At 36.5% G+C, this 118,030-nt stretch overlaps 3 protein-coding genes across 4 annotated transcripts in view; 1 reads left to right on the top strand and 2 right to left on the bottom strand.

Annotated features, from left to right (window-relative positions):
* Window positions 1–9,628: 9,628 nt before the first annotated feature.
* LOC140763918 (thylakoid lumenal 15.0 kDa protein 2, chloroplastic) lies at window positions 9,629–21,252 on the top strand. Its single transcript, XM_073102298.1, has 7 exons — window positions 9,629–9,789; window positions 10,357–10,581; window positions 13,228–13,331; window positions 17,594–17,684; window positions 17,928–17,996; window positions 18,496–18,605; window positions 20,843–21,252. Exons 2-7 carry the CDS (start codon window positions 10,371–10,373, stop codon window positions 20,933–20,935), a joined length of 678 nt encoding a protein of 225 aa, XP_072958399.1. The 5' UTR covers window positions 9,629–9,789; window positions 10,357–10,370; the 3' UTR covers window positions 20,936–21,252.
* A 3,183-nt stretch (window positions 21,253–24,435) lies between these two features.
* LOC140762720 (vacuolar protein-sorting-associated protein 33 homolog) lies at window positions 24,436–70,310 on the bottom strand. Of its 2 annotated transcripts, XM_073100633.1 has the most exons (22): window positions 69,637–70,310; window positions 69,508–69,547; window positions 69,345–69,425; window positions 67,251–67,445; window positions 60,667–60,777; window positions 60,519–60,584; window positions 59,960–60,067; window positions 59,829–59,873; window positions 59,025–59,081; window positions 54,364–54,458; window positions 49,409–49,460; window positions 49,221–49,277; window positions 45,142–45,204; window positions 44,968–45,074; window positions 44,605–44,727; window positions 42,255–42,336; window positions 42,071–42,141; window positions 38,975–39,055; window positions 36,825–36,882; window positions 36,661–36,719; window positions 35,561–35,654; window positions 24,436–24,917 (listed from the first exon to the last, which is right to left on the bottom strand). In XM_073100633.1, exons 1-22 carry the CDS (start codon window positions 69,687–69,689, stop codon window positions 24,828–24,830), a joined length of 1,788 nt encoding a protein of 595 aa, XP_072956734.1. In that variant the 5' UTR covers window positions 69,690–70,310; the 3' UTR covers window positions 24,436–24,827. The 2 variants fall into 2 exon arrangements, with proteins under 2 accessions (XP_072956734.1, XP_072956735.1); XM_073100634.1 differs by lacking the exons at window positions 69,345–69,425; window positions 69,508–69,547; window positions 69,637–70,310 and adding an exon at window positions 65,921–65,973 and having other exon boundaries at window positions 67,251–67,369.
* A 47,229-nt stretch (window positions 70,311–117,539) lies between these two features.
* The window catches only part of LOC140763946 (uncharacterized), a 2,212-nt gene continuing 1,721 nt past the window's right edge, over window positions 117,540–118,030 (bottom strand). The window contains exon 5 of the mRNA XM_073102336.1: window positions 117,540–118,030. This exon is cut by the window's right edge and continues 375 nt beyond it. Coding sequence (XP_072958437.1) covers window positions 117,744–118,030 — 287 coding nt within the window. The 3' untranslated portion in view covers window positions 117,540–117,743.

Below are 118,030 nucleotides of genomic sequence, written 5' to 3'. Positions count from 1 at the left end.
GTTCTAGCAAGAGAAGGACTTTTATCAATAGCTATCGGTGCGGTAGAAGTGGTTGTAAGTGAATCCTGTTGATACAATCCGACCACAAGACTCGAGTTAGTTAGGTTAAGTCGAGTCAAGTTTTATATATTACTTTTGCTAGTTGCTTTTAGATTTGAATTAAAGTGGATAATCCATGTATGTAAGCCCAGTATGTGTTATGATCTAGCCACATGAGCCGAGTTAATTGAGTCAAGTTGAGTCAAACCGAGTCAAGTCTAATATACATATGTTATGATCCAACCAAGCGGATAATCTTCATATGGATTTGATTTGCTAGGACCTTCTATAAATAGGAGTGGTCATGTGTTGTATATTATCGTGGAATTGATCATTGAGTTTAGTTATTTAATTATTTTGTTCTTATCTTTTATCGTGGCTGTTAGATCGTCTTTATCTATATAAGAGTAGACTGTAACCGTAGAATCTTTTCTAAGCATCCAAAACTTAGCTACCCTTTTCAACCATGAGTCACCCTACTATATAATCATCCACCACCACCCTTGGCCATCTGCCATGCTCCAACCGAACGTCGCAATGTTGGATATTTTCACTTTTGTCTTATTTTGACATTCTTCTACTATTTTATTTTAAATTTTTCATTTTGACATCCGATTCATTTAAAACCAAAGAACTATAACTTAAGAGGCTACCACTACAAAATTTTTATAATTTTCTTCTAGATTAGTTTAGATCTAGTTTGTAAAATTAGTATCAAAGTCGACATTCCTCAGACCATGGTTAACACATGATCAAGATGAACGAGGACGGAGCAACCATGGAGGACTAGGAACTCATCTCTGTTCCTATAGGAGTTTCTTCAGTGCCACCTCCACCACTAGTAGCCACGTGGACAATGAACCACTTGCACGAGTGAGGTCATTGGTCGAGTCCATGGAATCATTGAAGGAGATCTCCGAGAGGATTAAGAAGGCAATCCAAGCCTTGACGACCGTTCTCCTAGCCTAGCACGGCCACCCCATGCCACCAGCACTATCGGCCACAACAAAAATTGACCAGCAACGACTAGAGGACTCCACCCATGAGGAAGGTGGAGGAGAGTCTCAAACCACGACCAGAACTCCTCCTCTAGCTATGGTGGAGACCCTTCACAACCATAGACCCAGATCGTCGTTGTAGCAACTCAAAAGCAGCTAGCTGAGGTGAGTTTTGAGTCATCTTCCCACATGTAATGGAAGCTAGCACCCAAAGCCCTAGCTTTCCACCGGTGGTGATCCAAACCCAAATTACCACGTCCATTCACGTCCTTAGACCATATGCACTTGAGATACAACTACAATTCATGCTAGAACCGAGCGAAAGACTACTGACAACGATAGTCATGGCTATAGCAAACCTACGGCTGGTGGCCGTGGGTCCAGCGCTTCCACAACCACTGTGGGCAATGACTGGCTTCCTTGGGGTGACTACTAGCCAGCGATGGCCACCTCAACAGTCGAGACCGTCGGGTGGCCAAACTCGACAGCCCCCACCTCGAGGAGTTACCCCTATGTCTGGATGGCTTTGTCGGGGCTTCTCGCTGCCTTCTCACTATAGTGGGGCCATGGGCCCTAGCCGTAGCTATTAGGGGCTCGTGGACCCACTAGCTTGAGCCTAAACTCGATTTTGGCTTGTCACTATCGCTTCGTTGTCATGGGGACCCACCGGATGGCAATTATCGATGGCCAACCACTCTGTCCAGTCGTCACTAAGGCTACAACGACTTGTGGCGGCTCCCCTAGGCCAAAATCTAAATTTAGCTCTAGGATTAGGGTTAGGGCAAATGCATGGAGAAGATGAAATGCACGAATTTCAAGGTAGGCCAAATTTTTGCAAACTAGTTTGACCACCTTATGTGAACCAATTTGGGACCATTGTGCATGGCCTCAAGCTCAAGTACAATTCTAAAGATGAATGATGGAATGACCTGATGGGCTTGCGCCATCCGACTGAGCCAAACTTGCATGCAGCCCAAGCATGACATGAGTCGGACCTATGGGCCTATGACCCACATGAGCAGTCTTGACTATGAGGCCACTTGGCCTGCGATGACAAACCATATTTTGGAAGACCCATTGGACTAGATTGGACCTATTTGTGGAGTAGTTTTTTAGGTACCATGGCACACCCGACCACTAGAAGGCCCAGCTTGCATTATTCCACTTGAAAGATGTGGCAATTAGGTGGTACCAGTTAGTAGAGCATACTTGACCATTAAAGACTTCACTGATGCAATTTTGTTTGGTTAATTTGACCCAATACGAGGACTTTTAGGCTATGTTGTCTAAGCTAACTCAATCAATTATAGTTCAAGCTTACTTTGAAGAGTTCGAATGAATCTACAACCAGGTCACCAATTGGTCTAACTCAGCCTTAAAGAGTACCTTTATCAGTGGGCTCAAGCCTAATATTCAGACCTTGAGGCCTACTACTTTTGCAGAGGTCTTCTTATTGGCCGTTTGATGTAGTCAAAGTTGGATCAACAGAACTAGATCCACAAAGAGGAGCGGAGGAAGACGATTTAGGCCCATGACCCACTAGAGACTACACCTAACTCGACCTAGCTCGTGCAGACGGCTCAGCCCAACCGCCAATAGATCTTGCACTATGTTGTACCCAATGACTTGGAGGAGCCTAGAAAGAAAGACATGTTTTTACTATGATGACTATTTTACCCCATAGTCATAAATACAAGCGCCAGCCAACCCACGTCATGTTCCTAGGTGGTCTTGAAGAGGATAAACTCAAGTCCTCCTATTAGCATGATAAGCTGTATGAGTACAAAGAGGTGAGGGACTAGTATCTTGAGGATAAGGTGTCGGAAGTATGGTGGATTACTATGATCCGACCACAAGGGTCGAGTTAGTCGAGTTGAGTCTAGTTAGTTTAATTTATTTATTGTTTTTAATTTTTAAATAAAATAAATAATCTGTATGTGAATCCGATCTATTAGGACTTTACTCATAACCATCATTTTCAACTTGTGAAGGAGATGGAGATGAGCCCCAAACCACAGCCAAAACCCTCCTTTGGTTAGGGTGGAGCCCCTACCACCTTTGTAAACTTTTCCTGTCGTAGCAGCGATGCTAGAGCAGCCCCTGGCGATGGCCCTGACATCGTTTTCCTCAACCATAGTGGAAAGTAATGCCTGAAACCCTAGTTTTCCACGGACGATGATCAAAGCCCTCTCAGTCCAAGCCACCTCTACTAGTCCCTTCCTTGGTCTGTCCACACTTGGGCCATGACCACCGTTGGCAATGGCACCAACTAGAAGATCATCGTCAATGGCCTTCCACACTATAGTAAACTCATTGCCGGTGGCCTTGGATTCGGCCCTTTCATGGCCACCTGATGGCCACGGCTAGCCCCCTTAGCTCGATTGCCATCTAATGGTGGCCATGGCCACCCTTGCAGCAAATCAAGCCCAAGCTCAATTTTCTTCCTCCATCGTCGCTCGTTACCGTTCCACCACCACGAGGACCGGTTAGACACTGATTGCCACCAACCAAGGATGATGCCTAGCCGCCTCGAAAGGCTACAAAGACCTGTGGCGGCTCCCTTAGGTCCAAACAGAAGTTTGACCTTAGAGTTATGGTTAGGGCAAGTGGGTGGAGGAGATAAATTACACATATGTGAGCTAAATTTTTGCAAATCAGCTCGATCACCTAATATGACTTAGTTTATCTCATGAGCATGACTTTGGGCCCAAGTATGAGCCTAAAGATGATTGGTGGAATGATCCGATGGGCTTGCATCAACTCATTAAGCCGGACCTCCATGCAACCCAAGTATGATGTGTGCTAGACACATGGAATCATGAGCACAATGTGAGGAAGAAGGTCTAGCTCACATGCTAGTCACCTTGAGGATAAGGTGTCGAAAGCATGATAGATTGATATGATCCGACCACGAGTGTTGAGTCACTTAGGTTGAGTCGAGTCAAATTTAATTAACTGCTTTTACTTATTGCTTTTAAATTTGAATTAAAGTGGATAATTCACGTATGTAAGCTCTGTAAGGCAAGTTGGATTTGACCCACTATGTTTTCACTCTTATAAATATGAGTGGCAATTATTTATTTGTATTAGGAGATCATTAGATAAACCTTGGTTTAAGTTAATTTCTTATCTTATTTTTATCATTTATTCATAGCCATTATTTTTTTAAGAGTATATCTAACCTAAAAACTCTAATTGTACCTCTAAACCCTAGCCACTATCACCCGATCGACTTGTACCATTCCATGGCCATCTGTCACCCTCTAATGACTGCCGCAACATTGGTATTTCTATTTCTGTCCAATTTGACCATCTCCACTATTTCAATTATATTTTTTTCACCCCGACCTTGGGACCTTGGAATCACTTCATTCTAGATTGATGAGACTACCACCCATAAAGATTTTAGAATTTTCCTATGACTGAATCACTGCATATCTAATTTGCATCACTTGTATTAACGATTTGAATAAAATATAAATTCGATTTCGGTCGAGGAGATTTTTCACATCAGTTATGTCGTTGTTTTTGTCGTGCTTTTCCTTTTTTATCATACTCGATTTTCATTCTTCTATTGCATGTGCCTTTTGGAGCAAGGCATGTGCACTGCTTTCTTCTTCTTCTCCCCCTCTATTTTTCTTCCTCTTTTTTCCCTCCTTCCTCACCCTGCAGCTCTCTTTGTTTCCCTTTTTTCTCATTGCATTAGAGAATTGTTGGAGGAGGCCGACCTCGTGGATCAACTTGCTAGATCATCCTCTTTAACTAGGAATGTTTAATTTCACTTTAATTAGGTATTTAGTGTTTTTCCGCTCATGTCTTCCAACTCTCAATCTCGCCATATATTTGACTAGCCGACGGCCTCGTGTCTCCCTTTGTGGGTCCTAAAATTTTTCCCTCATTGTCATCTTGTAGATGGTAGCCTTTGTGGGCCATTCCGTTCCTTGGTGAAGGTGACACATGGTAGCCTCCCCTTGCCAACTTTTGAGTTGTTCTCCAACCAATTCTAGTTGGCGCATCCCCTCCCCTTTGTAGTACCCCTTGTGGGAAACCATATGCTCCTCGCGTGGATGTCCTTGGTGGTATCCAGTAGCGCCCTCATGGCTAGAGTCACTAGGTGGTCTCTTACTGTGACACCCGCCACCAAACACATGGCCCTCATGTGGGTAGAATCCACATGATTACCACGTGACCTGCTGATTAATATGTCAACACAATATACAAGCAAAAAGCCCATAGTTCCACAAATAATACAAACAAGAAGCTCATAACACTAAGGTCATAGCAAACCTAAGATACATCTCCATAACCAAAAATGATAAAACCCACGCAGGAGCTACAAACGATTTAACTTAATTTACATGAATAAACTAAGAATAAGAGTAAGAATTAGAAAGAGAAGACTCAAGCTAGTCTTTGCTAGGTTCTCCACAAACTCCGGCTCATCCACTAATCTAAAAATATTTCCACCAAAAGGTGGTGAGCATAAAGCCCTGCAAGTTTTTTCTTCTATAATCTAAAAGTAGTGCAATAAATTATACAACAATAAGTAAATATGAATATGTGCATCATGATCAAATCAATGCATCAACAATCAATAATCTACTATGCAATCAATTCAAATTATCAAGCCCTCAAACTCGAGCTCACACTGAGCTTTTCATATAGGTCATGTCAACACCACGCCACATAATATGCATCATCTCAAACTATCAAATCTGCCACATAAGCTCATGCAGAGCTACGCTCGAAGGCCATATCAGTCCTTATACCTGACCACACACATACCCCAAGGGAGGTTAGACCATAGCGGTAGAATCACCAGCCCATCACCCAGCGAACAATATAACTAATTGTCCACCACTGTAAACTAAGGACCTCAGTCGTAAGCCTATCACAAAGGTCAGTATCGCACATTGCTACTATCATCCAAGCCCTTGGCTCCATATTATTGCTCCACCGACGGAGATCATAAGCTGTCTCTCACGGACGCTCTCACCCTGTGTCATCGGGTACCGCTAGGTCTACGTCATCCTACTCTTCTCTCTCTCTTATCTTAAATATTCTAAAGGGTATGACTCTCTTCGATCGACAGCAAATCGCCCATTGTTAAGTGAAAACGGCTACCTGATTATTTAGGATCAATAGACTAAGACTTTAGACGTGGGCCCTAATATATAAGTATAAGAATATCCCCCTCCCCTAACCCTGGTTGGGGAGGTGTCGGGTACTGTCGAGACGCAGCAGTCACCCCTTGTATGGTTGTGCACGTGTGTAAGTGGCATAATACTATCTAACATAGCAAGCATAATGTAACACCCATCATTATCATGTTTTGCATGCTAAACACATGATCATGCCTAATAAGTATGCGAAGACATCATAATATGTGAAATCTTATCGAACCACAAAATATAATTACCATGCATGATGTGCAATAATAACGGTAAGAAAAATATATGCACATGCATGATATGGATGTGATGATTTCATAAAGTACGATATTTCATTCTTTACACTACTCTGGATTATAGAAGTTTCATTTGCCTGAACCGCTTTCCTGACTATAGCTGCAACTACGCCACAAGATCATCCTCATAGGGTACGGAGTCTATCTCGATAAGAAAAGTAAATAAAAAGCATGAGCACAATAATCCTACCACTAATTAGTTAAATAATCTTATGGATGTTCACTACCGACTTGGGTAGGTCCATCTCATAATTCCTACCTTTATTAATCAGGTAGAGCCGGCACCACTATACCAAAGCCTAACACGTTATTAAATGTAATAAAAAATATTCTCCTTAAATTATCGCCCCAATTACTATTATTAAATTTATGGAAGATCGCATGCATAATATTTAATTAATAAGCTTCGTCAAATAATGCAACTTGCTTGAAATCATTTTCCTACATTTATTTGTATTAATTCTCCGATAGGAGCAATTAATATAGATACGCCCGGACCATTGACTCCTTTGATAAGATTGAATTAGCCTAAAATTATAATCAGCATAAGTTAATATCCACTTGGAGTTAGTTCCTGATATATGTTATTAGTAAGACACTCTCATGCCATGGTCTAGCTCATTAAGATTATTTTATAGAACAATTAATGTAGCGAATACTACTATCAGCTAAAAACATTGACTAATTAAGGCTCATGGTCTAATTCAATAATATTGATTTACATCCATGATATGTCTAGCAGTCAACCTTTTAAAATAATTAAATACATTTTCTATTGACATCAATAATTAGACCAAGGATTTGAGATTATATTAAAATAGATGAAAAGTAATTGACCTATTTAGATCAGGCCCAAAGAAAAGGGACTAGGCTGCAACCAACCCGAAGAACACCAACTTGATCCACTAAGATATGGACCCAAAGCCCACACTATCCACCAAGCCACATGGGCCAAGCTACACCCACAATTTAGGGCTAGGCAGCCTACAGCCCCAAATCCACCACACACATAGGGTGGGCCATGCCCAGCCTGTCACTCAAGTTGGGTCACGCCCAAATGTAGCCCGACACTAGGACTGGGCAGTGCCCAAACTAGCACACGGGCTAGGCCGCGCCCAGCTCGGCACATGGGCCTCAGGTTGGGCCGCACCTTGGCCCGGCCTGAAACTCGGCCACCTAGGCTAGGCTGTACCCAGCCAGGCCTGACATGCGAGCCCAAGGCTGGGTCGCACCCGGCCCAGCCCGACGCGATGCTTGGGCTAGGTCGCACCTAGCTCGACTTGGTGCTCGGGCTCGTTGCACCCAACCTGATAGCCCCCTCCTTCCTCAGCTCGACCGAAAGGAGGGAGGAAGGCAGGTTGCTGACTAACCCGGTTGTCGGCAACCTGGCAGGACGCATCGACATGCTCCCCTCAGCTAGTAGAAGCCAGCTGAGGGGAAGCCAGCTGAGGGGAAGCCAAGCCACTATAGGTGGCCGCCGATAACCTGGCGGGACGCACCAACAATCTCTATTCATTGGGTATCACTAGATTTACGTCATCCTACCATTCGCTCTTGAACTTAAATACCCTAAAAAGGTTATTGCCTATTGCTCAACAAACAACATATTTGATTGTTTAGGATCCACAGACTAATACGTCAAGTATAGGTCCTACTATATAATAATATTAATAATTCCCTCGACCCTTATCTTGGCTAAGGAGGTGTCGAATATTGTTGAGACATAAATGTCAACACCTTTATGGTAGTGCGTGTGTGCTAGTGGCATGATACCATAAATCAGTTAAAATAAGATGACATCATTTTCGTAGAATATTTTATGTTATCATACCTAAGCATGCTGATGAATATGTGTAGCAATCATAATAAACAATCATGCCAATCAGTAAGTTAGATTAACATATATCACTATCATCTTTAGATATTCATGTCAAAGATAATTCATTTAAACTACTACTTACACATCACATCAAGCAGTAAAATTAAGAGGTTGATAGTCTTCTTGGCTAAATACACTAAGTTCCCCTGAGGCTAAACTATGTCACTCTTATCCTGATCTATTCTAGGGAGGCACTGATTCTAGAGAGATCTGTAGTAAAAAGCTAAGTCAAACCCACATTTGAACTCTCTAACATGAATGAAAATAGAAAAAAGCTCATGAAGAGCTTGGGTTTGGGCCCAGCTAGCTAGCTAGCCCAACCACCTAGCTTCGGTTGGGCCAAGCTAGGTCAGCCCAAAGATGGGGGGAGTTGAGCTAGGCCAGCACAGCGCAACCAGCAACGAGCTCAGGCTCGGTAGCCTAGCCCAACCCACAATTGTCTCGGGCTCAATAGCCTAGCCTATGATAGGCTTGGGCTAGGGTTTGGCAACCTAACCCACCACCCATCCAACCTGATTGAATTGGACTAGACCAACTTGATTGGGTTGGAACCCATCCAACCTAGCCAGCGTACCTTAGAATAGACTTCCTGTGCGACAGATGGCCAACATGGCCGGCCAATCATCACTGAATCACAAGGGAGGAGAAGGGTTGAGGGAACCACCACCATGAAGGAGCTCTCGACCATGATGACCTCTGACGGTGCTGACATATGAATTGCGGAGTGAAAATAAGGGGGCGAAGTTGGGGAGTCTTCGCTGCTAAGGATAAATTTAATGACACTAGATAAGCTTATACAAGAATTTGTGTTTGGTTACTAACTATAAAAGGAATATGTTAATTATACTAAAAGTTTTGCTTAGAAAACGTGCATGACTTTATAACATTTTTTTACCTTTAATAAAATTTTGTGTATAATTTATCACGTGCTTATCTTATATAAGGTTTGACTAAAATATGCATAAGTGTTTAGTTGCAAAATATATCTAAGGGAGTTCTGATTCATAAATAAGTATTTTTTATGTGCAAATCAGACTTAACTATTTAAGTACTAAGCCGGAAAAGCTCACATATATTGGCAATTATTTTGGGCAAGAAACTCAAATTGACCAAACACTCTTCTTGATAAAATGCTTTTATTTTGATTTAGAACTCCTAAAATGTATGTGATATAATAAAAACGAAAAAAAAGATGACAAAAAAAAGAGAACCAGAGAATGATGCAAGTTGGCCGCCTCCCAGGCCGTTCGCATATACTTAGCAGGGTAGCTCCATACAAGAGAGAGAAAATCAAATACACAAATAAGCACTGCGTGAACGACTGAGCGGACACTGCCTGGCCTTCTCTCTCGAGTCTCGAATACTAAAACCCACGTCCGAGCGACTGAGCGGCGTTCCACAGCGAGGTCCATCTTTATCTCTCTCTCTATGGTTTTCTGGGATGTATTTGTTGAGTTTTTTTTTTTTTAATTGGTAATATGTTGGATTTTGGATTTTGCTGTATGGCTGCCCCGTTTTTTCTAAATGCAAGATGTGTTGTCTTCTATCTTCTTCATTTTTTTCTTTTGTTTTCTTTTTTTGTTGCTGGAATTGGTGTATAGCTGCCCCTCCTATTGCAGGAAGCGATGAACCTATTTACTGCATATTTTCTGCAGAAATTTCTTACATAAGTCGCGAAATTTAGTGCAGTAATTTATTGTTCTGGTGTAATTTTCTCTGCTTTGTGCTTGTCATCCTTAATCTGCAAAGAAATAAAGATGTTAGTATAAAATATAGAATAGAGATTGTTGCTTGTCCCTCATTATCTCATGATCTCTAAGTTCTCATGAATAGACTAACTCATGCTCGATGCCTGTGTGTTTACATTATAAGTTAGCAAACTTTTGCTTTAGATATATCAATTAATTACAAATCTTTTATTTATTTAGCATGTGTCCTAAATGTGTTGTTGTGTCCTATTTTTTTTTTTAAAGATTTCCCTTCATAGATGGCATCTCTTCTTCGGCCCTTCTCTGTCCTCCCATCCCAAGCAGCACTAGCCAGAGGACCAAAAGCTGCCACAAAACAAGCCTTTTCATCTCTGGGATCCACCAAGAGCTCAAACCCACCTGATTTTAAGAAATTGGTTGGTGAATTGACTTCCAAATCATTGAAGCTGGCATTCTCTGGCGCTCTCGCTCTAGGGATTTCTCTATCTGGTATGCCTGTCTTCCTGCAAGCTACTCTTGTTTTCTCCTTCAAACTATGGAAGTGTATTTTGAGCCCATGGGTTTTGATTTGGTCAAGTAAGATCGAATTTTGATCAATTTGATTTCAATTTTTTTGCTTGAGGCTATGAGATGCTCTTTGGATTGATATACATGAGTTCATTGTTGAACGGATTTAGACTAAGGTTTCAAAACTCGGTATTGTAATCAGGATTGACCGCTAGAGAAAATAGTACGTAATGGCCGTATCGGCTATATCGGTTGTATCAGCCCTGTATCGGATCAGACTATTTTTTAATTATGTAAAATTTTAAATACTATTTTAAATTGTAGGAAATTTACTAAAAATTTGGAAAAAAGTAAGAAAATAAAAATTAGTTTTATATAAAGCCTAAAAACTAAAGAAAAGAATTACTCAAAACTATGATAAAATTTGATTTGAATTTGATAAATTTTTATACTTATCAATTACTATTGCTTTGGAGTAGTGAGATAATGGGAGTTAAAAGTGGGTGAGAAAGAGGAGAAATAAGAAGAAAAGAAAAACTCACTTAAGTTTACCAAAGTGTAGAGTACTTATAGGAGCTCACCGGATTGGCTGTTGGATGAGCTCAATAAAATGTAAGGGGTGGGAGGAGAATGTATGCGAGAGATAGAGAGTAAAAACTGAAAATTTAAAATAACGGCAGTTGAAGACATCAATTTGTAATGTCTCCTAGGCTAAGAAACATAAACACTTCAAATAGTATGTCTTGTGCATGTTCAACACTTGTCGGAACACTGACACTTGTCGGGCACTTGTTAGATACATGTTAGACACTTTTACAACGTACTTGATATTCGAGAAATTATAGAATAAATTCGGACACTTCTTTGACACTTTTTGACACTCTTAAGACAATTTTGGACACTCTTAAGACACTTTTTAGGCATAAGATTTATCATATGCTATAAAAATTTATAATCGAATTTATCTATTGCAGGAATTTTCTGCATATGCTATAGAAATATAATGCAACAATTACAAATTAGTGCATCTAAGAAAATTAATGTTAATGCAAATTATTGTGAAATCATAGATTTGCCTATCCTATCCATTGTTGTTAAGTAATGATAGTTTGTTATTTGTTCTCATAATATTGAATTGTATTATTACATATTAGCATTATATTTTTTATATTGTGTACATTTTGTTTTCCTCTCATGAGTAATTTATGCATGCCTTTGTATTTAATTTACAAGTTTAGAAAAATATTTCTTTAAACATATCAATAATATATATAATTGTTTTATTTATTTATTTTGCCATGTCCTAAATGTGTTGTGTCATATTCTTTCAAGATTTGTTGTATTTTCGTGTCTATATAGTGTCATATCTGTGTCTGTGCTTTTTAGCTCCTAGGTTAGATATATTTTAGGTTCGACCTATCTTAGAAAATCTAGTTTCGGCCGATATGGCCGAAACTAAATGATTCTAGATCAAAACCAATCCGACTTAGGTGTGGGTCGTGTGACTAGCTTTATAATCTAGAATTGATAGTAAGTGTGGGTCGTGTGACTAGCTTAGCTTTTTTGCTTTCCTTAGCTGGTATAGTTTAAGTTTGTGTGTTCTATTACCGTTCTTATCCTTCGTTTTTTCTAATGTAATTGATTTTATTATATTCGCTCCATGAATTGGTTGTATCATACTATCTTAGCTATATAGTCTTACAAGAGATTTCTTAAATTTTTTTTTTTTGGTGCTTTCACTGGCTTCAAGTAGATATTTTAAATTCTAATTAACCTCTCAAAATTGTGCATCCACCTCCTGTAAGATACAATGCTATTTTGATAGAGGTTATGCGTTAATTCTGTTGTAGTTGGATACCAAGATGAAATTGTTATCATTCTACAACCGACACTTTAGAATGAAATTGAAGTTTAAGATCGCCTAATATATGTTATGTGCAACAGTGCATGTCTAGGAACCAGAGGTTGATGGGGTCATATGAAAGTGTGAAACAATTATGTAAGCCAACTTCAAATAAATGATCCTCATTTGCATTCTCTTCTTGGCAAATTAGATCCAAGTACAGATCACAACTATTGTTCAAGCTCACAAAAAGGATCTAGTGAATCCTTATTTGTAATTTAATATCATATTTCAGTTCAATGCCTTGATGAAATATATACTTTAATCAAGCTTCTGGAAACCTATAATGGAATGTTATGATATTACTGTCTATTAACCATTCTGTTATCTTGTTTGACTCTTTGTTCTTATAACTTCTAAGCTTGGACAATTTCCTTTTGCTTGTATCATTTTTCAGTTCGCTACCTTGAGAATATACTTAGTCAAATATACTGAGCTTTGTTATGGTGTATGTTACTGTAGAATACTTGATCAATATTATTGGAACTCTATAATGATGTATATTAGGATATTGTTGTCTGTCATCCACTGTATCATCTTTCTGATTTTTCTCTCTTATATTTTATTGACTTATTTTTTCTTGCTTTTAGCTTTTTGTGCTTTTTCTAAATTTATCAATTTTGATTTGGTTGGTACTCTTTTGCACATCATGTTCCTGATTACTTTGAATTGTGTATTTTAATCACTTCCAACTTTTCCATCTGATGTAAAGATGACTTATGCAGGCCTTGATGCAGCTGAAGCAAAGGTTGGGGTCTACAAACCAGAATTGCTTCCTAAGGAATTTAGTCCTGTCATCGATGTTGCAGGGTTTCTCTCTGCTGGCCAGGTGCAAATCTCATGGCTTTACTGGTTTGGACTATATGATCCAATAGAATAATATACTTTCAGAAGAATGTGATCTAGAAACTTGGTAAGCATAATCGTCATGTGGTTTTGTTGTGAGGACGTGCTCTTCTAGATTTGATTAGACTTATTACCATACCTTGCGGTCAGTTTACACATTGTTGAACTGACTGCGGTAGGGTTGTCAACTAAGATAGTGAAGATGAGAATTACTAATACATTGCTTATATTGCCCAAATTTAAGTAATTTCTAATAACCATAATAGTTTTGCAGAGAATTCTGCATTCACATAGAAATATATTTTGAGAATCTCAAATCGGATGGTCAATTTGATTTCTAATGTACGTTTTCTATAGACCAACAATGTCACCTATATAGTCTTTATTCTCAATAGTATTAGGATTGCAAAATTATAGGATATCCATAAATAGACTCTATTCAGGACAAATGAAAGATATGCATATTTTCATGACTCAAATTTGAAATTATAATCGGCCATGCATCTCAATACTTTTGATATAAACGAAGCCTCAACAATTGAATTCTCTAAAGCCACAATAATAATAAATTTAATATGAATTACTAACTCCAAATAAATATACTAAAAACTAATAATAATGGCTAAATGTCACTACTGATGTGCCATCAAGTAAACTAAAAATAACAAATAGTTTAGAAACATAATGACTAATACAATTGAATGAGATAAGGATAGATTCTAAATAGAGGCAGAATCCCACTACATCTTGCTCAGTCGCTATGTTGATTAAAATCTAAAATATTGGGCATGAGCTAACAATTATAACTTAGTTAGTGAAATTCACTCAAAAACCAAATAAATCCAAAATTATAAATATGATTCTTAAAATAAATAAAATAAATAGTTATACTAAGCATGCTCGTAACAACAATAATAATAATACACTAGGAATAATAATATAAATCACATCTGATAACATGCTTATTATTTCAATATGCTGGATTTTTCATAATAATTGTCATATGTTTTAATTGAGTCTATATCCTATGGATCCATATCAACTAGAAATCACCTCGAGATGACGCTCAGGTTTTTTCCTCGTAGCTGATCTAGTTAGGGTTACTAAGATGTGTCATTATGTAATGAGCATCCTGTCTTTTCTCTTAAGGGTCACCAGGAGATATCATTATGTAATAAACTTCCTATGTCTTTTCTATTAACCGTTAAGAGAGATTAAAGTCACCGTAGAAATTTTTTCGATCTAATATGAGACTGGTCTCTAATCTTGCTAGAGTCATGAAGTGATCTATGTTGAGATTGTGTTTTAAGTCACACTACACTCATGGTTAATAAAATTGTTATTTGTATGAAGTATAAGAATGCACTAAGTCATATTTTACACACAAAATCATGATATTTAACTTGCTCATAAAAATATAATATTTAATTTGTACACAGTAAGATACATGATAATATAAAAGCACAAAGTACGAGATAGATAAAAAAGTGAGCAAATTCACTCATCTGAGTCTAGGTGGAGCGACTATAATTTTTAGTCCACATGTTAGATCCATCCCAAGGACTAGAGCTAGGCTATAGACTCGTAGCCCAGTCAATTATTAGACTTAGGTTGGCCAAGGCCCCAAACCCAAATGGTTTGATACTAGTTATCGGTTCAGGTTGGATCTTCACTGACCCGACCCAATATGACCCAAACCCAAATCAAAGAGGGAGTGAGCTCGGGTGAGCTCAAGTACATCTTTCTCGATGAGGATCTAGATGAAAAGAGGGAAGAATAGATAAAGGAGATTGTCGATGATCATTGCTGTTGTGATGCACCGAGCGCACCCGAAGGTTCCACTCCACTATAGCTACTAGGTCAAAGTGGGAGGTGGTTGGTCAAGTTGACCAACAACGGTCGAGGTCAACTCTATGGCCGACAACCATGGATCTCACCTCAACGACTATCTAAGCCATGAGGGCTCTAAAGGAAAATACCTACAATGTGAGGGAGACAAGGTGGAGCTTCCCGCGCTGGAGTTGTGGTGACTCGAAGCCTTTGGTTGGCGTATTCCACCTACGAAGCTGCGAAAACAAAAATGAAGGTACACACTAATTTACTTTATTTAATTTAAATCAATTACGTGGGGTGAGAGAGGACTCACCGACGTATTGTGTTGCCCTCTCCGATCCTACAGCGCAACTTTGATGAGAAAGGAAAAAAGAAGAATATGAGGAGGAAGAAGTAATTTATGAAGTGGGGAGGAGAGGTTAGGATAAGGATTTTATTTTTATAGGAAGAGTTCGAATTGAAGATGTTTAGGCCGGAGCAAGACGGGTGAGGAGAGGAAGATGGGTCATGTGCACTGTACGTGATTATCAATTAATTTTTTTTCCAGTTATTACACATATCCAATAACAACTTTTAGTACCAGGTGCACTACCATAATATGTCTGATCGATTTCTTGGTAGAAATTAGAATTAGGTTATGGGAGAGGTGCATGGAACACCGGCTCAAGATTTGGAATCTTTCAAAGTGCAAGCTAAAAAGACAGTGGGCATTGTTCTAAATCACACAATGCCCACTGCCCTTCGGGACTATGATAGGGTACACTAGAATGAAAATAAGTACTTGTGTCAAAGTAAGTGCTGTTAAATCTTGTGGCAAAGTTCTTGTTAGAAGTCACTTTAATGTAATTAACATATATCACTGAACTCTTTTCATTGCCAAAGATAATCTGTGAAACTGGCCTACATTATATGGGTGGTCAAGCCACATATATTACATATGTGGTATGTGGGCACATATGCAGCTGCAGAAGCATCCTAGTAGTGAAAATTTTCTAATAATGTTTATAATTTTTTTAAATTTTATTTATTTAAAGAAGTTCAAAATCGACACAGACAAACTAGATCCAAAACAATCAAAACTGACCAAAACATTTCATTATCAGGCAATTTTTGACTCGACACGATAATCCAGCATGAACATAGAGGCTTTAAATGGTTTTGGGTTTAATATAATCGATTTTGAGTTATAAATGAATTGTTTGTGTTTATTACTTAAACCCATTTAAGTTCAACCCATTAGCGGTCCAATAATTCATTTCTTACTCAATAATTCAATTATATCCTGAATAATCCGCTTATCACCCAAATAACTCGACTACCTATGAAACAGAAATAACCCATGTACCCGTTTAGATCTAACCTATTTAACCCATATAAAAATGAGTCATGTTTGTGTTCTTAATGTTCTACCCCGTGACATAAGCAGGACGTATCTGTGTTGGCTTGAACTTTACTTGACCCAACCTGACCCGATTGCGACCCCTATATGCAGTCTATGGACTTGCCTTTTAAAACAATGAATCACTCTTTTGGTGCATTAACTTATCGGGTTGCTGACCCTAGCCAATCGATATTCTTTCAGAGAAAACCTTGGTGAGGCCACTTGTGTTCCTTCTTATAAAGAGAGGAGGAAGCTCATTTTGTCAATTCACAACCTTGATTCTGTGGGACTAGAATAAGAGAAAATAACAATGTTCTAGAAAGGTGGCTATGATATGTCGTGCACCCACCCACTACATAGTGCTTAGGCGATTGCAGATGCCTTAGCAGTTTACCAATTAAAAATGTTAAAATATTATTAGTTTTGAAATGTTTTCATTATTACTATGTTGGTCCATAGCCTAATTTTCATATAAAACCTATCCATACATGGATAAAAACTTATAAAATTAGGCACCAAGCACCAAGCAAGCTACAGCACCAAAGAATTTGTCAGTGGAGCAAGCTAGTCGAGGGAGGGAGGATAACACTGGGTAGAGGGCGCACTGGTGGAGATGAAGGGATGGAGAACTACGATTGAGATGTCACTGACAGAGAAAGTAAAACAAGGGTGAGACCCAGTGTGAAGATGGTAGTCTTTTGCAATCAGATCATTTGCCTCCAAGTTCAGATAGGTGGTTCAAGCCAATATTTCCCCAGTCAGGTTTCAAAGTTCTTGTGCAAGGCTTAAGATTTTCAATAAATTTGGTACTATGAAACTTGATTACAAGTTTATCAGACACTATAATCTCAAATTAAAAATAATATGCTACTCATATCTGTACAGGTGCCTTTGTTTTGGTTCATTGATACCTTTTAAAGGGTCAATTCTTATTAGTCATTACAGACAATTCTTTTTGTAAAGCACTTCTAGAATGACTGGCTACTAGTAGATGATAATTGCAAAATTCTGATTTACTGGACTATTTCTAGGAGAAGCGTCTCTCTCAAAAGATAGCAGACCTAGAGAAGGATACTGGATATAAACTAAGGATTCTTGCACAAAATTATCCTCTCACACCAGGTAAGCACAATATTTTGATTTTTTGGACTTGCAATTTTTCAAAGTGACCATTTACTTGAAGTACTTCAATATCACGAAGTTGTATTTGATCATCCAACACTTTTCCAACTCTTATGGATCTCATGCAGTGATGGACTTTCATGAACCTTTGTGGTAGAGGGATATTGCAGATTCTTGTTTTTGGACAATTGCATCTTAGCTCCTTTAAATTGACACTTCTTATTTATTTCTCGAGTTCCTCAGGATTAGCTGTCAAAGACTTCTGGCAAGTTGATGATAGAACTATAATCTTTGTCGCTGATCCAACTTTTGGTAAGAGGAAATTTCATGTAACTCTGAATCTCTATGGCGCTTACCATCCCTTTTGATGTTTCAAATTAGTCTAGGCAGATAGTTTTGACTTCTGAAATTCTGAAAAATGAAGACTAGCCTTACTATCGTAAGTTTTGAGAGGTAAACAGATAAAGTTCTCTTCGGCAACCACGAGCGTGATATATAAAACTTATTACATATCATATCTCTAGTTATTGGAGCATGATTATTTAGATAATCTCAACGTCTTGGTAAAGATAGGCTAGAAACTAGCAACATGTATAATCATGTTTTACCCCAAAAGACTGTAAAGTTGATCAAATTACATTAAATTTTTCTATCTTTTTGACTGAGAGCTTGGTACGAAAGGCTGTAACCATCAATTAGAAATAGATAAATTAAATATTGTTAATCTTAATAGATCTTTCTATAAGTTTAGGAAACTTCATTCTTTAAATATTCCTATCTATACATTTGCTTATGGTAGTTCTTTTGGTAGGCAATGTCATACATTTCAATGTTGGTGCATCAGTTGATCTAGATGTACCACGAAATTTTTGGAGTCGGGTGGCAGGGAAATATGGGAACATGTTTTACTGGAAAGAAAAGGTGACATTCTCCAATATTACTCCTGTAATATTTTCAATTTCTTCTTTTATTAGTGTTGATGAAAGTTCTTTTTTTATTCCTTCATTGACATTTTTCATGTATGAGGAACTTGGAAAATTTCTCCTGGATTGCAACTTGCAAGTGTAATTGGAATCAGTAAATTGGGTGACTCAGCCTTACTGTTTATTTTCAAGCCCCTCTTTTTCATGGTCTTGCTTTGCCAGAACTGATTTCTAGTTGATGTTATGTATTAGCTTAACCATTATAAAAAATTATTAATTCTTTGTAACATTTTCAACTTGAATTTCTTTCTAGTTGACGTTAATCTATTAGTTTAACAACCATTAATAAGTTTTTATTTTTATTTTTTGTAACATCTCAATTTGAATGTCTTTCTAGTTGACTCCATAATGTTGGGAAATAAATTTGACGATAATGATGACAAATGGACAATTTAGTTTTCTTCACTAGATTTTATATTGCAAAATTTGTTAATCTTTTGTAACATCTCAACTTGAATGTCTTTCTAGTTGACTCCATAATGTTGGGAAATAATTTTGATGATAATGATGACAAATAGACAATTTAGTTTTCTTCACTAGATTTTATATTGCAAGTTCTTGCAAATTGCTCACTATTCTATAATATTGGAGCCATAAAATATATAAACCACCGCTCTATAACAGGTTAAGCTTTTAGAGTATAGTTGGTGAATTAGCATGTAATTGAAGCAGAGGTTCTAAGTTCAAGCCCTACAAGACCAATCTATTATTTAAATTATAAAAAAACCTTCATAGCTCACCTATTTTAAGCATAGATCCTAGTTTTGACCGATCCCAAGTGGGATCGGCCAAAATGGATTGGGATCGGCTATAGCCGATCCTAATCCGGGCTGAAACTAGCCAGTTGGCAAGTTTCAGCACTATAGCAGGGCTGCAGCAGGCTTGTAACAACAGCTTGCTGCAGAGAGAGAGAGAGAGAGAGAGAGAGAGAGAGAATAGATTTTTAGGCTTTATATATCAGTAATTATTATTTCTTATAATTTTTTCTAAATTTTTAGAAATATTTCAATATTTTTAAATAATATTTAGAATTTTATTTAATTAAAATAGTTTGATCTGATACAGACGGTCGATACAACCGATATGGCCAATACGGCCGATATGTATCATTTTTCTGGACGGTCGATCCCAATCCCGATACGGATTTTTGAAACTTTGATTTTAAGTCAACTTCTTAAGCTATCAAAATGTCTCAAGTCTAAAAATCAAAGTGTTAGAACATAAAATATAAAATTTATTATTCTTTAACAGCTTAAGCTTTTAGAGTATTATAGTTGGTGAACTAACATGCAATGCTGGCTGTAAATGGTGGGGCATACATATTTGCATTTGTATCATATTGTCATATTGGTGCTCTAGCATCAGTTGCTTGTTAGTTGAGTTATACAAGTCCATATTATCCATATAAAGGATCTTGATTTTGACGCTTAATTATCTGATGTTTATCTTTCACATATTTGTATAGTTATCATATGCTTTCTGAATATAGCGTTAAAGTTATACGTAATCCTGGTTCAATTAATCAATAAAGTTTCTTACAATGTCGGAAGCAATGTTATCTTCTGAGTCTCAAGATGTGGTCTGGTAATCAAAATAGACCCGTTCTGGTATGTGTTCTCTGACTCAGGTGCTGAGATTTGTCTCATTGTACCGATTCCTTTCTTTGCCAAGTTATTTTTGGAGTATTGGAGAATATGAAATATGAAAGACAGTTGGAAGACTGGATTTGATATTGATTCAAAATGTCTCATTTGTCCATTTCTTTTGTGGCAAATATCAAAAGCTGTCTCAAGAATCCATGATGATTGTTTTCCAGATTTGTTGTCTGTGCCTGAGGTTTTGAGAACCTAATTTTGGTTAAAATCAGTATGAAATCTGATACAAAACAATGGTATTTCCCAACTATCTTAGAACCCAGCCATCTACATCCAATGATTTCTTTGGTTATAGCAAAGGAAATTCAGGACAAGCTAATTGAGTTAGTTATGTTGTAGTATATGCTCGCTCATTCAGTAATAATTTAGGTTTATACTTAGGCATTCTTTGCTGTTGAGAATTTTCTTTACTCATTTTCTGTACAACTCGATCAGACTGAAAATTTTCTTTAGTCATTTTCTAGCATGCGTGATGTGTTTTCTGACCTTGTGTGAAATTGTTTCATTCTGGTGGGAACAGGGAGAGGATGCATCAATTGAAGCTGCCGTAGTGGCAATATCGAGTTGTTTGAGAGACCCTGCGGGACCAAATAACTGCTCTGAGTTCCTGTAAAGCTTTATGGAGGGAAGTTCTATCATGTAAACGAAATCAATGGAGGTCCCAAATGGAATTTCAACATTTCCATGTCAAGCTTAAATGGAAAAAAAATCAACCAATATTGCAGGATGACTTGTCGTTCCTTACGCCATCCATCTCTGAGGTTGCTAATGGAAATACAGTGCTGTCATACAAAATATGCATAGATTGCCATAGTTGGCCAGCTTTGGCTATGATTAATTTGTTGTACTTGTAGTTGCTGATCCCAAAGTAGTGTGAATTTCCAGTTTTAAACTATCTTTGTTTCCAAATAAAATGCTTTAATGTTTTCACTTGCTTTTCTAGTATATACGCTCTCAAGACTACGGCATATTGATTGTTAGGACCAGAAAAAAAAAAAAAAATTTGGGTTGAGAGAGGAGGGTGCACGTGCTCTGCACGTGCAGCCCCTCCCCTCTCCCTCTCCGGTACGCAGCGGGAAAGAAGGGATTTCATCTAATCCGAATCAGATTAGATTTAATCCTCTTCTAATCTATAAATTAAAAACCCTAATCTCTGCTTAACCATCTTAGCCCTCTTCTCTCTCACTTCTTTCTCCCTTCTTTCGCTTCTTCCTCACCGTCGGAGTTACGCTATGGAATCGGCCTGTCGGAGCGTCGTCGGAGTAAATTGGGACCACCACACTCCTCCCCGGTGAGCCCTTTCTCATCCCTCTAGTTTAATTTAAATTCAAAGAGATAGATTAGAAATACCTAATTTTGGGGGTTTTCGGCCTCATCGGCAAATCTGGCCGGCCGGCGGCTTCGAGTCGCAGCCGCTACATTTGGATCCCATCAGAAGCTGAGGGTGCGCCTGCGAACCTTCGCCGCGGCGGTCGCCGGCGTCGTCTTCTTCTTCTTCTTTCTCTTTCTCTCTCTTTCTCTCTCTCTCTTTTCGGTTTGGAGAAGACAGACTTGGGCAACCTGAGTCTGGCTTTCTCCCATTAAGTTTTTGGATTCGGGTCGGGTTGGATCCGAATCCAAGGGACCCGATCTGAACCATTAATTTGGTGGGCTGCGGGTTAGCCCGAGCCCAATTCAATTAATTCGGCTGGGCCTCGGCCCAATCCGATTTAGTTGATTTCTTTTGGATTGGGCCGGGCCAGCAGCCCAGCCCAATCCAATGGGCAATTTTAAACCCATTTTAGTTCTTTTTGGTTTTTTAAATTTTAAAAATATTGTTATTATTCAAATTAAAAATTTAAATATTATTTATTATTTAAGGTGGTGAATTCTAGTACGTGAGCTAGAGAATTGAGGTTTCGGTTGTCTTGCCTAGACTCAGGTGAGTGGGTTCACTCACATGTTTATTTTATTGTATTTCGTATTTTTGTCAGAACATGTAAATTTTCTGTGTGCAAATCTATTTATTTCATCAGTACGTGCGAAAATTTAATTGTTTTATTTTCTGTGTGCATTTAATTATTATATTCAGTATATCACCATACTTCGTGCAAATATTGAAATTTGTGAAAACAAAAATGAGACTAGTATTGATACGACCTAGAGAACAGTCTCGGTATAAATCGTTTGCGATTTTCCGTGGTGACTCAAGTCTATTTGGAAGTCCAGGGGAAAGTCCTAAATTAGATCACTGCGGTGACTTTCTTAGGTGACTCTGACGGGGTTAGGGAACAGTCCTAGGAAGTATGAGAAAATTTCCTAGGTGACTCTAACTTCTCTCAACGGTTAGAGGAAAAGACAGAGTGTGTTGATCACAGGGTGATACTCTCTGATGACCCTAACCGGATCAGCTATGAAGAAAAGTTCCGAGCGTCATCTCGAGGTGACTTCTAGTTGATGTGGATCCACAGGGTTTAGACCCATTGAGACATATGACAGTATAAATATCAAAAAGATGTTAATATGTTGAAAACGTGCAAGATTACAAGTCGTGACATTTCTCTATTGTTATCATTGTTATTATGTAGAGAGCATGCCTATTGCATATTATGATGGATATTGTTGCTTTTAGTTTAATTTATTCAGCATTAATATGTTTTAAAATTTATTTGGTTCAAGTGGATTCCACTCACTGAGCTATAGTTGTTGGCTCACGAGTTCTATTGTTTTTGTATTTGTTTATTTATTTCAGGTAATAGTCAGCGGGGCGATTGAGCGTGATGTACCCGGATTCCACCTCTACTTAGGATTCACCTATTTACCTTTCCGCTCTTTTAGATTTTGTGCTTTAGATTATAAAATTTTATTTTATTTTATTTTAGTTTAGAGACTCAAAAACATTAACATTGTTTTTTTTTTAATTGTATTTAATAATAAAATTTTAATAAAGCATATTCTCATTTTATTTATTTATCTTGTCATCGTATACGTAGAGAGTATTATTAAGGCTTCGTGCATCTTAAGCATATTGAGATGCATGACCGGTCATGATTCCTATTTTGGGTCGTGACATTGATAGTAAGATCATATAAATGATCAGTTAAGAGATTCGCTTATACAAGTTACAATGAGTTATCAGTTGTCCGGGTTCCGGAAAGCAGGATCTCAGGATTTATCATGCATCTTCTTCCCTTCTAGAAGTATTAACAACTCCACAGACCGAGAGATTTAATGTAATGGGACTTCCTCGGTTACTTTGTATTACAACTTTCTCAATTTTTAGGGACAAAGATCTATCACTACAAGCAGAATCTGGAAAATATCTCCTTTATAATGTGAGGATCTGTTTCTGGTTGGCCAGTTTAGATAAGCCACCCAACAAAGAGAAGGGTTCAATGACCCATTAGAGAATGCCCTCTGCGGGTAAAGTCATGAAATAGTCAAGCTCAATTGACAACTGACCTGCTTAAGACGAACAAATTAGAGATTTTGTGGAGTCTCGTCTACCTAAAGAAAAGCCTAGAAGATGCTCTTAGCTATGATTTGGTGGTAAATAATAACATAATTTTCCAGTTCCAGGCCTCATCTCTTTCCATTCCTTTTTTGATCTGTACTCTATAAATTTCTTTTTCTGCCATGTACATTCTTCTGTAATATAATTGGGTTAATATTCTTTTTTTCAGAAATAAAAAGTTATCACTTGATAATTATATCTCATGGTTAATATTTTCAATTATTCTGTTCACCCAGTGGATCTACATTCGTTCGTTTTTAGTTTGTTCCCACTTTATTAATGTACTCTACAAAAGAAATGCTGGAGGCCGCGAAAGTAATTGCTTCACAGAAATTGATCTCCTCTGACAACCATTCTAGTCAAAATAACAATGAAAAAGAATGATCCAAGTCAAAAGAAAAGGGGGAAAAAAGCAAGCAGGAAATCGTGAGAGAATTGCCGGAAAATTATGATCCTCTAATCAACAATTTTTCTTTTTGTAACAATTTTTGAGAGGTGGCCATGAAAGTACCAACAAAGTCGTGTTGGGGGAATTTCCCTAAAACCAAGAGTAGGATTGCATTCAGAAACAGCAAAAGATCCAAGTTCAGCATTGTAATAAAGATTCCCTATGATCTCTGTAATTTTTATGTGACACACAGAATGGTACTTGATTAAAAATTGGTTAAGAACAACTATCTACAAGATTGTCATATCAGATACAAGCTAGAAACAAGGTTGCTTCTTATTTGACAGTATCAAATTGGATATAGTAACAAGTTTCGTATTAATTAAATATGAACCAAGTCCCATTTCTCACTGCTCAAACCAAGCTAACAAAAAGAATCACGCGGAACCATACCAAGCAACTTCACCGCATCAGGTCGTGCTTCTCTCAGCAATTTTGAGTTCTCCATATCCGACCACGATGAATTTGCTATCCAAACTACAAACCAAGGCCCACCAGCCCACTAAGTGGACTCGCTTGAAGTGTGATTAAAGCTCAATATTGTCAGTTACTGCTTCGTGCCTCCTAATTATTGTTGGCAATGAGAGTCTCAAGTATTGTGTTACCATTTACAACTTTAGTGGTGCCAATAATGAAGTCATAACCCATTCCATCCTGCAAAATAGGGAAAAGAAAGCAGAGATGATAAATTCATTAATTAGCCCTTAAGCAGTACACCATCACCTATCTAGTTCATTTACTCTCAATAGTAAGCTGAGAAAAATGAATTATGTAGCACCTATCTACAAAAGCAAAACATGTAAAATGCAGTCAGCTCTTTCCAATTATGTCATGAATTCCCATCTTAGTAGTCTCACAGTTGCAGCTGGACAGTCACTATAAATAGATTCTTTTTTCCTGAATAAACGGTGGTTTTCATGCTCATACAAGGCCTTGTAGGTAACTGCTTCCAAGGGGGAAATCAAATTCGACGCTCTTTTGTTTTATTTCTTAACAGTCACAAAAACCCTTTGATTATGGATCTACCACAAGAAATTCAGTGCATAAATAGTTCTGAACTATTCACCCCCTTCAATGAAGGTGTTTTTAAGTGCAGTTCATGTAAATTTTGAGATGCACAATATTAGTTCACTGGAGCGCACCAAGGATTAAAATCATACGAGGGTTCATCATATATTTCAATCTTGCTATAACATCAAATATTCTATTTAAATACATGAATAAACACTCTCCATATCCTTAGGCTTTGTTTGATTTGAGGCTAAGCTCCAAACTCAATTAGTTAATCTTAATTTTTTGAAGGAGAAACTTGATTAGATATATAAAAGATAAAAATATAACTGGATATTAAACTAGTTTAGGGGTTCCTGAATTAGTTCAAGAAGAGTTTCTTAACTCAAACCAAACAAGGCCTTAGTTATTAAGAACTTAAAATCTGATCTGAAAAAAAGTGTAAGTTGCTGCTAAGAACAGAATGAATGGTTTGGTTATCTAAATTAAAAATGGTACAAAATGAGTATATTTCTAATGTAAACCTATTAAATCAATTATACTGGCTGGAGTACTGGATTAGATAAAAGTACCCAATGTATGGAGAGCCAAGAATATACAGATTGCAAGAAAATGAATTATGCCCTATTTCGAAGTGCATGATTCGATCTTCAATAGTTAATACTATCTAGTTTTAGTAATTAATTTAACATGCAGTTCTATTTGTGAAGAACATGGAAAAGAATATTAGCCAATCTTAAATTAGGATCAAGTGAACTCAAGAGAATTATATTACAAACTAAATGCAAACAATTTTCTTGCAAATGATACCACAAGAGCACTATGCAGATCTTTGGAAACACATTCAAAGTGAAATATTTACAGAATTCTGGTACAATATTCAGTCATAGTTCAGACAATAGTTCCAAATTTCGGTCGATCCCGAGTGGGATAAGCCAAAACGTAACAGGAATGGCTGAAACCAGTCTAGGTATCGGCCGGATTGGCCGATATCCGATCCAATATGGGCTCTCCCTCTCTCTTCTCTCTTTATTTCTTTTTTCATTTCTTCTCTCACCGGTGCCTCATCTCTTTCATTTCTCTCTACTCTCTCCCTCTAGCGTCTCCCTCTCTTCTTCTTCCTTTCTTTCTTTTCTCCACTCTCTCTCATCTCTCTCTCTCCTTCAATCTCTGTCACTGTAGCTGCAGTAACGGAGAGTGAGATAGAGAGACGAGGGAGTGGAGAGTGAGAGAGGGAGTAACAGAGAGGGAAAAAGAGATTGAGAGGGAGTAATAGAGAGAGAGGGAGGAAGAGATTGAGGGGGAAAGAGAAGGGGAGAAAAGAAATGAAAAAAATAAATTAGAAAAAAAATTACCTTGCGACAGTAAGAGAGAGAGATATTGAGAGAGAAAAAGAGAGAAAGAGGGAGAGAAGAAATAAAAAAATAAATTTGCTTTGTGGCAATAAGAGAGAGAAGGTAGAGAGAAAAAAAATAAAAGAAAATTAAAAAAAAATAAATTTGCCTTGGTAGTAATAGAGAAAGGGAGGGAAAGAGAGAGAAGGAGAAAGAGAAGAGAGATCCAATTCGATATTCATCAAAGTTTTAAATAAGTTGATATAATTTTTAGTTTTTAAACTTTATATGTGAATAATTATTATTTTTCTAAATTTTTAGAAATTTTTTCGTATTTTTAAATAAGATTTAGAATTTATATGATTAAAAAATAGTCCGATCCGATACAGGCGGCCGATATAGCCGATATGACCGATATGGCTAATACATATCGTTTTTCTGGATGGTCAATATTAATCCCGATACCGAGTTTTCGTATCTTGGTTCAAACATAAGAATGAAAAACCATATTAAATTCATCTTTCATGATTTAGCAAGTTACACTGAAACATTGTAGTTGTCAGATTAGCCTACAAAGTTGAATATTGAATTAGCAATATGCGATAACTATGTGCATATATATAGTTCCCATGCCAGCATTGTTGAGATGCATCACCCCTGTGATACAAACAAGGTGTGCACTTGATCATGCTTTAGTGTCTTATTTCGGTGAAAAGTCTTAAGCAGTGATATTTACTAACTAGGACAGAAAAAATGACTAGCAAGTTGTGTAATATTGTAATTGTTATGTATAACCCCTTAGGTTTAAAGGAGAGTAGTCATGATTTATGAATAAGATAACAACTAAGAAAAAACAGTTGCAGAAAATGAGTATAGCATAGATGAAGATACTAAGATAGATAAGAGGGGTTACCTTACAAGATAGAATAAGAAGAATGTTTATTAGACACAAGTTAGAGATAAAATCTCTAAAGGATATGTTAAGCGAGAACCAATTGAGGTGGTTTGAACATTTTCAAAGGAGATTGCATGATGCGCCAGTACCTTAGTAGTTTTTAATTTTTTATAGCAGTAGGAACCATAAGAAGGAAGCAGGACAAAAGTTGGCGTGAAAGAAAATAGTAATGGAGAGCATGACAGCACTTAAAAATAACAAGAAACTTCTCATTTGATAAAGCCTAATGGAAGAAACAGATCTGCATGGCAGACCCCAAATAGTTGCGACAAAGATGACCAGTTTATTGTTGTAGGATTAATACTCCGTGGGATCTCCTCCTTGGAACCTCGGGAAGTCAAGTGTGCGGTTTGGCCTCGAACCTCATGGTCTGCCTTTTTTGGTGACTCTCGGTTCAAGTCTTAACCTTTGTGGCTGAGGTTCAACCCTTTGGTACCCTTGATCCATTCAAAGGGATCAAAGTTGTTGACGCTTCGCCAATCTTCTTTACCAATGTATTGAATTGGGCTGGGGCGCCGATTCAGTTCCATCACCATTGGTCTTGGAGTCATCACCGGTGCTGGTCTAAATTCATCAAAAAGGATCAGCAATGGGTCCTTAGGTCGCTGGTTTTGCACTTGGGTAGGTGGTACCTCTATTGGTGGTGGAAACATTGGACGATTCAGATGGATTTCGTCGTTCTTTCTCGACGAAAATGGAAAAGGCTGTATTACATCAAGATGTCGAATCGTTTTCTACCCCAAATGAGATGGGGAATTTATCACCTCTGTACCTTCATCTTTCTTCAATCACTGATGGACAATCTTGCAGATCCCATCTCCGACGTGGTGTAGATGCGGTCAACTGGTTCAATGTCATCTCCTTAAACTTAGTCTACTCGTTTTGCATGTTGTCTATCCGTTGCATCATCATCTCGAGCATGACATTGTTGCGAGCTAAGGCCACCGCAAGATCACCTCTGTTTGGTGCAGGCCGGCTAGGGCTTGCGGCCGTCACACCAGTTGGCTTGACACGGTGGTTTGAGGTCACGGTAGTCGAGCCATCTCTTTGTAGTGGTGTATCTTCAAGTTGTCTCCTTGCTCCATTAACCTTGTATCCATCATTAATGGAGGTTCGAGGTTTGCCTAACTCTGATACTAATGTGACGAACTGTTTTCGATTTGTGATCCTTTGCTTTCGATTTGTGATCCTTTGGTGTCTTCCTACTCTCACAAGCAATATGAGTCCAAATATGTTCTCCTTTCACAATTCGACCTCTAATTTCGAAAGCTAGGTCTACCGCGAATCTTCAAGATTAAAAAGGTCTTTGAGATTCAACAGATGGATCAAAATAACATTTTGCGGTTTGATAGATCCGGAATGGAGGATTAAATCTACTGAAATAGTATTTGCAATGGGTTCTCGGACTTTGCAAACACTATGCAGGTGTTGGAACGCCGCAATCGAACAACTTTCCTTGCGTTCAAACGCCCCAGCCCCAGCTAGAAATTCTTATTTTTCAGCAAACAAACAAATAACTACTACAAAACCAAAGTAAAAAAATTATGAGTGGCTAGGGAACTATTTCATATCAAGGGTTTTAAAAAGCCCATCCTTGGTACAGCATAATAATGACCAAGGGTTATATTTCAAGCTTGAAGAGAATTTAGGACTAAAGGAACCAATAAAATTAAAAGCTTCATAGAACATTGACAACGTGAAAAGAATGGAGGTCTAGTCGCCCCATTCCAGTTCACCTATCTGAGGTGACACCAAATAGCTAATGGAGGCAATATGGACGACAACATAGAGTTTAGCCCGTGTGTTCGAATGCACTAGAGTTTGTTCGAACGTAGGACAAATTCGTTCGTGCATTCGAACAAACTTTCTCCCATTTGAACAGTCACGACATCCGATGCCCTATTCAAACAGACTATCATGCATTTGAACAACCGTCAAACTCTAGAGGCAACCAAGGAGGTTGGATCACACGGTAGAGATTAAGTCACTAAGTCTTTAGTTGGTTTAATTTATTTTGAGTCGTTGGACTGATTAGGGTTTATTATAAAAGGAGTTGTAATAAGTTATATTGGGCGAGGAATAAAAGTATTCTCTTCTCTCTTCTCTCTCAAGTCAGCCTAACTAGCTAAGGGACTAGGGTTTGTTGATTTCTTTTCTGTTTTGTTTAAACTATTGATAGATCTCTCAGATTAAAACCTATAGATCAGTATCAAAACATCTGTGGCCAGTTGACTAAAAAGTAAAATCTATAGTTCAACTCACCACAAGGTCATAGAGGATAGCAAAGACATGGGCAATGTCGGTCAAAGACTGTCATGATGCGCTGGAAGTAACTCTTTATCAACTAACAAGGACACAGTTGGAACATAGGGAAACTATACAGGAAACGAATAATTGCATTGATGAGGTGAAGGAGCAGATGTTGCGGAACACGAAGACACTGGCCCGACTAATGGGTAGGCTAGCAGCCATTCCAGCTAGGGCTTTGGAAGGCGTCCAAATAGAGTTCAGCCCCAAATCACCCGTCTGGACGTTCTCAACTTCTTGGGCAAAGATCCTTTAGGTTGAATATTCAAGGGAGAGCAAATTTTCACCTATCAAGGAACTAAGCTTGTGAAACAGGTAAAGCTAGCCACGTTCTATCTCTAGGATGAAGCTCTGCAATAGTTCCAATGGTTTAAAGAAATGAACCCATTAGTAGATTGGCCAGATTTTACCTCGATTAATGTCAAGGTTCAAACCATTTCAATATGATAATTTTGATGAAGCTTCGAAGAAGCTGCAGTAGATGAAAACTGTCAGCAAATATCAAAACATCTTTGAAAAACTAGCATTGAGAATCTACGGATGGTCGGGGTAGGCGCAACTAGCTACATCAGAGGGCTTGGGAGGAGATACAACTAGAAGTGAAATTCTTCAAGCCTCAGACAATAGCTATGGACTTAGCACGCATGCACAAGGACCGGCTATCAAAGATTAGGCGGACACAAAGACATGTGGGGCTTTTACCCATGCCAATCGCAATGATGAACATAGGCTAGATGTGGCCAGCAAAAACCTAGGGTCAATGTTAACGAGCAGCCAAAGCAACCCTAGAAGACTTGGTAAAACCATTAGAGATTACATTGCATGCCTTATCCGGGAGTATGACGTTGCAAACTTTGTGAATTACAGGATCTTTAAAAGGAAAGCCGGTGTTAGTGCTGGTTGACAGTTGGAGCACTCACAACTTTATTAGCAAATCAATCATCTAAAAGCTTTGAGGTAAGATAGAGCCTACTACCTCATTTTTTGTAATGGTGGGCTAGTAGAAATAGGCTAGAGTGTAGGAAGATTTGTCGTGATGCAGAGATCTGATCGCAGGACTATTGCTTCCTTGTTGATATATATCCCTTGGAATTACGAGGCTCTGTTCCTACCTTAAGAGCATTGATCCATTGGGAAGGATTCCCATTAGAGGACACTACATTGGAGGATTTTAAGGAGAAACTGCGGTTTTCACATCTAAACCTTGAGGATAAGATTCATCTTCAAAAGGAGGGGAGTGAGTGGAATGTGGTCTAATTGCTCCATTCTAGTTGCCCTATTAGAGGCGACACTAGGTAGCAAATAGAGGGAAGACAAATGGCAACACAGTTTAGTCTATGCATTTGAATGTACGACAGTCTGTTCAGATACATGACATGTTCGCTGCCACGTTTGAATGGACTTCTCCCATTCGAACAGTCAAGACATTCGCCATCCTGTTCAAATAGACTCTCATGCGTTCAAACGGCTGTCGAACTGAGGATAGATTGGGAGGTCAGATCAGATGATAGAGGTTGATTCCTTAGTTGGTTTAATATATTCTGAACCATCGGACTAATAGGGTTTATTATAAAAGGACTTGTAATTAGTTATTTCAGGAAGGAATAAAAGTCCTTTCTTTTCTTTCTCTTCTTTCAAGTTGGCCTAACTAGCTAGGTTTTAGGGTTTGTCGATTTCTTCTCTTTTCGTATCCATTAAACTACTGTGGTATTGCTTGATAGATCTGTCGGGTTGGAACTATCAAAATGTAACATCCCAAATTAAAAAAAAAAAAAAAATTCCCTCTGACTGACGCACGCGCCGAGCATGTGCGTCAGCCCCTGCCACTCTGCCCCCGCGTTCTCTCTTCTCCTTCTTCTCCTTCCCTTGCCGTGCATGCCATCTTCCCCATCTCCCTTATCTCCTTCCCCTCACCGCAGTCGTCCCCCCCCCCCCCCCCCCCCCCCATTTCCTCCTCCACTGCATCACCTCTCTCCCTCTCTCGCGGGTTGCCGACGGAGCTCCAGAACCGACGAAGCCGAGCGCGCGGATCGTGGTAAGCCTCAACCCCCGTTAAATTCGGTGGTTAGTTCCCTCTCGTGCTCAACCTCGGCGGCCGACGGCCCGGCGTCCGGCTGCCACGCCAGTCTGAGGGCTTCGGTAGGCGGAGGGAAACCCCCCCACTTCCCTAGGACGGCTTCGAGCCCTTGGTGAAGGGAGGGAGGATGGACTCCCCATGGCCGCCGGCCATGGAGCGTGGTTGTCGCCGTCGAGTCCACCTCCCCCTTTTTTATTCCCTTTTTCCCTTTCACTTACCTGTCGGTCTTGTGGCCGTGCCGCCGGCCCTGTGCTGCGCCGTCGGCTTCGTGCCGCGGCGCCAGCGTCGCAGCCCCTCGGGCTTTCCGCTCTCCCTGCTATCTCCTTCCCTCGAAAGAGATGGGGGTGGCAGATGAGTGTTGGTGGGCTACAGGCCGCAGCCCACCTAGACTTGGTTTGGGGTGGGCTGCAGGCCGCAGCCCACCTGACTGGTTTCGGGTGGGCTGCAGGCTGCAGCCCACTAACCCAAATGTTGGGTGGGCTGCAGTTTGCAGCCCACTAATCCAACCTTGGTGGGTTGTGGTTGGGCCCCCAGCCCACCAAGGCCCTCTTGCTTATTGGGTGGCGTTTGAGCCTACCCATTGCCTCTAGCCTAACCCATTTGGGGCCATTTGGACCCTATAACCCTGTTTATCTTTTTCACCTGATTTAATTAGCACGATCCCTTGTAATGACAATTTAGTATTTAGGGACTCGCCCTAAGAGACCCTTGACTCATGTATTTGCCAAACATAAATGCGCTAATAAGATAATTAATTCTATTAGTTCGCTAATCTTACGGCTTACTTGCGTGAATTAATAGGATTGATATCGCCTGAGGGGGATTCCGGAGGAGTTGGCTAGCTAACGAGATTTACCATACTATGGAGACCCCCCAGACGAGTAGAGTTATACAAAATCTAGAATAATGCAGTTTCAGTTATTATACCTGTCATGACACTGTAGAAAGTGTCGGTATTAATACATGCATTTAGTATACCATATTATGTCTTTACGTATGCAGTTATTGATGATTTGCTCATTGTGATATTATGAGAATGTTAATGTAGCATAAACATTAGTATGATGATGCTCTATATGTATACCTGTTGTGAATATAGAATATAACGATCATGATGACTATGATATGCTTTATACACTCATAGACACTGCACCACTTCCACCTATCATTAGTAGTCGGATCCTGACTAGGCAGTACCCTTACTCACTCAGCTTAGGGTTAAGGGCAGAGCGTATTTTATATGACTATACTATTAGCGGCCTACACCTGAGGTCGGGAGCCTGTGTAGCATTTAGGTAGTTATACTGCATAGTTAGAACTCAATTATGATGATAGAAGAACATGATTGTGAGGTGGGGATATAACTCTAGCGAGACCCGACGACGCAGGGTTAGGGCGTCTGTTGATGAGCCGAGAGCTCCCGATTCTCCCACCGAAGGCGGGGATGATTTAGAGAGAGTGAGATATGGGCTTACGACCGGGGTCCTTAGTCTGATGGCCACAGACAACCGGTCACTTGTAGTGTCACCATACACGTGTAGGTGGCATTACCGCTAGATGTGTATATATCCCCCCTCGATGTATGAGATGATGGATGATTATGTGATGGATGATTGTTTCTTGAGAGTATTTACCTTGTGTGGTGAATAGCTCAGTGAATGATGATAAGTATGATTAATGCTTTGGTAGGCATGAGATGACTAAACTGCTATTTTATTGCTATACATAACATGTAAACCCTATGATTGAGATGTGTACGAATAAGAGATTGCATCAAGCTTTATATCTGTGTGGATTTATCGTGATACGTTTAGGAACTAGCATGTTCCAGGATAGTGACTGGTAATCTTTATCAATTGCATTGATTTAATAACTCATGGTAAGTCATTTTAACAAGCATATTGTTATTATTAGCAAATATAAGCATACATTGGATATACACATGTGATTTCATTATTTTAGATTATATGGATCCTACTCGCTGGGCTGTAAGCTCACCATCTCGTGGTGGCATTATTTCAGAGCTAGAGGACGCAGGTGCGGGTAGCGAGGAGTAGTTGCCTTTTCCTTTTCAGTATGTTTATTAGTTGTATTAAGCCCCTGCGAGGGCGTGATGAAAGATGATGTATTTTGGACTTAGCATTGTATTTTGGATGTGTATGTAGAAGGCTTGTTGTGACCTGTGGAACTTGTATCCGAACTCTTATAGTTGAGTTTATTTATGGTGAAATTGTGTTGTTGTGTGCCTTGTGAAATCCTTGTACTGACAGGACATGTGATGCACCGTATGGAGGGATTTACCTACGCGGTTTACACGTGTATTTAGAGGTTTGGGTATTTCACAAAATGTATGAGCTTGCCTTGTGAGAGAATGTTAGAAAAGGCAACTTCAATAGGTTGCTACTAAATGAGAATGGCACAAAGGCAACCTTTAACATGAATTTCAAGGTTGTTGTTAGCCTATAAATGGGCTTGCTATTGGCTTCAATTCCATTATGCAAACTATCATCATGCATAGACAAAATAACTTGTGAGCATTAGATGTCTATTGGCTACTTAAGAAAATTCCATGGTTTTCTGACTAAGAAAGTAATAAATAAATATCCCTTGTCTAAATTACTATATAAAATGTAAGCATACCTAGAGTATTAATTAGTCATCCTTTCGTAGGCTAGAATCTACAATTAACAATTGTGACAAGTGCAGTGTATTAATGAGGGTTGCACTATAGGCAAGATCCAATCTTTGGTGTTCTGTTCCGATCCCTTAAAGAAATGAAATAATCCATTGCACTATAGAACATTCTGCGACTAGTGTATTTCCCCATGAATTATCAATTGCAGTGACAAGTACCACAAAGTTATTAGTAATCAAGTTTGGAGATATCAGTTTGCTGGGGTTCGTGAAGCTTCTGATTATGCTAGTTCTGGTAATTTTGGCAGTTTCTGCAGTTGTCAATCTATGAAAAGCAAAGCACATTAATGTGATGCCTTCTTTCAAGAACTCACTAATTATCAACTTGAAAGTATGTAAAATATAAGCTAACAAGATCAATTACTTTTTCACTAGTTGTAGATGTTATATGTATGATGGCTAATTACATGCAAATAGTACTACATACATAATATGGAGTTCTAAAGAATAATGTAATATATATATATATATAGACTTTCAAAAGAGAATAAGGAGATCTGAGTAATGGGAATTCAGAGATATGCTGGATTGAATGATCTACTTCTTTTAATTGATTTTCTATGGACTGTTCACCTTTTCAGCAAGAAATGTGTAAAATATCTAAAAACTAACAAAAGCTTTCAAGCAGTATTGTGGCACTAGAAAACACCTACTTATGGCAAATGTGCTGAGTTTCATCTGACAGTTGTCATTTAGTCTGATACCCCAAAATCTATAAGGCTTTATGCGGAAACTGCTCAATTCTAACAAAACATCATATTATCATGTTCATAATTCTTTATAGTATCTATGGTCCATCAAGAACTTAATGACAGTTTCTAATTATCAGTTATGGAATGTCAGCTCAGAAATATCATGTTTTCCAAGGAAGGTACAGTTATTAGTAAATGAAGTTGGGCCAAAGGAAGATATTACATACCTGTGAACTAAGAAAACGCAGGGCAGCAATCTCTGCAAAAGTTACCCCTCCAATAAAGACAACTAACACAAGGGACCGACGACCATCAGCAACCCTGCCAATTGTAAAGAAAATATTACACAATAAAATAGTTGTTTATGGCCAACGAAATTTAGCATAGACCATCAAGATACCTGGTACAATATTCAAATGTCGTTTTGTTAAATGTCTGTTTCATCTAAAACTGTAATTGATGTCATTCAATGTGTTCTAAATATCAAATAACTGATATTACACATAATGGCTAACATAAGACAGCTACCTTTTCATCAGAATTTTATCAAAAAATTCTAAACTAGTTTTCATTACTAAAACACTCATTATCACAATGGCACATCATAGTCAGCAGTATTAACGAGGTTGATATATAGTACAACTTTTAACATGTACAGAAAGATTTCAAGGTTTTAGCACCTTACTAGAAATTTTTTAAAGTTTTTAGCAACTATGTCAAACAACTACAATTTATTGGCAAGAATACAACTGAAGGAGAAAACCACTAACACTGATATGCTATGCTCAGAGCCTAGAAAACAAAATTCTCATTCAGAAAGGCCACTTCCTTCTTGACAAAATTAACAAGTCTTAAATGCAGCTAAACAAACATGAACATGCTTATAACCTTATATCATTAAACAAGAAGGGGAAGAAGTGAGGTGGCTGAAAGTGATAAGCATATGAATACCAATAAAACCTGACAAAAGGAAGGAAAAAAACTTAACCATCTTAAACTTACTAGACAACTTAACCATTTTAGCAACTATGTCAAACAACTACAATTTATTGGCAAGAATACAACTAAAGGAGAAACCACTAACACTGATCTGCTATGCTCAGAGCCAAGAAAACAAAATTCTCATTCAGAAAGGCCATTTCCTTATTGACATATTTACAGCCTTTAAATGCAGCTAAATGAACATGAACACGCTTATATCATTAAACAAGAAGGGGAAGATGTAAGGGGGCTGAAAGGTGATAAGCATATGAATACCGATAAAACCTGACAAAAAGAAAAGAAAAAAACTTAATCATCTTAGACTTACTAGACAAGTTACCCTCACCTGTCCATATTCGATTGAGCTCCTAGAACTGTTTCAAATGAACTAACGGTAGAACTACCCTGTTAATGTGGAGGAACACGGAAACAAAGTTAGGAATACAATCACAAAAAATAAACTCTATTTAGGATTAGAAAGTAAATGGCATCATGAAGGTATGCACTTACTCTCTTCAAATCAAGATGAGGTCCAGGCAAAAGTTTAACTGTTTCTTCAATAGATCGCCTGCGAGATTAGAAAATCAGCAGAAGAAAATATATGGGACTAAACCATTATTTGGATTGGGTAGGTATCAAGTAATTAATTACCCTCTCTCCAAAGGAAAGAAAGCAGATGAAAGGAAGCAACTTGTATAATGAAAAACCAACATAATTTATAAAGGACAGTCTATTGCAAGAATAATTAAAAGAAGTCATGTAGTGCCCATTTAACAATGTTTTAGCACAAGATCATTATAAGGCTGTCCCACAAATGTCTGGCTTTTGAATGATTCAGATCAGCAATTTTATAATTAAGATGAATAATAAAACCTCATTTCCTGCAAATTTACGTTGAAAGAGAAAAGTAAAATATCTACAAATTAACTTTCATATGCATCATACGAACTCTTGTGCTTCTACAGAATTTCTTTTAGCTAATTCAAGACAAACAAGCTAGATTATATAAACCAATACCAAGCCCACTTAAAGTGCCATAGGTGTGTCCGAAGTGAATAGAATAGAAAACATGGAAGCATTTACTCACACATAAATTACTAGAAAAAGGTAAAGTAATAAGGCCAGTCACCACTTCCCATAATTATTAACAATTATACTAAGGCCTAAGATTCATAAGCAAGGAAACCACAGTGGCAGTTCATCATAGAGAAAGTAGTTCCATCTCTATGTTGCTATTTGATTACCAACAAAGTGACATTTGATCCAAGACAACATAGTTTAAACCCCAACAAACTTAAAGCTCACAATCCTAATGTCAGTGAAATTATGCACGGAATTAGTAACACAATGTCTTATAACCTTAGAAAACATTAAAAGCCCATGACTCTTCCATGTCGGTCAGCTTTCAAAATTCAAAGAACACATATCAGGCCTTCAATATCCTAGTGACTCAGACCTAACATAAGTGTGTCATTCTATAGCATTGAGTAAATTCAAGCATCCAGTAACTTCAAAATTTTCATTACTAAGGTGGATTCTTATACATATTGGAAATTGTGGGAAATTGACAGTCCTTCAGGAAACTCAGAAAAGCAGGGATAATACCCAACTTAACACTTCGTTGTTCACTGCTGATATTGTCAGCTCAGAAATTATTCTGCTTGATGTCAAGTAATGTGTATCTTAGATAATATCGACGTCTATATACAGTCCATTACTGAGGTTCTTTCTCTGAAACATCCTTAAGAGTTGGGCTTGTTAGAAAGTGGTGAAAGGGGCACCTAAATCTGATAAATGACTACCTGGATATTGCTGACATTATCTAAATCTGATAGTATTTGGCACATATTGAATAACTGAACCTTGATGTTAGTGGTATCTCAACTCAGTCTAAAGTATATAGAACTATACTACTACATCATACTTTCATATGAGCTAACTTCCTAGGCTGCTGTGAAATGACAAAGGAAACCTTTATCAGATAATTTTAACACTGCTGAAATCAGTCCAATATTATGCTATTTGGCTCCATGTCAGATAACCATAACATTGGCAGACTCCATCTTAGGTCCAGTATGTATATCTTCTATAAGAAACTTGAAGCCTACTTGTATTTAATTCCCAAGATTTTGTTAAGAGTGGCAAGATGGGTGCCATTTACATACCTAATGACTGGAACGTGCAATTATAACGAGTCATTTAATTGTACTTGAGCTTAAATGTGCCACAATTGGATGTAGGACAATGCAAATATAATGTAAGCAGTGCATTCCTTTAATTTCCTTCATTATACTAGCTGCAGCCGTGAATTCTATTTCCTTTGACTTTTAATCTAAGGGTTATTTTCTTTCCGACGACAAAAGTAGACTAACTATCAGATGTTACAGAGAAATAGTAGGCAATTGGCATCAGAAGATCAATTTTTATAATTGAATATCGTAGACATAGTAAATGAATATCGCAAGCTTCAAGCAAACCATACTTTCTTAGGAAAAGATGTATAGGAAAGCCAGAAAGGAAAAAAAATATTTATAGTCAACGAGTTCTTTGATAGCTCCATATATACATAGTATCTTGAAGGACAGTGCAGTAAGAGAATCTTTAATAGCTAGGCTTGTCAATATATACATATAAACAACATCCCCAAGCAATGAACTTACCATCCAGATCTGATTGCATGTTGAACAAGACGAATACTCAGAGGTGCATATCCAGAAAAGATATATGAGATGTCATTGGGGCTGAAACAAAGAAAACAAACTCAAAAAATTTAGAATCCAAGAGTTAGCATAATCAAGTATGAACAACTATACAGGCAATATACCTATTGTTGTTTAAGGTGTCTCATTGTCCATACTACTTTTTCCATCCCTAAATTCTGAACACATGATATGACTACTAAAATTGAAACAATATCATAGAAACACAAGAAAATCAGGTTCTGAATCATCTAATAGATAGCTAGTTTTCCAAACTAAAGTCCTAATTCATTATAAGTCAATGACTGTTAACTCATCAATTAGCCTAAAAACTTAAGAATAATGGATTTTATCCTCTATACTCGAAACTCTCCCTCACTTTTGGATTAACACATTTTGATTGGCCGAAGAAATAGACATGAATTAACGAGGTGGGACTTTTATACTTAATGATAGATAGACCTGGTGGGGTTTGAACTCAGGATCTTATGCTGAGCTATGATGTTAACACACCAATTACTCTAAAGGCTTAAACTATTAGAGAACGGTAGTGTTTAAACATTTTATCCTTTGCCCTCTAACAATGACAACAGAAACATATTTAGTTTACCATTTATCTTCTTTCCTCTGCTCATCTCACTATGTATTGGTGTCACAAAAAGTACGAACAGAACAGAAGTAGTAATTCCTGCAAGTCTGTAGTGGCAACTAAGGAAAATTTGGTAATACTAACCTTCTTTTCTAACATCAGGCAATGCAACCAATAACTATATTGCTCATGCAGTGATCCCTTCCACGTTGCTTTCATGGTTTACATTGTTGGTCCCAGGAACTGAAGGTTACTTCATAATTCCTTAAGATTTAGTCAGAAATGAACTTCATTTGCGAATGAGTCTCGAAAAATGGATGTAAAGGGAAATTATTAACTATCTCAAAGACCCAAATATGGATGTAAACAAAAACTTCATATTTGGAAAATATCTACGAATTTCCTTCATAAGGACAGATTCTTCTTCTATTCCAAATAGCCCTCTACTTCAACAAAATCATTCCTCGATATAGGTTGTGCACCATATTGCCCCGGTTGGATATAACCAAACCATCTTAATCAACTCTCACGTAACTCTTCTAATAACCTTGCTCAGCTATTTCGACATCCTGTCTCAATGGCATAGCTTTTGCGTATACTGTTTCCTACTTATATAATTGACATGGACATCATTGATCGGACACATTAGCGTTTGTACCAGTGCACGAGGCACAGACAATTGATGATCTCTCTAGTAGGGATCTAATTTTGAGTTAGATCTAATATTTTTTTGGGTTCAATATATGTTACCCCCTAGTACTTATGCCCAAAATTATTTTACCCTCCTGTATCTCAAAAAGTCTTAAACTAATCTCTATATTTATGACTAAAGTGAAACTGTTAATTTTTCTATTAAATTTAACCGAGTACCATAACTATTTTGATAATTTTGTTGCATTATATCAAAATTTGCATGTCTTCTCTAACAAACACAATAGAGGCATTTTAGTCATTTGATGTCATTCTGTTAAGTTTAACGAAAAAATTAATAATTTCACTTTAGTCATAAGTATATGGACTAATTTGAGACCTTTTAAAATATATGGGGGTAAAATGATTTTGAATATAAATACAGGAGGGTAAAATGCATTTAACTCTATCTTTTTTATTATGTGGTGTTTAGGATTGTATTTTCTTTTTATAGTTTTTTAGGGTATTTTTCACTATTATCATTGTAATGTCTATATATAAAGACCCACTGTTTTCCCATTTAGGGTTAATGAAGAATTTTGAGTTTTATCTACATTATGATATTTGATGTGAAACCATTGTCTAAAGGTGGAAGTGTGAAATCCTATTCTCACTTTTCTTAAATCTTTCATCCACCACCTCCTCTAAAACAACATCCACCTATAGTTTCACATCACTATACATCTATCCATAAAGCATTATTAGTCCTAGTCCTATAAAATTTAACTTTCAACTTGCGTAGTATGTCACTAAATGCACTATAAGCACTTCTCCAATTTATATATATGATGCAAGCATCAATCTCCCCTTCTTGTTAAGTTATATATATCTGGGGTAATAGAAATAATATCCTAGGTGTTCTTTTAATGACTTACTACTAAAATTGTGTTCATATAGTTTAACGATGGCCATGCAGGTCGGCACACTATGGCACAACACCTAGCAGAGAGTATGCCAGTGGCACACCCCCGTGCCAATATGGAGTCCATTTTTTTAAACTTTTTTATTTCCATTGATCATCAAAGAAAAACTTTAGTGTTATTCTTGTATGGCAAATGAAGTCATCATCATCAATATGATTGAAGATTATCAACAATATTTGGTGCGATATTCTCGTATTATTTTTTTGCTAACAATTAAGATCTTTGATCCTCTTTATTATTCTACATTCAACTAGATATAAGTTTTAATTATTAAACTATTATCAATTAATACTATATGTTGAATGCTATTATGTGTTCAATTATATTATGGAGTATTCAATCATTAATGCAAGTTTTAATGAATGTATTTAATCATATTATGTGTTGAATAATATTTATATTTGACTATTGCTATGTCTTCAATAAAATAGGTCATTTATAAAAATAATTCAAAGATAAAAGACTGTAATGTAAGTTTTAATATATATATATTCAAACCAAATCTTAAAAATTGATGTGGCAAAAACCCAAAAGCATCTTTGAATATTTTAAATTTTTTATTGAAAATATGTTAAATGCGTGTTAGTGGCATACAAGGGCGTGCCCACTAGCACGTGCCTTGCTGATAATGGCACGGCTCAACCATTATTGCTATAGTTTAGCTTAGACCAATCATATCAATAATTCTAGCTTAAGAATAACGATCAATCGTAAAAGGAAAATCTAAATATTCAAAATAAAAAGGAAGAGCTGATCATTGACCATAGTAATATAATGAACCATAGAAATAAGCATAGCTAAATATAAGAACATCCAACAGCAAAAAAATAATTAATTATTTCAACAAATATGTACTTTGCGGTGTCTGTTTCATCAACAATAAGTTGCATGGCTCTTGTAATAGCAAGCCAGTTGCTTCTTGACTCCTGCAAAGCAACAATAGGTGTGCTAAGTTGACAAATGGAAGAAAAGACTGTAATAAACAACCAGGCTACATACATGCATAAAAAAGAAAAGCCAGATTTACCAAACCACCAACCTGCTTCTTAAAAAGGCCAGCTTTTTCGAGATTATATAATGAAGGCATGTGCTCAAAGCCATAGCTATGGAGTATCTCCCGGCTAGATGAAAAAGGAATATATCATGAGTGCAAAGAAAAATTAAGAATGCATTCAGAGGAAAAGAAGAAATTCAAGAAGTTCAATCTGAATAGGAAACCAATTCAAGAATTACGACATGAAAGAGCCGGTCAAACATTAGAAAAGAAATAACTATATTTATTTGTAGTAGCTAACTAAACAAAGATCCTCAAGCGAGCAGTGTGATACCCAAAAAGGGCCAGCTAGATAAAAAACCTGGCAAACCCAAACTCTCTCCATGAAATTCGCTATACCAAAACCTTCACATGTTATTCCCTTATATGACCAATCCACTCCATGTATAGATTGTCTTCAACTGCCACCAACCCTCACATTCAGCAGCCTCAACTATATGTTTCCATGGCAGCTACCTAAACAAAGATCCTTAAATGAGCAGTGTGATACCCAAGAATGGCCACCTAGATCTAAACCTGCCAAAAACCCAAACCTCCACCTGTTATTCCCCCTCTAGGACCAATCTGCTCCATGTACTGCTTGTCTTCAACTGCCACCAGCCCTCATGTTCAGCAGCTTCCATCCAGCCATGACACAGCCAAGGGTGACCCCTGCTTCACCACCTTCTATGCTGCAGCTACGCTTCTCCCTTCATACATATTTTACCTTTTTTAGTCCCTTGCACTTTCTCCTGCTCTATCCATCTTCCAAAATTGTGTAGCAAAAAAGTACTTGTGAATCTAATTTTTGTACTTATCCTCTCCAAAATAACTATAAAAATATATTAGGAGGATTAGAACAGATTGTAGTGCCCATCGGCATGGGATGGTAAGCATCATTTCAATGAATTACCGATATGGAGGGAATATCTCAATACTCTCTCTCATAGATACCCATACCATGCATGCCACTAAGAATTGAGCATATGTTACTTTAAAGATTAAACAAACCTAATTTGGGATCTATAATCCCTTCTGATACCTTGTTGTATTATGATGCTTAATCTATATAGAAGCATCGATTATACTTCAAATTTTAGAAATCAAAGGGAACTTTTAATTTTCCCAAAGTAACTTGCCCCAATTTAAAAGATCCGAGAAAAATTGGAAAAAATGATAAGACTAATTGCATATGTTACACTAATATCTAATGTTGAACAGTTGAAGGACTTTACATTAGTTCTTAAAATTTATTTTAAGACTCTAAAAAGGTTTAAAGATTATTTTTTCAACATGTTAAGACTATTCAGTGTGTGACAAGTACCATGCTGATTTAAGGTCAGCATGCTTCCTGCCTATGGCAAGACAATACTTGAGTGAACGGGATAGCATGATACATAAAAGGAATTTGTGATACATTGCAGAAAAAGATAAAATCATCTTCTAGTGAGAGAGAGCTAGCATTTATTACTTTATCACATCTTCCGAAGACAAAAGTGACAAAGAAGTACGTTTGACTAGGAAGTCAAATTAAATGCATAGCAGAAACTACTATCATGGTCTGGAGGATCTGCCGATCCGAGGCGATCCTCTTTCAATATTTCTCACTCTCCCTTTCACTATTTCTCTTTCACTGTTTCTCTCTTTCACTGTTTCTCTTTCTTTCTTTCATTATTTCTCTTTTTCTCTTTTTCTCTTTTTCTCTCTTTCACTATTTCTCTTTCTTTCTTTCACTACTTCTCTCTCTCTCTCCTTACTATAGCTATTGCTTCTTCGATGCAAAAATCCAACTCTAGCAAACTCTACTAATGCAGATCCAATTCTTAAACTTGCTGAAAAAATTATTTTCTGAAATTATTAACAGAAATTGGAACTATGATTTTCATATAGTTCATGGATATTTTCATTCCTACTTATGTATATAATTATAATATCACATATATATATGCATATACATATATATGAATATATACATACATACACACACACACACACACACACACACACACACACACATATATATATATATATATATCTGTTTAGCATCAAATTACATCTGTTGAATTATGTTGACCTATTTTGATTCGATATGCTGAATTGCTAATTGCAATGCATGGATTTGCAGATATTAAAAAATTAGGCATGCCATGCTTGTTTTGGTATATTTATTAAATTAACCATTTGGAAAAGCAAAGAACAGGTGACATGAAAAAATAGTTGTTCTTGTATCATCTGCCACAGTCAAAACTCAAAACCAAAGACAAAAAGGTAGAGATTTATATCCATATGAATGGATGAAAGTTATCAAAATGAATAAAAATCAGTAGCAGTTTATAGAAAGGTTTGTTGATCATACCGTAAGTAATCAAAGTGCTTCTTAGGCAACCCAGAATTAGTAAGGGAGAATAACACCAGAAGGCGAAGTACGTTGACAAGCGGCTCCTGTTTGTGGATCATCTCCTCGATGTACTCAAAACATCTGACCGTTAAATCATAAATGTATCAGCTAATCACATGAAAAATATACCCCAGATAACATATGACTAGAAAAATAGCCTGTTAAGTACTTGAATTAACTTTAAAGTGGAAATAAGAACAAAGAAAGCTTAAGCACTAAGCAAGAAAAGCAGCACGCAAATATTTAAGTGGCTCCTAGAGAAAGCTACCATCCTTTATGACAAAGTCAAAGAGAAAAGTAACAAAGTAAGGATCAGCTTACATCTCATAGTTTTGGAGCTCTAAAATTGTTTGCTCGATGTCTAGTCGGGCATGAAAGGATGGTTTACATGTGAAAGATTGCAAATGTTGAGCAAGATTGATGTGCCTCTGGTGCAATGATCAGCTATAAGCTCCAGATATATAATCAGGATCTAAGAAAAAGTTACAATCTTACAGCTATTTCAGGTAGTGAGTTCAACTTCTTCACAAAATCCTTCAGCTCAGATACAGACTGAGACTGCCAAACAGAAGGAATAACATTAGACAAGTACTACTTTGTATATATCAAATAGTGTGAACCAGAATTTTGAAAAAATATTTATAACTGTCACTTAGATAAGTCAGAAATAGATAAAAAAAAAATTCTGAATACATCATTTTGCAAATAGTTATATTTCACTACATACCAAGGTAATATAGGAAACAAATAATTACTATCAGTTGGAAATATTGGTAGACAGGAAGTACTTGAGGAATAACAAATCTAGCTATTAACTCAAAAGGCATCAAGTATCTATCAGATAGCTGTATCCACATAGTCTAACAATGGCAACAATATGACTTGACATGAAACAAGACATACACCCCGAATATTAACCAAGAAAAGTGCTCCTTTCTATCTGATCGAGCTAATGAAGTAATCACCGAGCAGCTATTTAGGTCTCTCCTGAAGGGAAAGATTATTGTCGTCACAGCTTCTAGTTATGCTCCTAATGAGTCCAGAACTTTGTCCAATTGGAGGAGAGGTTTATCTATTAACTGCACGCACTCCTGACTTTACGAGTTATGTAAGAGAGAACATTGCCTTGATCTTACAGGATGTGTGCAAAAGAAGTCCTTGGGCTGCTTCAAATTCTTTTTATGTACCTTTTCCAGTAGAGGCCTTTTAGAAAGGACTCTTTCAAATGGTTTTCTACAGGAACTTTTTTAGTTGGCCACCATAAGTTATTAAACATTCTTTTCATTTCTTTCAAGATAGCAGATCACAAGTTCTGCAAGGTTTTAGGTACTTCTTCAATACAGAAATATTAGAGTCCTATCTAGCAACTCGTTCTTGGTGTACTAGATAATGATGATGAGATAATCAAATATGAATCATAAGACAAGGACAAGGACAAGGCCTTTCAATCCCTAACAATTCACAGGATTCAGATTGAGTCTAGAATATCATCCCTTCTTTTGCAAAAGATTATGATATCGACTTGATTCCTACTTTTGATGTTACATTACCTTCATATTAAACAGATAGAACTTCATTTATGTGAAGTTGTCCAGAATTCGTCTTGTTTCCTAATTATTTGGCTTCATAGACCATTAGAGAATTGTCTTTTATCTTTCCCCTTTAGATACTGGTTTGAAACACTGATGAGTTCAAACTTCAAGTCTCTGATCAATACTGAAGAGATGTAACCTAAGTCATACAGAGGTGATGTTTTACATCAAATTTCTACCATCCTAATACATGTATTATTTGAGAATAGGTCTGAAGTAGAACCAAATAAAAGCCTTCATTAAATTTTGGCACATTAAACATTAAAACAGATCTACAAACTAGTATTTTATTCTCTAGTTAGAATCTGTATAAAAAGGGTGTAAACAAGCCAGAGCTCAAGCGAGCTAAACTAGACTCAGCAAGATTGGAAAAAAGTAGAAGCCAAGATCAAGCTCAAGACGAGCTGGTAAATGTCAGCTTGAGCTCCGCTCAGTTATGAAAACGAAAACCAAAATTTACTATTCAAGCTAGCAGTCCATAATAGATAATACAAGCTCCACTAACTGAGCTAGTGATCATCTGAAATAACTACACTATATAGGTATCTAAAACATCCATTTATCCTTACACAAGCTACCTTGGATTGTTTACTAGGTGAGCTGAAAATTTAAGTTCGACTGCAAATTGAGCATATGTGACACCTAGTGATATTCAACCTCCTAATGTGGGACAAAACATCATTTAGAGTTTTTGTTGGCGGGAATTCTAGCCGCTATATGATCATCGAACCTTTTCAGACATCCTTGCTGTCACAATGTATCATTCAATTTCATCCTGACAAGAAACAATTCATCATTTATAATTTTTTTGTGACTTGCAAGGATTTCAGGCACTGTTTCTACAAGAATCTTTGAACATTTTGAAACATCCTTGCTGTTGCTGAACAATTTCCTTTTGAATTTTGAAAACAAAAACAAGAGAAGCAATCGAAGCGAATATATATAGGCTGATTTCTTATGTGTGCCCAGGCAGTATAGTGAAGTATACCTAGCTACTAGCTTTCACAACAAAGACGAAAGGATGATTTTTTATTTTCGTTCTTTAAATATCTATCTTTTAAAAAATTTCAATTCTGTGAAGGTTTTCACCAGAAGATTGACAAATATCTCGGAAGAAACCAACAGGAAGTTGACTCATCGAAAAGACAACAGAAAAATCAGATCAGGCCCATGTGAAGAAAATTGATGAATAATTAAAAATGGGAGTATGCTACCATAGTTGTGTCCACATCACATACATAGCACATGCTATACTAGCTTTATACTTCATAGATATGTGCTAGTTACAAAATGAAATATCCAAATTTCAAAATGAAGCAAAAGTACAGCGATGCCTCAGATATATATAGGGTACCTCTTGGATACTTAAGACTAAGGGTGTATGTTGTTCACTAATAATGATAAGCCATGTAATAAATAATAGGTCAATGGGAAGAGAGACTTTAATTCTCTATTTGGGTGGGATGAGGAGGATTTGTTTAATCTTTAGCTTTTAAGCTCATAAATCAAAATTTATGAATTTAAAGGAGGTGCAAATTTGGAATTATGGCGTAATGATTGTTGTACTATTTCAGATATCTTTTTTCCCTTTCTTACATCTCTAGTTATTAGTATTTACCACATAAATTTTAGACATTTGTACTAAATCAATACTTTAAAGGAACAAAATTAAAAAATGCATGTTGTTCTCTATACAAAAGAGCAATTGAAATAGCAAATAGATGAAAAATCATATAAATATGAAATCTTTATGCATTATATTTCTGTGTCCTTTGATGCTTTTTTGTTCTAAGATTTGTTCTATTTATACACTTGTGTCAGGTGGAATATGTATCCTGTATCTATCTTCATCCTTAATAGTTTATAAAATAAGAGTTCAGAGGGAGTAGTGATCAAACTAACATCTAAAATTATTAATGGCATGGACAGGAAATATCAACCTTTTTCATTATAGTAATATGCACTAAGGCAAACTTTGCATAGTCTCTATGGCAGAAAAATTCAACTATTAAGAAATAGGCAGTGAATCCAATGACTCCAGCATGGTTCCTAGTTCCAGCTGATCCCACCCGAGATGAGTATAGGTAAGAGAGAAAAAGTGGGGGAAGAGAGAGGAAAAGCGAGAAAGAGAGGGAGCAACTGAGCAAGAGAGAGGGAAAGAGAGGGAAAGAGAGGGAAAGAGGGAAAGAGAGAGGGAAAGAGAGGGGGTTTGTAAGTTACGATAGTAAGAGGGAGAGGGAAGAAGTGAGAAAGAAGTGGAGAACAGATAAAAAATAAAAAAATAAAAAATATGATGAAGAGAGAGAGGTGGTAGTTGGTGAGCGTGCAGGAGAGGGAGAGGGAGAGGGAGAGGGAGAGGATGAGCGAGAGCAGGGGAGAGAAAGTTTAGGAGAGAGAGTTTGATAAGACTTAAGAGAGAGTTAGTGCGGAAGAGAGTTTGATAAAAAAAACTAGAGAGAGAGTTTAAAAGAGAGAATTAGCTTGAGAGAATGTAAGAATTTATTTGTGTGAGAGAGTGAGTGGTAGAAAAGGGGAGAGATAGAGATTGAGAAAATACTCTTTATTTTTCAATTTTTAAACTTTATGTATGAATAATCTATATCTATATATTTTTATTATGTTTTCTAAAATATTTGTGATTTTTCTATATTTAAAATTATTTTTAAATACATGCCGCTACGAACAGCCGATACTACTGATACCGTCGGCACAGTCGATATGTATCGTCTTTTCGGATAGCCGACCTCGATCCCAATTTCAATACTTAGAACCCTGGACTCCAGAACTTTAAGGAATCATCCAAGTTTCCAAAAATCTGATGTGATAGAAAGCATACGCAATGACTCGTGCTGGTAATGAATCTGAACAAGCAGCAATACTACAGAGTTGAAAAATGACAATTTTCCAGATCTCCTTCATAGTAGTCTCATACTTGAGTGTCAATAACCAAGCACAGTAATAGGCTACCAGTACAGTCCTTACCATGGATTTTACTTCTGTATAATCTTGCTGCATTGACGTTGCTTTTTGGCGCAAAACCTGCAGTTTATATGATTAAAGGAAGGCTCAGAATATTGGAAATAGAACTCATGCTAGAAGAAAAAGTGGTCAAAAGTTGAGACTTAAAGAAGAAAATCAGCCAAAAGGAAAGAAAAAGAGAATTAATTAACCTGTACAACAACTTCAAAATTGAGGTCTCGAATCTCCTTAAACAACTTATCACTGGAAAAAAAGAAAAGCATTGTAGGTAAAATATGAACAACCTGGAAGCATCAAATTGTTTAGACAGGTAATATAGTCGCATTCCTGGATCTATGACAGTGGGATGAATGATGATAAACAACAAGAATATTTGTAGGAATATTGAAACATTCTAAAATGGTGCCACATATCCTATGAAAGCTACTACATACTATGGATACTCCAAAAATGGAAAAACATGTCTACCTATAAAACAATATATAGCACAACTATTGATGAACATATAGATAAACCACCATTTAGCTAATACCAAACTATGTAGTCAAATCACTTAAGCACAACAGTGGCAAGCTGACACTTCAAAACAAAGTATGAGCCTCAACATGAAGAAGCACTGATCTGAACATACTTTGGATTTAAGATGTTTCACATGTCTGATTCAAAGGAGAGCTCTAGCTTTTTCTTTCATTCCTTAACTTCGCTAGGTAGGTACTTGGTAAGCATGTTCATCTCAAGGTTAGAGATTAAAACACTATTTGGACCTTCCCTGAAAGTTTTTAGCATTAATTCACTCAGAGTTATCCATCCAGGTGGAAGAATAAAGTACATGTTATTCTAAAAAATTGAGTAGAAAATTTTTGCCACGTTTCACAGGCCAGCCAGGTTTTTGGACAACAATATTGTAATAACCAGAGAAATAAAAATAAAAGCCACATGTGATTCACATGAGCCACCTCCCCTCTTTTCTCGCCCGTTTTGCAACAAGGAAGTGATCGCAAGTTTCCCGGCTGACCCAGTCAGTTTCTGAGTAAAATTTGAACTCTAAAATCTTTCCTTGTAATACCCTAGACCTACCTCTCTTTCTCCCCATGCCGTAATCACCTTCTTCCTCCTTTTCTTCTCTTCTCCTTTTAATCCCATCAGAGCTTGCATCATGGGATCAAATTGCCATAGCACAGTCACAGCATTCGGAGAACACCTCTCAAGTCTCAACTCACCGGTGAGTCCTCTCAGCCCATGTATTTAATTTGAATTTAATAGAGTAAGTACGGTTTACCTTCATTTTTGCCATTTGTGGCTTTGTTGGTGCAAGTGGCTTTAGGTCATTGCCGTTCCAATGTAGGAAGCTTTCCTTATCACCCTCGTGCAGTGGGTACCTTCAATTGGGTTCTAAAATGATCGAGGGAGGTTATGCCATGTAACCTCCTCTTGCTGGCCTCTTAGCTTGCGTCTAGCCATCATCATCATCATCGGTCATATCCAACCTCTTAGACGAACTTCCCTACTGGTGAGGAGTCTTTTGGCATCCTTTATGGTTGTGCTCATAACCTTGTCGGTTAGGTAGCTTACCACTATCGTAGACGACCACGGGATGGCACTTCTTGTCATCAATCAAACCGACCAACAACCTCTCACCTTGAGCAGGTGGCTGTAGTGGCTAGGAACTTTCCAATGCGATCGGTGTGGACCACCAACGGCGAAGGTAGCCAGCAGTTTCTCCCCCTCACCTTTGATCCAACAAGGAAGTTGGACGTGAGCTTGGGATTAAACCAAGTGAGAAACTTTAATGGATTTGGGTATAGGTTCAGACTTCAGATCCAATTGGGTCAATAGAACCCAACCTGAATTAAAAGAGCGGCTGCGGACTAGCCACAAGCCAATCTGCGAGTTAAGTGGATTAGGCTGCCCAATCCATTTAATTAGATTGGTGGGTTGTGGTATGCAGCACCCACCACAACTATTTGGGTTTGATATGGCTCAAGTTAGTATCTTACATTAGTTTTAATTTCGAAATCAATATGTGATTAGATTAGAATATATTATTTATTTACTATTACATGTGATGATTATTTTGCATTTGGACAAGAGATCTGAGTCATTCCACTTAGACTCAGGTGAGTAGATTTACTCACATTTTTATTCGTCATGTATTTTATACTTTTACACTAGCATATTATCTTCGTGCAATGCGGCACCCCTCCTAATAACTTTGCCGCTCACCATCAACCTCATCGTTGAGCTTGTCATCGACCGAGCTCGAGTCGGGTGCCCTAGCTCAAGAGAGGGAGGAAGAAAGATCGAGAGAGAGAGAGAGGATTTTGGTTAAAAACTTAAGTTGCGGATATGAATCTCTCTCTCTCTCTCTCTCTCTCTCTCGATCTCAATCTTTCTTCCTCCCTCCCTCGGGCTAGGGCACCCGACGACGACAGCAAAAGTAAGTAGTCCCTTACCTTTTTCTCTCCTCCTTTTATAGCTCGGCCATCATTGATCTTGTTATCTTTGTGCACTCTTATTCATCATGCAAATAGCAATTATACTAATTATGAGTAAATAATGGAAAACTTAAGTTATGATTGGTTAGAGAATAGTCTCGATAATGATCGCTTCGTAACTTGACTCAATTCTATCTAAAAGTCTAGGAGACAGTCATATCCTAAATCATTGTGCTAACTTTCTTATGTGATTGGTGAGATTAGAGAACAGTCCCACGTTAGATCGAAAGATTTCCTATGATGACTCTTTATATTTTGAAAATCAGTTTTGGTGATCGCCATACTATATGGCTTGGCGTCGGGCATGAAGCGGCCAGCTGCCATTGTGGGCTGCCTGGGCACTAAAAAGTGTTAGGTAGGCCAGGTGGCCAAATAAGGTGGGCCTGCACTTTGGCCTACCAGTTACCAAAGCAGGTTGGAAACAGGTCGAATACAGATCAGGTTGAATAACTAACCACTAGCCCACTATATAAAAAAGAACCAAACCTTTTCGTTGCTCTCTCTCTCTCTCTCAATCGTGTATCTCAAGTCTATTTAGGTATATGGTCAGTCATTATTCTAAATTTGGGTCGTGTCAGATATGCATCAATATAAGTTGAAATATCTAAAGACTCATTCCCTCCAACAAATTTGATGTAACATCTTGAATACACCCTACAGTTCCTAACTAGCTTATAGATGTCTGGACTCTAGACCAAGGAATGTGGCGCCGATACCTTGTTGACATGCCCTAGTGTGGCAGCGGCACATTGGCACACGTATTGACACGCATCTAAATAGATTTTTTCAGGGTATTTATATATATTTTAAGTTCAAATATTTGTACAAAAGCCTACATTAGAGTCTTTTATCCCTAGATAATGAAACTTAAACACAGCAATAGTTAAGTAGAAATATGATTCAACATATAATATCAAATAATTATCAAATAATTTTTTATTCAATTCATCTGTAGTTTTGAAAATTATTTTATATAGATCTAGCACAAAATGTTGGATTTATGTGGGATGACTCTTACAAATGATGGATCTAATTTCATTTTGCTACATCTCGGATTTGGTTTCTGAACCAAAGAAACTAGGAAGAGAACAAGAAAAGCATATTTCGATGGGATTTGATGCTCCCATCCTTGGATCGACCTCACTTCCTCTCTCGTCCTTTTTTCTTATATTTGGTTTGGAAAAAAAAATTACAAAAAAGGAGCCAATGGTGGCACAGCACCTAGCACAGAGTGTGCCAATGGTACATCCCCTTGCTAAACCATGCCGACTAGCACTAGTGCATGTTGACCCATGCTAATGTGGAGCCTTTTTTTTTTAACTTTTTCTTATTTCCATCAATCTTTACCAATCACCTTTAGTCATCTTATTATTATATATATTCCTATTTGAATGACAACTTTATTTATCAATCAACCATAAAGAAGAATTTATGAGACAAAAGAAAAAAAAAACATCTCAAGATCAACATGATTATAGTCAAACAAAGGAAAGACGTTTATAGATAGCAAATAATTAAGAGAGATGCACTCATATGATGACATAAATTCATCATTATCATCATATTAATCACACTTATCAAAGCCACAATACATTTATTATATTTCATGTTCACAATCTACATATGTTTATGGTGCACCTATGCCAATATTATTTTTATGTATGTTCAATATTCATATCATATCATAAAAGAATTGTAAAATTCATATTTATATAACAAATATGTGAAATATTATAATAAGCAATACTATTAGTAGATGAGTTTTGAAGATTACCGACAGTATTTAAAACAGCATTCTCATGTTATTCTAATACTATCGACTAAAGTCTTTGATCATTCTTGTCATTGTACGTTCAATTAGATATTAATTTTAATTATTAAATTGTTATCAATTAATATTATGTGTTCAATTATATTATGGAGTATTCAATCATATTATAGAATATTCAATCATTAATATTAGTTTTAATAAATATATACAATTACATTAGTGTTGAATAATATTTATACCAAAACCAAAGATTAATATGCCAAAGACCCAAAACCATCTTTAAATATCCTAAATATTTTATTAAATTTAAATTATAAGCATACCGAGGGCATGCCGGTCAGCACACCCCACGCTGACAAGCACGTGACGTGCTGATAGTGGCATGGCATGGCTATCATTGATCTTGAGCAATATGCGTTATACAGACAACGGGGGAATGCCATGTGCTAGCACGACAATCCTTGGTCTAAACTAGTTGTCCAGCTGTGTATATCTAGACTACCACAATAATCTATAGTTCCTTTCTTGACATCATTCATTGCTGCATACCTACAAGTAGGGTGCAGGGACTTCCCAGGTTGTAAACCTACTGTTGACAGCTATAAAATAGACCAGTCACTTGTCATTAGATACTAAAAGCTTAACTGCAGAATAGATAAATAGGAAAAGCTCAGTGTTTTACATGGATTGTGAAGCACATATCATATCACTGATGTATCAACAGAAAGAAAATCATAAGGTTAACAACACAGCGAGCATTTTTCAGTAATGGACATAGTGCAAAACCATGGACAAGAAAGATTATACATGTATTACTACGTACTGCAATAATAAGGAAAAGAATACGCCATACGGCATGTACTTAATTAAATGAAAGTACCTGGAATTTAATGGAATTTTTATCTTTTTCCCGTCTTGTTGACCTCCCATGATAGTACCATCGACCTCCACAGAGCCATTATTGACTTGCAAAATCTATAAAATAGCTATGAGAAAGACTCGCCTAACATAAGGTTCTTACTTTGAAACTGCATCAAATATTAAAGCAGAACTACAGTTGGAGATAAAGCACCAAAGGTCACAACCTGCCATATGCTTAGCTTAATATGTGCAAAGCCATCATATCACAAGTATAAAACAGAACTCAGTGAACATGTAACAAATTCTAGTGAACCGAGATGATACTACCAATATATAGAAACATAGTTCAGTAAGTCTAACACTTACATGGTAAAGTCAATGTTTAGACTCATGTCTAAGTTGATATATTCAAAAGACACTTTGAAACATGAAAACATAAATCAACTCATTGCAACAATGACAAGTAGATTAGATAAAGTAAACATTAAGTGGTTAAGGTAGTAGAGCATATATATATATGGGCAAATTATAGTTTACCCCCAATGGTTTAACTTGATTTTAACTTACCCCCTTATACTTTAAACCAAGGTTCGTCGAATCGGCCGATCTGGATCAGGATCGCCCGGTTTTGATCAAATCAGGCCAGATCCATTATGAATCTGACCCAAATCTAAAACGGAGACATCAATTATTAATGTCCCCAAGCTCTTTCACTTTCTCTTTTTACTCTTTTCTTCTCACTCTCTCTCTCTCTTTCACTCCTTTCTCCTTTTATTCTCACTTTCACTTTCTAACCGAGAGATCTAGCTCCAATAAACTCCGGCGATGCAAATTTCACTCCAACGAACTCCAACGAACTATGATTCATCAAGTATTCATTATTTGGAATAATCACATAATCTATATGCTAGTTATTATCCTCCTCAATATCCTCCTCAGTATCCTTAGACACAAAATCCACATATTGATTATTATCCTCCTTAGATTCAACAAGATCCATTAAATTTGAATGATATAATGCAATTACTCTTTGGAGCACCAGACCCTAAACATTATTATTTTCAAACTTATGGTGATTATGATGATGATCATTGGGATTTATGAGAGTCAACTCGATATTCATTGGATTTTGATATTTAAGTATATTAGTACTTTCGTTTAATTTTTAAGGCTCATATGTGAATAATTATTATTTTCTTTTTTTTTCATGTTTTTTACATTTTTAAAAAAATTTCTACATTTTTAAATAATATATAGAATTTAATGTAATTAAAAAAATTCGATCTAATCCAAAAGACCAATACAACCGATCCGACCGATACATATCATTTTTTTGAAAGGCTTATCCCAATCCCAATTTTTCGTATCTTGCTTTAAACTAAGGGCTTAACCACCAAGTGGGTCTAGGATCAAATTGTTGGATTTTCCATCCAAAACTAATTGTGTGTTTTCTGCCATAAATAAATAAATAACTAAAAGACCAAACTACCTCTCAATCTACTAATCATACTATATTTATGTGGAAATAATTAAATCTTCTTATGTCTTTGCAACTTGGTTTAGATAACAAGATAGTTAAGTGATTAAGTTTGAAGTGCATGGGAGTAAGTTAAAACTCGGCCAAATAACAGGGAGATTTATTTTATTTTCCCCCCTATATGTGCATATATGTCCAATGTTTGTCATGAATAAATGTCATGAACAAAGATGCATAACTAGAAAAGTTGTGACATATTTGTCTCTTGCATAAAAATATAAGTATGATGTTCATATTGCTCGATATTCAGGGTATTAAAAACAAAAAATATTAGGGACTTCATAAACATGAGGATTATGGAGAATCAATGGTAGAATAAAATACTTAAATTCATATAGTATCAAGTTATGAATTACCAATATCTAGACCCAAGCCAACTATAATATTTAAAAAAAAAAAAGATTGTCGCATTAGAGGCACATGCCTCATCGATCTCCTCCTCCTTTCCTTTTCTTCCCTTCTTTCCTTCTTAGATTTGGGTTAGGGGTTATTGCCAAAATTTTCACGATGCCCAAGCTATATATGCCTCATCAGTCTTCTCCTTCTCTTCCTTCTTCCCCTTAGATTTTTTTTCCTTCACCAACAAAGCTGTCGTTGCTAGAGTTGGGTCGTCGGCGCTGCTGGAGTAAAATCCCTTCACCAAGTGAGCCGCCAGTGAGTTCTTCCCCTATCCCACAAGTTAACTTAGAAATTATAGGGTATTTAATGTAGTACCTTAGTTTTGGGCATTTGCGACATGTCAGGGAGGTTCATTAGCCGACAACTTTAAATCATCATCGCCCCTTGAGTCCTCGTGGCTCGAGAAATTGTAGAGACGAGCTCCATCACCGTTGACCATAGAGCTATGCCTGTCAGTGCCACCGAGGTCACGAGGGTGGCTTGGATGACTTCGGCTTAGCCCCCCAGTAGCACTATCGTCGACGACTTCTCTCCCTCTTTTTCCTCTTGTCAATCTCCTCGACGAAGGAGTCAACGTTGGGCTCGAGCTCAACCGAGCCAACCCTTTTATATTAATGGGTTCAGGTTTGGATTTCAGATCCAAAGGACCCGAGTGACCCGGTTTAATAGGTTCAGGTTTGGATTTCAGATCTAAAGGACCCGAGTGACCCGGTTTAATAAGTTGTCGACTGTGGGCCTTAAGCCCAAACTATTTATTAGGAATGTGCGGGTTGTCGGCCTGCCACAGCCTAGCCCAACAATTTGGGCTTAATCCAGCCCGTTTGAATAATCTAATTAGTTTTAAATTTCAGTAATCATGATATTGGTTAAATTAAAATTATGCTATTTATTTATTATTAAATATAGTACCTTCTGGCACGTGGACTTGAGATTTCAGTTGTTTCAGTTAGACTCAAGTGAGTAGGTTCACTCACATTTTTATCCGTTGTGTATTTTATACTATTTATACAATCATGTATTTTTATGTGTGCAAATTAAATATTATATTTCTGTGTGCAGCTTAATTATTATATTCTATGTGCAAAATATATGACTTGGCGCATTGCTATACTTCGTGCAAATAACAATTTTAATAATCATGAATATTAGTAGAAAAACACAATTGATATTTGGTATGACTTGTTGATTGCATCCTTGTGGCTTATGCTTATAATTCATATTATGAATTTACTAACTATTATTTTAATTATTGAGCTTGGGTTAAAGATTTCAGTTGTCTTACCTAAACTTAAGTGAGTGAGTTCATTTACATAGTTATTCATATTGTATTTCATACATTTTATCAGACCACCTATTTCTCTGTGTGCAATTCAATTATTATAACTCTATGCACAAAATATATAATTTAGTGCATCGCTATATTGCATGCAAATTATAAATTTTAGTAAGAAAAAATATAACTGGTATTTAGTATGACTTAGAAAACAGTCCCAGTATATATCGTTTGCGACTTCCATGGTAACTCAAATCTATTTAGAAGTCCAGGAGAAAGTCTTATTTTAAATTACTACAGTGATTTGATTAGATGACTCTGACGGGGTTAAGAAACAGTAACAGGTTAGATCAAAAGACTTCTTAAAGTGATACGAAATTCTCTTAATAGTTAGTGAAAGAGACAAGATATGTTTATCACATAGTGACATCTCCTAGTAATCCTAACTGGATCAACTATGAGGAAAAAACCCGAGTGACTCTCGAGGTGACTTCTAATTATTGTGGATCTACAAGATATAGACCAAAATGAAACAAATAGCATTATTATTATTATTGAGAAAAATTTCAATATGTTGAAACTGAACATGTTATGAGATATGATTTTATGTTATTACTTTAAATATACTTAGTGAGACCGAATTTGAATGAATTTGAATATTAATTTTAGATTTTTTGAAACTGAGGGAAAAAAATTGGGGAAAATATAATCTTGCTGAATTTTAGCTAAAAATTATAAAATTTGGATTCAAATTTACTCATACGTGCATGCAAGGGCTTCTATACAATGGCTCAAACTAGTCTTGCATTTGCATGTTTGTTTAGGTGTTGCTTTTGTTGGTAAATACTCACTAGCCAATGGGTCAGTTTTGGCTTACTCCAATAGAAGTTCTACAACTATGACCTGGGTAACGTGGAATATGGGATTTTCAATTCTCATATTCCTTGGCCAATCAAAGAAATCCATGTCTGTTATGGTACAAGGGAAAATTTGTAACTAGCTTAGGCCTAGGAGGATTCAAACTCAGAATCTCCTGCTTTTAGAGAATGGTAGTTTCTATCTTTCATATGCTAACAAGCTTCCCTAACAATAAAGAGCATAGAGGAGTTTACATAACTCCATATCCTAGTAATGCATATGCATAAATGGTTATGACAAATATTTTAATGGAGTCTCTCCTCCTTTCCGATTGTTCAAGATTCTAAAATGCTAACATAACTACAGGATAAAATATAACGATTTCCAACTTGACATATTTTGTGAACTCATTTCAAAACATATTTTAATTAATTTAAACAGCAGTGATTGCATTTCACATCAGTTAAGGACTAACATAATCTCTAACTACTTAGTATGCATATATGCTCTTATTACATGAGAATTTACTTCTACGAAAGGAAGGGTGGTAGAAGGAGAAAAATTAATCAAATATTCAAGAAAACAAGCAAAAAGCATAATTTTCAAAACTAACCTCATCCAATAATCCTTCATAACTTAACTGAAAGCACATGGGTGTCAACATATCCACCTGATTCAACAAATATGAGTCAATGAATTAGAAGAGAACAGTTTCTAGCAAATCCTATAACGAGTATGCATGACAACACCAAGCAAGAAATGACCCAAATAATAAATAGAAGCAGTCACTTTGAATGTGCAATAAATTGAGTTTGAAGTGCCTTCAACATGACATCAAAATCAAGAAAACAACCCGATTCACACAAGCCTTACCAGAAAATTACATAAGAACGGCAAATTTGTCGATATAAAAGAACAAACAGCAGGAGTAGTGTAAGCTGCACAATATAATGCTCAACTCTCTGTTATTCACTCTCAAGGTAACTCAGGCTAAGAGGCATACATGAAACATGTAAAATGGACTGTCAATTTCAGAAGTTCAATCACAATGAAAAGAAAAGCATCATAGTGTTCAGCAGAAATATGCTGATGATGCATACACTTGGGAATATAAGCAGAAAAGGAAATGCAGAATATTAGTTTCTCTCTAGAATATAAAATTATTAACATGCTTGCAAAAGGAGGGAAAAAGAGGAAAATAGAAAGTGTAAAACTCAGTAAGGAACATTTCAAATAATGTTGATTTAAGAGATGTTCATCCAGACAACTAAATTTTGGCTGTTCTAAATTTCTAATAAATTTGACTCAAGCAAACTTTTTCTACTAAACATAAAAAAAAGGCCCAGAAAGCAAAGTATAACTTTTTGGATGTCCAGATAACTGAAAAGCTAAACATGAAAGATAAAGAAAGACATACCTCTCTATCTAGCAAAATGAGTGTATTTATCTCCGGAGCCCCCACCTGAAATATCATAATGCATATAATACAGCTGATCACAATTATTTGAAAGGGCTAAATCATTACAGTTCAGATAATTAAGTAATTACATCATCTGCATTAACTGGCTCTTCCACTTGTAGACTGTTTAGAAGCTCTGCAACCTTGGTTGAAGCTTTGCCTTTAGCCCTCACATTAGGTATCACCCCGAAAGCAAACTGAAACACATTACTGAGTGTCCTAATTTGAGATAAATATGTGCTTCCCAGTAAATTACGACATCAAAAATTCAGAACCAAGTAGCACCTAATCAGAAAATGAACCCTAATTTGTAAAAGATTATAAGACTAAAGATATGACACATGATTTCAATGATCAAAATATCTTTATAGATAAACAAGTAGATATCATATAGAAAGTAGGTCAAAGATATGCCAGAGAACTGTTAATTGATGATAAATATCCTTATTTAAACTAGCACAAAATAAACAGAATAAGACAAGGTTTGAATCTTAATATCATGTTTGCCTCAGCTAAAAAATTGTATTAATATCTTCTATTGTTCACATGCAATTTAAATGAAGCAATTCTGACAAACTTAACTATCAACAGAGAGAAAAAAGAGTCAAATTCATATATATTTGACTGATTAACTGAAAACATACATACCTCCAGCTTATGAATAGCTTGTGCGACATGCCAAACGGAGCTTGTATCACCATCAACAAGACATTCCTAGAAAATTAAACAGTTGAAAGGAGAGAATCACTGACATCAAAAGATGATGACAATATAAAATCTTACGCATATAGGATACCTTCAGAGCAAAGTCAAGTTCAAAGGAGAGGACATCCTCATCCAATGGAACCATGTATAAGGGGTACTCCCCAAACGTCAGCATGCTATGGACCTTCTCTTCCTCGAATATCTGCAAGAGGTAGGTTAAATTATTACGAAAGAAAAGTGTAAAATAAATACTGTAAGATTTGCTTTCTTTGTTTGGTGAGAAATTATTGGGAAGAGACCATATAATGATTGAAAATGAGACACAAGGATAAGAATTGTCAAAAAGTAGGTGCAAAAACTTTTATGCCGAAAATTGAAACTATTGGCTATGCTATGGGTGTGAACAAAACTATAGGCATGCAAACATACATCAAGTTGCATTTCCTCATCATAGCTTTGTTTAAGCGCTAAACATGAACTCTAAAATAGGTAAAACCAAGGCAATGCTGATGGTGGCACTGCACGACGTGGGGTCTGAAACAGATTTTATTGATCCAAAACGCATCCATTAAAATAGAAAAAACCTAAAATATTCTGTTGGATCCTTTTTTTATCATGTGACAAACATAATATATCATGTGAAGCCCCCAACCTTAAGAAGCTTATCTTCTCCCAGATGATCTCATCTAGTAAATGTGAGCGTAATTGGTCAACTTTTGCACTGATTTATGCCAAAACTAGAAATAATCTTTCATATGCACACTTGGAGAAATTTGTATATGCCCACTACAATATGACGTTACATCTATAACATAAAACTAATAATCACGAGAGAGATGAGTTTTTTATCTCCTGCATGCTAGTTTTTTTTCAATACGAGGAAACTATAATGGAGTGGATGCAAACTGCTAATGATCAATCGGACCGATTTTTTGATGAGAAGGGAGATCTTCCTCAACCTTATAGGTTTATTACTGAAAAGACTAGAGTGACAGATGTAGAAAGAAAAATATCATCACAGGCTCAAGATGATTACAGTCAAATGATAGAACTTGAGTTTATAGGTAGCAGAATATATAGAGTGACAGATGTAGAAAGAAAAATACCATCATAAGCTTAAGATGATTACAGTCAAATGATAGGACTTGAGTCAATAGGTAGCAAGTTATCAAGGACATGCGCTCATTGGATGATATAGGTTTCTCATCATTATCATCATATCAATCACACTCACCAAAAACACAATACTCATATCCATAATCTATATATGTCTATGATATGTCTCTATAGGTGCAAGTCGTTTCCGTGCATGTCTAATATTCATATCATATCATAGGAGAATTGCAAAATCTACATTTGTATGAAGACTATGTGACACATTATAAAGAACAATACTATCAGTTGATGAGTTTTAAAAACTATAAATAGTTTCTATGCAACGTTCTCATATTATTCTTATATTAGTAAATTAAATCTTTAATTCTCCCCATTATTCTATGTTCAATTAGATATTAATTTTAATTACTAAACTATTATCAATTAATAAATGTATTCAATCATATTATGTGTTGAATAATGTTTCTAATTAACTATTGCTATATCTTTAATAAAATAGATCATTTACAAGAATAATCTAAGGATAAATGAGTCTAATGTATACTTTAATACATAAATTTAAACCAAAAATTAACGATTGGCGTGCTAAAGATCCAAAAATATCTCTAAATACACTAAAGATTTTATCAAAAGTGTATCCAGTGCAGGCCATTGGCACGCAAGAGTGTGCAAGTTGGCACAAGGCCATCGTTGACAGTAAGGAGTTAGAGATCTGCTACATTCAACATATAGAAAACTATACATCTACAACAAAGTAATGACACTTAATTGTGTAGTTTAAGGAAATGAAGTATAAATAGATCCACAAGATAAGAAATGCAATAACATATGGTGCATTGGTTATTTTTGTCAATAAAAAAGTTGACTGTTGTTGTATGGTATGGAGGCATGATGGCCATGGACAATCAAGGCATGTATAGCATATTAGCAATTTGTGCCATGGTGACACATTATAGGCCATACAATGCCCACCAATGTTTTGAAAAGCGGCCACAGGTGGCGAGCAGTCACTCCATCACCTACCGCCTAGGTGAAAGGCGGGCGACAAAGCGGGTGATGAGGCGGTCTACAGTTTTTAATATAAATAAATAAATTAGTATATATAGAAATTTTAATAGTGCACTAAACCAAAACACTAAATAATATAATCACATTCACTAATTGCTTATTAGTGATAACTGAATAACTGAGATATCTGATTACTAACTCTAGTTTATTTACATGAATCACATTTCAAAATCCTCTAATCAGAAATTATATACTTAAATAGCAGGCAATTAGTAATTCCCCAATTAATAATGCATGACAGTGAAAAAAAGATTCCTTCTCGTAATCTTAATTCAATAATTCATAAACCAATTAGCAATTAACTCCTCTAAATTCCTAATTAATTCCTATAACCATATATCATAGTAGATTAAGAGTAATTGAAAAATTAAGCAAGAAAAAATTAGGAACATTTAAGCTTGGGAAAAGAAAATGGTAAACCCATTGATTCATAATGGGAGAGAGTGGGAGAGAGTGAGAGAAACTGAGAGAGACTAAGAGAGTGGGTGAGAGAGAGAGAGGGAGAGAGGAGAGATGAGTACTGTTGTGAGAGAGATTAATTGAGAGAGAGTAGGAGAGAGAGAGAGAGAGCATGCTGCCGCCTGCCACTTGTCGCCTTAGCTGTGGTCGCTACCTTTCCCTATCACTGTCTATTGAGCTTATTCTAGGTTTTGCCGGTGAGAGATGTGCAGCGAGACACACACACACACAGAGAGAAAGAACGAGAGAGATCAACATGGCGTTTGGTTTTTTTATATTGGTTAATTTTATTAAACCCAATCTGCTATAAAATCCAACCGACTCACTAATAACCGCATCTCGACTTGGCGGGCCGAAGCGCTGGCCCACCAAGTCAGGCTAGGCAGCCCGCCTAGCGCTATTTAGCGCCTAGACAGCCCACCAAGGCGCTTGGCCGCCTTTTGTCGGTGCCTTTCAACATGGCAGGGCGGCCGGTGGCGGCCACCTTTTCCGCTTTTCAAAACAGTGATACCAACAGTACAAATAGCAACTCAATAGCATGACTTGGCACACTCTGGCATGGTGTTTTCCTCTCTAGCTCATGTGGTTCACCGGTTTCATCAATGTCAGCCGACGATAGTGATTCAATCGATACAGAGGTGCACTTAAAGTGGAGGGTGTGCTGTCCCTATTAGGCTGGGCCCTTCCATATAAGGCCACCCTATTTAGAACAGCTAACAAAGTTATATAGAAGAATCATACATTAAAAGGATATAACTAATATTATTTCTTGAATATTTCCTCAATCACATTGTTAATGTTTCTGCACTACAGTGTCAAATTGTTATTAAACTGAGTCTGAAATCAGTGAAATCCACTTAAAGCATAGATGGATAGATCTCCATGATCACCCATTCAACTGAAAATCGAATTAATAATTTTTACATAATTTTATTAGAATTTTTTGTTCTGGGTTTACAAAAAAAACCAATTATAGGAGAAATTCCAGCATTAGGAGAATTTATTTGATATATACAGGCAAAGGATTGATCTATGTAAACTTTGCTTCAATTTCTCCAACTTCTCATGTTGAGGCTTAAAAATTTTGCGAAATCCAATATATGTCAAATTTAGGCAGCGGTGGAGATTAAAATTGAGGAAATTCAAATTAAGTAATGAACCAATAGAGGTTAAATCCACACCAATAGAGAAATATAATCTCTGGGATTTTGTGTCAACAGTAGGATTAACATCGATAGCCAAGTGTTGGTAGGAGTGTTCAGGCACATGCTACCTATTAAGGAAATGCTACCCAGTGACCACAGCCAGGCATCAAAAAAATCATTAGTAATAAGCAACTTTTACTGTGCAAGTCACACAAGGATTGCAAGTTAGTCATCAACATAGTACATACCACAAGTCATGGTCTACATAGTATGTGTGGATAAACATGACTATGCACTAACTAATATATGACAGATTGGCCATGATAGGCTTAGGATCCAAGGATTGCCGTGCATATGCCATGGCCTATGTTGGCCACTGTTAGCCGACCATGCCACAGAAAAAGGGAGGTTAGTTACTGTGTTACTGTCATCGTCGTCCTCGACGTCACTCCAATGTCTTTCTTGCCTTTGCTCAACGCGGATCTTTTTATTTCAGCCTGTTTTGGGTCATCTTCTTCCTCTCAACATCTAGGGCATGCTCAACGCAAGAGGAACAGTGAGGGTGAAGGCAAACGCGATAGCTTCGCAATTAGTAGGAGGTGAGAGAAGGGGTGCCATGGGCACCCTCTCATACCACATGTCAGTACTACGCCAGCACAGCAATCCTTAGGATCAACAAAAAAATAAATACAACTCAACATGGGTCAATACAAGTTGGCGTGAATTTACACGGTGGAGTATCGAGATACTCCTCAAAGCCGATGTTGATAAGACAATTGCATATGGTATGTGCAGCCCATATTGACTAGCATGCTCTGCATGACAATCTATGATTGAGGATTTCCTTCTCATTGGCATGGAATTTGCTACATGAGTCTCAAAGTCAAGCTTCCTTTGCTATTCCACTCGAGGAAAAATCTCCATTTTGAGAAAATAAAGCAAAAACCTTCTAAGAGGTCTCGTTTGCTTTAAGATTCTGGAAGATCTAGAATAGCCATTCTAGATTCTTACTCCTAAATTTATACCTCCAATATATTGGAGCATTCTAATGTTTACTTGTAATCCAAAGGTGTCATAATTACTTTTAATGTGACATAAAAGTTAAAATAAAGTACAATAAAAAGGTAAAAATTGGCTCAAACGCTCGTGATTTGACATATAGAAATCTAAACTAAAATGTTGTCATTTATTATAGGTATGCAATCTATACTTGTAAGTATGTAATGAGATGAGTGGATACTAGGAGACGAGATAGGTGGAAAAATTGGGAATATTGGGTGAAAAATTGGGAATATTGGGTGAAAAATTTGAACAAAAACTTTTGATTCGTAGAATGCTAGATAAGTGGTAGGAGAGAGAACTTTTAAAATAACTTTAGTCAAATTAAGTGGAAAAACTATAATTGGTCTTATGTGTATAATAATTTGAATAATGTTTCTAATATAGAATATGGATAATTTGATGTTTCTTTCAAGCAAGGCATGAGCAATGTGCTATACAGTGATAAGATGTGTTTTGACAAGCAAAAATCTAGATAGAGAAAGTGAGAACGCTCACCACGGTCATCGATATCAACATCATCACCAAGAAAAGCCTCCATGCCCAATGCCCTAGGCACATCATCATTAGAAAAGATGAACAATCATCTTTTAAGTTTAGAATTGAACCAAGTGATAGTCTTACTCGAGCAATCCACTGATGGCATAACACCTCAATTACATGGACCTTCTAATGGCTCATCTCAAGCAAGTTTATTCAAACTCTAATTCTGGCTTAAAGTAGGGAAATTCGGGTTTCCAAAATCCTAAGCCTTCATAAAAGAATCAAGAAGAATAGAGAAATTTGTATATTGGTGGCATGGCTCCTAATTTCAGCAGATCTCGAGATGGATCAGCTGAAACGGATCCCAATCATAACCCAAAAATCAGTTAGGTGATTGGTTTTGGTTTGGGATCAACTAGCTTCAACTGTCTTGGCCGATCCATCTCAACTGTATTGATCAAAACTAGACAAAATAGACTTAGTTTTCTTGCATTTGTAATTAATAGCTAGAATTTTATATAACTAAAAAAAAATTTGATTCGATACGAGTGACCGATACATATCATTTTTTCGAGTGACAATCCCGAGTTTCAAAACCTTGATCAGTGGTACTACTTTTTCTAGTCAGTTTTAGTTGCAATATCTAATGTTGGATCATAAATTATAGATTTGCTATGACACAAAATTGAGCAACCAATTTCCTCAGATTTTTCATATTCTTTTAAAAAGAAGTAGAAAAATCAAATTTTCCAATTTTAACCATTATTTAGTTTTTAAGTTACTGAAAGCCATTTCAATTGAATGATTGATGGTATCTACACAATCTGAGCTAGTCTGCGCTTATAAAAATAGCACCATGGCATCAAGAAGGGATTTTTGGTGTTGGCACAAAAATACTTGCATTGTTCTTGATCAAGCATCCTTTGCTCATCTAGTAGTAACATGGGTAGCACTTTGATTCATTCTTGTTTCGATATACTCACAAACAAACATTTTTCTGACCTATGGTTTAATCAATGTTTCATTAGCTCTAAGATCACAATCATCATTTGGTGTTCCATTTGCCTAATCAACTATCAAATCATAGTCATCTAACAAATATCAGTTACATGATGGGCAGTAAATAAGCAAGATAAAGTTCAATCAAAAGACTCGAGTGTCTATCAAATACCACTTTAGTTTGTAACATGCATTATAGGATTGAAGTCTCCATGTACATCATAAAAGAAGACAGCATCCTTTAGGTACAACTAGCAATTAACATATACCAGAAGATTTAGAGTATATATAAGAAGTCATGAAGCACAAAGGATTACAAGTTGTCACAAAAGGGACAAAATCTTACCTTCTCACAAGCAACCGTTCGGCGTGGCACAAAATAAACAAAGTACTCTCTTTGGACTCCTTTAGAGACATCATTGTGAATATGAGATGAGATGAACTTCATTAAGTTAAGCTGAGAACGAACAAGATATATCACTTTGGTGCATTCAGTTTGAACAGGATCTGCAGAGAGATGACGCAATTCTACACCATTTTCCTAGTTAAAAGGCACCAAGCTCTTATTAGACAAGGATTTGCTGTTAGATAAGCAATGCCAAAGCACAACTAGGTAGAAAATTTTGAAAATACTGCAACTTGTAATGCAGAAATATGTAGATACGATCCTGTTTTAGGGGCTATTTGGTGTGTCGGAATGGGATGCAGCGCATCGTAGCACAGGAGACATTCTAGTTTCTATGCCGTAGGTTTCTTAGTTTCAAAGGAGTTACACAATGATTTAAGGTCTTTTTCATAATTATTTTCAGTTTCATTATGACTTTTCTTAAATAAAAGTATGAAACAGCATCATTTTCATTCATGGGTACAATTGCCACATGAACAATCTTCCCAATCATTATAAATGAAGAAATTATGTATAAGCTTAGTTGAGTAATAAGCACTTAGACATCCCTACTAAATAAATATTAATTGCCATGTGTCAGGATGGTAGCACACCACATTACGGTATAACTACTAACACAAGGTTGCATCTAGCCATCTTAATGGCTTTAAGAGATACATGACATTCTGTCTTGGCAAAACAACTGTTTCATAATTCATACTACTTAAGAGTAGTCGTGCAAATTAGAACCATTCCTTTCCTCATGAAAGTCTATAAATAATCTTTTGAAACTCTCATTCAAAGAAGAGATGGTACATCATAGGGTAGCAGTTTGTTCAGAGAAAGTATTCTAAATATACTTACAAAATTAATTGTCAAAGCACTCCTGTATTTAATCATAGGCATAATTAGAAATTTAGTATCCTCTCCAACATCTAAGGAGGCCTTAGAAGTCAGTGTAACATTTCAGAAGATCTTATGTATAGCATTATTAGAAATGAGCAGATGACTTCGAAAATTTGAAGGACCCTTTTAATATGTCCATGCTCAATAGTATCAGAAGCAACATCTTGTAGAAATAACATAGTTGGGGATGGAAAAAAGACCATTTATACATTTTATCAAAGACCCACATGATTATAAATTAGAAATATAATTCTAAATTCTAAATTCAGATACTTATTAAAAGTGTGAATAAATCCTACATGTATACAATGACCATCTTTGGCTCCTAAGATGTCCAATTGTTTCTAGGAAACCATTTCATACAACTTATACAGTTTGTCAAAAAGATATTAATATACATAGAATTAAGCTGATATGCAGGAACTTAGTGTACTGTACCCTGGTGAGTATATATGTCCAAATGTATTAACATAATTATCAAAGTCCTATACCTACGGGAATTTGTACGTACTTAGATCAACCCATAGAGGTGAACACAATAGCAATAATAGGATATATATATATATATATATATACCAAAATATGCTATCATGTAAAAAACATTGGAAGAACCAACCTTCTTCAGCACCATTACTTCTCTTGACGTAAGATTAGAGGGCCTAACATATTTACCTCAAGCGAACACTAATCAAAGGAGTAGATAATATTATAAAAGGTTAAGAAAACTTCTGATGTTTTGAGGGTTGCATAAATCTTCGGTTTACAGCATGAACTAGAAATCAGACAAAGTCTTTATGATAACTATCCAAATTTTTGTAAGCTACAACCTTAAATCTTTACATTATTTCATGAAGCAATGAAGTGTTGACTATAATTTGATCAAACTCAACTTAATTTAGAGACATAATACGCATATTTTTTACTTCATTAACTGCATATGCTTGAAACACTAAACACTTCATCATCCACAAATGCATGGCTGGTGATTCAAATAAATACAGCACTTGAAACACCAAAAGAATTTTCAAACTCCAAACTTTGAAGCAAATGATCAGTGATTCCCCACAGAATGCTCTCGCATTAGGGCATTAGCAACATAAAACTTGAGCAGCGAGGTTTACATAGCAAAATTTGTAACATATATAGTACCTTGAGAACCGATGTTTGGATCAATAGAGAGAGAGTTCCTCCAAGCCTAGGATCAATCACCAGGCACTTCTTACCACGAATCTGCCAAGATAAACCAAAAACGTTATAGGAAATAAAAGACAAATGGAAGTAAAAAGGGAAGAGGGACTGGGTAGGATCTTACCTTCTTAAGGATATTGAGGAGCTCCTTCTGAGATTGCTCCCTGACATGTTCGGCAAAGAAAGTAAGCATAAGAAACGAGAAAGAAGGGAGAGCATAGCGACATTCAGGGAAGAAGAGATGATCTGGTACCTGAGAGCAGCAAGATTTAGCGGCGCATTGTCGAGATTCGGAATCTGAGCCATGGGAGCCCCTCCAAGGGTTTAGAATACGTAGTGGAGTGGAAGGAGGCCGGATTTGGGCAGAAGAACGGACGAAGGCTTCGTATTTGTTTCTCCCCTCTCTAATTTTATTTTCCTATTTATTCTCTTCTCCAATAAACGTATTCCTTTCAGTTTTCTTTTACGGAGCACGGAAGAGGTGCGAGGACTAAGCAAACCCTTGGAAACCCCTCAATACCTCCTCCTCTGCTTCATCTCCTCCTCGCCATCCGTCGAGCTCTGTCCACGAGAAACTGAGATCGGTTCCGATCCGATCACCGGATTAGGCTATTTCGTCGAGGAAGAAAGCGGCGGATTGGTCGTTGATAGGATTGATCGGATTCCGTTGCCGGTGCGGCGAGTTGTTCTGCGGCGAGCACCGGTACTCGGACCAACAAGTGTGCGGCTTCAACTACGAGGCCGCCGGGAGGGAGGCGATCGCGCGGGAGAATCTGGTCGTCCGCGCCTCCAAGATCATTAGGCTTTGATTGGGTCAGCACCACAGCTCGTACCCCCGGCAAGCAAAAGGCTTCTCTGGTATCAATCGTTAAGTTTAGCAACGAGTTAACTCGGTTGGGCATCCAGGCCGACGATACTATGTTCTGACGCAGAGTAAATTTATTTCAGGATGTAAGTTTGTTGGGTTTAGATGTGCATTAGACCTTAATCAAGATCAACCTTAAATTAAGCTTGTATCTGACTTGAATTAGATTTGGCTTCTTTTTTTTTTAATTCATACATCAATTAGCTATTAAGTTTGATACCACAAAAATACTGAGAAAAGTATCAAATTTTGTCTATGATAGATAGCGTAACAGATGAAAGGATACCAAACCCTAAGCTCCTTAGGTAAGTTACACATTTCGACAATAAAACCAATATTATGCTCTGGGGTATATAAGATCGACTTAATACTTATTCTCAGTAACAGCGTAGGCGTGAAAGAATTTGACGTCTAACAACTCTATTGTGATTATTGCTTACTCCAGCACATATAATCTTATATTCACCAACACAACACATGATACAGAAGTAATAATAAATTAAGTGAGACATATAGAATAGTGCCAAGTACATAACAAATATACTCCAACTTGTAGAATGACAACTAGACTTAGCTTAAAATATACTTAATTATATTTATTAAGCCGCTCATAGATACTCCAACACAACTCAACTCAAATTAGACTCATGAATAAGCTTAATTTGAAACAAAGCGTTCCGAAATTGATCAAATGAGATATACTCGAAATTAGTTACAATCAAGTATTACTACGAAGTTATATACTCGAAATTAATTTCAATGTAAGTATTACTACGAAGTTAAAGCTCAGTGAGCTCAGAAGTAGATCGAGCCTAATATTTTTTGATCCAGATGTTGCAATTTAGTGTCCTTTTATAGAATTGCTCTAGAAACCAATTAGTCCCTGGTTGAGCCAGATGTCTCATATAAGTATAGAAATCAAGTTTTAGCTATCATGTTGGGGGCCCAATTACTTGGGCCACATAATTTGAACTATTTGGAGCCCAACTAGTTGAAATTGAGGTTTTCACAAAATTAGACGTATTTATGGGAAAGTAACATTACTAGAGAGAACATTTATGGAACACATGCACGTGAGAAGACAAAGAGTGGTGTTGTTTGCTGAGACTAGAGGTGCGTTAGTTGTCAAATGCATCAAATAACTTATGTACTTTAACATCAATTAGGATCTTGAATTCATTCAACTATACATTTTTAAGGTTTTATTTGTTCATAGATAATCGGCATATTATGCTTTAAATAAAATTTTATTTATGTATTGTGTCTAGATTTTGTGTATGAGTTTCAGGATAAGTTATGAGTTGTTTGATCAAGATGAAAATATTAAAGTTTAAAATTGATTTTGTAGTTTGCAAGAAGAAAATATATATAAAGTTTGGGTGCAACAGTTAGAACCATTTAAGAACTCACATGGTAGAGCAATTTTATTTTGAGGTGTTAGCAGATGGTTAGAATCACTTAAGAATTCATATGGCATAGAATATGTATTGTTAGATATTAGCATATGGTTCTAACCACTTAAGAATCTGTGCATTCGAACTCACTTTGAGATGTTTGAATATCCTAACGAATTAGTGATTCTTTTGAAGTCGATTTACACACTTTTAAGAGGTAGTCTGAAGTTATTTAGGAAGAAGATATACAAGGACTTGAGATTAACCCTATGTTATCTCAAGATTATAACTTTAAGACATTGTGATAAAAAGTGTTATGAACCAGGTTTGGACTTATCTGGATATAAAAAAATTATAAAAATTTAGGTAGTTGTAGTTTCATGAGAAAAGATTCTAATAGCTTTAGTTTCACGTAAATCAGAGATTGGAATAAAAAGATATAAAGATAAAGATAAAGATAATTGGATGGCTGCTGGAGGAAAATGGTGGCTAGGGTTTGAAAAATCGGAAGTCCTTTTGATTACGATCTAATTATAGAAAGATAAAGATAATCTAACGACTACGGTAAAAAATAAAAATGAAATGAATAATTTAGCTAAACTTAGATTCATTCAATGATTCTAATCAACACTTGTCTACTCCTATTTAAAGAAGTAAAAACTATAGCGGATTAGATCCACATGTAAATTATCTAATTTATTTAAAATTCAAAACAATAAGATAAAGCTAACCAACTAACTCAAGTTAATTCGACGCGACTCAACTAACCTAACCCACATGATCAGATCATAATAAAATTTGCTAAATTATTTTCTACACATTCCATCTACTTGAGATCTTGAAGTGATTAATTTGAGTGACACTTAGACAGAAGTATCAATCTCGATTGAAGGATATTAAGATTGGAAATCAATTAAGAGAAGTAGTCCACTATAACAAAACTAATTTTCCCCAATATTTATATTCAACATTTAGAAAAATATATAATATAATATATATGGTGACACTTTCTAATAATTACTAGCATTTTGACAAAAATATCGGTGAAAATTGGTGAGACCTACATCAAATGCTAACTTAGTGACACTTTAACAAAATATCAATAATTAGCATAAGTTAGGATTCTTAGCAACAATTAGCATCTCTCAGCAATTTATTCGTTTGCCAATGCCAACACTTTTGAAATGTTGGTAATGGTAGTTTAGTAAAAATCCATCTCAATACCTCTCTTTTGTTAAATCACGCTATCGTTTTATATTTTTTGTCAACTTAAGTGTGAGTGTATTATATTAAAGGGATTTTTATAAATCACACCCTACATTTTGCCTATTTTGTGATTTGCACCTTATCTTTGGGGATTTTATAACGCGACCCTTCTTTTTTATAGTAATATTTATTTAACATTCTGAATTAACTTAACCTAACTATAATCAAACAGAACGATACCAGAAAGAGAATATTCTATTATAATCTACTATATAATTTATAACATTCCTAAATTACCCTTGTACTCATCTCTAATTTTATTCGTAACTTAAACCTCTATAATTTATTATCTCATAGCTCTCCATACCATGAAGAACATCCCTAAATGCCAAGCTGACCTCAAAGCTTCCAAACTCTAAGTAGTGGATATCTCGTAGCTCCCCAAACACCAAACCATCAGAGTTGAAGGAGCTTGTAATTGGAAGGTTGCAGCTTGGAATTAAAGCTTCCAAAAGCCTACATCACCAAAACACCAAGCAGTCAAAGGTTGAAGAAGGTTGCCTTCTGAAGTTGCCTAAATGACAAGAGCTTCTCCAAGCCTACATCACTCCTCCTAAGTTGCAAGACATAGGCACCAACTCTACACCGGTTAGTTTCTGTAATCTTCTTTGGTTGAATGCCATTTTGGGATTTTAGGGTTTAAAGACAACTCAACCCCATTTTGGGATTTTAAGGTTTAAAGATGATTAAAATAATGAGAAGTTAATGTTTCATCTTCTGGAGTTAAATTTTGGTTTGTTAAAATTCTTATAGATTTGTTTGATTATAATGAGCTCAAGCATGGGATCATCAACTGGGCCCAATTGGAATGATATGGATTATATGTTCAATTGTCCTTGTGGCAGAGGAAATTACAACGTAAGAACATCTATGACACAGAAGAATAAAAATAGAAGGTTCTATTGTTGTCTTGGAAAAAAGGTATCATCAGTTTGCAAAAACCCCTCTTGTTAAATTTCATTGACATAAATATGATAGAATAATAATGTCAATTTTATTTGAATTTGTAGGATGACAAGTGTGACTTTTTTGCATGGTGTGATATATCAATTTTCGTCCCATAGATCTCAAATACCAACTATACACAATTAAACTTAAATTGGAGTTAATGGAAAAGAAGATTGGGAAGATCTATAAGACTCTTTGGTTGGGAATTATTGTGATGTTAATTTTTGTATCACTCTATTTGAAGTGATTCAAAACTGGCATATTTGTAATATTTTAAAATTTTCCTAATATTTTATCATTTTTTTATAGTTCAGTTGGAAACTTGTGAGTTATGTTATTTAAAGTTCAATTGACAATTTATGGAATCAAACTTGCTATGTTATTTGAAGTTCAACTATATACTTCTGAAGTTCATTTTCGCCAGAAAATGAGTCAGAGTGTGTCCCAAATATTAATAAAGTTGATATGAGGACACTCGACAAGAGGGAAGCCTTCAAAGGTTTTAAGTGACTATATGTCTGTTTAGAATAAGAAGCTTCTGTCTCTCTTTCACCTGAATCAAATGATTGCCCTATAGAAAATTTTGAATCCTCAGCTCTCTTAGGCAAGCTCATCATTACCTAGGACAAAGTTGATATGTGCCAACTCTTACATTACTAACAAGGTTTAAAATCAACTCTTACAATCATTCATAGGAAAAGATGCCCAAAATGTTAAGAAGTTTGATTCCATAAATTCTCAACTGTAAACCATAATAGCTGAGCATAATATCCTTGAAACTTACATCCCAAACATTATAATAGCACACCAAATTTACATCCCAAGCACCATAATAGCACACCATAATATCCTTGATTTACTCATCTCATACATGAGAACACATCTAAAATAGAATAACATACTTGAAACTTGAAAAATAATCTGACAGCACATCATAATTTAACACAAATTCATTATAACCATAAAAATATCATAATACATCACATAGGTGATAATAGAAAATACATCACGGTAGGTGATAATAAGAAATACATCACAGTAGGCCATAACAAAATAGACCAAAAATGGCTCTATAGGCGATATTAGATTCCAATGTACAAAAAATGGCTTTGTAGGCCATGACAAAATGGACAAAAATATGGCTCATGCTTAAAACCTGCAAATGATAACCATCAAAGCATCCATACTTGAAACCTGCAAATGATAAAAACATATGTTATTAGGCAGGTCAAAATTTTCAATGTATATATGAAATACAATATATGTTAAAATTACCTATTGTGTACTGCTTGCAAATTGGTACGTAGATCTAGTAATACATCTCTTCCATCCTCTCCCTCTACCACTTACTTCACCCCTCCCTTGACTTCTTCCTCTTACATTTGAAGTAGAAGGTACTTCAACAGATGCACTCTCTCCTATCGGCTCCTTGCAACTTCTTCTATTGTGCCCTCGCTCTACACATCGTCCACAAATTTTGGTGGGTCTCATTAGTCTAGATGGTAATAACTCTTCATTCGGGCCCCTAATCCTCTTCTTTCTAGGTCTCCCTCTAGGTCAATTTCTTTATGGAGCAAAAACATCTAGACCAACCTCAGGGTCTTTCCATAACTTTTTATCCGAAAGTGGTGCTATACTTGTTGCATATGTAGCTCGATACTTCTCAATAGTGAAGTAATCATCTATATAATCGGATACATTTCAATGAATTGATAAGATGAAAGCTGCAGCGTGAACACAAGGAAATCCGTATATTTGCCATCTTCCACATGAACAATAATGTGTATCCAACCTAATAGTGCACCTATCATCTTTGCCTTGCATTTCTGTCTCCTCGTTAGCCGATCTATACACCACACCAGCATTTGCAGCCTCTTTACAAACCCACTAAATATATTTACTAATGGTAGGTGTGTATTTGCCTTGCCAACTTTGTGCATGCCTTCTACGTTGCTCCATCCGAGTCATCATCTTTTGTCGAATACAATCTATCAAGTCAACATATGGTCGAACTCTATCTTCCAAAAAATATCTATTAAAGGATTCAGCCCCACAGTTAGTGTAATAGTTCACTTTAGCCGTAGTGCCATACACATTTCTTGTCCAACCCTGCGTTTATGGACAAACTATTTAAAAGTGAAACAGTAATCAAAAGCATTCTCTAGTAGTAAATAGTTACATTCTTTAATAATAAAAGATGAAACAGTAATAAAAAAATGAAACAGTAAAGTGTAGATAATAATTACCTTTTCATTCTGTGCTCTAACCCATTCTCTAGCAGGTTTGGACAATTCCTCTAGTAATTTCATTTCATCTTCCCATTTTGAGTGAATGTATGCTTTGGCAGTCCCATACATATGTTTTTTGTACTGCTTTCTAGAAAATTTTCTTTTGAAATTCTCATAAAAGTGTTTAAAGCACACTCTATGTTCAGCTCTTGGAAATACCTCAACAACTACAGCATCTAGACCCTTTTGCCTATCTAACATTAGGGTTAGATTTTCTACTTCTCCAATGGCCTCTCTAATATTGTCTAAAAACCACTTCCATGTATATCCTGTCTTAATATCAACGACAACAAATGCTAGTGGAAAAATCCCATAATTTGCATCCCAAGCTGTTGCTGCAAGAAGATCACTAAGATATTTCCCTTTCAAATGACAGCCATCCAGTCCTAAATATGGTCTACAACTAGCAATAAAACCATCACTGCATGCTTTGAAACAAGCAAAAAAATCTGTTGAATGTATTATCTTCTGGATTTATATCTAACTTAATTACACTCTCAGGATTTTTCTCTTCAAGCTCTCTATAAAGAGAAGGGAAAAACTAAAAGGATCTGTCCACATTTTCATAAAGCTTTTCAAATGCCAATTCTTTTCCTCTCCATACCCAAGCATAATGTAATTGTATATGATGTGCCTCCTTAATTCTTGCACAAATAGCTTTGATTGTAAGGTTAGGTTCCAATTTTATCCAGTCAATTATTTTGTTACATATCCAATTAGATGTAGCCATTTTGTTCCCATAGACATTAACAGCCTCACATGTGTGTTCACCTTTCACTGTCTTTACTTGTATAACTGGGCCACCTTGTACTTTGATGCATGCAACCTCCAACTACAATCAGACTTATCACATCTAACTGTTACCTTATGTTTCTCATTATGGATATAACGTGTTTCAAAATGATTACATATTGTATAATCCCAGAGAGCATCTCTAAACATATACACATTATCATATAAATTACCAACTGTCATGGAAAATTTATGCTTCTCTGTTTCATATGCGTGAATCCTAAAATTCTCCATATCTTCGGATGAGCTATCATCTTCATCTTCATTTATATCTTCATGCAGGTTCTCTTCCACAATGCCATCGGAAGACTCTTCTATAATGTCATCTGCTATATCGATATCACTATCAAAGAGATCACCCACATTAGTATCTCCAGGATAACCCCAGCATCATCATAACAATGAGGCTGTTCACTTTGCTGTCCATTATTACTAGTAGAAGAATTATGTTCCTCATTAGCCACAACATACATGTCAACAAATTTTTGAGCTTCACATTCACCAATCATGTTGAGTACATCATAATCTATTGACAGAGTGACATAAGTTTCTTTTTCTCCATATCTTTTATAGCAAATATGTATGCCATACTTATACTCTAACTTTGACTCAGTCTTAATATGTTCATACAAATCCTTGAAATTAGAGTAGTCTCGTTCCATAACAAAGTTAAGTTGCCTCCCATTCACATATTTCGATAGCAATATTTGTTGATTTGCCCTCCATGTACATCCATAATGAAGTCTTACATCAATAAAGCTACTTTCCATCTATAATACAACCATAATAACACATATCACTAGAAACCCATCACATAAGAATACATAACTCTAAAACCCATTACACCGAGAAAACCTAAAAAAAAATACATAACAACATAGGGAACCTTACTTTAAAACCCATAATAATATAAATTCTTAACATAAATACACTAATAGAAAATGTAATAGAAATTTATTACTCAAAATTGTAAAAAAAAATTCTTAATAAAAATCTCTCTCCACAAACCATAACAGAAATTAGTAAAAAATGTAACAAAAGACAAAAAAAACGAAAATGAAAAAGATTAAAGTTAAGATAATAAACCTTAATTATTTGCGTGCGACTATATTCCTCAACAGAGGGAACCTTAGTTTGTGTAGAGAATACGGGGAGGGAGATGAAACCTTGACTTTGTTGCTTGCACCTCAAAAACAGGGAGGGGATGGAGAAAATTTGGAAAAGATTGAGAAAAATAGGATTTGGAGAGAGGAGAAAATGGGTGAAGCTTCTGAGGCTTTTATGTCATAGGTATTTTGGGGATTATTGTGGGGTTGTAGGGTTTGTTATTTTAATTGTGTGGGGTAGGGTTTAGTTTTAGAAAAGAGGATTTAGATTTTGTGGGGTATGGTTTAAGTTTGGGGAAAAGGATTTTGTGGGGTAGGTTTCGTTCTGAAAGAGGATTGTGAGGATTTGGGTTAGGTGATGATTTTTTAAGGTTATTTTAGTAATCTTTGAAGTAGAGTCATATAAACCATATAATATGGTTAATGTCAGTTAGCTAAAGTAACGTTAGGGTGTTAAATGAATATTACAGGAAAAATGAGGGGTCACATTATAAAATCCCCAAAGACGGGGTGCGAATCACAAAATAGGCAAAATGTAGGGTGTGATTTATAAAAATCCCTATATTAAATGGTGGTGCGAAATATCAAATGACTTATCCCACTTTTAGTATAGGGTTTTAATGACAAACTTCCCACAATTTCACCTTGCATGAGGATCGCTTGCTATGCGACTTTTCACCTTCTTTGATCATCTTCCGCGCAACACATTGCCGAGAGACCATTTTCCCTTTGACGCTCCACATTTTTTTGTCTTCACTTCAATGCTTCGTCGACATCATCTTCTGATCGGCACTTCTCTTAGACTACTTCTTCCCTTCGTTATGCAACATTTGTCATCTTCTTGTCAACACTCGGTGTCATCTTCACGCCGATGCTCCACCTCCTTCGTCTCCTCTATGAGTAATTTTTACAAATATTTTTGTTTAAATAATATATTATTCAATTTAACAATAAGCATCATCTAGGGTCTTCATTTGCTTGGAATAGTAAATCAATTTTGAGAGTCAAATTCAGTTTTTATATATGATAAGCTAGGCTGGTTGAGAGTTCTTTAGAAGATAGTTGATCATAATCCTTTAATTTAGTCTTTAGGACTTAGTGATATTATGTACAAGTCAAATGTATTGTCATGTGCTTTCACAATGGCAATAAGTTAAATGAGATGTTTCATATTTACCATGATCAAAATTGCAAACATATATGTCTATGTTTGTGTGCACAGAAAAGAGTTCCACATTGTTTAAGTTCTTGAATGTTTTACTTTGTAATCTCATCAATGTATATAGTATCTAGTAAGAAAAAAAATGTATACTCTAACCATTATCATTTATATGGTGAGTACAAACTCAATAGAATAGCTTGTTAAATTTACATGGTAAATGCAAAGGTTCTTAGGATAAGCTATCGCCTATCAAATGATCATTGCGTTCAAGATAATATTTCTTTTGTTTTTTCTTCCTTTCCTGATAGTGACACATGGACTTTACAAATCCTACCTCCGATTAGTTACTATGATGGAAGTAATAATTGGTTTTCTCCTAAAGGAATTTTCTCTTTGGTTGTGATTGACTACAATATATGAGAATTCTCTTGACTTTACATTATTGGTGTTTTTTAGAGATAATTCTTTTTTCACCCCCTGAACTTTCATCGACTTTTATAATGATCCTTTGAACTTTTTTTTTTTGGTACACATTGATCCTTTGAACTATTAGAAATATCTCACTTGACCCCTCCATTAGGGTTCTTGTAACGTCTCGTCCCGGCACGGGCACATGCATGCCCACGCGCCCACATGGCACGCGCGGCATACGCGACAGGTCAGATAGGGCCCATCACGCACAAATACACTTCTGTGCACATATAATCATGATATCATCAAATAATACCTGCTAATATATTCATGCTCCCATAATCCAACACCAAATAAATCATACTATCAACCAAATAAACCGGTTAATATATGAATATCCAAGTCCATAATAATATACACTAAACCACTACATAATCTGGCAAAACCCATACAGGCCATGACAAACTATCAAGATACAACTAAACAACTGATACACAAGTACACTATAATCTGACATGTACTTTATAAATAATCTCCTGATATAATAAAGTACAAATATAACAAACAACGATACAACTCAATTTCTATACAAACCATCATCTATACCGTCTCGTACCTATAGCTCACCTCATCAATCTAAAATATCTTCTTGGGATATCTTAAGTTGCTATCACGTACCACATGTCTGAGAGGGTTAGAAAAAAAATAGAGTCATGAGCAGAAGGCTCAGTGAATAGACCTTACCCTGAATCAATGATGTCAAACAGAGAGTAAATCATATACTGGATAATATGAATAAAATAAAGCATCATGACATGAATGAGTATATGAATGTTCTTCAATGATACATAAATGAAAAATATATAATATGTCATGTCATAACTGATAAAATATATAATCCTCGACAATGTATAAATAAATCTCCATGTCATACCATCATCATAACTCTCTTTCAAATATAATACATATAATGCATGCCGATAATAGTCATGCTATGATATCAAATGCAACCACCTATGATGCATATTGACCATTTGATAATCAGGTATAACAGATGATAATGAAATCATATGCATTTCTCAACATCACGATCATCACCGACATCTCGGTATAATATCATCATACTAGATCACTGTGCACAGTCAACACCTGATACCTGATCTCAACATCCTGCCCGTATACTCAAAGTATACCTTGTCATACGCTAAGGGTATCTCAGTCATAATTATACCATACCATACACTAATGGTATATCAAAATTCATCCAGATCGAGTATCCCACTAGTTAATAGAAATCACATGAGGGTATCTCGCCACATGTATGCCCTAGAGAATGGTAGGTGTCAGATTGTCTATGCGCACAAACTCAACTAACCTTGGACATCTACCACGAGATATCGCATATCAGCGACCATAATCATCACTTCAGGCACCCCGAACCCTAGCTCCTACTCGGGTACCTTTATGCTTTTTCTATTAACTTTCCTATCAATGAAATTTATGCATTTCCTTCTAGATGATAGATCATATGTATATATTCAGTACTATAACAAGTCATACATATTAGGAATTTAGGTGATAAGAAAGTCAAGAGAAAAATAATGCAATGCAGTTTCCAACCATATACCTAACACATGTATATCTTTGTTAGTCTATCACATGCATACTCATGCTAGAGATCATCCCGAATTGGTCATAACAGTATAATTATCTCCAATCATCTCTAAATCACCAATGTATTCATATTCGAGATCAGCCTAATCAAATGCATGATAAAATATGCTTGACTAAAATCATCTCTAGATAAAGTCATATATAATCATGCTGAAGGCTAAAACATGTATGTACATAATATATAATATATTCTAATTTGAGAAAGGCATATAGGGGATAAGACTACTCACATATCCCTCACATCCAGCAACCGAGCGACAACTCGTCCTAACAGGGTCCTCCACAGAGCCTCACATAAGGGGTTCAGGATTTGAAAATATTTAAGTAGCATGAAGTTAGCCATTCATCCAATTAAAATTTTTGTTAGGTTTTAGAATTGCTACTTATCTTTATAACTAGCTAGATTTTTAATTATAAATAAAAATAAAAAATATAGATAAAACCTAATTATAATCAAATTATATCTTGATTAATTAGGGACTATGTAGTCATTACTTTATAAAATAATAAATAAATACATAAGGCTAGTATTTTATTTGTTATAAAATAATAATGTATAATAAAATTATTAGAATTACTTAAAATGTATCTCATAAGAATATTAGTATATAATATGATAATTATAATTTACAATCTATATATTAATCTAATAGAGATATAAATAATAAATACAAGTATTACCTATATTTATACCTAATTAATCATTATTTATACAAATTATAATCAATAATAATCATATTGAATAATATATAATATTATTAAAATAATTAATGTCTGAATAATCTATTTGTATTAATTAAGAAGGAAACACCTAAATAAATAACATAAATAAATAAATCACTGCCATCAATGTTGGGCTCAGCCTAGCCAGCACTGTGTAGAAAGAGAAAGAGAAGAAGTCGAGGAAGAAGAGAAAGAAAGAATAAAAAGAAAGAAGAAAGAAGAAAAAAAAGAAAGAAAAAAGAAGAAGAAGAAGAAGAAGAAGAAGAAGAAGAAGAAGAAGAAGAAGAAAGAAAGAGGAAGGGAGGGAAGTGCGGACCCGAGACGGCGGGGAGCGCACTGGCCGATACTGGCCAACCAGCGGACGGCCTCTCGCCGACGGCTCGGCTCCGACGAGCCCAAGCTCGAGTGTGAGCGAGAGAGAGAGAGAGAGAGAGAGAGAGAGAGAGGGAGGGAGGGAAAGGAGCTCACCGACGCTTGCGAAGGTGGCGGCGGTGGTTTCCAAGGATGGCAGCGGCGGCAATAGGTCAGCCTCGGTGAGAGAGAGAGAGATTGAGAAAGAGAGATATACAGGGAGAAAGAGAGGCGGTGGAGGGGAAAGAGTGACGGCGTCAGGGCCTGCCCCGGCTAGCTAGCCGCAGCTGGTTAGCTGCGGCAGCGGCGGTGGGCGCATGGCGCCTCACCATGCAAGCTGCTCATGTGGCTTGCATGGGCACGAGGCCGGCCACGTCGTGCCCAAATTTTTTTTTAGGGTAGGTTGTTACAGTTCCGTTACCCATTTCTATCCAAAAGTAATCATGTTGTAATCACGTGATAAATATATGCCAGTTTTACCCTCATAAACATGTGCAAGTCACATGCAAGCCAAGAGGAAATTTTAGATGGACTAAAGTACCCTTCCTCCTTCTCAATAGATTTCAACCCCATTTCTGTCTAGCTCATCCACCCAAACCGCCACCACTCCTCCTATACTGCCACCAACACCAAACCCTCCACCCTGTCCACTGCCACCGCTAGCTCCACTACCACTGTCATCGTCGCCGCTAAATCTTCCTCCCTACCCATTACCATCACCAACTCCACCTTTGGCACCAAACCCTCCAACCTAGAGAGATCGCACGCGAGTTGGAGAACAACGAACACCGGCCGAGCCGACTTGACTCTACGAGAGGGAGGTTGAGCCGACTTGACTCTACGAGAGGAGAGCTCTTGTAGATAGCTCTATAGAAGGCGAGAGGAAGAGGCTAGAGGTGGTGCATCGTGTCCCATGAGATCCATTGACCACTCCTACACCATGGTGGTGCCTAGGGCTAGCGACAAGCTCAGACCACTCCCTTACTTTCATCAACATCCTCACCCCTTTTCTCTATCATGGTGATTGTGATGGGTTTTTGTACCAAAAGGTCGGCTACGGAATAATTCCTTAAGATCTGAATTTATTGCAAGAAGCAGTCCATGCAACTGTGGAAAACTATTTGTCAAATATTCTCTTGTGGTCAAAAAATTACGAAACCAATTTTATTAGATTTGTACCTTCCCGATCTACAAATTTCATATTTATGCCTTTCTCAGATTCGGACTATAACTAGGACAAAAACATTGAATAACGTGGGTGATGGTGGTAGTGATGGGTGGAGTAGAAGTTAGGGTTATAGATGGGTATGGAGATAAAGCTGGATGGTGGATATGATTAAGGGATATAGATGAAGGGAACGAAGTGGTCGAGATCCCAAAGAAGAGAGGTGACTCGACAGTCGAGGGAGATTAGAAGTTAAGAGAAACCTTGCCAATGATAGAGGTGGAAGAATGGTAAAGAGGGAGGAGGGAGAGAGTCTAGAAAGAAGATAGGAGGCAAGAAATCAATAATCCAATAGCATAATGAATTTGGCTACCATCCACATATTTATAAAGGCTAGCCAACAAGTCCTAAAATAATAAGTAACCCTAATTTTAGAGGATTCTTGCCGATAACGTTCGAACGGACAAAAGACATTCTTTGACGCAACTCCACCTACATTCGAACGCAACTTACAGGAATTTTATTTTAATAAAAATAAATAACTAATGTAATAAGAAAAGATCCTAACTAAGTGTATCAGCCCACCACGCTTCCTCTACCTTGTCCTCAAGGTGAAAAGTTGGGAAAACGCTCTAAAATGTCAGTCTCCAACTCTCATGTTACCTCATCAGATGGCTTGCCAAGCCACTCAACTAAAATCTCCATCTCCAATCTGATGCCATGTCAGCGTCGACGTCTAGCAAGCATATAAACTGGCTCTATAATCTCTATCTCCTCCAATGGATTCGGTTGAACTGATCCAACAATCTCATGATCTCCAATCCGCTCCCTCAGCAATGAAACATGAAAGACAAGATGCACTCTCGACCCTTCCGGCAGCTCCAAATAATATGCAACCGGACTAATACGCTCCAACACGCAAAATGGACCAAAGTAGCAATATGCTAACTTTTGGTTACGCATCGGACGCAAGATCACCTGTTGATACGGTTGCACCCTCACAAACACCCAACTACTGATGTCGAACTCCTGCTTCCTATGGCTACGATCATAAACTTGCTTCATACGATTTTGAGCAAGTTTAAGATAAGCACGCAACCTCCTTAATGTGGCATCTTTATCCATCAACTCTAAGTCCACCTCCGTCCGATCTGCCGATGCCGTTGGATCATAAGCATGTAATGTCAGAGTCGTGCGTCCATATACCATCTCAAATGGAGTCATCCCAATGCTGCTATGGTAGGCGGTGTTGTAAGATCACTCTGGCCACGGTAAGAACTCTAACTATCATCTCGGCATCTCTCTAACAAAGCACCTAAAATACTTACTCAATCTGTCAACTATTATAAAAATAACGGAATAACCACGTACCAGCGGATGACCCTCTATGAAATCTATAGAAATATCTTCCCAAACATGGTCCGGTATAGGTAAAGTCTATAATAATCTGGCCGGTTTCAATGTAGTTGTCTTAGCCTTTGATAGACTTCACAAGCTCGGACAAAACTCCTTACATCCCGCATCAATCCTGCCCACGTACAACTCTGATATATCCTTCTATAAGTCCTTAAGACACCCTCATGACCAGCCTTTGGAGTTTGGTGGAAGTGCTCCAACAACTTTCGCCGCAATCCATCATTTGTGGGCACCCGAATGCATCCGCGGTCCAGCAGCAAACCGCCTTGATTCTCCAACTCTGGATGGCTCTCCGGATCATCCATCACCTCTGGTAACAATCTCAAAACATCTGGGTCAGATGTACATACATACCTCAACTCATCAAGAAAAGAAAAAATGGGAGAAGAATAGGCTACAAGCTCGGCAGTATCGGGTTGGCGCAATAGTGCATCCGCCGCTCTATTATCCGTTCTCTTCTTATATTGGATTTCATAATCATACCCCAATAATTTTGTGACTCATATCTGCTATACTGGAGTGTGTATACGCTGTCCCATAAAGTACGAAAGGCTTCTTTGATCGATTCGGATAATGAATCGCTTACTAATAAAGCCTCCATTTTGTCACTGCACACAGAATTGCTAACATCTTTATTTCGTAAGTTGATAATTGCTGAGATTTTTGTGATAAAATTTTGCTCAGAAAGACAATGGGATGTCCTCCTAGCATTAGTACAGCTCCAATGCCAACTCCTGACGCATCATATTCCATAATGAACTCTTTGGTGAAGTCCGGTAGCGTTAAAATAGGCGTCATCGTCATTGCTGTTTTTAGTTTTTCAAAGGCCATAGTGGCTTCATCCGTCCATCTAAAAGAGTTATTTTTCAACAAAGAAGTGAGAGGAGTAGCGATCTTGCCATACCCAGTGATGAAGCGACGATAATATCTGGTTAGCCCCAAAAATACTCTCAATCTGATGGTGGTAGTAGGAATAGGCCAAGCAGTCATGCATGCTCCAGAAATCAAGGGTGATGGGCCCCAAGCTTTGTAACTATTGTGTGCCTAGGACAATGTCCACTCCTCACAGCGCCAAAAGATACAAGTCCACAATGATGTTATGTCCTTGTACCCATATACCGACCTGGCGACACAAACTCTCCCCTTACGCTTCATGCCGTCTCCAATAGCAACGTCAAACCCCGTGGCCGGTTCAGCATCCAAGCCTAATCTCCTCACTAACCTCTTGTCTAAAAAGTTGTGTATACTCCTGGAATCAGTGAGGATGTGCACATAATGCTTTCTAATGAGTCCGTTTACCCGTAACGTCCTCGGCGCGGAAGTACTCAAATATGCATGTATCGATATTTCAGCTTGGATATCTTCCTCCACGCCCTCCTCAACGGCCTCCTCATAGACCTCCTCTAGACACTCTCCATCATCAACAACCTCATCATCCTCCTTAAGACCGTTGATGAGCATTACACTCTCGATCAGTTTGGAACACCGATGACCGGGGTTGAAATATTCATCGCATCGAAAGCAAAGGCCCTTCGCTTTTCGCTCCTCCACCTGGGCAAGTGTGAGAGTTCGAACGGGGGGTTTTGTGCCTCCTCTAATATCGAAAGAAAGTCTCAAAGGTGGTCATGATCTAGTACTAGTAGTCGCTGTCTCTGAACTCGCAAAATTTCTACCCGGCATTCTAGGTGCAAACTGCCCATCTTAGTTGCCGCAACTTATTTTCGCTGCCATCTTGAGAGCCTTATGCTTTTGCTCCATCCTCACAACCTTCTCAAAGGCCTCCTCAAGAGTGGTTAGACATAGAGCACGAATATCCGCTTGTATTTCCTCTCGTAGCCCTGAAATAAATGTGTTCATCAATGTCGGTTCGGGCCTAGGTGACTTACAATGACTACTAACTATTTCAAATTCAGCTTGGTACTCTAATACGGTTGTCATTTGAACCATCTTGCTTAATGTAGCAGCAAAATCTTTATATGTCGCTATGCCAAATCTGCGTGTAATCTTCCTACAAAAGTCAGCCCAATCGATAAATCCTCTACCACGAATAACCGATCGATACTAATGCAATGTCATTTCTTGGAGGTAAAATCTTGCCATCTGGACTTTTGCGTCCTCTGTTGTTCCTTGACAATCAAAGTATTGTTCAACTTGAAACACCTAATCCGTTGGATCACTGTCTTGAAATTTTGGAAAGTCTAAGCGTACGGTTCTCCCCCGAATAGCATTGTCGAGTTTGCGAAAGATCCTTGATTCAAGTCTGAACCTTTGTTCATGTTGATCTCCTTCTCTAAATCCTCAAGCACGTCCATCACCATCTTTGAAGGAATCAACCTCATCCTCAAAGTGCCAATCCTCTTCATCGACAAAGTGCACCGGTGCCACACACCTCTCGGGTTCCACCACCGTCGGTCTTGGGTTTTATAACGAAGGTGGGGGATGATGTGTAGTCATAGGTAAAAGAGGATCATTGACACTAACATATCGCATTTGGACTTGTGGAGTACCGATTCGGTGTTGTCCCACCGTTGGTCCTTCTTGAGGCACCGATCGTCATCGAGGAGATGACGAAGCCGATTGATTTATGACATATTCCTTTAAAGCATTATGATCATTCTACATTATGTCAACTCTATGCAGCAATATTTGGAACATGCCCCTAAGTTCATCCGCCAAGCCCATATTCACACCCATGGACATTGGTTCACTTAGTCCTACCGTGGTCGTTCCAAAGGAATCAGCCTTACAGTTAAGATTATCGTGGCTTGAGTCTTTCCTTATTGGTGTGCTCTGCATTGGTCTCCTTGTTGATGTCATCTTCCTTATTTCAACCATTAATAGAGGTCTGAGGTTCGCATGGCTCTGATACCAAATTGGTGGGTATATGATACCAAAGATAGGCTCTGATACGAAATTGATGGGTTACGGTACCAAAAGATAGGATATGGAACGATTCTTTCAAGATCTGAATTTATTATAGGAATCAGTCCACACAACTGTGGGAAAATATTCACCGAATATTCTCCGGTAGTCAAAAATTATGAAACTAAGTGGATTAGATTTGTAACTTCCTAATCTATAACTTTTGTGCACTTCGTAGATTCAAACTACAATTTGGACGAAAATACGAAAGAACGCAGGTGATGGTGGTAGTGACAGGTGGAGTGGAAGTTAGGGTTATGGATGATTATGGAGATGAAGATGGAGGATGGATGTGATTAAGGGATAAAGATGAAGGGGAAGAAGTGGTCGTGATCCCAAAGAAGAATGAGGACTCGACAACCGAGGGAGATTAGAAGTTAGGAGATACCTTGCCAAATTGCCAACGGTTGAGGTGGAAGGTTGGTGAAAAGGGAGTAGGTAGAGAGAATAGAAAGAAGATAGGAGGCAAGAAGTTAATAATCCAATAGCATTATGAATTTGGCTGCCATCCACACATTTATAGAGGCTAGCCAAAAGTGTTAATAATAATAATTAACCATAATCCTAGTGTAATCCCGTCGATCGCGTTTGAACGTGCCTGATCGTGTTTGAACGCGCCCAATCGTGTTTGAACGCACAAAAGACGTTCTCTGTATGTGCGAACACGATGTAGGCGTTCGAACGCATCCGACCGCGTTCGAATGCACTTTTCGCGTCCTCTGTATTTGCGAACTTGATACAGGCGTTCGCAAGGGCGTTCAAACGCAACCCCTCCTGCGTTCAAACGCGACCTATAGAAATTTTATTTTAATAAAAATAAATAACTAATGTAATAAGAAAATATCATAGCTAAATATATTAGATAGCTTACCAAAAAGCTTCTATGATAGCAATAAAACTTATTAAGGACTTGAGCCTAGGTTATGACAAAATACACACATGTCCAAATAATTGCATCCTATATAGGAAAAAGTTTGCCAAGGAAACATCATTTTATATTTGTGGAGCTTCAAGATAGAGAATAGTTGAAGAACAATCTAACAGTAAAGCCTCAAATCCAAAAAAAAAAAAAATCTAAAAAGTCCCAACAAAGGTATTGAAATATTTTCCCTTAAAATCAGGGCTTTAGAGATTATTCATGTAATAAAAAAACAACTTCTAATATGAGATAGCACAGTGAAGTCACACAAAAGTTGGAATGCCAAGGCATCCTATTGATTCGCTTGCTTTTAAAAACTTTGATCATAAGCACAAAGTACTCTTGTTAGGTCCTTGTAATGTACGACTTGGTCTTGCTAGCAATAGGTTTAATCTATTTTGCCTAATGGGTATTTCTCATATTACATAGCATATTATATTAATTCCTTACAACTTACCTCCTTGAATGTGCATGAAACGACCATATCTCATTATCTCGTTACTTAATCATGATCCATCGGTTCTAGGGAATGATATTGATGTGTTTATGCAACTCTTTATTGACGATCTAAAGAAATTATTGTTTGACCGAGACAAAACCTAGAAGAACATTCCAAATGCATGCTACAATTTTATAGACCATTAGTAATTTTCTTGGTTATGCATCTTTATCTAGGTGGAGCACTAAAGGACGTCTTGTCCGTCTTGTGACAAAGATACATGTTCTAAATATTTAAAGCATGGCAGAAAATTTTGCTACATGGGCCATTGTAGGTTTTTGGACAGTGGTCAAAAGTTTCAGCGTAATACAAACTCTTTTGATGGGAAGCATGAAAATAGAGAAGCACTCTCTTCTATTTTTGGAGATGATGTTTTAAATTAATTAAAGGATGTGATTAACGTTTTTGGTAAATGTAGTCAGAAGAAATTCATAAAGAAATGTGGGCAAGGAGAAGTCATGCTTTCGAAATACAATTGGAAGAGTAAATTTTAAATTGTCTTTCTAGGAAATTGATGTAAATCGGGTCAGGTTGGATCATATCATGAGAATATTGGGCTCGATGGATCGAGTTTATTTATCTTTTAATTAATTCATATTTATCTTTTATGTAAGCCTTTAAAGCAAATTTTATTAAGTCATATAAGTTACTAAAGTAAGTTCAATTAATTCACGTAAGACTCTAAGACAAGTACTATATATAGAAGGGTTGAGTTTCTTTGTTTATTCATCAAAGTATCTAAACATTGAGAATATTATCACATTTACAGTTTTATCATAGCTTTTAGATCGTCTTTAACTTTATAGGAGTAGATCGTAATCGTAAAACCTTCAAAGCTTCCAAACCTTAGCCACCATCTTTCTCCAGCAACCACTCTACTATATGGTCATCCACCACCAACCTTGGCCATCTGCCTCCCTCCAACGACTATCGCAATGTCAAATATTTATCTTATGTCCTGTTCTGATATTTCTCTACTATTTTATTTATATCTTTTTATTCCGAACTATGATTTATGTAAAATCAAAACTATTAAAACTCCTAACTTTCGAGACTACTATGACCTAAATTTTCATAATTTTCTTATATTCAGATTGGTCTAGATCTAGTTCATAATAGAAATACTTATATTGCGTCACAATCTCAATGTTATACATATCGAGAAAAATATTTGTGATAATATTCTCTATACCCTATAAATATGAAAGGAAAGTTTAAGGAAAACATGAAGATTCAAGTTGACCTCTATGGTATGGCATTGACATGATCTTCATTAAGTAGCAAGGGAAAATAAGCATGATCTCCATCCAGTAGCAAGCGAAAATAAAATATATTTACCTCTAGCATGCTTCGCAATGAGCAAGAAAGAAAATGATATCTTTAGTAAGGCACTGAAAAAAGTTAAATTTCCAAATGGTTATGCAACTAATATTTCAAATCATGTACAAGATAAAAGAGAGAAAATCTTAGACCTCAAAAGTCATGATAGCCATTTATTAATACAACATTTGCTTCCTTTGGTTACAAGAAGAATTTTTTTAGAAAATGTCATTTCGACAATATTAGAATTAAGCAATTATTTTAAGGAGTTATATTTTAAAGTAATTCATGTAAATGATATTCAATAGTTACACTCTCGAACTGCCTTCAACATTATGTCATCTTAAGAGGATATTTCCGCTAGCATTTTTTTATTTTATAGTGCACTTAACTATTCATCTTGTTTGTGAGACTAAAGTCAATAAACTAGTTTATTATCGCTGAATGTACATCGTTAAGAGGTATAATTAAATATTATTTATATTCCAACTATAATATATATATAATTAGATTTGATATTTATTCATAGTTATTTGTTGAGTTTAAAGTCATATGTGGGTAATAAAAGTTATCCAAAAAGTTTAGCTGTTGAAGGCTATTTAATTAAGGAGAGTATAATATTTGCTCTCGTAATTTACGTGGTGTCGAGACTAGATTAAATCATCTAGTAAGAAACAATGACATCAATTATTCCACATCACGACAAAAATATTTTTTTATCAATTGAAATTATCCTTTGGATGATAGTGAGCTTATCACTTTGGATTACACAAGATTGCCACAAGCATAGATATATCCTATTCAACTACGACTTTATCGATCCTTATCTAACGTAAGTTGCTTATCTAACACCTTTATAAGTTTCCTTTGTACACATGTAATTTATCTCTATATACAGAAAGTATCTTCAAGAGATAAAAACTCATAATCATCGTTTACGAAGACAAGCTATCGAGAGAATGCTTGTTAAATAGTATAAATATCATGTAAGTAAGGATAATAAAATTAAGTGTGAGAAAGAGTTTATTTTAATTTCTTATTTTGTAAATGTAGAATGACATTTTACTTTTTGTTTTTGAATAAGACGACAAATTGGTCAAAGAAGATAGCGAGGAAATTCTAGAGGAAATCAAGTGGTTGGTAATAAATTCTCTTATAGTAGCAAAAATAATATAAAGTCTATATTATCAATGGGTTACGATTTCACACTAAAGATGTTAAAGAAGCACGGAAAGACTCAAAATAATGGAGTTGTAGTGATAGCTAAGACATCTAAGTTTTGCTAGTTCTAAGGATCAAAATCTATCAAAGGAAACTTGACATATTATGGAGTTCTTAAAAGAATAATTGAACTAAATTACCACAACAAAGTTATGGAAATATTGTTCTAGTAGACTAGATAGATGTGCACTCTGAAGGTAGAGGAATTAAGAAAGATGGACTCGATAACACTCTTGTCAACTTTAATCATCTTTCAAGTAGTATTGCAAATTTATCAGATGAACCATTTAAAATGTCATCACAAGTTGAATAAGTCTTTTATGTCCAAAATTAACAATTTTTTACACTATTTCATATCTTTTCCTATTTGAAAGTTTGTTCTCAACATTTACAAATTATTTGTAATTTACTTTGTGACAAATGTTGAATATCCGTAAACGACACTAAATATAAATTTTTCAACATTTATAAATGCCAATAAAACATTATTAGAATGTCACTAATAACATATGTGCTAATAGTTTCCAATATCGGGCAATTTCTTTTCCGGCAATTGCAATTGCTAGTGAAGATGTTACTGTCAACATTTTAGAATATTGGCAAAACTATGTTTGTTGATAATAGTCTTATAACTATTGGCTATGATAAACTTATTAACACTTATATAGTGTTATTAAATATATTTACCGACGAGTATAAATATCGACAAAGAGTTTGAAAGCCCAACATTTATATATTGAAAATATCCCTAAATTTCTTTTGCCATTAGTTACAAATGACGAGAAATATATGTGTGGCGACATTTATAAATATCGACAAACAAACTTTTGCTAGCATTTGATAATAAGTATCAGTAAAAAGAATTATTGATTACACATTTAAGGACATTTTCATAAGTGTCATACAAAGTGTCATGATCGTCCAAAAAATTATTGCCCAATATTTAGGATTTGCTTTACCGATAATTAGAAATGTCAATATTAGTTAATATTATTATAGTGGTATATAACATATTTGAGCCAGTAAGACCTTATAAATATAATTATAGATGTTGATCTATAATTTGTAAGTTAATCTTATAAGTGCTATGCTTGGTTTTAATGATTGGTTCGTTATGAATAGGATCCATAGAGTTTTTACTCTTTAAGTTTAGAGAGTTTTCACCGATTTTCTAGTACTGTTTATATATATATATATATATTCTCACCAATTTTAACTCAATAGTTTCAAAGAATATTAGAGTTGTGGTGTGATGCTAGTCTACAGAGATCGAGCAGCACAAGCCGCCGGTTTCAAGGCAGACCTTGGCCCGTATCCACGTCGGACGTGCATGATCGAGGCCAATGTCAATGTGGGGCCCACCGAGATGTTGATTTGACAGAACTATATATAGAAAACTCGCCGCAATCTAACGTGAAATAATTATCTATACTTATGTATATGTATTCATCTGGCATGCATGATCACCATGTCATGATGGCATGGTGAAGTCATCCCATGGATGCATGGCTTTTCCATGGAGAAGAAGGACGCCATTCATGTCATGGGCTACAAGCATGACGTGCCAAACTCTCTCTCTCTCTCTCTCTCTCTCTATTATATTTGTACATGATGGCATATTGGACCCGTCAATGTCATGCCATGCGCCAAAGTTAGGTCAAAACCTATTTCTGGTTCATATTAGAACCTACAATTGGACGAAGATAAAAGTGAAGTTGAGACTCTCCCTCTCTTTTCCGAGGTCATTCCAAAAAATGGTTTTCTCGTTCAGGAGAAAAAGGAAAAAAGAAGAAGAAAAAGATAATATAATGTGGATGCGAACCAGGAAATTAAAGACGCAAGAGAGGAAAAAATAAAACAACCTCTATTGCTGGTTATATATATATATAAGTTCAATGTATTTACTCTGAAGTCTGAATCCATCAACCAATTCCTTATATTATAAGCATGGTATCTAAGCATAAGACGAAAAGATTGAATAAAAAATATATATTTTTATCAATTAGAGGTTGTAAAAAACTGCTGCAGAAGTCAGCAGCAGCAGCAGCATTTGAGAATAGATGGATATCACTTTTAGGCATGTCTCTTACTACAACCCCATTTGTAGGAATTCCTCCTACCAGGTTCTTTGTTGAGAAAGTGGGAAGTTTTAGTTTAGCACCCTATATTTCAGTATTTGTGATTTACACCTTATAATTTTCTTTCGATATTCATAAAGCGCACCCAAAGTTTTATAAAATATTTACAAAACACGTTCTGCTGTTTATTCCATTAACTTAATTATACCCTGGATTAAATTAACTAGCCGAAAGATAATATCAGCTCACTATTTTCTAGCAGAAAGATATTAAAGGGGGTTTTGTTTTACAAGTATTTTATAAAACACAGGGTGCAATCTATAAATATTAAAAATGCAGTGGGTAAAACGTGAATACGTGTAAAAGGTAGAGCGGTAAATGCAAATTTCCCCACCACTGACTGCATGTGCAGTAAATTCCTGCATCAGTGCTGCAGAGGATCCGCACCGGATGAGAGACACAGAATCCAGCAATTGAAGAGATGTTACGTCAAAAGTTGGTGGGTGTGACGCCTCAACAGCGGATCCAAACAAAAGCTTGCATCAGGCCACCACCAAGCATTACTTTATTAGTTCTGGTTCCTTCTGTCTTCTTCTCTTCTCCATTATAAATCTTTTCTATTTGTTTGTTTGCTCATATGTTAAAGACTTTTCTCTTTACCTTACTGATTACATATAATCTATGAATAGCATGCAATTATAGGCTACTGGTCCTCCAATATATTGCATTTTATTAAGTTGGACCCTAAACCAAGAAACCTATTTTATGCATGAGGGGGTATTTGTTGACCCACAACCTCCAATCCAATTGTATCAATTTCTGATTACATTTGTTCCCTATTCTCATTATCTAATCCTAATGATAGAGTAAGCAAATATAATATGTATACATTCATTAATTTAAATGATTGAATATGGAATATATATATATATATATATATATATATATTCGATTAGGGTTATCAAAATAATCGAGATCGCTAAGGCTTGATCGGCTTGCTGAGACTCAAAAATAAATAATATAATATTTAGAAATTATATGCTATATATAATTAATATGAAACCTTTAGATTATCTAAAAATTATGATTGCAATAGGAGGACTGATTATTCAGGTGGACATTTAATCATCTTTGTTTTGGATACTTATCAATTTAAGTTATTTTTAAGCTCTATTTTTATAGAGTTCAAAGTATGCCTCTACATATCGTTGAATCAAGCGCAAATCAAGTTTGATCCAGGCATGAGTTAGTATTAAATGTATAGTTTAATTAATCGGTTCTCGAGTTCGAATTAAGATTCAATCAATCATGAGCTTGATTAAGCTCTACTTAATTACAGACCAACTTTTAACACACTTTTGGCAAGTTGATCATCAGCAATCTTTAGCACCTTACATATTAGCTAGAGTAGGGCCTTTCAATAGGGATTGAAAAAGTTGACACGACCCAATAAGTCAGTTTTTGAACATGTTTGAGTTTAATCTAATTAGATTCAGATTATAAATTACTTAACTCATCTAACCCCATTATTAAATAGGTCATGTTCGTATTTATTGCCTCAACCGGATTGACTTATTTATGGCCTGAACAACCAACCCGTTTATGATCCGCCAACCTATTTACGACACGCCAACCCATTTATGACACTATAATCCGTTTATAACCCGACCAACCCATTTATGAACTGACTAATACTTTATGACCCAACTAACTCGTTTATAACATGAAAAAACTCGTTTATAACCCAATAAACAAATTTATAATATGAAGAAACTCGTATATCACTCGAATAACTTATAAAAATTTGAAACATTTTGTGCCACCCAATGAGCCATTTATGATTTGTGTAACCTATTTAATAAACAGGTCATGTTCGTGTTTAGAAATTGTGGCCTGTTTAATAAATGTGTTATGTTCGTGTTTGCATTTTTCATGATTCGATCTAAGTGCCACCCCTACCTTTTGGGCCATATTCATGCGGATAATACAATGGTCACACCTTTGGGTTTTGCCGATGCTATTATGCCAAGACATAATAATAATAATAATAATAATAATAATAATAATAATAATAATAATAATAATAATAATAATAATAATAATGCTATAAATATATACTTATTTGGTATGTCAAATTCTAGAGCAAAATGTAAAAGACACAAGTCATCATATTAGTAGGCATATGCTTTTTATTCAAAGATAAGGGCAATGAATTCCCTTGGAAAAAAGAGGGCAAATGATGAATTTCAATAAAGATGTTTGAATAGTTAGAGGTGATCATATGGCTCGACCTGTTCATGTTCGGCCTGACCTAGCCGAGACTCAATTCGGGCCCGGGTCTACTTGAGCCCAAATTGCCAATAGGCAGCACAGGCTAGTCGCCCTTTGCCCACCTAGCCAAGCTTGATAGGCTGTTTGTTGGCTTGACTCAAAGTTTGCCTAGCTTGAAACCTACCAGTAAGCCTAAGGGCATACTGACAGAGGGCTAAAAGGGAAAAAAAATAGAAGAGAATCTTCTTCTTCTTCTTTTTCTTTCCATGGTTGATGGCTTGCCTCTTCAATGTCACCCTCTGTCTCAGTTAGATGAGGGTGCAATCTTGAGGGTTTCGAAAGAGATGATCATCATTGTCTTCATCTTCTTTGTTACCAGCTCCTCCAACATCACTAGCTCCAAATGTGCTTAAGGTTGCAAGGTGGAATGATCCACCGGAGAAGGGTAAGATGATTTGTGAGGCAGAGGAGGCGAAGTCGATGGGTTCATCGATGGCGGTTGGGAAGAGCCCATGTGTGGCATTGAGAGCAACGGTGTCGGTGGGGAAGCCCATAGGCGACATTGAGGGTGATGTTGGTAATGTAGAAGAGAATAAAGGAGGTGTTAGCGGTGGGGTCACAAGTGGTGGTAGGGAGGAGGCCAGTGGTTTTTGTAATATCTCAAACCCTAAGAAAAGATATTGTTGGCACAGTGCAACTAACCATGCTGTGGCCGGCCTCATGCCCAACAAAAGTATGCATGGCTGGGACGACGTGGAGACACCATGCAGCCTCACCATTGTCTGCAGTCATGCAACCAATGCGACCTAGAGATAGGGCCAAGGCTGCTGGCCACTTTGCTGTGACCACGTGGGCTCTCCACTAACTTTCTCTCTCTAATTTTCTCTCTAATTCTCTTCCTCTCACTCTATTTCTAGTTTTGCCATGAGCCTCAAACTATCTGGAAGAGTCATCATCGACTCTCTTCCTCTAGCCTATGAGCTTCCCTCACTCATCTCTTTCCTCTCTCTACACTTCTCTCTCTCTCTCTCTCTCCCCTACTGGTAAGAGGTTGGCTGCTGAGTAGCCACTAGTGGCTATTCCCCTCCCCCTTCTCTTCTTCTTCTTCACTGTTATTCTTCCTCACTTATGGACTATAATGCTGGCTAAGCCCAGCACTTTAGCAAGGATGGTGCTGGGTCCAAGCTTAGCACTATTTAGCAATAGGAGGTCTATCATTTTAATTTTATTTAATTTCACTTTATGTTAATTTAACACCCGCTACTAAATATGTGCCTCTCATATAGATAGAACCCATGTGGTTATCATATGACCCGCTAGTCAATATTCCAACATAATATACAAGAAAAAACCCCCATATTTTATAAATAATACATACAAAAAAAATATAAGCCCATAAAATCAAAGGCCACAACATGTCCCAATATATATATAAATCCATAAATAGATCCTAATGACCATGTAGGGGCTACAAGTCATCAGACTTAATTTACATAAATAAAATAAATAAAAAAAGAAGACTATAAACCAGTTTTCACCAAATCCTCCACGAGTCCGTGGTCATCAACTAATCTAAAATTATTTCCAACAAAATGTGGTGAGCATATAAAGTCTAATAAGTATCTACTTCTATAATCTACAAGTAGTATAGGCAAAGGATATAATAATAGATAAATTTAAATATGCACATCATGATTAAATAGAATACATCAGTATTACATACTTATCATGTTCATCCAATATGCACATGAATTACCAAATAGTAATATGACATGTGCCACCATGGACTATCATGTCTTTAAACTCAAGCTCACACTGTGCTCCACACATAGGTTATGTCAATGCTACACTACATGATATGTATAACCTCATATTATTAAGTCTATAACTCAGGCTCATATAGAGCCATGCTCGTAGGCCATATCAACTCTTAAATCTGATCACACAAACACCCATAAGGGAGGGTAAATCTTAATGGTAGAATCGCGAACCTATCACTGGGTGAACTCATGATCGATTATCTACCACCGCAGACTACAGACATTAGTTGTAAGCCCATTGCATGAGTAAGTATCATACTGAATACTACCCTCTGAGCCCTTAGCTCTACATCATCACACCATTGAAAATCATGAGCTCTCACTCACAAACATCACTCACTCACTCATCAAAAATCATGAACCCTCAGGCTCACATAGAGCCATGCCCGTAAGCCACATCAACTCTCAGATCCGATCACACAAACACCCCTAAGGAAGGGTAGATCATAACGGTAGAATCGCCAACCTATCACCCGGTGAACTCATGATCGATTATCCGTCACCGCAGACTAAGGACATTAGTTGTAAGCCCATCACATTAGTAAGTATCACACTCAATACTACCCTTTGAGCCCTCAGCTCTACATCATCACACCATAAAAAATCATGAGCTATCACTCACATACGTCCTCACCTTGTGTCATTAGGTATCGCTAGGTCTACATCATCCTCTCTTCTCTCTCTCACTTAACTACCCTAAAGCATATGACTCCCGTCGATCTATAGTAAATCGTCCATCACCTAGTAAAATAGCTGCCTGATTGTTTGGGATCAACAGACTGAGATCTTAAACGTGGGCTCTAATATATAAGTATAATAATATTTTCTACCCCTAACCTTAGCTAGAGAGGTGTCGAGTGCAATCGAGACATAGAAGTTACTCTTTTTATGATTGTATACATGTGTAAGTGGCATGACATTATACATTACAACAAGTATAATGGATGCATCATTATTATGTATTACATGCTATCATACATAATCATGCCAATAAATATGTATAGTATCACGATCTACATAATTATGTTGAATAGTAAGTAAAACTAACATGGACCACTTGCATTAATAACAACAAATAAATATATGCACACGCATGATATAGATGCGATGATGTCATAAGGTAAGATATTATATTCTCTACACTATTCTTAGATTATAGAAGTTTCAATTGCCAGATATCGCTTTCTCGATACTACTACAACCGCGTTGGGATCCTCGTCACACAGTACGAAGTCCACTTCGATAATAAAGATAATAATCATAAGCACAACAGTTTAAAACCATTCCCCTACATTGATCTATATTAATCTTTCGATAGGAGCAATTAATACAGATACCCCAAGACCACCGATTCATTTATTAAAGTTTAATTAACTAACACTAAAAAAGACCATGCTACACCTAAGTAGAGCTAATTCCCTATATAGAGCAATTAGAAATGACACTCTTAGGCCATAGTGTAAATCATTAAAATTGATTTATAATTACTATAGCTAACAAAGCTATTCTCCAACATGATTGATTAAGGCTCACATTTGGCATGATTAACTGAATAAAAGGTTAATCATGAGCTGGGTAGGCAATAGCCCAAACTCGAAACCATGGGCTGAGCTGCACCAAGCTCAAGCCCAAGTTGGCTAGGCCACATCCTGCCCAGTTTGCCCACCTCACCTCGTCCTCCTTTTCTCTTGTCCAAAGATAGTCGACAAGGAAGAAAGGAGTGGCTATCAGTGGGCACTGCTATTAGTATGCCAGCCAACACCCTATCGACCGAGAAAAGGCACCCACAATGCTGACTAACTAGCGAGGGCCAATGACCACCCCTTATAGACCAAGCCACTTGTCAATGAGGTGAGGGAGTTACAATCCCGATCACCAACAATCCTATTCGATTCAACTAGCACCTTCTCCTCGATAAGCAGAAGCTAGCTGAGGGAAAGTCCAACTGTCAAGGGCAACTAATGACGAGGATCGTCCCCGCCAAGGCCAAGGCAAGGGGCTGATCAGTCACTCCGACCATGAGGGCCCAAATGTCATGGCCCATGGCATCTCTTCACAAAGAGCAAGCTAACCTATTGGTCAGGTAGCCTAGCTGATGATGGCAGCAGGCGAAGATCCACTTGAAACCTGATGAGGGAAGGCTATAATGTGTAACCTCCACCTAGGGTCGGAATGGCCCATAAAAGGTGCCATCAAAAAGAAGAGGCCAAGGGGAAGCTAATGAGGTTGATGCGACGAGGCACGAGGCCACTAACTGATTAAATTTCTGGTGAAACCAAGAAAAGGAAGACACTGGAGGAAAACTCAAATTAATTAACAAATTATAAATCAAATTTACTTGGAGAATAAGGGAGTTTCGACGTTTCAATCTAAGGGGTCAGCGATTTTAGTGGCGCTCTAGCACGATAAGATGAAGAAAGGGGGAAAATGAACTGCGGGCGATGAGAAAGAAAGAAAGAAAAGAGAAAAAGAAAAGAAAAGGAAGGACCGGGGAGAATTTGCAAAACTCCATTTCCACCGAGAGAGGGAGAGAAGAAAAGAGATGGAAGGAAAGAGATGTTTATGCTTTGAATAATGATATCGGTTTATATTTATAAGAGTTAAATATATTTTATCCTCTATACTATATATTTGGCACAATCTATAAAGTAAGAGAAGAAAATATGTGGGTATTATTTTAAGAAAAAAGAACATATATATAAGGAGAATGACATTTTTGTTCATAAAGAAAATGAAGGGAATTCAGCCCTCCATTTATTTTTTGAAATTTTTTTGAATTTTTTTTGTGCACTTCATTAATTTGATGGAAAAATTAATGGTGTAAACTGATTTTGGGCATAAGTACGCGGGGGAGGGGGAAGTTGGGTTGTAAAATGTATTCAACTATTTATAACTAATGAGTAATAAAACAAGTATAGTAATTAATGGTACTATGAGGATGAAATATTGATTATAAATTAAATAGGATACTTATGATGAATTAGTAATATGTGATTACAATGAGAAATTATATTTTAGTCGAATTAATTATAATTAGTGAAAAGACTAACATTATATGTCAAATAATTTTAGATCTCGATCGCTCTATTTAAGATTTCGTGATCCCTACTAGTGAGGAATTATTGTTGGAGTAGCAAACTGAGGAGTGGTAGCCTAGTGCTCATAGTTACACTATAAAGTAGTCTTACTTTGTAGACAGCTCTCATATATTATGCTTTCATACATTAGATATACTATAAGTACGAGTATTATTGGTCTAGGCAAACAACTTGGTGTAGTCAAATGGCTAGATGTAATAAGAGTCCAAATTTTAGTCTGGTTCGAATTAGCCTCTATATATATGTGGAGAGCGACCTCTTGATGTTTATTTGATCATAATTAAAGTTTATCTAAAAAACTTAATCTCCTCCCCTCTTTATTTTGTTATCCCTCTCCCTCACATTCTTCAAGCCAAACCGATGCCCTTCTCATTTAAAGGTCGATGCTTCTCTTCTCTCATCGATCGTTGATCCCCCTATTCCCATAGGGTCAACCTATTTCTCTAGCTTATTCTACTCTAAATTGCATATCTACTTATTTATCACCTTCATCATCAATGCTCCCTGTCGTCTTCATCATCATCATCAAGCTGCACCATAATTACTACCCACCTAAACCACAACATCACCTTCCATATACACCAACCCTAAATCGGGTCATTGTTAACTGCCCTAAATTTTAATCCCACCATTTTTTCACCATCATGACCCCTCATAACTAGGGACATATTAAGTATTATCAGAGCCACCACTCCTTGGATCACCATGCCTACTAACAGATTCATAGCTTCATCTCCACTCCTTGGATCACCATGCCTACTAGCAGATTCATAGCTTCATCTCCACCATCATGGAAGTAGAAGAGGTGACTTTTGAGGGTAATGATCTGATCTGCAACTCATTGATGATTATCTAACTTTTGACTTTGTCGAGATATTTAGATCTGGTCCAAACGATAGCTACTTTGATGGAATTGTAGCAAGCCATGCAAGCCTCTATGGTGGCCTTCACTCAAATTTTTTTGGCTCGCAATGTAGCCCCTCTTCCCACTACTGGACCCTTCCACCTCCACCACTATTTGATGGAGGATCACCAAGGTGTACACCACTACCAATGGAGTCGTTGCTTCCCACTCGAGCAAGAAGATGTTTCGAGATGGGCATCAATCCACATTTAATCCCCACTTGAGCTATTGGTGGATGATTATAAGGAGTGGAAAGAATATGAGGATATGATGCCTCAACAACCCTATCTTAGGCCATGGCTCTCCCTAACTATTTATGAGAAAAACCAAGGAGAGAATATCCAATTGGAAGATCTCTACTGACCATGGGCATCGACTCTAGATCTATTGTCATATCAGGCCAAAACAAAGGTGCCTCCTCAGCTACCCCAGTTTGAGCAACAACTCCTCCATTTCTACCACCTTTGGAGTTCAAAGAAGACTTGGAGGAGCTCATGGACCCACATTCGTGACATTCGAGACATTCGAAATCCCACGCCAATACCAAAGAGCCCTAGCGAGGTGCCAACGTCTCCTTATATCAAGCATCGGTGAGTTCTAGCTTCAAGGGGGCTGAACTATGGGTAGAACTTGAGGAACCAACACTTTGATTTGCCTCAATTTAGGATTGCTAGTGATGATGAGGGCATAGGGCGTACCCTCAAATGGAAGAGCATGAAAACAAGGATTCAAGAGGGGGAACCATGTGGTTGAATTTTTTTAACGTTTAATAAAGAATGCCCGCTTAATTGAATCTACCACACTGAATAATTCTTTCGATATTAGCACACACCCAAGCTTCAGAAGGTCCTCTTTGCCTCCTTTCATCTAGAGGAGATGGCTATACGGTAGTTTCAAACAACGCAATGAGCCCATCCATTTTAGTCATGGGATGAGTTCGCGGAATTATTGTGTGTTCAGTTTGGACCATTCGATTACAAGAACTTTCAATCTTCCCTTTACCAAGTTGACCCAGAAAACCTAAATGTGGACTTATTAAAAAGAATTTGAGAGCATTAGCAATAGAGTTCGAGGCTAGTCAGACTCGACTTGAGAGTGAGTACCTTTAATAGTGGGCTTCGGTATGACATTCAAATTAAAGTCAAGGCCACCAAATTGTTGACACTTTTAAAGGTCTTCTCTACCGCATAAATGATGGAAGAGAAAATCTGAGAACTACGGATGACAATGAAGATTCATTGGACCACAGTGGACATGAGGTCTCAACCTTGGCCATCTATGGTCACTAACGATGATTATGGTATGTTTGGTGCTACTGGTCTTAATTTCATCAATTGCACCTTAGCCCTTCTCTCATTGCTTTTCTTCTCTAGTTAGCCTTCTCCTTTACTTTCCCTATGACATCTTCAGATAAAGAATTACTCAAGCAATTTTTGAAACTGCTCTCTGGCTATATCTTCCTTACTATCACAATGCTCTTCATAGGGAGGCTATTGCCCTTTTAGAAGACCTAAAAGGAGTTGATTAAGTTTGTTGGACATGTCTTGACTTGGATATTCAGTGATTTATTCTGATAAAATATGTTATTGGCATAAATAACAACACTGATTGAACTATCTTTCCTATAGTTTAAGAATGCCCAAGGTGTTTGTTCATCTGTCCATCTATATGAGTTTATTATTTGAGTAGGGACAATAATGTCACTACTCGTAACCTTGCTAAAATAGCTTTATGAGATCATGTCTGTAAAATGTGGACTGACGCACCTTTAGAAACCATTTGTAATCTTGATCTTCAATGACTTATGTCTATGGACTTTTTTCAAAAAGAGAAAATATGTTTTAATTATAAACACTAATTTCTTAGATTAGTTTGAATTTTCATATATGTATATATAAAATACACAGTTATCTTCCTTAAAAATATTTTAATTTCCACCAAAATCATTGAACCTTTTCACAAATATCATTCGGTCAAATAAATGCAACTTATCACTTAAAACTAAACTATATTAAGAAGAACTATTTTTCTCTCGTACAAATTATATAAAATAGATTAAAAATTTTAAATAGTTTTTTGTAAGAAAAAAATTCAATGGTAAAACACTCAACACTTCTAAGGGCATTTTAGTTATTTAAATATATTTGTATTTTTAATAACAATCTGTCAAAATATTCTACAAATATTCTTACAAAAATTAACTATAAAGGCAAATTATAATAGTTTAAAGAAGTTGTGGTAATTATGATATTTTAAAAAAATTAGTGGAAATTATGTAAAAGAACCCTAAATTATAACACACATAAAATCATAGGTTTTAATTATCCAAGAAATAGGACCAAACTAAAGATCAAAGTACAACTCATCAATTGCCCTCCCTTTTGTAGAACTTAGAAGGACATTCCTTATGGAATTAATTGAAAACATAAAAACTTAGAAGGCGTTTACTTGTTAAATAAATTCTATATCAGTATAGCTGTACTCATCATATGTGATACTTGCATAAGAGAAATTATTATAGTATTTTTTTTTTTAATAAAGTTAAACTAATAATTTGGCAAATAAATAAAATAGATGAGAAGATGAGAGATATTAAAATGACAATTGATTAAAATTAACCTTTTTCTTTTTTTATTCTACAAGCTGAAGGAGGAGGCGTTAAGTGGCATGCATCTCTGACAAGCAAACAACAAATCGAACTCTCCAACCATATAATTTGGAGTTGCGTCGTTTTCAGTCTTCAATAATCATCTCTCCCTCATTACGTGCGAAGACAAAGACCTCCCATCTAACGATCCCAGAACTTGGTACAGTGATCAGCTAAGGGTTGGACTTGGCCTGATGTGCAGCGTGATTCAACCCCCACTTCCAAATTTCCCCACTAACACCATTAAAGAAGTCAATTTTTCTTCATCACTGCTGACCCTATCCGTGCGATTCGATGCATCATTCAACAAATATTAGTGTACCTTTTTGTCCCTTTGAAAACGAAAATTGATTAAGAAAGAGACAATTGTGCTCCTAATCTTGTCTCCCACTAATTAAACCACGGTGAAATCCCCACTGGTATTGTATGGAGTTCCACTCCACTTCCAGGGTCGATTGAGAGAGTACTTTTAATGAAAAAAAACTTCATATATATATAAGGTGAGGAATATTGTAATTTAAAAAGAAGAAGAAGAAGAAGAAGAAAACTCTTGTATGCGACGAGGAAAATAAACAGCAACTGCAATCATGCATGCGATAAAAGTGTTACGTAAAAAGGCTGGACTAGATCCTTACCACCTTTTCTATGAGGCTGTTGTCTCCTTCGTTGGTCAAGCAGCAGGTTAGCAGCTGCATTTTACTCATGCATGGGGAATGGAAATATTACTGCTAGTAATTATCCCTTTCTGGATATATGATACGTATGCTCGTTGTGATCGTGATTGCGGACTGCAACGTTGCCTATTTTTGAAAGTCAAATCTGATACAGTGGATCAAATTAGCATTTAGCAGTGGGTGTGCATGCAATTATTATGTTGTCAATTAATTGGCTAGGAGATCATCATTTCTTTTGCTCATGAAGAGATGTGATGGTTGTGCAGTTCGTCCCACATTGTATAAACGAAAATGGTTCGGTAGATTGTTAGGTTTTATGATTAAAACGTTTATATTGAATATCGATTGCAATGAGGGTGGCAAAGTCCTCTTTTCACGCATAAACTATGAGTCTTCTGAATCACGTATGATTTGTTTGCGTCAAAACGTGATTCTAGACTACTATTTGAAATGATATATTTGTGTTTTAAATATAAAATATGAATATTATCTTTATCTAGTTGTTTTAAGTAAGAAGTTAGTAAATATTAAAATAGATGATATCCTGAATTTAAATCCTGTCAGGTACATTTATTATTTAAGAGATAAAAACTTTTGCTATAAAAATATAAAAAATTATTGTTCTCTAATCAAAATTTTAGAGTAGTCGGTGAATTAACAACATAAATCAAACAGTATTATTATACATTGATGAAAGTATAATCACACGATATAACGACCGGAAGAACTAGGTCCTATGTTAAGATATGTTTGATGAACAAGTTCACACCAGTAGAGTTGTGGTGATCATGAATGGGGATTAATGATATCTGAAATAATCGAAACTTGATCCATGCCTCTCACATGGAGGAACTAAACTTTTAAAACTAATGATCTTAAAAAAAAACTAACTCTGATATTATATTAGATAACTAATTAATCTAAAATTAATAATATATATTATATCTTGGACAAAAAGCTCCATTTACAATTTGCTACCTATTATCATAGGAATCTCCACCTCACAAGCCTCTAATTTAGGCATGGGATATCAGTGGAATCAAACAAACTTAGTGGGCTCCCTTCCATTTGGTTCAGTTCAATAATTAATGACTATGGTTAGGACAACACAATGGAATCAGTGGCCCTCTCTCCCTTAATAGAAATCAAACAAGAAGAAATAAGATATTCTCCAACACAATAATAGAGGATTGTGCTTCAATTGTGCATGACATCTTGCCTAACTCATCCGACTAGGCACCCAATATTCCCTAGAGAAAAACAAAGTAGTCAACAGAACTAGTGAAAGCTAATTAAGTAGAAAATGATGTGGCTTGTGTACATCTCTTGAAGGGACATTTTTACCAAAGACATTCATTTATATCCAATAAAAAGAATAAAAAAATATATTTTCAACCAAGCACTCTTTCAAAATTTTAGATATCATTCTAGTATTATTATACATGGGAATAATATTATATCTCACATGTTACATTTTTACGAAGTTTTGTTGACAAACTTATCTTATATAAGGAAAAATTATAATTTACCTCTTGTAAGATTTGGCTCAATTCATGTACTTCACCTTGCAACTGTATTAAATCTTTTTCTATCCAAAACTAAGGGTGCAAAAATTAAAATCAATCCCCGTTGTATTAGTGTTAATATTTTTCTTCATAAGAAAGATATTAAATGATTAAATGATTCTTATTATATATAAGAGTAATTAATTCTTTAGGTATTTCTATTAGGAGCTGACTAACAATTGCAACTTAGTGTTTGCCGTATGTGAAGTTGAATGCTTAAATTTAAAGAATATATAAGTTAAAATAGGACCAGATCATATAAGATTAGATCATAATTTTATAATTTTATATTATTGACAATATGATATAAAAAATAGAATATTCGGTCATAATCGAATTTTGTTTTTCAAAGTTACCCACTTATTTCTTTTTACAAAAGAGAATTATGTTTAGTGAGATAAAAGATGATATTTTTGAAAAATCTAACAGAATACTCTTTGATTGATATCTTTCTATTATTTCCAAGATCAACTTAGGGTGTTTTTTTTTCAAAATAAATTCTTAAAAAACATAAAGTTGCAATGTAAGCCACTATATATATATATATATATATATAGAGAGAGAGAGAGAGAGAGAGAGAGAGAGAGAGAGAGAGAGAGAGAGAGAGAGAGAGAGAGAGAGAGAGATTAATAATAGACAATGAGTCAATGACACCAGAAGAAATTCAAGACTTAGGTACGTGGCAATAATAACTTGAACATAAGTACATTTGTACGAATTGATGCTTGAATAATTACAATATTGAAAAGACTGTAATATAAAGGTTTAATTACCTGTTCAACTCTCATTTATGAGTATCGCATTGTGTCCTCCAAAAAATTAAAGGTACAATATGACCCCTAAAATATTTAATATAGTACAATATTCACCTTTGTAAGTATGCCGAGTATTAAACTTTAGATATTATACGAAGTAAATTGTTTGTTTTTATTCTTCACGGATGACATGTAATTATAAGGTCGTACTACAGGAGTGAAAAATGTAATTAAACTTAATATTTTATTAAAGTGAAAAATGTCTATAGATAATATAATGGTTGCCAGTGTTCGCCATGCGTCTAGAAAATGCGTCCGAGATGGAGGCAATTGAGATGTGCCCTAACCTCCACTAGATTTCATCCTTCTTAGCCAGAGCTATGTAAGGAGTCTTTTTTTACTCTTTTACCTATCAAAGAAAAAAAAATTAAGAAGATTGTAATATTATATTGCTTCTGCGGTTGCTCGGTGTTTTCTATTAGGTATTGTTAGAATATAAAATATAAAAAGTATTATTTTTTAACAACTTTGCTAATCTTAAACTTTGTTTAGAATGCAAAAGAGTTAAATATATTTTACATTCTGTACTAATGTTTAAAATCATTTTATCCCCACGTATTAAAAAAAGTTTAAAATCAAATCCTATACTTTTAACTAAAGTGAGACGATTATAATTCCCTTTTAATTTAACTGAATGTGCCCAAATAAATTTTAGAAAAAAATTCCCTCAATTTCTTATATTTTATAGACTAAAATACTCTCGTCTTCTTCCTCAACTCTAACTTCAACGAAAAGAAAAAAAAATTTATACTCACCTCTCTCCACTCCCCAACTCTTTACTCTCTTTCTTCTTCCTCCTCCGACTTCTCACTTGCCTTCTCTCTATCTCTTGTCTTCATCCCAAGCCAACCAAAAATATAAAAAACTAATTCATCCCTATTTTCTCTATCGAGCTTTCCAAAATAAAGAACAAGTGCCACGTGCTCTCCCTCTCCCTTGACTGTAGTTTCTGCGGGCTTCTTTGTGATATAGAGAGGAGTGCTCATCTCTTGCTTGGCCAAGAACACTAGCCTAGGTGCCTCCACACTCTCCAAGACAGCACCATGGATTACCACCTTTGGAGCTTACATAGCACCATCAACTTCTTGGCCTACGTTGAAGTGGGTGGGCCCAAAATGGTACTTGCGAACACCGTAGTAAGAGTAAAAGAGACTATTGGTGATGCCTCGCTGGTTGAGGTGAGGTGTGTCACTAGTTGCATGCTTGTGGGTTGAGCAAGGTAGAAGAAAGGATAAAGCAGAGGGAGGAAAAAGGGATAGAAAAGAGAGATAAGGCAGTGGTAGTAACCAATTGGGATGATCGTCGGTTAGAAGGTGGTGGCACAAGCGGTGGGTGATAGTAGAAGTGAAGGAAGGTGGTGGAATAAGGTGGTGTTGGTAATAGTTACGAGTTGGTTGGGTGCGACCGAAACTTGAGCTAGATGGAGACGAATAAGAGTGGGAGTGGTGGCATGGGGTGGTTTTTGGCGAGGGTGGGTCAGTGGTGGTGTAGAGAAGCAATGATGGTGATGATTGTGTGTTGGTTGAGTGAGATGGGAGTATGATGATGTAATCTAGGTCAGATCAAACCACTTCATTGGACATTGATCTTGCTTAGTCAATTTATGTTTCTAGTGAGTCATTTATTATTTTAGCTTGCTATTACTTAAGTTATTTGATTAGTTTGGTTTAGTCAACTCAGTTAGCCTCCTTTAAATATGTAGAGTGTGACTAGATTAAAACTATTAATGAATTAACTGATTGAGTCACTTCTATCCTCTCTCTCTCTCTCTTTCTCTTTCTCTCTCTTGTGCCTATCTTAATTCCTTCAAACCCTAGCCACCGCCACCCAAGATTGCCAGCTAGCCTCCCTCTTCCTCTATCGATCCTCTTAATCTTGTAGGGTCAACCACCTCCTCCCCACTATTCTCTTTTCAGATCTGACCAACCACCACCACCACCATGCTCAACCATTATCAACTCGCCATCATGCCCTTTCTATCAGTCACCACCATCTCCTTACCATCAGCCACCCCAAACTGCCACTCCACCATTGCTGCCTTACACCGTCATCTTCTCAACCACCACCATCATTACCATTGCTGCACCGAACTTATCACCAAGTCACACCAACCTTCTCCATAGATTCCACCACCAACCCTAGATTCCACCAGTGATGCTAGGTGATGCGAACAAAGACAAAATTGATGAACCTATAGAGAAGGACATAGATGGAGAGACCACTGCTCAGGAACCTCTAGGGGTCAGTGATGAAGTCCAGGACAAAATCTCTTTCCATCTTATGTTGGTTTCGCCACAATGATTTAGCATACCGTGAAACATCACCCTCGAGTCTAGGTGTTCGAACACACAATTGGGCATGGCGTTCAAATGTCAAGAGCAGAAAGCCATCTTGGGCATTTGAACACTCACGGCCTAGAACGCCCAATGACAAATTTGTCTAGAACATTGGTTATTTACATGTTTTTCTTATATTAGGACTCCTTAATTATATTAGGATGTGGGTAACCTATAAATAGGTGTTGAGGCAACCCCTTTTGATTATAATTTTGTTAATTAGGATTATTGGTTCTTACCTCCATCTCTCTTGCTATCTTTCTCTCTCATCTGACTAACTCTAAGTTTTGGCCAATCTAGCTTGATCTAGAGACACCATTACTTTCTTCCTCCTAGATTGATCACCTCCTTATCCCTAAGAAATGATCTAATTTCTTCCTCATCCTATATTCTGTTGTACCAAATTATCATCATCTACACAATCAGCTCTAGTTTACCATGTAAGCTTTATTTAGGGTTATCATTTATTAAAATACATGACCAGTGCATTCATCTCATTCTTCTCATCAATTTAGTATATTCACATGCATGTTTCGTCATCGAATCCATCTTCTACACCTTGCCTTAACCTTACTATACATAAATTCTAGAATTAAAGTCTAGATTGATTGAACCTCAGTACATTCTTAACTGAAAGATTCCAAGTGGTATCGAAGCCAGGATAACCTTAGACAAACTAGGAGCTACATCAATGGTGAACACAAGAGCGAGAAAATCTACAAAAGAAACAACACTAATGAGTGGAAAATTGAAGAAAAATCCAACAGACACAAACCTCAATGAAGCTCCTCCTACAATGATGAAGTGAAGGCCCAAAGACAGATGGAAGTGACACAAGAGTTAGCACAAAAATAGATGGAGTTGGCACAAAGATTAGTAGATCAACTCACCAACCCAAGTACACCACAACTAGTTTTTTTTACCATTGGTTCATACATTTCCAACACCACCATCAGCTCCTAAAAGCTCTCAAATACCTCCAAACTAGAATATATAACCTTGTTGCCTCGTCCAAGTATGGCTAGAGTAGCAAATGTCAGTTTCCAAGAACTGAGTCAATAATGGGCGTGAGAATTAGGTCGATTTAAAGAATTTTGGCGAAGATGACTATTAAATTGAGGAGCTGGACTTTGAACTATATCGAGCTCGGGTAGGAAAGAGGAGAAACCACCATAGAATGGGGCCACAAGCACCCCAGGTCAAACCTAGATGAGGATATGATGCATATAGCAACCATAGGATCCAAGGGCAAATAGTGCAGCTAGATTTTTCAAAATTCAATGACAAAGATCTAGTTGCTTGGCTATATCATGCTGAACAATTTTTTTAGAGGATGTTGAAGGATTAAAAAGTCTTGCTTGCAAGCTTTTAGCTTGAAGGCTCAGCCCTACATTACTAAGCCGCCCCCTTGCACCGAAACTTGGGGGTGATGGGTTATAAACATTTAGTTTCGGCCTTACTAAATGGTTTGGAGGTAATAGGCTATAAGAAAGGTTTCAATGCTCTTCTCACTAAGATGGTTTAACGAACCACCGTGCTTACATATAATGAGTTCGATAGAATTAATGCTCATTGCTTTCCATCATGGTTTGATTCATTGTTAAGAAACACTACTATTTTAGGATTGCAGAGTGAAATCCAAGCAGATGTTCAAGCGCTTTGACCATGAACCTCGGAGGACGTCTATGAAGATACTATACTAATGGAAAAGAATCATAGATGACTTCGAATTTAGAATGAATATTATTGGACCCAACTGAGATGAGAGGTACTCGGTTCAGCTGTACTTAATGATCGAAAGGTTTTTTGCTAGACGAAAGATTGTTGCTATATGTTACAATCCTATCATGTGGGTTAGGTTAGTCAAGTCATGTCAGGTTAAGTTGAGTCTTTTTATCTTTTAGTTGATTCATACTTAGGTAAGTTACTAAAGCAAATCCAATTAAATTAGGAAAGCTCTTAAGACAAGAGCCCTAGTTGAATTAGGAAAGCTAATAAGATAAATTCTAATAAAAGTCGGTCTATGGTTAGCCTCTATAAATATATAAAGTGCATCGTCAATTGTTTATGCTTTAATGTTGAGTTAAGTTAAATTTATTTAACTTGCATTACTTTTAATCGTAGCCATCTATTTTCGTAGGAGTAGATCTAATTTAGAAACCTTATCTCCATCTTCAAACCCTACTCACCACCTACCTCTATAAGACACCCCATACGGTCGACCACCATCTTCCCATGGCCATCCACCACTCTTCGATGACTGTCACAACGTTGGATATCTACCGTTCTGCCTTATTCTGACACTGCTCCATTATTTTATTTATATCTTTTTATCCTAATATTTAATTTAGATGAAACCAGAGCCATTAGAACCTTAACTTCGGATCAGTTCAGATTTTATTCGTAACATTAGTATTAGAGCCGACATTCCTTGGATGAAGGGTTAACACATGATCCAAGGCGAACAAGGAGCTGATGTTGTCCTTGGTACTCAATAGCTTCAAAGCCTACTGGTAACCTTTGATTTCAGTGACATATGGAAGGCATTTGAATGGAACGATGGAGTGGTGTAGTTGGAGGGCATGAAGATGAAATTGAGCCTAATCTTGCATGCTATGCAGGAATTGAGCCAAACATGTGGAGCAAGACAAATGATTGGCTTCTTTGTCCCTAAGGATGATCCAACTTCTCCCTCATCTTATTTTATTTTGTACCAAGATGTCATCATCTACATAACTTGCCCTATTTTACATGTAACCTTTCTCTAAGGTTATTATCTGTTAAACTATCCTTTGCCAAAACTACCACCTACACATTCCTTTTGTTCTTCTCATCAATTTAGCCTACTCATAGGCTAAATTTTGCCATTGAATTCATATTCTACGCCTTGCCCTAACCATACTACACATAAATCCCAAAATTGAACTCTAGATTGATTGAACCCTAATACATTCTTAACCTGAACGTATCATAAAAAAAGCATGCATAATTTCTTGGATAAGTGGCTGGTCTAGAAGATTGGATTGACACCACAACTAATCTTAGGCTTCAATGTAATGATTGGAGGTGGTACCACCTTAAGAGTGAGTGATGTTTGTTGTGGGCTCATGTTGAAGGTCTGAAGGCATTAATTGAGATTGGGCATTTATCTATTGTTTCTCTAGGGAGTGAATATTGTCTTTGTCACCTAATGGACATAGGAAAATTATCAAAACTTAGGTAGTGGTAGCCTCATGAGATAGAGTTTTAATAGCTTTAGTTTCACATCAATCGGATATCTAAATGAAAAGATATAATTAAAATAGTGGATGAAGGTCAAAATAGGGTAGAACGGTAAAATCCAACATTGCGGCGGTCATCAAAGGTGGCAGACGGCCAAGGGTGGTGGTGGATGGTTGTAGAGTAGGGTGGCTGCTAGTAGAGGAAGATAGTTACGGTTTGGAAGATCGGAATGCTTCTATGGTTACGATCTTATTTTAGAAAGATAAACATGATCTAACAGCTATGGTAAATGATAAAGCCGAAAAAAAAAAATTTGGCTAAACTTAGATTCATTCAATGATAATTATCAACACATATCAACTCATATTTATAGGGACAAAAATCCTAGTGGATTGGATCCATATGCAAATTATCTGATTTATTTGAAATTTAAAATAATAAGATAAATCTAACTAACTAACTCAATTTGACTCGATTTGACTCAATCGACTCGACTGACTTAAACCATGTAATCGAATCGTAACAAATGGCTATATATATTGGGTTCAATCACATTTGACTTCAAAGAGATGTGGCTAGACTTCAAGTTGAACAGATGACGTGTATAGTGGGATGAGACTGGGCATAAAACTAGTGCCACCTTCCATTTGATGGTGGGATTGATCAAAACTAATTATCACAGTGCCTCAATATTGATGATTGGGCTGCCTAAGCCACCTTAGATAGGCAAGGACATGTTGAAGTTGCCCTGGCTACTGGTAGCTCCACTCGAGGCCACTGTAGATGCAGCATTATATTGGCCTGAGTCATTCTCACTTCGACCTGACTTAGTTGACTTGGCCTCTTTTTCGATTCCAATTTTTTCTTCCTTTTCAAGTTGAAGGAAGCCCATTTGGAAGGTCTAGAGATCAGCAAACTCGAGTTCAAGATGAAGGAGGTTCAAGCCACTATCAAACCTATAGAGATGATTCCACTTAATGTACCCATTGAAAAGCTCTCATACTGTTTGGAGTGTAGGGGCATAGATGCCAAACCTGACCCCTATCTATCATTGTAGAAGTTGTTCCTTTGAAAGATTATGATTCTCGGGTATCTTATCAATTAATCCGCCAAACCACTAGATTGGGAAAGCTGAAGCGGAAATTAAATTGTAGGGTGAGGGAAGGAGGAATCTCTAGGAAGGCTTTGCTCAATCGCGCTTTCCCACGAGTATAGCACGATGAGCCCAAGTTACGGCATCTCTGAATGAAAGGAGAATAGGGGTATTAAGAAAAGGGATTTTTTTAGGATCTAAAACCACAACGAACCCGAGTTAGAGCTGACTGAACCCATTAAAACACTCAATTTGAAGACAAAGTGAGGTGAAGCATGGTGGAATGATATGATCTGAGTCAGATTGGACCACTTCATAGGACATTGGACTTGCTTGGTCGAGTTGATAATCTTAGCTTAGTCAATTTCTATCCCCCTTGAGTCATTTACTATTTCCTCTCGCTATTAGATAAGTCATTCAATTAGTTAGTTAGATCATGTTGATTAGCCTCCTTTAAATATGTGGAGTGGAACCAACTATTAATGAATTGATTGATTAAGTCTATTTTATCTTCTTCTGTCTCTCTTTCTCTCACTATCTCGTGCCCACCCTAATTCCTTCAAACCCTAGCCACCGCCACCCGATGTCGTTGGCTAGCCTCCTCTCTCCTCTTCCATCAATCCCCTCTATCCTTTAGGGCAAACCACCTCCTCCCTCCTCTTCTCTTCTCACATTCGACCGACAATCACCACTATTACTACTTTACACCATTATCCTCTCCATCACCATCATTTATCCCAAAAAATTAGGAATATATCATCATTATTGCCACACCAAACCCATCACCAAATCACACCAACCTTCTTTATATATTCCATAACCAACCCTATAATCTCTGTTTAGATCCCAATTAAACCTAGTTAGAGTGTGAATCTAGATAGTATCTGAAAACTAAAAATGTAGATCGAGACAATACAACACAAATAAATCTAATTTTGTAAATTTTCAGTAATATATAAATATTTTATGAATATTCTTTTGGAACTGTAAATATTGGGAATTCAGCAATGGGAACCCACAATCTCTATTTTTACAACTTCTAGATTCTAGACTGGGGTCATATCACCCAAGCTAGAGAGAGAGAGAGAGCACTGTGGTGGTTTCTTGTGAGGGTGGAGTAGTGGGAATAAGAGATGAGTTAAGGTGATATGAGTTAAATATGTGGATGCTTTTGTAATTCATATGTGCTCATTTAAATTGGATGGAAAATCTAACATCCTTACCCTAGTAAAAAATACATGCACCGATTTAAAAATCTTTTTAGTAAATAAAAGTAAAATAATTTTAGACATAAATATAAATATTTAAAATGTATAAATTAATACACAATTTATCCTGAGCTCAAATTAAAATCTCGTCATATCACTTGTCATCTTATGCTCCTCTTTACATTAATAAACTGCCATCCTTTGTACATTTTTATAGTGTAAATAGCTGTACCTAACAAAATAAATCAAATGCTCAGCCGCAATAATTAGATCTCTTTCTATATCGTGTGGTACAACCAGAATATATATCTTTTACTCTTACAAATGGTTTTCTACTTCTCTTAGATCTCATAGACTATAAAAATATTATTTTCTGGAGATCTATCTTGAAATCCAAGTAGACGAAGGTTTTTTTTTAAGTACCTACTTAGTTCTTTATTAAGTATCTACAACTAAGAGGACTAATTAGTTTAGAGTATTAGCAAGACTACCTATCACCAGTTACGTGTTACTGTATAGCAGATTGGATATAGAAGGAATATATTCTAGCCATTAATACCATTAAGCATGTCAATTAATAACCATTAAGCAAAAGCCTTCTACCTAATAAATATTTTTCTGGATGTCTTTTGTGGCGAGTCGGAGACGCACAATTTATTACTATATTTCTTTATTTTTACATGTGTACTCTTCTAGAGTTCTTCGGTTGTGGTTATACGATTCTAAATTTTATATTTATATGTATATATTTTAATATGCATGATTTTTTTAAATATTTTTAGGTTACCTTTTTGACAACATAAATCAAAGTCTTAGTAATTTAAGGGACAAAAAGACACATATACTCAATTAAATGAAAGTTACATATGAATATTTGAAAAATTTATAAAACATTTGCCTCTATTATCATTCATACTTGATAACTCTTTTTTTAAAGAGACGTCTGTGGACTGAAATTCATTTAAAATTAGAATTACAAAAGGCTGATAACAAGTGGGCCAGAGCAAGCTTTACATAAACGATTATGTAGAGAAAGTCTTTAAAGGTTATGGGTAGAAATATTATTAACTATACTAGCTAGTATAATCGACCTGAAAAGTAGGTCAAACATCTCATACAAATCATTGACAATAGAAATAACTGTCCAGTTAATATCACTAGATGTGTTGTTTACCTAATTAACGAGGATTAATGGATCGCTAGAGAGCTAGGCTGATTAATCTCCCACTAATCTAGCTAGCTCCGTCTAATTGTAAACCAGGTAAAGAGCTTTACTCCTTTTGATACCCCCGGTTTGTGAGCACAAAATGATTCCTATACCCCACTACTATCACTCAGTCGAGCTCACATCTATCATATGGTAACTCAGTCATATATTGTTTTTAATGCATTTCACCTAACAATAATTAATTAATAAAATTATATTTTTTTTCATTACTTTTAGAAATAAAAAAGAAAAAAATATCTAAAATACCCTCATTCGACCTTAAAATATGGTTTCCTTCCATTTTTATCTTACCCTTATAAACTTTCTCAAGAATATGAAAATTATTTTAATCAATAATAAATTTAACTTATCTATATAGTAGTACAGTTGATAGACAACTAGATAGAGAGTATTTTGAGACATTTAAACTAAAAACAAGAGTCGAATATCGAAGTGTTTTTATTAATAAATTATACAAATATCAATATTGGAGTGGCACGTCTAGAACATATGCAGCTGTCTATTCGCCCACCTCCTTAACGTCAACGTTATCGAAAGTAAAATGTTCAAATAATTAATAGTTATTAATCACGGGGGCTGCTGCTGCTCTCTCTCTCCCTCTCACCCTCCATGGATTACGTCTGATATAGACTTCGTACGGACGACTCTAATTTTAATAATAGAACGAGGGATCCAGAAAAATTAATCAAACACGTCCTTCCTAGGGAAAAAGATTCACGATCGCAGTATAATAAACAAATAGAAAAACGAAGTCATAATTAATTATACCCTTCATTTCATTTCATTGCAAGTAAAGAGGGGAAAATAAAAAGGCAAAGAAACAAAATCGGATATACATAGGCGATACGGTAAGTACAACTCATATCTCCGGATATACATACATATTTCCTACTACTAGCCATTCTGCCACCTCCCTACCTACAATGATGGTAAATGTACCGCCGGGGACCAAACCATGATCACATTACCGAGCAAGCGTTAGGGTTCTCGTCGCTGAAGAGCTGCGGCGTCTGCACCATCTCGGCGCGGTGACCGTAGTACGGCCCGGAGTACGGCCCGTAGTATCCCGCCGGAGCACCGTAGGACCCGTGGTGGTATCCCACCGGAGCACCAAAGGCCCCGTGGTAGTACTCCGCAGGAGCACCGTACGACCCGTAGTACTCGTACTTGTTCGCCTCCACCGTCGCCGGCGCCGGTGCAGGTGCTGCCGCGGCCGCCGGCTTCTCTCCTCCCTCCTTCTTATCCT

The sequence above is a fragment of the Typha angustifolia genome, chromosome 7 (assembly GCF_048772165.1).
Source record: "Typha angustifolia cultivar Huaian chromosome 7, ASM4877216v1, whole genome shotgun sequence".
Lineage (NCBI taxonomy): Eukaryota > Viridiplantae > Streptophyta > Magnoliopsida > Poales > Typhaceae > Typha > Typha angustifolia.
This window is presented reverse-complemented; position numbering and strand designations above follow the sequence as displayed.

What these genes read in the sequence shown, in the direction of transcription:
- LOC140762720 (XM_073100633.1), bottom strand. Translation starts at nt 69,689, where the DNA reads ATGGCTCAGATTCCGAATCTCGACAATGCGCCGCTAAATCTTGCTGCT. An exon ending in GAACGGTTGCTTGTGAGAAG is followed by an intron (nt 60,778 to 67,250) that starts GTAAGATTTTGT and finishes TACCTCTTGCAG; the next exon opens with ATATTCGAGGAAGAGAAGGT. An exon ending in TGCGTTTTCTTAGTTCACAG is followed by an intron (nt 24,918 to 35,560) that starts GTATGTAATATC and finishes CCTATTTTGCAG; the next exon opens with GATGGAATGGGTTATGACTT.
- LOC140763918 (XM_073102298.1), top strand. Translation starts at nt 10,371, where the DNA reads ATGGCATCTCTTCTTCGGCCCTTCTCTGTCCTCCCATCCCAAGCAGCA. An exon ending in GGTTTCTCTCTGCTGGCCAG is followed by an intron (nt 13,332 to 17,593) that starts GTGCAAATCTCA and finishes GACTATTTCTAG; the next exon opens with GAGAAGCGTCTCTCTCAAAA. An exon ending in TGTCGCTGATCCAACTTTTG is followed by an intron (nt 17,997 to 18,495) that starts GTAAGAGGAAAT and finishes TTCTTTTGGTAG; the next exon opens with GCAATGTCATACATTTCAAT.